This window comes from Corvus moneduloides, chromosome 2, assembly GCF_009650955.1.
Source record: "Corvus moneduloides isolate bCorMon1 chromosome 2, bCorMon1.pri, whole genome shotgun sequence".
Classification (NCBI taxonomy): Eukaryota; Metazoa; Chordata; class Aves; order Passeriformes; family Corvidae; genus Corvus; species Corvus moneduloides.
In genome coordinates this window covers 17,594,157-17,717,304 of record NC_045477.1, presented here as the reverse complement: position 1 = coordinate 17,717,304, position 123,148 = coordinate 17,594,157, and the positions used below count along the sequence as shown (strand labels likewise).

The 123,148-nt window shown below is 44.6% G+C and overlaps 6 protein-coding genes across 24 annotated transcripts; 2 read left to right on the top strand and 4 right to left on the bottom strand.

Moving 5' to 3' along the window:
• Nucleotides 1–19,840: 19,840 nt before the first annotated feature.
• On the top strand, nt 19,841–47,628 carry BACH1 (BTB domain and CNC homolog 1). 3 transcript variants are annotated; one of them, XM_032098241.1, is made up of 5 exons: nt 19,841–19,964; nt 31,655–31,952; nt 34,779–36,170; nt 37,938–38,144; nt 44,302–47,628. In XM_032098241.1, the coding sequence occupies exons 2-5, from the start codon at nt 31,713–31,715 to the stop codon at nt 44,761–44,763; spliced, it is 2,301 nt and encodes a 766-aa protein (XP_031954132.1). In that variant the 5' UTR covers nt 19,841–19,964; nt 31,655–31,712; the 3' UTR covers nt 44,764–47,628. The 3 variants fall into 3 exon arrangements, with proteins under 3 accessions (XP_031954132.1, XP_031954133.1, XP_031954135.1); XM_032098242.1 differs by having other exon boundaries at nt 19,841–20,031; XM_032098244.1 differs by lacking the exon at nt 19,841–19,964 and adding an exon at nt 20,223–20,456.
• A 7,584-nt stretch (nt 47,629–55,212) lies between these two features.
• PAXBP1 (PAX3 and PAX7 binding protein 1) lies at nt 55,213–79,242 on the bottom strand. 2 transcript variants are annotated; one of them, XM_032098239.1, is made up of 18 exons: nt 78,714–79,242; nt 77,814–77,942; nt 76,048–76,224; nt 74,738–74,959; nt 74,075–74,178; nt 73,487–73,707; nt 72,354–72,543; nt 68,209–68,332; nt 66,042–66,141; nt 65,453–65,568; nt 62,838–63,037; nt 61,273–61,417; nt 61,000–61,121; nt 60,351–60,427; nt 60,024–60,090; nt 58,379–58,525; nt 57,815–57,969; nt 55,213–56,612 (listed from the first exon to the last, which is right to left on the bottom strand). In XM_032098239.1, exons 1-18 carry the CDS (start codon nt 79,168–79,170, stop codon nt 56,495–56,497), a joined length of 2,871 nt encoding a protein of 956 aa, XP_031954130.1. In that variant the 5' UTR covers nt 79,171–79,242; the 3' UTR covers nt 55,213–56,494. The 2 variants fall into 2 exon arrangements, with proteins under 2 accessions (XP_031954130.1, XP_031954131.1); XM_032098240.1 differs by lacking the exons at nt 55,213–56,612; nt 57,815–57,969; nt 58,379–58,525 and having other exon boundaries at nt 60,021–60,090; nt 60,347–60,427.
• Nucleotides 79,243–79,514: 272 nt separating this feature from the next.
• C2H21orf62 (chromosome 2 C21orf62 homolog) lies at nt 79,515–82,885 on the bottom strand. Its single transcript, XM_032098214.1, has one exon. The coding sequence runs from the start codon at nt 82,819–82,821 to the stop codon at nt 82,153–82,155; it is 669 nt and encodes a 222-aa protein (XP_031954105.1). The 5' UTR covers nt 82,822–82,885; the 3' UTR covers nt 79,515–82,152.
• Nucleotides 82,803–101,336, bottom strand: IL18BP (interleukin 18 binding protein). 6 transcript variants are annotated; one of them, XM_032098236.1, is made up of 6 exons: nt 100,027–101,336; nt 99,801–99,863; nt 99,538–99,603; nt 99,171–99,300; nt 98,851–99,060; nt 82,803–82,888 (listed from the first exon to the last, which is right to left on the bottom strand). In XM_032098236.1, exons 1-5 carry the CDS (start codon nt 100,148–100,150, stop codon nt 98,874–98,876), a joined length of 570 nt encoding a protein of 189 aa, XP_031954127.1. In that variant the 5' UTR covers nt 100,151–101,336; the 3' UTR covers nt 82,803–82,888; nt 98,851–98,873. The 6 variants fall into 6 exon arrangements, with proteins under 6 accessions (XP_031954127.1, XP_031954113.1, XP_031954121.1 ...); XM_032098222.1 differs by lacking the exon at nt 82,803–82,888 and adding an exon at nt 85,173–87,938; XM_032098230.1 differs by lacking the exon at nt 82,803–82,888 and adding an exon at nt 85,173–87,557.
• Nucleotides 101,337–101,439: 103 nt separating this feature from the next.
• Nucleotides 101,440–117,109, bottom strand: RNF121 (ring finger protein 121). 8 transcript variants are annotated; one of them, XM_032098146.1, is made up of 9 exons: nt 116,977–117,098; nt 112,067–112,104; nt 109,662–109,803; nt 108,037–108,230; nt 107,483–107,590; nt 106,908–107,028; nt 104,783–104,916; nt 103,083–103,184; nt 101,440–102,761 (listed from the first exon to the last, which is right to left on the bottom strand). In XM_032098146.1, the coding sequence occupies exons 1-9, from the start codon at nt 117,067–117,069 to the stop codon at nt 102,641–102,643; spliced, it is 1,053 nt and encodes a 350-aa protein (XP_031954037.1). In that variant the 5' UTR covers nt 117,070–117,098; the 3' UTR covers nt 101,440–102,640. The 8 variants fall into 8 exon arrangements, with proteins under 8 accessions (XP_031954037.1, XP_031954049.1, XP_031954088.1 ...); XM_032098158.1 differs by having other exon boundaries at nt 108,076–108,230; nt 116,977–117,092; XM_032098197.1 differs by lacking the exon at nt 116,977–117,098 and adding an exon at nt 116,850–116,942 and having other exon boundaries at nt 101,440–102,775; nt 103,086–103,184; nt 108,076–108,230.
• Nucleotides 117,039–122,667, top strand: LOC116439044 (short transient receptor potential channel 2). Of its 4 annotated transcripts, XR_004238025.1 has the most exons (11): nt 117,039–117,123; nt 117,979–118,083; nt 118,374–118,512; nt 118,607–118,762; nt 119,119–119,276; nt 119,480–119,556; nt 119,703–119,905; nt 119,999–120,053; nt 120,539–120,620; nt 120,769–120,908; nt 121,146–121,236. XR_004238025.1 is itself a non-coding variant. In XM_032098136.1 (10 exons), exons 2-10 carry the CDS (start codon nt 118,039–118,041, stop codon nt 121,346–121,348), a joined length of 1,200 nt encoding a protein of 399 aa, XP_031954027.1. In that variant the 5' UTR covers nt 117,039–117,123; nt 117,979–118,038; the 3' UTR covers nt 121,349–122,667. The 4 variants fall into 4 exon arrangements, 3 of the variants coding, with proteins under 3 accessions (XP_031954027.1, XP_031954019.1, XP_031954017.1); XM_032098136.1 differs by lacking the exon at nt 119,999–120,053 and having other exon boundaries at nt 119,122–119,276; nt 121,146–122,667; XM_032098128.1 differs by lacking the exon at nt 119,999–120,053 and having other exon boundaries at nt 117,039–117,076; nt 121,146–122,666.
• Nucleotides 122,668–123,148: the final 481 nt, after the last annotated feature.

Genomic DNA, 123,148 nt, shown 5'->3' with positions numbered 1-123,148 from the left:
GGAACTGGTGAGTGAGCTGTTGCCTTAACTGCTTGCTTTCTGGCTGCTTATGGCTTGCACCAATAGAACGTATAGGCTGTTGTCCCGAGCTCAACATTAAGAAGCTTTTGTTTGGATGTTTCCCAAAGCTTTTCCAAGCCTAGTTTACACAAACATTTTATACTGGAATATTTACTTCATTAAGGTTATGTTTTTGTCAACTATGTTTAGGATTAACAGAGTTATGCTGCGATACAGATGTCAGAGCATTGCAGATGGCTCTTCTACAGAAAGAGGAATAACCAGTATCAGGATATGACTGTATTCCGCTAATCATAGAATCATAGAAAACCTTGAGTTGGGAGGGTCCCATAAGGGTCATTGAGCCCAATTCTACGTCAACTGCTGTATTTGCATTAAAGATAAATAAAGCCTTGATAAATAGCCTATGTAGAGTAAAAACTGCACTGAAGCCAGAGCATTTCAGTACTGAAACAATTGCATCCTCAGTAATGGGCTTTTGCTGCTTTCACTGCACAAGTAGAGTTTGGTACTTCTATGAACTAGATCCCCAGTTTCCCACATGAAGGGAGAGCAGTGTGATGTTCTGTGATTGAAAAACTTTCACCTCTGTCTTGTAACTTTCTTACAAGTGTATGACAAATCTCAGTGCACAGCCCAGATTGCCTTGTGGCCACAGACTTCTCCACAGCCATTTCATCACAGTGCTCTCCCCAGCTTGGGCCTTTGACTCTCACATTCCTTTGCTATGTGTGGACAGCTGAAATAAGTTAACCACTCCGAACTTTTTAAGAGCAGTCAGAAGCAAATGCATCATTTAACATTACCTTGACTGTCTTGTGGTCAGACCTTTTTGTACTCTTGGTCTGCAAGTATGTCAGTATATATGTTTACTGATTAGATGTTAGTACAAAAAAATACAAATGTTAGTATTCATGGAAGACAGAGGCACATTCAGACATACTCCTATAAATGCTGTTCTAAACAATAGACTTATTCAGGGTATACCCTCCATGGCTGTGAAAATAAAAGCCAGCTACTCACGTATGAAGAAGTACCTCCTGACGAATTATCTGTGCCAAGAATGCAAACACTTCTTTTTGAAATAATTTCAGAAAAGGAGTATTCTTTCAAGCAAAAAAACCCAAACCACCCACATTACAGTTCCCAGCTAATATAGATTACATCCAGCTATGCACTAACTGCTAAAAATGTGCTTAAATCTATTTATAACCCTTCAAATAGCTCTCACTAATTTACATTGGTGGAACAGGCCCTTACATTTGACTGAGCTCCCTCTGGTGGGTAGCGAGACATTATTGTTACAAAGCAGAGATACCTAAGAAAATGTACAATTACATTTGTCCAAGAGGAGCTTTATTTATTTGTTTATAGCAAATAATTTTTTATATAACTAGGTAAAGGTCAGTGTACAAATTTATCACTATCTGATCACATCTGAAACTACCCAAAGAGTGATATCCAGTATTTTTAAGATACTAGAGATACTTCAGTGGAGGTGTAGTGTTCAACAAGACCTAACACTGAATAGTACCTAACATGAGCACCTGAGTTAAATGAGTTCTGGCATCCTACAGAAGCTGAGAGAGCTCATAATTAAAAATTATTACTGAAACTGAAAGAGGGTAGGTTTAGGTTAGATATTTGGAAAATATTCTTCCCTGTGAGGGTGGTGAAGCCCTGGCACAGGTTGCCCAGAGAAGCTGTGGCTGCCTCATCCCTGGAAACATTCAAGGAAAGGTTGGACAGAGCTTAGAGCAACTTGGTCTAGTGGAAGGTGCCCCTGCACATGGCAAGGAGAATGGAACTGGATGACCTTTAAGGTCCCTTCCAACCCAAACCATTCTATGATTCTATCAATTATATCATAAAATCTCTGTTTGTCTAAACTACTTTTGGAGTTCAGCTGGATTTATGTGCCTGGAAATCTGGCCTGTATGGCTTCAGACAGTACTGACTGACTGCAGGCACTTTGCAGTGCTTATTTAATGGTACAATAACTAAGAGTGAAATATGCTTTAAATAACACTGTACAGAACAACTGACTAACATGCCTCTTTTTTGCTGGTAAATTTTGATATGCCTTAAATCTCATAAACCCTAGTATTAATGAGTGACCCATTTCTAAAAGAAAGCACAAGTGTTCTCTTCCTATTTTTCTCTTTGTATTTAGGTTAAGTAATCTAAATAGGGGAAGTGTCAGGCTTTGGAAGAGTATCCTAATGCATGGGCAATGTTCCAACCACAGTTTGAGTTTCAACGACCCAAAGTGGTTGTGCTGGAATATTAGGATTGTTTTACCAGTAAGGAATTTAGTGGCTCTTGCACATCCCACAGTCTATTTGAACAAACTTGGTCTTGAAAAATTTGGGTTCCTAGAACATTCTGAAAGGAAGAAGAGCAGAAAAAGCGTGCTACTAAGTTTGGTCTTCTACTTTAGCTGCTTCAGAATTCACCTTCAATTAATAAAAATACGTTTATGTTTTGTCATTTGGCTGAAACATGGTAACAGGCAAAATTCTAGTTACACTGTATTTAAAGGTGAGACATGGAGATGAAACATATGGAGGATTTTACCAAAGACACCATTTTTACTGGCAGTTTTTGAGATCTTTGTATCTCCTGAGTATGACTGACTGTATGTGCAGTGTTTTCAGATGTTTACAATATTCTTCTAATCCTGTAAATTCTGTTCAAGGGAATTTCAACTCACAGTTTTTTATAAATCTACCACTATATTACTGTCCAAAAGGAAATCATCACTGAAATTTTATCATGAGAAAGTGGCATTTAAAAGTGCTTAACATTGCTTTTGAAATGAAGGTGTCCAAGTCTAAATGAGCCTGGTAAGAAATCAGCAATGCCAAAAAGGCACCACATGGTAAACTGGATTTAGGCTCTGGTTCAAGACAGCACTTACTGTGGGGCACTGTGGCCACATCAAACAAGTCTCTTGAACCTATACCTAACTTGAAGCAATGAGTAGTTCCCACTGATTTGCCAATAGGACTATTCAAAGTAGGTTTATTCACACACTGAAGTGTTTTGCTGATTGAGGCCAGAGAGACCAGTGCCTCAGCTTGAACCTTGACTGTTTTGGGATTCACTGGAATTTAATTACATGCTTGGAGTTTTCATACACTGCACTGCAACAGGGCCTTTCCATTGAGCTGTCTGTGAGGGGGCTAAAAAGATCTGCACAGCATCTAATAGCAGTGAAGACCTTCTTGTGGTAAGGTGCATACAAAACCATCTTGCTGCAGCACCAGGAGCTGTGTCTAGATCCAGCTGCAGCTGCCATGCAAGCCAGCTGCTTGTAATGCAGAAGTAGTGAACAAAACGTTCTCTTTGTCATTCCTGGTAAGGACATTTGTTCCCACTCACACATCTGAAGTGACTCTGTAGGGCCATTATTTGAAACTATACGAGTATAAAAAGAAAAAAAAGCAAGCAAACACAGAAGGAAGGTCAAGTATTTACAAAGCACTATAAAATACATTCAGAAATTGCTCTTGACTAGAAGACTAACAGCATAATACTATTAAAAATTTTAGAAATGCTCCTCTTGCTTTGCTTTTTTTTTTTAAAAATGTAGCAGAAATACTGGACTAGGACAAAAGTGCCATGGGTGTCTGTCAGGTCCCATTCCTCCTTTTCTCTTTCTTCATATATCCCTCCCTGTTCTTCCAGCAAGAAGAGACCTCAGCTGCTTCAAAGATGAGATAGAGAAATAAAATGTTCCCCAGAGCTGTGGTTGTAGCACCTTTTTATTGGAGAAAGTACCTTCTGCTTTTGATGCAGGAACTGGGCAGAGGAGGAGTGCTTGGATTAAAGGTGGGTCCTCTGCTCTCCACATGAATTGCTGCTCGAATTTCGATGTGTGATAAGCAAATGAAATTTTCAGTTTGCATGTGGTAAGTAAAGATGTAAAGCTAAAGTATTTCCCAGCTGAACTTACTCTGTAACCCAAGAACTTTGATGCATTGGCAACAATTCAGCACACAGACCTCTCTCCTCACAAATGCACACTTCACACAGGCATATGCGGCCACAGACAATGCTGCTTGTGATTTCATCTCAAAATTTGATTCTCCCATGCTGTCAGCTATTCCTTTGGTCTTCGTAAATTGTGAAGGAAGAATATCAAGTTCAAATACAAAATAATCAAGTATCTGGACCTAGGAAGGAAGAAAACTCTCCCTTTAAATTTGGCTTGAACCTGTTACTACTTTTCTGATTTGCTAATCAGAATCATCGATCAATACTAATCAAAACGAAAGCTTTCATTTCCCTTCCCTTTAACAGCAACAGCTGCATGCTAGTTCAAAGAGAGCCCGGAGGTCGAGCACGGTCCCGTCCACTCTACGGCAGTCACACTGAAACACACACAAGGACACACCAGCAGACGGAGTCGAGCTCCTCAGCCGAGGGAGCTTCTCTCTAAGCTGATCGAGAAAGCACGCCAGCAGAGGAAAAGAAGTAAAGAGAGGGGACTCTCCATTTGTGCTCCACACAACGATTCACCCACACGAACTGATAGGGACAAAGAACCAAGGAGCTGCGCGTTTCCAGGGGTTTTATAGTGGGGGTAGGAAAGGCGGGGAAGGGGATCTCGGCCAATGGGATAGGGGCAAGTAGGCGGGGTTGACAGCAATGGAACCAATGGGAACAACACATAGGAGGGACTTAGGGAAGGATCCAATGGGGCGTCGAGGAACAAAGAACTTTCTAGAATTGATACACATTAAAGAAGGGAAATGAATATACATAATATCATACGTAAATCAGGGAGGGGAAAACATCAACCAGTTGGGAGAAAACATGCAAAAGAAAGAACAAGGGACTCATGGGTTCTCACCATGACTGCAAGTGATATACTAAACTTGGGTTGCTGACCACCACAGCAGCTTGTCTGTGTTCTCATCAGGAGACAGTGTTTGGGGCTACTTGCACTACCACATGTCTTCTCTTCCTTTTTTTTTTTTTTTTTTCCCTTCTCTACCCAGTCAGGAGTATTAAAAGATATGCCTGCAAAAAATAAGGAACTTTGAGTGCCTATAAGATGTCACATAGCAGTGAGCTCAGACCTATCATGACATGTACAACTAGACAAACAAAATTACTATTTCAGCAATTGGAGATTTTTGTCTGATGATGCACTTTCCTGTTTCAAGAGAAGGATTTATTTAACATCCCTCTGCAGCAAGCAAAGGATTTATGAAGCACATCATCTTCAGCCAGTCTCAGCCTTACTGATGCATCATTGAGGACTTTTATTTTAAAACAAATAAAGACTTCCAGCCGCATTTAAATATTTATTAAACACATTTCTAAATACCATTTTAGTTAAAAGAGTCAGTGCCAGCTAAAGGATGAAGTTAGAAGGAGTAGTCCAAAGTGGGCTTAGATTGCTCGCTGCGAAGTCTGAGTTTTCAAAACTAAGTACTACTTGGGTAAGCAGCATGCCATGTCTCTTGGGACTTCATTCTCACAGACTGGGTAATAGGGCTTCCTGAGTATCTTATTTTTCTGAAATAAATAAAAATTGACATGTTACATCACACCAGACTTCACCTTTGAAATTTAAGACTGTATAAAGATCTTCTCTGACATCTGACATGAACACCACAGAAAATGTCCCAGTGAGATATGAGCAGCTCAGATCACATGTTAACTGCGCTGATGCTGCCCTGGGAACGGTGTCAAGAGCAGGCAGTAAATGTTTGTTCAAACTTTAAGTGCCTGGGATAGAGGTCTTTTACTTCTGCAGTGACTGTTTAGGGATGTAGGGGTCTAGTCACCCACCAGCTGAGTCTCCATGGCCCTCTTCCTTTGCTGTCAGAGTGGTGAGGCCCTTGCACAGGTTGACCACAGAAGCTGCAGCTGCCCCTTCCCTGAAAGTGTTCAAGGCCAGGCTGGACGGGGCTTGGAGAAACCTGGTCTAGTGGAAGCTGTCCCTGCCCATGGAAGGGGCATTGGAACAAGATGAGCTCTAAGGTCCCTTCTAACCCAAACCATTCTATGGTTCTATGATTCAATTAAAACTTGGCTCTCTGCACTCAAATGCCTTCTGGGACTGCTGTTAAGACTGAGACTCCTGGTATTCCGAGTCATGTTATGTGGATATAAAAAGTACCTAAAACTCAGTTTCTGAGTAGCATTAGCACCATATTGTTTTCGCTTCTCTTGAAACAACCATTCGAAACCAAGTACTTATCAACAAATTATTCTGCCAACCACACAAAGGTGGATATGGCACAGGCACAAACACAACACAGGACAGGAAACTTCAAATCCTTATGTTATGTCTGTGAAGCTGCAGTCATCGCTCTCTTGAAGCTGGGGGTCTGATGTAAAGCCCCACTGTGGGCCACACACAGCACAGCAGGTTTGTGTGACCTCTGTTCCTTATGGAGTCACCTCCAACTTTTGCAGGGCAAAGCAGAGCGAAAGCTGCTCCACAACTTGCTCTGCTGATTCTGCCTGTTGCTCTTCATGTATCTGGGAAAATGCAGCAAAGTTTTTAGAGAATAGAAAATGTGGCCCTTTGTCACCAGGGCTCCAGAGGTGCTATCAAAGAAGAAGCAAAAAGAAGCAAAGAAGAAGCCCAAAAGATTTAAAACATGCAGGGCAAGTGCTCCTGCAGCTCCAGAGAACTCTAAAAAAAAACAAAAAAAAAAAAACACCACACTAAAACGAAGCAACAGTTTTAAGAAATATATTACTGTGTGGCTGCAATGAAGCAGTATGAGACACAAACTGACAGTTGTCTATACTGTATGGACAAGGATATTCAAGAAGAACTTGAGCTTTTTCACGGTTCAACTTGCAGCTTCTTCCAGTAAGTAGAAGTCCTGGAGAAAGATGGCTGATCAGGGGCAGGACACTGCTTTCACAACATGCTGAAAGAATGTTACTGTTTGGTGATCTGAGCTCAGAAATGTAGGAAATGTACCCTACAAACAAGTTTGCTCTTCTTCACTCTTTGACCTCCAGAAGGTTTTGGTGATGTCTCAGCTTAAGAACAGACTTAGCAGAGTAATAAAGATCTGGAAAGATGTGAACTATAAACTTTGTGACAGTGTATGTGGGTCTTTTGGAACTTCCTTGGAAAACTGTTTGGCACCATTTCATTCATGTGCAGAGAACAGGAGGGGAAAAGCATGCAGTGATTTCCTACCAATCTTCCTCTGCAGAACCAATCTGTAGGGTCAAAATCCCCAGGACACACCTGCTGATTCATCTCTAGTGCTGCAGGAGCTCCTGGGGACTCCAAGCAGGAACAGACCCTCAAGAGAGGGAGGGAGGGAGGAAGGCAGGGAAGGAGAGATGCATGCAGGCATAGTGCCTGGGCTACCTGGCATCCTTTGCTGTGCCCACTTTGCCCATTAACTCTGGACAGCTGATCTGGATTACTATTTTTTTCAGTTGCTATTCCAGGTGATTCTTTCCTTGTTCTTGTTACTAATTTTCTTTAAAGCTGGGCTATGCACTCCATGAAGTCATCTCCAGTTTCACCTTTCCTTCTGCCTAATTATTTCTGGAAACCCTGTGAGCAGTTTAACCATGCATCAGGTCTGAGCCAACAGTCCTTTTTGATAAAGCTGAAATGTTTAATGTTAATGCTGTTTACTAATGCTCTCAGGGCTGAACTTTTCTGTTACCTTTCTCTGCTAGAATTTTTGTTTCTCATTTTCTTTTTTGAATTGAACCATTGCATTGTGTTTTGCTTTAGAACTGCTCCTACCTTCTGTCAGATGGCTCTTTTTATAGGAAAATTAACTTAATACCCACACCAGTGTTTTATTAAAAGAAAAAAAGAATTTGTTGGTAGCAACACAACTGTCTTAATTTATTAACAGTCAATTAACTTCCTTAATGGGTATCTTTTCCCCCAATTGTACAAGTCTGTAGCAATTAACTACTTGCTTTATAATTACTCTGCTTTCCAATCTCTTACTGACTGGCTGATTTATTTTTCCTCAATGCTCTTTCGAATGCCTTTCTTGTTTGTTTTTTTTTTAACTAACAGCAACAGGCTTTCTCCCTAGTATAAGCTGATTTCTCTCTCACTGCCTGTAGGGTAGGGAGCGGACTCTGTCTCTGGTATGTCTGCTTTGACATTGATAGTCTGGAGGCACCTTTCCTTTCTGGAATTCATTTTCCTAGAAGTTTGTTTTCTGCTTTTATCTGATAATGCAAAGATATTTTGTACTTCAACAGCTTCTATAAGCATGCTGACTTTAAATTCAACAGAAAACAGCACAACCTTTCTCAGCACTTCTCATTCTTTTTCTGGATAAGTTTTTGGTTAACTAATTCAAATTCATTCCATCAGTGGTTAAACTTTATGTTTTCGCTGTAAGGATATTCCAGGACTTTATCTACCTAAATACCCTTTTTTCCCTGAAAAAGCTTCATTATTATACACACACACACACACATACACACACCCCCCCCCATAATACTTGCTCAACTATGATGTCCATGTAGCCAATGAATCAAGGACATCTTGGATCTGAAAGTTAGCTAGCACAGTTGACAATATGTTTTATTTTGCTGTTTGAAACTCCAACATCTGAAAAAGCTCAGTTTAATCCAAGCTAATTATCACATTTTTAATGGCCTGCTGCCTGTATTTTTAACTCATTAATTCCAAGCTTAAAATAATGCACATGGATTAAAATGAAATCCAGGTGATGTGTTCAGAAGAGCAGTGTTTGATCAACATAAACAGACTAATGTCTGAAGAAATAATGATCAGAAGTAGATGAGAAGAGTTACGGAAAACTGGTGATGGCAGTTTTGTTATTTGTGACTTTTTAGTAATTTCTACCAAAATTATTCAAAGAATGCTCAGAGAAAAGTAATGGAAAGTCTTGTCAGCTTCAAAGACAGTGTCCCACCACCAGAAAATAGGCTGAGGAAGTCAAAGGATATAGGCAGAGGATGAACCCTGATCCTGTCCTGTTGCAAATGGGTCCTTTCCCAGCAACTTTTGCAAAATCTGTGAGCAGGTGGAGAGCAAACAGGAATCGGAACACTAATGTTTGGGTACTGGAGCTCTCCACCTAAATTTTGTACTTCTATTTTTGAAATATAATTCACAGGTGAAGGGGCCAAGGGTGAGGGGCCAAGTCCTTTCTGTTTCCAGCAAGGTGCCCCAGTCGGAAGGCAAAGGGCTGCATTTCATCAGAGGGCTTCACCTGTGCTCACAGACTGAGGAGATTGGAAATGCCACTCCTGCACCTTGAAACTCAAGCACTGCACTTAATCAGGGACGAGGCAGCAGCTTTCCTGGGCTGTGGCTGCTCTGTGAGTGCACAGCTGGGGGCACTGAGAAGATGCTCAGGTCAAACAGGGAAGGATGGAGCAAATCGAGCTGTGCTCAGGAGAAACAAGGAACATACTGCATAATTTTGCATTTTGGAGGTCAGTTTCAGAAAACCAGGTGTATTTGTATACCTAGATACACCCAGGCATATTTCCAAACTTCTCCCACAGAGCAGTATTTGCAGTTGTGCTACTCTGTCACCAGCTCAGGGCTGCTGTTTGAACTGCTTTATCAAATTCAGTGTTTCAAACACACCAGCTATTATGAAATTGCCTCCCTGCCCTTTCAGCCCAGTTAATATTTTACTTCTTCTAGCTCCCCAGAAGAATCAGTGAAGAGCAATACTTGCAAATAAAATGTACACTCTTTGTTGTGCAACACAAGCTTTTACTAATGTCTTTGCCAATTATTTAGCTAGAGGCCCTACCTAACCCTAGGGTAGGAGTGAAGGTGGGTCCCCAGGCCCCGATTAATACAGTGACCCCCGTGAGACACTGAGCACAGCAGGGCCCCCCAAGGCTGAGCTGTGCAACCCCCTGGAAAGTTCCTGGGATGTGGGTGTGCTCTGCTTTCCCGGGGGCACTTGCTTTCAAATTAAGACTAAGAGCCTGTAAGAACAGGCTCCCCAGGGCAGTGGTCATATCACCAAGCCTGACAAAGCTCAAGGAGCATTTAGACAACTCTCTCAGGCACAGGATGGGATTCTTGGGGCTACCCTGTGCAGAGTCAGGAGCTGGACTTCAAAGATCCTTGTGGGTCCCTTCCAGCTAAGGATACTCTGTGATTGATTCTATGAGTATATGACCATGCTTTCTTTGTCAGAGACCACCATCACAGGCTTTATCTGATGAAAATGCTGTCTTTCTTGATTGAGAGAAATGTATTCTTTACTATCATTCATCAGGGGATTTATAGTACCAGTGGAGTTGTGTCACCTTGCACATTAACTCACGACCTTCTGGTTGTCCACCTGTTCTGGTAAATCACAGCTTTCTGCAGCAGCAGCAGCAGCAGACTGCTCTCCAATACACATTATTCTTTACACTACTCTTAAGATATGTTGTAATTTAAGAAAGATCATGAAAAAGAGACATTTAATTTAAATATAATTTTTAATTTAATATTGAAAATAACAAGATAGGAGTTAAGAAGTTGCTTCTAATGTTGATTATTCTGACCAGCATCAACAGTGTAAAAACTTGGCAGCAGTTGAGTTCAAACAACTGCAGCACTTGTGATAATCGATAGTGTTATTTCAAAACCAGAAAGTACCTAGAAAATACAACTGACTCTTCAGCAGTTTTTTTCTGCTGCATCATTTCCACTGCAATTGGCAAGTAACAAAAAAACCCAAGCAGGCTGCTCATGTCTCGACAGAAAAAAGTTTTCCTTTGCCTTGTGCAACTGAGAACCTTTAAACCCAAATCTATATCCAAATGTACATTTGAGAAGTTTCTAGAAATTTTTAAGTGGTTATCAAAAGTATTTCTCGCTTTAGCAACAGCAAGTATTGATATCAATGACAGCCAACTTTATATTAATAGAAACATGTGAAGCTTAGTCATCATGTCCTTACAAATACAACTGCTGGCAACATAAAAACAGTTAAAAGTTTCTTGTTGGTAGAAGAACAGCTATTAATCCCAGTCAGCATGGCTGTGATGACACATGACCTCTCTCAGTCAAACAGGCAATGGACAATGAGAGACTGAACGGGCAGAACCTCAAACTGTGTTTTATCTAAATATCACTTTAAATTTCAGCTAATGTCTTAGTCTTAGCAGAAGAGGGACTTAGCCCATACTATATTCCATTTTATTGTCCCTTTGGAGTATTTAACTCACAACTCTAGAGTTGTATCATTTTGCATAAACACTATTAACATAGGCTATAAGTGCCAGTCCCAAAGCCTACATTCCCAGCTGCAGTGGCAGTTCATTTGCATTCCCAAATGCTTCTGTTTCATTTGTTATTTAACTTCAGAAGCACTGTTAAAAATGCTCCTGTATTGTTCACCCTCATCCACACCTCATGAGCTATTAATAAGGCAGGAGTCACTACTGTGTATTTACATGCAATTTCTGCGTGTATTTATTAAATTCATGTTCAGAGAAAAACATCTAATTCTGATTCATCTAAGGCATGTGAGGGAGCACTCAGAGCTGAAGGCTTGTGTCTTATCAGGTCCAAACCTTACTGTGCTCTGCTGTGTCTGCAAGCAGAGATGTAAACAAGTTGACCCTAACTTGCAAAACTCCACCTGAACTCCAGAATCCCAAACTTTCCAAGTTATTCTGAGTTGGAGGGACATGAGGAGAAGTAGGTGATATGCACAGGTACAACACACTATGGAGAACATCGCTGGCCCAGGGCATTTTGAGAGGTTGGTCAGCAGCAGGCTGCTCTGCCAAGCACTTCCTCTGGAAGCCCCAAGAGTAGCAGTGTGCTTGGCATAAGCAGGTAGAGAAGATTGCTCTGCAGGTCCTGTAAATGGTCACATCATTTTAGAAAGGCTCTTGGGGAGTACACCCACCCCTAGACAGAAGTCTTACACAAAGCCTTACTACAACCAGCTACCCAGTAGGACAGTCCTTGAGTCAATACAGCTGGAATTTGCTAGATAGATAAAAAGAGGAGGATTTTGTACTGGAGAAAAGAATCACAGTGGCAAGGGAAATAATATGAGAAAATTAATCTCCTAAGCAAAACAACAGTTGGGAAACATCTTACAGGAAATTCAAGTTTGTAGGTCTCTTTATCAGGAAGTAAGTCTGTGGGCAAAGAAGGACCTACAAAAACTGGATTATCTCCCAGCCTTTTGGTAGTGTGGCAGCCGTTCACTTCCTCTGCCTTCCTTCCTCTTCCTCAACCTTCCAAACACTTGCTGAGGGGTAAAGCAGCAAACATAACTAAGCCGGTCTCTCCTGGGGACTGAAAACCCTGTGTGAGCTCTGCAAACAAGACATAGGGGCCAAATTCAGGAAAGATACAAAATTTGCAAAGAAACTGTCACCAACATACTCACAGGCTGCTTTTCACCACTGCACTCAAGCCTAACATACATTTGTCCATTTTGGATATCAAACCATCTCCAAGACATACTGTAACAGTAGGCTGCTGCACAACCCAGGATGTATTTAAAAAGCCTTCAAGGACTTTTTCAGGTGTTTTTCTGCAGACTCTTTTGAAAAGGTCCCAAGCTATGTAAGCTCTGGCTTACCAGAGCAACCAGGTTCCAAAAACACTCAAGACCTGCATTGTCATTAAGCACCGCATTTACAGGTTTGTCTGAAAAAAAGCAAGCCTCAAAATTGTTTTAATCATGCAAGAACAGCACCAGAGATTTTTGCTGATATGTCTTTCACTAGGCATCTTGGCCTACTTCAGCCTTCCTTTGGTACTTCATCACTGTTAAGCAAAACCTGAGGGAGGATCTTAACAGGTGAAATACCAGAAGGGTTGGTATAAAGATGATGGACATGAGCTCTTCTCAATGGCATCCAGTGACAGGCAATTGGCACAAACTGGAACACAGGAGGCTCCATCTGAACATCAGGGAATCCCTTTTCACTGTAAGGGTGACCAAGCACTGGCACAGGTTGCCCAGAGAGGCTGTGGAGTCTTCATCCCTGGAGATATCAAAAAGTGTCTAGGCATGGTCCTGGGCCCTGTGTGGCCCACCTTGAGCAGGAGATTTGGACCAGATGTACCTTACAACCTCAGCCATGCTGTGATTCTGTGAAGGGAAAGGGGAAGAGAAACACTGTTCCTGAAATAAGCTTTGACAGTGGTTTCAAGAAGCTCCTGCTTCAGTGTGAGAAACCCAACTCCAAAAATTTCTAAAAGAAGGTTGTAGGTCTCCTCAAGTCCTGGTAGAACCAGACTCCTAAGGTGTGGATCCTGAGCTGTACAAAGGAGGGAGAGGAAAATTATGAACAGTAGGAAATTCACTGATTATTGTGCGCTAAGCTGTACCTCATAAGACAAAAAATTAGCTAAGAATCAAGTTATCAGGAAATGACACTGTATAATCAGTTCCATCAGTTCTATAACAAGTTCCAGATTTGCAAGCGCACTTTCCAATTGTCAACTTGCTGTTTCCAGCAACTTTCATCCTCTGACAAGCACCAACCACTAGTTTGTGCATCATCCAGTGATCTGGTTTTGAGAAGCTATCAGAGCCAGTACAGAGAATTGCAGGTTTATGTCTCTCTCTCTCTTTTTTTTTTTCCTCCTTTTTTTTTATTTAATTTTTAATTTGGATGTTGATGGCAATATCTCCTTCTGTGTCTGATTTGCACTAGGTTACTTTTTGCTGTGTGTAGCAGTTTTGGTGACTTTCACAGAACTAACCTGGAGATAAAATCAAAAGTAGAGTTAAAATTGGCCTCATTTTCCCTTCAGTAGAGTTGTGCACTTACACCATGACTCATCATGACTTGCAGTCACACCCAGGCCCATGATGAGCTGACTGGCCGGTCTTGAGAACAGAAGGCAATCCAGATAGACACAGCAGATGGGTGAAGGTTGGCTCCCTCCTCTTACTGGATCACCGCAGTGACAAAAAAAACAGCAATCACCCTGGTTTCTCAACTGAGGTTCCAACTTGGTAATGAATCCCAGAAACTGAACAGCCTCTGTTGTGGGGCATTTTAATGTGCAGCTCTAGACAGAAGTAGATACTGAATCAACTTTTCCTCTGTTATGACAAATGGGGAAATGTACAACCTCAGAAAAATGAATCCCCTTTTCTGAAAGCTTTAACAGGAGAGTGACTATGTCAAACAGTCAAACCATTTTCCTGGCAAGTCATTGCATGATCAATACATGAATAAGAGCCTTATACTGTGAAATTAAAACTTAGCCGTGTTTGAATGCATGGTACTCTCCTACCTTTGGTATGCTTTCCGGCCTTAGTCAGGTCTTCAATACATCATTCACTTTTGCAATTGTTCTGTGTAGCGAAAGCAAGGTGGGTGATCATAAAGAAGAATTTATTTAAGCAAAAGAGTAGGTTCATAAGGTAAAAAAATTATTTAAAAATTATTTTTAAAAAATATGTTTTATCATCCTCTGAAAGCAAATGCAATTTCATTGTTCTGTGTTCTGGTCCTGATATATTCAGAGCACACTTCGGACAGCCAAAGTCCTTCAGAAGCTTTCTACCAACGAATGTTAAAACTAATCTTTCTTCAGGCATTAGACTCAAAAAGCAAATATACTTTATTTCCATATTTTCTTTCGGAGTTCTTGAACTGTTTCAGTCCAGTGCCAGAAAACCTAACCTTCTGAGTCATTTAACCAGTGTTTTTGTTGTTCATCTGTCTGTCTTGGTTGCGTCTGACCTCTGGGATGATTGCAATAGAAAAAACATTCAGTTTTTCTTTCTTCCCTTTCTTCACTATGACTCAACATCCTTCTCCTCTCAGGGGTATGACTACAATTCATAGGGAATAGGTCCAAAGTTTCAAAATTTCAAGTGTCTCACCCACAAATACTTTTGTCATGTAAGAAATCTCAGGGTACCTATTTTCACATATAGACTGAGCATTCCCTGAGTTATAATCTGGGGTGGGGAGGGTTAGCATTTTTCTAGAGGAGTAACAAACCAGTACTCCAGACAGCCCTGATAATGAAGTACTAAGGAGTAGACTTCTGGGTTAAAGCAGTTCAGAGTGAAAGCAGAAACCAGATACGTGTGGGAATATTGCACTACCAGCAATTAGTTCTCCTAAACTAAGCACATGCAGAGGGGTCATCCCAAATTGCTACTTCAGGAGACTCTCAATAGACAGTATTAAAAATTAAAGAAAACAGATGGGTTCTTCCCACCCTAGTAGTTTGTTTTGTGAAGAGATGACTCTTTTCCCCAGCATGACCCCTGCACAGGGGAGGGCACACGGAAACAGTGGGGTCTGTTATGCATTTAGTCTGTGGTGCTGTGAAGGCACATCCTCAATCCCCCAAGCATCAGGTGTTTCACTAGGTCTCCCTCCATCTTCCCAAACCCCTGGTGCTTCCATCAGTCCGTGTGTGGATCTGCATCTGGCTGGAAACTAAGAGCCTGCTGGTTTCAGGCACGGCAGTTTTCTGCCTCAGGGAGTTAATTGACCCAAAGCCCTCCCAGGTTCGATCCCACAGCATTACTCAAGCCTGGAAACACTCATCGAGCCCTGCATGACATACTCTGGTTTTCCCACACGTACTTGGGTTTCCGCCTAGGTTTGAAGAGAGACACTGTGTGAAAATGCCTGGCTGTGGTAATTTCACTTCACCTCCTGAACACCTCTGGTCTTTTCTCAGATCAATCAGCTCAGGCATTGCTGTCTGACAAAATTAAAGCCATTGACAGTGTTTACTCCAAGTTCCCAGGAAGGCAAATCCATTTTTCACAAATAAATCTATTGTTTTCCTCTTTTAAGTTAAGTACCTTTATGGGGCTTTTTTAGCTGTCCTGCTGCAATTCTCGTTCTTTGGTCTTTTCATACACCTCCCCCAGTCTATCTAAGCAGACCTCTTATTTTCCACAGCTAGACACTTCTAAATTTGTTTCCCACCTTTTTGCCGTTGTTTACACATGGTTTATATCCCTTCTCACAGAATCAAAAATAATTCTCGTTCTGTTCAAGAAAAAAAGTCCCTTTTTTCCCCATTGAAATGTTACTGCTTAATTTAAGGTTGATGGGTTTAAAAATAATATCTGGGGGGAAAAAAATGGGAAACAAAGCAGATTTAACGGAGACACCAGTTTTCATTTTAAGAAGATTTGATGTGAATCTGGACCAAATTAGCTGTAGGTTTAAGAGAATCACATTTACAATTGCATTTTAAAAGACAGTTTACTAGAATAGGATTTACTTCTAGATAGAAAGCATTTTGTTCTCATTTTTTGTAAAGAGGGAATGTAAAAATATTTTCCTATGATTAACACCATGCTTTCCCAGGATGGACAAAAGACTTTTGTAAGCCAGAAACCACAAAAAATAAGCATGTGTGTTCCCAAGGATTTGAACAGTATCATACAGCAGAAGATGGTATGGAAATAAATTCTAAAATAATGTATTCAAAGGCTTCAAAAACCATTTTAAAATAAGAGTCAGTTTTTCAGCTCATACATATTGACACAGCCCTGAGGTTTCAGTCACTTAAACACATACCACAGTAGCTCCTTGATAGCTCAATTTACAGTTAGAAAATGTTATCTAAATGTAGATTAGAAAACAGCTTTTGTGTTTGCAAGTTCACAGGAGGGAGTGGTTTGGCTTTCATTTACTGGAATGTAGAATGGACTAATCTTCTGTATGATGGCCACAGAAGTCATATTTGATGTGGCCATGTGTGCAACAGGTCCTCAGCCTCTGCCCTGTGAATCTAGAAGATGGGTCTTCAGCATCAATTTTTCCTAATGACTCCTCAGCACTTTCCCTGTGAAGGATTCTGATCGCAGCATCCTGCAAGAACTGTGTGGCCACGGGTTTAATGTGGGCGTTGTGTCTCTAGCCTAACCCGGTTATACACATTCCCACCACAAAAGCATAGGACAGGCGTCTCCAAAAGGGGTTCCATCACATCTGTCTCAGACACCAACCACAGAAAGGGAACAATTACCCCATGGAGATGCATATCTAGTTCCGTCAACTACACGGGACCCTAGATGAGTAACTGAGATGACAGCTAAATTTTAGTTGGCTAAAGATAGGTGAGATGAATCTCACCTTTAGCCTTGGGATATATCACAATTTGCCTCTGGAGAATCTGTAACTCAAGTGTCTATGGTAGGAAACCAGCTTCAGCACAGAAAGCATAAAAAGAGGGGACAAGGGCAGAAGAGAACACACCCAATATTAAAGATGGTCTAAATATCCCATAGTATAGGCTGTGCCCTGTAGTCCACACAACTAACCTGCAGATTAGAGCACTTTCATCTCTCTGGGCCAGTATCAATCCACAGAGCAGCCAGAGCTCAGTAAATCGAGTTACAAACTGGTGGTAGCTGAGGCTGATGCTTTCAGTGTGCCAGAAGCAGTAAACAACACAGAGACAGCTACAGCCAGGCTTCATAAGGAATTAACAACATTTGATAGAATGGGACTTAGAGTGCCATTAATGCCACCAATGTATCAGAAAAATAAATCTATTTCCAAAAAAGGGACATTTTCCCTTGCTTTTTTACTGATGATATTGTCATTATTTGTTATCACATACACTAACTTTGTGAGCATTTATCATCTAAGTTTTTATATTGTTTTAAATGCTTAAAACATTTATTATTCATCTGCAGGAAGATGTATGTCCTTGATTTTCAGCTTAGATTCCCAGATCTCCTTTTCATTGGTTTTACTTCTCCTTTTTAGGAAAAAAAAAAAAATTGACTAGTTTTTTATTTATTTTTCCTCTTCTAGTTGTGTCTAATTTCAATGCAGAAAGTACTTACGCAGTTCTTCAGTCTGACTATGAATGAGAACCAAGCTATTACACTGTAATTTCACTCCCTATTGTGTGGGAAGTAAGAATTGCATCATCCCTAAGATCCAGAACAGGAGATGAAGATCCCTTCTTGGTGGGTGCGGTCCAAGATTTCATAGTCAATCTTTCAGCCAAAGTAAGAGCTCCTTTTGTTTTGATTTGTTTCTTCCCTCTTCTGTTTCACTTTCTTCCTGACAAAAATCTTTGTGGAAGACCAAAAAAAATCCCCAAACCCCCAACTTCCAGTCTAGTAGTAGGCGTTTTAAATGTTATGCTTAAGCATTGTGAACATCTCGTACTTCTGCGACTCAATTTTTATCATCTAAACAGTTGTCTTTAAGCTCCCCTCTTCACGTGTGAGTACTACGGGATTAGGAATTCCCAACATGTGTAACAGCATGACAACTACAAGTCATAGCAAACTTAAAAAGCAGGCGTAGAAACCTGGATTCAGAATACCTTAAGTACTGTTAGTACTCAAATCTCAAGCCAAATGCTGCTTTTTGGGTATCATTATCTAATAGCTGTTCTTAAATTTAAATTTCAGTGAATTGCTTCTGTTATTTTGTAACGTAACTCTTTGTACTGGCGAATATGTTGACCAACTAGTTATAGGAGAAAGTTTCACGAAGGATGTCTGGACTTCAGGCGGCTCTCTTGAAAGCTGTTTATTGCATAGGCGAAGTTACAGCATTTCAGGGAGTGGGTATCCAGAGCCAGCCCTACAGCTGCCAGCTCCAGCTGTAGGCATACCTGAAGCCGCTTTCTATTCACGTTACAAAGCATTATATACTTTTCTTTGCAGAGTATCTTAACACATAACAACCAATAAGCACCATACACAATTCCTTTACATTTGCCTATAGCCTATCATAACTACTACCATCACCATATTATAGTCATTATTATCCAATCACAAGAGTAAGTAAGTTACAATTTAAGCTTACAGTGGAAAATTCTTAGACCTCTCTTCTTCTTGCTACATCAACATTTCTTGTTTGCCTGCCATATCTCTCTTTTCGGTAAAGACATGTTTTCTATTTACTTATGCTCTTCTTGAGACTTATTTACTTGGTGAAAAAAAAGTCTTTGTTTGTAATCACATACCTTTGTCCTGCTCCTAAAAATCTCCTTCCAACTCATCTCCAACCTTTGCCTTCTCAGTTACTCATCGATCACTGTTTCAGCAAAATATCTTTTATTCTATATCAAAACTTGCTTTCATTTCTATCTCATCCCCAGCTTCTACATTCACAGACCTTTCTGCCAAGCCTACATACCTTACCAAACTTTCATCCTCCCCAACAACTAGTAACTAAAAATAATTAAATTCTGCCGTCTTAAGAAGGTGAAAGGCCACTAGCGAACAGACATTTAGAAGAATCTGTATTAGCCTCTACCAAAACTGAAAGCCTACTGTAAAAACAGCTGGAGAAAGTTATGTGACACTTAAATACAGCGTAAAACAGTGTGCGTCACTCTATGAGGCATAAAACCAATCATTCAAAGGCACACTAAATTGTTAAACTGGGTTAGAATATCTTAACAATGAAATTCCCATCAGCACTCTTGGCAGTGCATCATTTGGTGTCATTAACGTTTTATTCAGGAGCTTCTGGAGGAGGCTGCCTTCGCTGGTACCCTTGGATAAACAGGTACGTGGCATCTGGGAGGGAGAGAAGGGAAAGGAGAGAGGGAAGGAGGAGAGGGAAAGGAGAGAATGAGAGAGGAAAGGAAGAGAGGGAAAGAAGAGAGAAAAGGAGAGCAGGAAGAAGGGAAGAAAGCAGGAAGAAGGGACGAACGCAGGAAAGCAAGGGCAGGGCGCGGGCGGCCGCCAGGACGCGGCTCTGCCGGGGCGCTGCAGCTGCCCCGTGCGCCGGCGGAGCCGCGCATGCGCAGCGCGCGGCGGTGTGGGCGGCCGCGCGTCGGCGGCAAGCGCCGCGTCCAATCAGCGCGCGGGGTGTGCGCGCGGGGGGGCGGGCGGCGCTGCGGGCAGTCACCTGACGGCGCGCGCCGCAGTCGGGCCGCAGCCGGAGCCGGGAGCGGCCGGGCCCGGGCGGCGCGCACGGGGTGAGACGGGACGGGGTGAGGCGGCGGCGCTGCTGCTGTCGCCGCCCTCCGGCCCACGGCGGCGGGCACCGAGGTAAAGCCGAGCCTCACCGGCCGCCGGCGGGAGTGTGAGCGTGCCCGGTGAAGCGTTGGCGGCGGGGGTACGGAGGCAGGACCCTTCGGGCGGAGGGCGCGGCGAGGCGGGGGTCGCGGCGCGCTCACAGGGGTGGTGTCTGGGATGCGGCCTTTTTCACCCCGCAGCGCGCATTTCGTGGCGCGGCCCGGCCCGTGCAGGGTCGGGGGTCCCGCCCGCGGGGGCGCCGGGGCGGTGGCGGAGGCCCCCGTCAGCGCCGGCACCGGCGGCGGCTTTCCCTCGGCAGTGCCGTGCTGCGGGCAGAGCCCCCCTTCCGCCGAGACCGCTGCTTACTCAGTGTCTCGCCCCCGGTTTGCTCGGGTGCCCTTGTGCCCCGCTGACACAGGCGTGACTGTCCCACCTCGCGTTCCCCGGTACTGTGCGAAAGGGCCAGCTCAGCCCCGCTGGGAAGCCGGCGGGAACCCCGCTCTGCCGGAATGAGACGTGAAGCTGGTATGTTTCCCTTTGGGGGGAGCCGGGGAAGGTCTGTCTTAGACTGTAAACAGCGAAATACAAATCCTGTCCGTCCTGTTCTGTGTGGTGAGATCCTTGGCATGTTTTGGGGCATGGTGAAAATTTAGTAATCACAGAAGAACAGATACCCAGTTTAGCATGACAGTAATCGCAAAATCATCTACAACTCAGTCTTCCAAATGCTTATTGAATTTAAAAAGATGAGAGAAAGTGTTCTAGCAGTGAAGATAACTGTAGGTAGAGTAAATTTTGACAGACACATTAATTTGAGGCACTTGAGGAAGGCAGTTTCTCTGTGTGAAAAACATCTGGCTGCAGTAATGGAATAATTGCAATCCAGAAGCACTGTAAATTAAGGTGATGTGGCACTCAGAATGCTATAGCATATAGAATCAGTTCTTTAATCTGGCGTAAATCACACAGCAAAGAAAAGGAAGGACTATAGTCTTGTCAACATGATGAGTCTGAATTAAACTGTCTAAGGTAAACCACGAAATACGATTTGTAATATGAGTTTAACTTTAAAGGTTACTTAAATAGCATAATTACTCTTGGATGCCCTAACACTTGTGAGTAAGCCTTTGTGTATGTTAGCAAGCAGTAAGGCCCAAAATAGGTGGATTTGCAGAGAAAAACAGTTGTCACTGAAAACTGAATACCCACTGTGTTTTTCAGAAGGTCTTCCTTTGACCTGGCTTAGTAAATCTGAAAAAAAGCGAAATTCCTTAGTATTTGAAATTCTTGAGAACTTCTAGAGTGTGTTTTCCAATTTACTCTAAAAAAGAACCTACTCTTGTTGGCTGGTGCATCTTGTGAAGTGAACAAAAGCATACTAAGTGGGGTGTTAGAGAAGTTTGCTTCACTAGCACACTCCTGATTTTAACCAAAATGCTAAAGTGGAGCTTTTAACTTTCATTAGCTGTATCTTTGAGTTGATAAGCTAAAATGTGGAAGATCTTAGTGTGTTAAATGTTGAATTTTTTAATAGGTTCTAAAATTCTTATGCAAAAGATATTTTGAGCACTAATAAATTTGTTATGGTAAAAATGGTCTAGTATTAAAACCCATACCCTTTACCTGATCATTTGGATCAGGTGGGCACTCTTGTTAGGTGTAGAATAGACAGGTCTTTGCACATGAGTTCTCTAAGTCCCAAATAACTCTGCCCTGTGGTTTAGGGAAACATAACTCAACAAGCCTCCTTGTCATGTCATCCCCACCTTGCAAGTTTGATAATCAAAGTGTTCCTATAAACACTTTATGGGTTTTCTTTTAATCATAGTCCTGTCTCCCTCCCTGCACTGGGCATGCTGGTGTGGGGGCAGGGAAGAGTGGTGGATCAGTCAGAGGGTTCACATTTGTGTCTGAATGCTGGCATTTTAATTGTCCTGTAGAATTCAACCTCTGAAAGTTTCATGGGGGAGGTTTTGGGAGTAGGAACTGTGGTATTCATAATGTGAATGCTGTTTATATGTAGTCCTTAGTTAAACCAGAGGAAGCGCGTTAGTTGATGCAAGTGTGGGTAGGAGCAAAACCTTGAGTGAGCCAAAATTAGGTGCTGAACCAATCATTAAGTTGTGTAGATTCAGCCTAGTGTGACCACAGTGGGGATAATGTGTGAGGATCCACCTGCAGCCTTCCCTGCGCCCCCCTCTAGTTCAGAGGTAAGCAATCTGGAGAGGGGACTAAAAGTAATGGAAAGGCTTACTTTGCTGTATCGAATCATAGGGTGCATCACAAGTCACTCTGTTTCCAGCAGTATGCAGTGTTTTTCAGTTAAGGCCCTCTTAAGGGTGGAAGAAAGTTTTGTTCTTGTTAAGTATGAAGGGAAAGCGTAGTATTTTGTATAAATGTGAGTTAGAAGGTCAGAATAAGGCTCAACTGACCAAACAGGTACTGAAACTTTAAAAAGGGGAAAGTGCTGTGAAGGGTAAATTGACTTTAGAAGCATTGGTGAAATACAAATAAATTGAGTTTAATCATTAAGCATACATGGGAGAGGTGTAACCTAGGATATCAGTAACTCAATGTCTTTAAATGAGAGCCTGTGTCTTAAAGAATATTCAATTAATCTTTAGAGTTGTGTTGAGATATTTTGTTTGTGAATGACTTTATTTGAGCTGTCAACATAATGGTTGTAGGTGTTTGGATTCCAGTCTTGGCACATTGACAAGTACTTTGATAAGTAAATATATGGCACTTGCTCTTCCTCCTCATGCTACTTCTAAGGTCATCAAATCACAGAATCCTAAAGTGGTTTGGATTGGAAGGGACCTTAACGATCATCCAGATCCCACCCACTGCCATGGGCAGGGACACCTTCCACTAGACCAGGTTGATCCAAGCCCCATCCAGCCTGGCTTTGAACACTTCCAGGGATAGGACAGCCACAGCTCTGGGCAACCTGTGCCAGGGCCTCACCACCCTCACAGGGAAGAATTTTTCTAATAGCTAAGCCTGTCCTCTGCCAATTTGAAGCCATTCCCCCTTGTCCTGTCCCTCCAGGCCCTTGTCCAAAGTCCCTCTCCAGCTCTCTTAGAGCCCCTTTAGGCACTGGCAGGGGCTCTAAGGTCTCCCTGGAGCCTTCTCTTCTCCAGGCTGAACACCCCCAACTCTCCCAGCCTGTCTCCAGAGCAGGGGGCTCCAACCCTCAGAGCATCTTTGTGTTCTTCTCTGGACTCATTCCAGAAGATCCATGTCCTTGTGATGTTGGGGTCCCCAGAGCTGGAGATCAGCACTTTATTTGGTACCATCCCAAAAATGTTTATTTACAGGTCAGCTAGTAAGATCACTTCTTTTGACATCGTATGTCAGATAGGAAATCGTCTTCAGTTTCAGGATGGGAAAACTGAGACAGCTTGATGTGATTTGATGGAGACTTTTGCTAGTGCTGCTATCTGAAGCCTGGTCTAATGCATTTTTAAATTTAGTTTATTTTTATATAGATATTGTTAGTTCTGATAAACCTGTGCTGTTTGGTTTTCACAGAAATGTTTCTGAAGTTCTTTCTGATTTATGTCTAAAATATTTGCAGATTTCTTTCAGTTTCACATACTGTGAAGAACAGTTGTGGACTCAAATCCAAGTTAAACAGTAATACCAGAAATGAGATTCTAAATATAATTTCCAACAAGTATTTTCTTTGACTTGGCAGTATAGCTGCTTCACAGTTATTTCAGGTTGTTTCTTGTGTCCTTCTAAGTTAAAGTACATTAAATGGTTAATTTAGTATTTGTCATAAATGTTTTGACATATATACATGTAAATGGATTGTGATAGTCATTCAGCCAAGTTATTCATGTGGTTTGTTTAACTGTAGCAGTGAGTAGAATATGTAGCTCTAAGTACAAAGGTGTTTGTCCTTTTAGCAAAGGCAGGCATTGACAGTAGATTTTAGTTGTGCATGCTTTACTTATCCTAAGTGAGTATTTTATTATCTAACCTAGTTCTTATTTAAGAAAAATATAAAACCAGTTTTTACTTCTATTTTTGGGGTGTTGTGTTTGTGGTTATTTTTGTTGTTGTTAGGTGCGTTGAGGTTTTGGGTTTTTTTTAAGATCTTTAGAAAGTCTGTGCATTGTTGTCTTTCCAGAGTAATTCTCTTTGAATACCAGCACAACTGAAGGGCTGTAAGTGATGGAATTTTTCAGGGAAGTCTCTGAAATCCCTTCAGACCTATTTCATTTTTTAGCAGTGAAACATACCAAATCCCACAACATGATTTTTATCCCTGATCCAAAAATTAAACAATTAGTGTAATCTAAAATAATGGTAAACTGCAGAGTAATTTGGGTTTTTTTTGGCTTTGATATGGACTTTGTGTCATCCTCTGAGGGAAACTTTTCAAACTTCTGTTCTGTGGAAAATTTCTATGGTTACATGGTATCAATCTCTTTTTTCCTTTTAAAATCATGGCTTCTGGAGGGTTGTGACTACTAACGTTCTCAGTAATCCCCCATGCTCTCCTTCCCATGTCCCAAGTTCTCATATAGTTTGCGAATACTGAGAAAAAAGTGTGTATTCAGTCTTAAAACCTGGAAAACAAATTAAGACTCTTAGCAGAGACTTAAGACTTGCCAGACTTCCCAGGATTCTTTTTTATACTCACTTGTGACTTGACAAGAGTCCAAATGCAGTGTTAAGAATTATGCTACAAAAATACAAACTAGTAATTTTTAAAATTTTCATTTCTGTAATTTTGAAGAATATCATCCAGGTGTTGGACTGATAAAAAATACAATTTAGAATTATGACTCTGCTAATAACTGAAGATTGAATGTACTTTTTTCTAATGGAAAAAGCATTGTTCTTCAGCAGCAAAGCTTGCTTTTTTGCTTTTTTATCACTTTTTTCTTTTGCAGTCTTTTTCAAGGTGAAGCAATGAACATGCACACTAAAATGCTTGTTCATTCTTTGTCAGCATAATGTGAATCAGCAGCTATTAACCACCGTAGGCATTCATCTGTAATATAACTATTTCCTTAAAAGGAGAGATAGCTGGGGGCAAGGACAGAGAGAGAAAACTGTAGGAAAAAAGCCTTTGCAGTGTGTTTTGAATGAGCTGTGTCTTATCTAAACTGTCTTGTTTTAGCAGTGGTAGATGATAGTTGTCCCTTTGGACTTCACATCTGTGGATGACAGAAATTTTTTTATAGGCTAAAGTAAATGTAAATGTGAACCCTAAGAGAACTGATGGAGATGACTGGCCTGTTAGAACTTACTCAACAGATCAGCATAATAGTCAGGAGTAGCACCAAGAGTTTGTTTTCTCCAGGCTATATTTTTGAGAGTCTACAATTTTATTTTTTCCAACTGTTGAGAATTTGAAGTGTTCCAAGAATACAGGTATGTTAGAAGCATGGTGCTAACTGAACAGACCCTTATTGTGTGCTAGATGATAAATTAATCTTGCTAGTTTTATGATTTTGGTGATCACAACTGAATTTACGTGTGAGTGCCCAAGTTCAAGCAGCTTAGAGAGCAGTGTCAAGGTGTGTCCTGCCTGGGTTCTGCAGCTACCAAGGGGAGTTTTGCTCTCTCCTCTCTTATTTCAGAACTCCACCAGTGTACAAGTGACACTGTGATTGCTAGAGAGGATTGATAGCCAGAGTGGTATTGCTGGATGCTTGTTCAATAAGGAAAGATTAAGGAACAGGGTTTTGTTTACATTTTTAGCAATTCAAGTAACTTTTAGGTGGATCATGTACAAGAATTATATGGCAGGTGCAGATCAGAAAAAAGCCAAACGCGTGTAAACTGCGTTGATTTGGATGGTAGGGCTGCATAATTTATATCTGAGTCTAGGAGTAAAAGGTTAGCTCTTCTTTATGGGAATATCTGAATTGGATTTATTCACCGATGGAAAATAAGAGGCTTTTGCTCTTTAAAAGAAAGCACTGAGCTCATAGGATTGTTAACTCCTGTAGCTCAAGTGTTTTTGCTTGGCTCTTGCTAGAACTGTGGCTTAGTGGAGCTTAAAACAGAAGGACCGCAGGTCAATTTTTGCTAGTTTATTGCCCCAGTTCCTCTTAGGTGTGTTACGATGGATGGTAACAAGGTAGATTCCTGTGTTTTATTTGGCACTGAGTCTTTGAGACATTTGTTAGTTTTGGACCCTAGATTGGATTGAATCTGGGTGCCTTTGGATGAGTCCTTTCTTCTTCCATGTTCAGCTGGTGATAAGGAAATTCCTGGTCACAGAGGCACAGTGAGGTCCTGCTGGACAAGAGTAGCTGCTCTGAAAGGCTTACTGGAGGGCCTGGTCCTCAGCTCCTGTCCAGGAGGAGAGGGAGAGCATCAAATGATTTATGTATCAAAACCTTCTCCATTCTACTCTGCTCTTCAGTCTGTTTTTTCCTGGATTTGAAAAACCTGTAGTTTGGAGGGGGGAAAAGGATTTGGAAGACAAACTTTGATATGTAGGGATGGATGCTGCCTCTGGATTTGGTGTTCCAGTTGTATCTTGGTGACCATTAGATACTGGAATTTCATTGTCCAGGTCCTTGGATTTAGCACCAAGAGTTAAGATTGTAAAATGTTATCAGCTATGTTTTTCCTGAAAATACAAGTCTTCAAAGTAGTAAAGGTATGGCCGTCATTGATTTCCATGGGGTTTTGTGCTCTGATTTAATATTTTTAATGACACTTGAAACATTCAGACTCAGAATGTTCAAAAAGCATTTTGGTAAACATGTACACAAATGTGTGTGCTTTTGTCAGCTTCAGTGACAACCTGATGCTTTTTAGCTTCCTTCAACTCTTATGGACACGTTTGTCCACAGAGGTTGAGTGCACTTTTCATGTGCTGGTGCTGAGCTTGGGTGAAAGTTTGTCTACCTTGTGTGAGATTTTTGTGTGGATGAGGAATACATCACACTATTGTGAGTTCTACTCTGGAACTCTGTTCCTGCTCTTGTACTCTACCTGCATTGGGTATATTCTTCAACAGTATTACCTGTTTTACTACTGTTTTTCTTCTGTAACTTAGCAACAAGAGTTCCTTATGGCTTTACCTGGTTTCAGCCATCATGATTCTCATCTTTGGAATACTTCTTTTTTTAGGTATCAGTGGGGAGACTTTATGGTTTACCTGAGGATATGCACCAAGTGACTCTTTAAAGCAGAGATTGTGGTGGGAGGAAGTAAAGGATTTTATATCTACCTTTATTCTCCAGTCAGCTAGTAAAGAGCAGTAATTGTTACCAGTTGTAAGCAATCAGATGAGCAAACCTGCAGCCTAATTTTAAACTACCTCACACTCACTATACCTCACAATTACCTTCCTGTAATAATGTAATGAATGACTTTGAATGCATGAGAAAAATGAGCCTTGGATGAGATATGGATTTTACAATGAGTCCTGATAGGCATCTTGCTTTGGTCTCTATACTGTGTACCTAAACATGTATTTTTTTTTTTAATGTGGTTGCAGTACTGATTTTCATTAAGATAGGTATTTATATGTTTTTTGGAAATAAATATGTATATATATAGTCATTTGGATGTAAAGATGTCTAAAGTTACTGAAGATATGGTAATTTTGCAGGTAACTGTTGGGCACAGTTTTCATAATTGTATGGTAGTAAGGAGAAAAAAAATGAGTTACTTTTCTTTGATAAGGCAGAATAAAGTTTTATAGCTGGTACTTAGGAGGAAATGCTTTTGTCGTTATGCAAAAAATTGTTTATCTCAAGATCACTGATAAAGAATGAAAACTTCATAGTCGCAGGCTTGGTTGTGTTCTTAAAGCAGAACTTGATTGATTGTGCTTCAAGTGTTCACGTAGGTTTTATACTAGCATGTGTGTATGCTTATGTTCACTTCTTTTAATTTTCAATCTCAAGAGTATGAGGTTACTAGGTGTGCAGGGTTTCAGGTGAGAGGAATTTGAGGAATGCTCACAGTACTAGTTTTCTTCCACTAACTGAGGGTTTGTAGTAAGTGAGCTTTCACGTTGTTATTTCTTTCACCCTTCCAACCTGTATTGTAAAACTATTTTAAGTTTTGGAAGATCTTTCTGGACTCTCCATATTTTTGATGGTAATGTCTGTAACAAATATCTTAAAGAATATTCTTGCATGGGTTTTTTTCTTAGTATCTTTTGCGTTCAGTCACATGGTTGTTGACACCTCCTTTGTGAGCAGTGATTTCGACATACAGTCATCTGCTGACTTGTGGAATACTTTTCCGAGTTATCTGTGCTTACTTTCAGTTTTCCTTGATTGAAGGTTACTTTAAAAATACAAATAGCATGATAGGAGTTTTAGGCTGCTTTCCAAGGATATGATTTGTTATTGTTGTTTGTAGTGTCACTTTTCCTTTTTAATACCTGGTTGTTGATGTTAATAATGTTTCTGAGAGTGGAAAAAAAACCCTGATAATATTTGTAGAAAATTAAATTATGTAAAATGGACAGAAAAGCCTAGAAGGCCTATTCTTGTGACAGTTGCAGCACAAACTTGTAAGTTTTATAGAACTTCTTTAAAAAGCATCATTGAATTGTTTTCTCTGCTTCATACCTTTTCCCCTTTTTGTCTACCATTCATAAATAAAACTAATTTTTAAATTCTGTGTGCTCTAGAAGAACAGTTACAGTAGAAGAGAAATTAAACAGTTTACAGAAGAGATGTACTTTTTCTCTTCGCTATGACAGTAAGTGTTCTTGTTGTGGATGTGTGTAACAAATCTAGTTATAGAGAAGTTATGTTGTACTCACACTGCTGTGGAAAATCTGGTTGGCTGTTGTGACAGGTACTATCATAAATGTGGTACTGTGCTTTTATTACACAACTGGAAAACAGAATTTAGACCTTCACAAGTGTGACCTCTGTTAGTTCTTAAGTGTAACAGCTTTTTACAGTGGTTACATTTTCTCTTTCCCATTTGATGCTTTTGTTTTCACCAGCATTTTCAGTTTTCTGGTGCTTTACCTTTGGATTTCTTTTTATTGTATTTGATAGTACCTAGATTTTACAAAGACTGAGAGGAATTTAGTGTAGGGGCGGCGTTTTTTTGGTTTTGTAGGGGTTTTTTAAAGGTTCTCTTAAAGCATGAAATGCTTATAAAATGCAGCATTTTATATTATGGATACCTCAAAAAACCTGTCATCCTGTTTAAATATAGCAAGGGCATAACTTGGCTGATGAAGTTCTCACAGTTAGGAAGCACAACATTCTGTCAGAGTAAAGTGTTAAATTGAGTTATGCTCAAACTAAGTATTTAATTCACTTCTCAAGAAACAGGAGGTAGTGTTTCAGTGTTGAAAACTGTTTTATTTTTTTTGGCAGCTGCAACATTGGGAGCTTGCTCTCAATACTTCAAGTAGTCCGCAAGCTGTTTTGAAAGCATGGTGTGGCCTCACAGAGATAAGTGAGAAGGAGCGTTAACTCTTCTCTGCATTCATGTCCGTATCTATAAAAGTAGAAATAAACTAGTGTTCGTTTTAGCCTTCTGTGCTATGGAAGTGTAATGAACTGGACATTGGAGTTGATTATTTTATCAGGAAAAACCCAAAAGCAGCATATATGATACGTGTGTTGTCTATCTGAGGGTTCTTTCTTCAAAGAAGATAGAAAAAAGAGCACTGTAAGGCTTGTCTTAAAACCCTCATGAGTTTTGTCTAAGTGTTCACCCAGAATATGTCCTCGCCTATAATACTTCCTTGTGCTTCCCCACCACTGTGGATTCAGTCTTCAGTTTTTCCATTTTGTTCTCTGTTCCTTTTTGGTGTTTTGGGTTTTTTTTACCTTGTAACAAATACAGAGTTATACTTTATTAAACTCTGTGTGCTGTAAGATATGAGCAATATAAGTTAGGCTATAGAGCAGTCCAGTTAGGAATATATAATTTATATTGCACTGGTTGCTTCTCTTAAGCTCTTAAAATAAAAATAGAATTTCATGAATAGCAGTTCCATGAGGAATTTTTTTATTCCCATGTAAATTCATTGGAAATTAAATATTTCCTAAGTTAATGAATCTATAGTTTCATTATTAGGTATGTGAAAACATTTGAACTGTTTCCTTCCAAAAATAGGCCCTTTAGAGTTAACAGTGCATGGTATATAGCACTTTTCTTTACCACTTCTTAGAGGGGAAAACTCACGTTTGTGGAACTTTTGGGATTTTCCCCTCAAAACTTTTACTTTCACCATACATTCGTACATTTTGTTGGTGAAGTTAAGCATACAGTGTTCCATAAGGGAGTGGGAAGGGCAGGTAATGCTGATGTGCTCTGCACTTTACTGGGGTCCAGACTGGTACTGTGCTGCTGTTGCCACTGGAAATGGGGATCTTTTTCTTCCCTCTTTCTATTCAAAAGTTCACTCAAAATGCCTGTGTGCTATGCAGATAGCTTGAGCAGTGAGTAACCAGGAGCACAGCTGGCAGCATGGTTGCTTTTTCCACAGTGTGTTTAAATATGGCCATGCCCTCTGCTCTCCCCATGTTGTGAAAGTTTCCCCACATCTGAAACCTGAGGATTTGCACTGGCTACAGTTTTGTTATTGTTGGGAGCTGGCAGATGGTAACCACCTCTGTTGAGCAATACAACGATGAGGTAGTCCCATGTCAGCTGAAGTGAGTCTCCACAGCTGTGCTCAGTTACAGGAATTCTGGGGTAACTAGTCAAGTGTAATCTGAATGCTTGGTTTGTTACCATATTTTCTTTGCAGGATAGTTCCAAATCTGACTTAAGTGGTTTCTTGATTAAGCAAGGGCACTTCTTAGTAATCTCTTTTCTTCCTTTTAATTGGAAGAAGGGCTCAATTGAAAGTGAAATAAAGTGTAAAGATCAGACTTGGAAATACTTCGAAACTTTGCACTCTCTACCAGAGCTGCCTTCTCCCTAGCCCTTCCTTTTTTTTGTAAATTTAGGAATCTTCAGAACTGTTTGATATGAGTTACATATTTCAAGGTTTTAAATATTGTATAACTTTTACTGTTGTTAATTATCCAATGGATACTGTCATTTGAGAACTTTGTCAGAAAAGAGATGGTATTCCATTGCTGGGTGATCTGAATCATAGTGATCCATTGGGAAAGCAAACTTGTAACAAGTATGACAAAACAAATAGTCGTGAACAGAAAAGGGGGGGAAAAAAAGGTTGCACTAAGGTGGGAAGAGAATTCAAATTTAAAAACAAAACACCAACCTACTAGAGAGAAAATCAGGGTATTTTACCAATGCCTGATTCAGTTAGCAGACAAAATACTTTTGAAAGAAGACAGAACATATATATTTTAGTCTGCACTAGGTGAATCAGTAAACAGAAGTAGCTCACATAGTATTTCGGTGAATTTTAGTTTAATGCATCTGTTTTATTTCTCTTCACATTTTCATAGTGTTGGAGTTAGACTATACCAATTACTAAGATTGAAAGTTTAGATAATTTCTAGATGTTACAGTAAATTTATGACTCTGAATCACTTGCTGAGGAAAGAACTGTTCTTTATTGCTGAAGTCATTTTTTGGTCTGAGAGACTACAAAAGCAGTGTTAAGATGTACATATCAAGGTCTGGGTACTTTAAATGGTCACAAGCATGTTTTTATTTGAAGTACCAATTTGAAGAAGAATTAGACCAGGGCAGTGCATGTTTGACATGCTCATGTTTCAGTACTGATAGGTTCCAGTTGGACATGACTTTCAGGTGTACAGCTTGTTTCTTTGCTCCCCCAGGTCTGAAGCACAGAAGCATGCTTTCCACTGAGCCTCACACTACCACCTGTGATACAGAATGTCTCTAAGTGAGAACAACAGTGTGGTGTTTGCCTATGAATCGTCAGTGCACAGTACCAATGTACTCCTCAGCCTAGATGATCAGCGAAAGCAAGATATCCTTTGTGATGTTACAATTTTAGTGGAAGATCAGCGATTTCGGGCTCACAAAGCTGTGCTTGCAGCTTGCAGCAGTTACTTCCTTTCAAGAATTGTGGGCCAGGTGGACGCTGATCTTATCATCACTTTACCGGAAGAGGTGAGTGTCACTCCCTTCTGCATTTTACCTGCCAGTGCTTCTAATCTGCTTTGTTCAATTCTCTTTTATGGTAGGTTGGGGTTTAACTGATGAGTTAAAGTAAGGCGTTTAAGGGCTAAAGGGAAGGAATTTCCAAGTTGTAAAGCTGCTGTTGGTTGAGGTAAAGGCTAGACAGATCAGAGTGTTTATCACAGGCTGCAAATAAGTGAGTGCTGTCATGGGAAATATATAGGGGAGATCTTTTCAATTAAATATATATTTTTAAATTATGCACCTATTTTAAAGGATATTTTTGTCAAAAACAGGTCTTCAGTGGTAAAGAGATACTGCACATCTAGTTCTTTTATATGACAAGAACATTTTTCAAGTAATAAATAAAGCTTAAAATGGTAATACCTTTGAATTAGTTTCATTAAGATTTGGGTTTGTATGTTTGAGTAATACAACTGTGCATATTTTCCTTGCTGCTTACTGTTATTTGCAATTTCCTTTGGCTCAGTTTTCCATCCTTTTTACACACTAATCATTAGCAGCTTGAGGGTTTTTTTACTGTATTTTATTACTGTTAGGACTGAGAAAATGTATTGCAATCACTTGTTTTCTTTTTATACCCCTAAAATACATATTCTTAGCTTTCATTTAAAGGCATTCAGTGGGAACGAGCCAGAACCTGACATGTATTGGAAAAAAAATATATTATTACATATCTGGAGCATCCAATACGTTTAATTATACTAGTTAATATTTAGTTAAGTTATAAGAGGTATGAGGCATGAATCCATTAAATAAACCAGAGTTGGAAGGAACCAGAGTTTGTACAGAAAATGGAAGAACATAATGGTGGTATTTACTACAAGGTAGACTTAAGAGGACACAATGTATTTAAGTATTACTGATGTAAGAACTGAATCTGCTAAAGCAACTAGCAAAAATGCTGACAGTGAATCTCATCTTCTAATTATTTGATCTGATCACTTACCTGGTAAAAGCATTTTACGACAGCAACTTGAGCTTCTCTTCTGGGAAATGCTGAAGATTTTGAAACAAGTCAGTTTGTGTAGCTGCATATCTAAGATTAGAGACAAACACTGATCACATGGTTTGATGTGTGATTTTTTTTTTTTAAAACCTTTTTAATCATCCAAAATACTTGAAGTGTAAATTGAAAGACATCAGCCCACAATCTGGGATACCAAAAATATTTTTTAAATTGAAGTACTTCATATATATCATATTGTAGAGATTGTCATCTTGGTGTAGGGTTTGTTGTTTTTTCTGCCACTGTTTTTATTCTTTGACTTTCATCCCAAATAAAAATAAAATAAATGACTACTACAAGAGTTGCTTTTCTAGGTCAGTCAGACTAAGCGTCTAGGGTTCTCTTTTGTTTGAGCATAGCTAGCTAGGAATGGGTAAGAGAAAGTGAAAGAGGTAGAGTGTTTGTCCCCTCTTGATCCTTGCAGTTTTCGCAGTCTTTCTCCCTTAAATAGAAGGACGGTAGAGTTTTAAAATACCGTTATATTTTTTTCTTTCAGTGTCATTTATGAATGCTACTTATTTGTAAATCCACTTTAATGTTTTGTTAACTACACTAAGTCTGAAGACTTCTTAACATCTTATGGATAAACTGTCTTTTACATTCTACTTCCCCACATTATAAAGGATGACTTAATGTGGTGGTGTAATCATTAGTCTTTCCAGAGCATATTTCAAATGCTATTTTAAGAAATCTTTAGGTAGGTCGTAAGAGTTTACCAACAGTTTTGAAGAATGGTCTCTGTGCAAATCTCATCAACTTCCTTTCCTGTGTTGTGATCTTTAAAAAGAATGCACCAAGCAACTACTAAAAAACCAAAGTAAACAAACCCTTAGCTGATTCTTAAATTGAATTGCATGAATAGTTTATTATTTTGCTGGCAGAAGGATTCAGTGTAGTTAATGCATTGATACAGTGCTTTATTTAGCATAAAATACTGTTCATTTTAGTAAAGGCAGGAAGCAGAGTGTGGACTTGAGTTTGAGTACTAGTAGTGGACATACTGCTTTATTCTTCATTTGCCAAGAAAAGGCTAAAGAAAGTGTCATGTAGTTGGTAATATGGGGATCTGTTCGTGCCTTTGTATTTGATTCCCTAGACACTTTTTCATGTGTAGAAGATCTTGTGCAGTTTCTAATTGATACAGTTTTGATTTATCTCTGGATTCCATGAGAGGCAACTGTTTTGAAGACATACATGTTCAGTTAAAATTACTTACTCTAAAGGGGCTTTAAACTGAGCATTCTGTTTGGTGTACAGTTTCTGGGTGCATTTCTTCTGATCTATGGGAGGAAGAAGGGAGTAGGTGGCTATAGTAGTAAGCAAGCTTATGTGGTCAAACTCCATTTTTTCAAGCATTTTTTACATCAGTGGTGCATAAGACTAAGTGATTAACGCTAATTGCTCTTCAAAAAGTACAATTAAATACCAGCAGCATACTCTAGAGTAATTCGTATACGACTTGCTTTGAGAGATATCTTTGTGAGGATGGAATCCCGTTACTGGTTTTCAGCATACAGCAGTATTTTTTGCTTTTAGTACTGCATTGCCAGAACATTTTATTAGGAGTTTGATCACAGTAAAGAAAACTGTCGCAAAAAATGTAGGATAAAATTCTATCAGAAGAATTGTTTCAGAATGAGTTTGACCAGGTTTTCGCTATAGAACAAATCTGCTGCTTTTGTCCTGTACTCTGTCCTGCTGGCAGGACAGGTAAATTTGTGTGTTTCTCTACATGAACCCAAGTTGACTGTACTAATGGTTGGTTTGCTTGTTTGTTTTTGTAATAGGTAACACTTAAAGGATTTAGTCCTTTGCTTCAGTTTGCATATACAGCAAAACTTGTTTTAAATAAAGACAATGTGTCCGAAGTTTGCAAATGTGCAGAATTTTTGGGAGTACGCAACATTGAAGAGTCCTGCTTTCAGTTTCTCAAATTCAGATTTTTGGACTTTAAGTTGGATCAGCAGGAATGTCCTCGGAAGAAATGTTGCACACAGCATTGTCAGAAAACAAACCCTAAAACTGGCAATGCGGATGATGGAGACCTAGAAATAAATGATGAAGTAGAAGCACTTCTAGAAAAGGAATATAGTCAAATTCCTGACACAAAGCCCTGTAAAGATGAAGAAAATGCTAAATCATCGCCTGCTCTCCAAGATAATGCCAATCAAAACTGCGATCCTGTACATTTAGAAAGGGGTAGTATTTCCAGCTTATCTTCCCAATGCCCCAAGTATAGAAAATTCCAGAAGGCTTTTGGAAATGACAAAGTTCATACTTCAGAGTCCAATTCCAGTATTAAAGACATTCAGGTACCACCATTTGCAGCTTCTCTTGAGAAGGAAATACCTGATAATGATGGCATACAAAAAGCTCAGGAGTGTGTGCCTATGCAGCTGGTCTCAAACTGTGAAGAGACTCAGGTAGAAATGGAAGAAGGGGAAGAAGGCATTCAGAAAAAAGAAGAGTCGAAGAGAGATTCTGTAGCTCCGAGTGTGTCGTGTCCTGTGGAGAAAATGGATCTTGCTGCTTTTCCCCAAAACTCTGCTGCACCTCACGGACTCAATTCTGTGTCTATTTTACATAGTTGTGAGCAATATGGTAACTTGAATTTCAATAGTATGCAAAACAACACGGTCTTAGCTGGAAAAACTGTGTCAGGTACTGGAGGTGGAAATGACAAAACTGAAAGCCAAGGTAACTCATCTTCAAAGGTGGATTTGTGCGTTAGGGAAGCCACTAACATCACCTCAGCTGGAGATCGAAGCAGTGTGGAGAGAGAGATAGCAGAACAGCTAGCACAGGGGTTCTGGAGTGATATTCACAGCACAGATGCCTGTCAAATACATTTACCACCTGCAGTTTCTAAAGAGTACTTGGAGCCGGTGTATTCAGGGAAAAAATCAGAGTGTCCATGGCTGGGGATCAGGATCAGTGAAAGCCCTGAACCTGGCTCTCAGCGAACTTTTACAACGCTGAATTCCGTCAACTGCCCCTTTATAAGCAACCTTAGTACTGAAGGATGCTCCAACACCTCTGAAATAAGCAGTGGAGATTATGTTCAGGGTCAGCAACAAGAACCGTGTCCCTATAACTATGTGATAAGTTTGGGAGAGGATTCGGAGACTGACACTGAGGGAGACAGTGAATCCTGTTCAGCAAGAGAGCAAGAATGTGAGGTAAGAACATGCTGATGTATCCTTTGCTTCCTGGTCTCTTAAGGCCATCTTAAAAAATCTAATTGAGTCTTGCGTGTTTTGTTGTTTTGGGGGTTTATTTTCTGTGGCTGCTTGTTTTAAAAAGTCTGGAACTGAAACTTTAAATAACCATTCAGAGGTTTATATGGAAGGCCACTGTTAATTCAGGGGGACTGCATTGAAGTATAAAAGCATTTTTTGGTCAGATGTTGAAGTGTTAGATGCTTACATATTAGATCTTTTAAGATTTTGTCTGGACCAACTTTATCAGAAAAGGTTGTGAGTGTTAAATCAAGGCATGAAGGTTCTTTCTTAGATATTTTTTTTTCTTTTATCTGCTTCGGTTAGCTTTAAGAAAACTCTAAACTCCTTGGAACTTTTGTTTAATAGAAACTTACAAATTTTCTTGTTTTTATTCTGAGCTGTGGGGTGAAGATGGGAGAGAAATGATGCTTCAGATTTAATGTGAAGTGAAAATTAAGTTTTCAAGCTGGTTTCAGTAGCTGTGTATTTAAGACTTTAACAATATCACCTTCTCCAACACTAAGGTTATTTTTGTTTCTCCAACTTCAGCAATTATTTGACACTTCCTTTCTTTGGTAGTGGTTTAGGCAGATACCATACAAGTGTAGTCTAATCCTAAAAGATTTTGTGATATACCTGGAACAATTTCTGTCTCAGTTCTTAAAATCATAGAATTGCAGTTGTAACTCTGCATGATGGATCATTCAATGTTACAAAAATTCGATTATTCTTACAGCGCTAGGGTTTTTTTCTTTTCAAGATGCAGGGCCTTACTGAGACTGAACATAAGTGGAACCGGCCATCAATACAAAAAGCTGGAATGCCAAACAAAAGGCCAGGATTGTTTAAATACATTCCTCATATTTGTGACAGAGAAGTAGATGTTATCATTGCTGAGGACAGTACTCTGATTTTTTTATTATTATTTTTTGCCTGTTTGTCACCAGTAGTTGCCAATCAGAGAAAAGATGTCTCTATGTTCTTTTTAACCTAAATTCAGATCTTTAACCACAGCAAGGTAACATATTCTGCTACTTAATATACTCAAATGTAAGGATTAAAATAAAGTATCTTTAGTTGGATACTCAAAAAACATGGTGATTATTTTATAAAGGTAAATATGTTTTTCAGTATTAGCCAATACTTCGTGATCTCAAATGCTTTTGTAGCTCAGGTATACAAGAGTAGCAAGAGCCTGGTCCCCTCTTTTCTCCAAAACGAAGAAATACAAGACAAATATTGTAACTTCTGTATTTTAAGGAATTGCCTGTTTCAGATGAACTTTTCCTGCAGGAAAAAAAAAGCATAGGTGTAAAAATGTATGCAGGATGCAGTCTTAATTGCAGCTTTGGGAGAACTTCAGACTGTGTTAATGAGTCTTGACACCTGTTTTGTGCCTCACCGAACTGTAACTTACTTTCTTGGAGTGTATCACCTGAATATTTTCCGCATGCACGAGTAGCTTTCATCCTACTCTGAATATGGTTGTGAGGGTCTAGTGTAAATATGCAAATACTCTATTGCACCTGTGCTTGAACCTCCTGTAGTTGAAACCCCCTGGATTTTATCCCGTCATCTGATGGCTATGTTAGTTTTCTCTTGTCTCTGAGATGTAGGAAGAAGGATGGGTTGTATGGTAAAGAATCCTTAAAATGGAAACTTGACTTGTTGGTGTTTGTGTATATCAGTTCCACCTTGGATTTACAACTGTATCTCACATTCTAGGTAAAACTGCCCTTTAATGCACAAAGGATTATCTCACTTTCCAGAAATGACTTCCAGTCATTTCTGAAAATGCATAAATTAACTCCTGAACAATTGGACTGTATTCATGATATCCGAAGACGAAGTAAAAATAGAATTGCAGCACAGCGATGTCGCAAGAGAAAACTTGACTGCATACAAAATCTTGAATCTGAAATTGAAAAACTGGTATGTATAAATATTCATTGCTGTTGTAATGTCTTTCTCTAAACATCTTGACTGGCTATCTGGCAGTAGTTTGAGACTGAGGTGATTTACTACTTTTTTCACTCAAGCTTAGAAAACTTTATCAGTATTGTATAACTTCTTGATAGCAGTTCTAGATTTTTCTGAGCCTTGCTCTAAGTACACACACCTTTCCTTCAGTGGACTTGTTTCCATTCAAATAAAACATGCATCACAGCATCATTTTTGGTGAATGATGTTTCTGAAACGCATAAGCTCTGAATTGAATTGTACAGAATGATTCGCAGACTGCTATCATACACTGTTTTCTGCCTCTTCCCCTTTCCTGCTTTGAGATTTTGTTCTTCAGCTCATGGTATTGCTCATGATCAAGTTTGCAGTTACGCAATTGTTAGTTGTGTAAGTACTGTTCTTGGAATGTGTCAACATGGGCTGGCAAACTGTTTCCTGAGTCTTGAGTGTTAAAAGTGAGACCCTTGCAGAAAGGCGGAACATACAGAAGAACTTGGGAAGTTGCTTGCCTTTTTAGCAGTTGTATCAAGATTGTAGCTGAGGAATTGATGCATCCAGATTGCTCTGCAGCCATCTGTTAATATATTTTCTACTCCTTAAGAAGGCAATAAAAAGATGAATATGTAACTTAGAGAAATGTAGGAAATCTGAGGTTAGGATTATCCAAAAATAGCAATGGCAAGGAGATAATTGAGTGACTTTTCAGAAAAACAAGTCTGTCTTTGACACTCTCATCTCAGTTTCATAGTCAGTCATACCATGTGCATGAAATAGTTCAGTCGTTTAGGATTACTGTACTCTTATTCTTGTTTGTGGAGCATTTTAGGCTTGGTGTACCTGAATTTGGTATCTGCATCAGCTGGAACATAGCAGTCATGTTCCATTTTTTTTACTTCAAAGTGCAAAAGGAAAATAAAATTAGAGCCAAGTGCCATGAACTGGAAACTTATTTTCCTGTGATCATCATCTTTCACTGCATCTACTCCTGCTTCTGCAATGAGGAGGTAGGCTTTGAAGGAGGGCTTGCAGTGCTATACAGCTCTGATGAGCTGACAGAGCAGGTTGTGCTCAATGAAGAAGGTGCCCTTTGAGGGAGGGTAATCAGGTGATTGTATTAATAATATCCTTACTGAAGAGAGAAGTTGCATTTCTGCCATTTCAGAACTTTTTGCCTGGTTTTGTCATCATGTTGTCATTTCTCTTATGTAACTGTCAATATTTTGCAATACTTGGGCAGGGAATTAAAGGCTGATCTGCAAGATTAGACATGTGGTTGTTTAAGAGACTAATAATTATAATATTCTTTCTTCTGTGAACCTGTACTGGAACAGACTGAAGGTCTGCTGTTTGACAGGTAACACTCAGCAAGATCTAGATAATGAGTGTTGAGTCTTGAGACTTGTGAGGTGAGGTCTGTGTTATATGAATCATCTCCTAGGCACACACATGTTCCAGTCGCATATTTTTTTTCAACTGTGCTGATAAATTTCTTCAGAAATTCCTGAAAAGACCCTGTTTGGAGCTGTTGAGCATGTCTGACAGCCAGGGATCATCAAATTTGTGTAAGTTGTACACAAATATAGAAACATTAAGGTCTGTCTAGGCATGATTTCCAGGTGGGTGGAAGAAGAAAGATGTCTGTGAAGGGCTGTGTGTGGTACATCCAGGTTGCTTCATGCATGATGGTTCCTGCCTTGTTCCTGTTACTCTGGGTCAGTTGTGTCTCAGACCTGTAAGTCGTTGATCTTCTCATGGTATCATCTGTAACGCGGTTTTGAGAGGGAATAGAATGGTGTAGCTATAGTTGGACAACTCTTGACAAGTAGATAATACTCTGTACTACCTGTCAGGTGATACTTTTTGGTGGAATTCCTCATCCAGTTTCCAGTATGTGCAGCATGTTGTCTTGTATTAGTTTCTATTTGGTGTTGCTTCAATTTTTTTCTCTCTCAGAAGATACTTGTGGTGTGTTTCTTGGAAAAGTCCTATATTTGGAATAGACTCACCCCTGCCTGACTAGAGGCTGGAAACTGGCAGCTGGCAAATAGCTTTGCAGACGAGGACCTTGGGGTCTGGGCAGACAGCAGGCTGAGCATGGGTCAGCAACATGTCCAGGCTGAAAAAAGGCCATCAGATGTGTCCTGGACAGTGTTAACAGGAGCACAGCCAGTTGTTGGAGGGCAGTGGTTGTTACCCAATTTTGGCACATGTAACACTGAATCTTTTGCTGAGTTTTTACCTCTCCCAGTTCCAGGAGCACATTGATAGACAGGAGGAAGGTTGGATGAAGGCCATTGGGATGGTCAGGCCTGAAGTACTTCTGTGGTGACAGGCAGAAGAAACAGGGCTTCTACCTGGAAAAGGGATGGGGAAACCTAATGGCTACCTGCCCATGTCTGTGGGGCAGTCCTTGAGGTTATATAGCCCTTGGTAGTGGAAGATCTTCAACTTCCTGGGGGGAGCACTTGACAGCAAGAGAACAAGAGACATTGTCATTACAAGGAGGGATTTCATCTGAGTATAAGGAAACTTTTTCTTCTAGTGGGGACAGGCAGGCAGTGGAGCAGTTCATCCAAAAAGGCTGTGCATGCCCTGTCTTTGAGGGGTTTGTGGCATGACTGAGCAAAGCCCTGAGTGGCCTGATCGTACCTGATTTCTGACTTTGTATTGAGCAGGAGGTCAGACTACAGACCTGCTGAGGTACCTCCCCTCCCAAGCGATTTTGTAAAATTGGAAATAGTATGTTACGTTCTACTTCTGTTAAAGAAAGATACTGTTCAGTGCTGAATCTGTTACCTGAGAGAGTTACCTTTGATCATATCTCTTGATCTTTGGTACTGATAAAGTAATATTTTTACCCCCACATATAGCCTTTGCTTATTGACCTTTTAGGCGAATCTGGGTGTTCTTGTTGGTCACTAATGTTCTGGATTTGAGAATACACAAGGGCTACTTAGAGATGCTGACTTATTAGAAACAGCTCTTTCAGAGAACAAGGAATGTGTATATTCACATTCCTTGTACTTTCTCCTGTACAATGGGATCACCGTGCCTGAGCAGGAAGGTGGAACCAGGTGACCCACTGTGGTCCCTTCCAACCCGACCCATCCTGTGATTCTCATTTCGAAACTTTTAAAATGAGAGTACTTGTGCGGGGGAGCAGAGTAGAGGACAACTGGTCTCAAGAAGCACTACTTTGCGGAAGATTCTGTAGCTGAGGAGGAGGATGTGTCCGTGATCCAAGAAAAATGTAATTGAGATCTTGTTATATATATTATAGCAGGGTGAGGTGTGTGAACTAAGTACATACATTACCAGAAGATTCTAAAGAGCTCTCAGTTTATTATGACCTCAAAACTAACTGACATTACTTTGTAGTATTAGTATAATGCTGCTAAAATAAGAATATTTAAATATATTAACCTGTCAACAACTTCAGAAGGGGGGGTGAGGAATTTACACTGGAGTAACTATTTCTGAATGTTCATTTTTGTTTTAAACAGCAGTCCAGATAATTTCATCAGTCCACAATACACACCTGAGTGCCTCTACATACACAAAAGGTACTTAAAGTGATTTTAGATTAGGTGATTTGCCTAACAGAATGGAAAAGATTATTCTGATAAGTATTGAAAAACACCTGGATAACAATGCAGGCATCAGTAACAGCCAGCAAGGCTTCATGAGGGGAAAGTCCTGCTTGTCAAACCTGATTTCCTTGTATGACAGGGTAACCCACCCAGCTTGTCTAGGAAAGCCAGTATGTGTACTCCTCTTGGACTTCACCAAAGCTTTTGACAGGTTCTCCGAGGATCCTTCTGAGCACAGCTGGATAAACACATCACGTGGAGGGAGAGCAACTGGCTCATGGGTCAGGAACAAATGGCAACAGTGCCTGGGGTGACATCAGGCTGGCACTGGCCCCTGGTGGGGTTCTGCAGGGCTCCATCCTTGGCCCTGCGCTCCTCGCTGTCTTCATTAAAAACCTGGGCACAGGACTCAATGGAACGCTCCATAAGTTTGCCAATGACACTAAATTGGGAGGCGTTGTCAACTCCCTCGAGGGCAGAGAGGCCCTGCAGAGAGACCTGGACAAATTGGAGTCTTGGACAATCATCAACCGTGTGAAGTTTAACAGGGGCAAGTGCCAGATCCTGCACTGGGATGGGGCAACCCTGGCTGTGTGTATGGACTGGGGAATGAGAGGCTGGAGAGCAGCTATAGAAAAGGACCTGGGGTTCCTGGTCCATGGCCAGTTGAACGTAGTCAGCAGTGCCCTGGCAGCCAGGAGGGACATCCATGTCGTGGGGGGCATCAGGCACAGCATCGCCAGCTGGGCAAGGGAGGGGATTGTCCTGCTCTGCTCTGCACTGGGGCAGCCTCATCTTGAATATTCTGTGCGGTTTCAGACACCACAATTTAAAAATGACATTAAGCCATTGGAGAGCATCCAAAGAAGGGTCATGAGGATGGGGAAGGGTCTGAAGGGAAAGCCGTATGAGGGGTGACTGTGAGCATTTGGTCTGTTCAGCCTGGAGTAAAGGAAACAGAGGGGAGACTTCACTGAGGTCTTCAACATCCTCAGGAGGGGCAGGTGCCTATTTCTTCTCTCTGTGATCAGTGACAGGACTTGAGGAAACAGCATGAAGTCGAGTCATGGGAGGTTTAGGTTTGATATTAGGAAAAGCCTCTTCCCCCAGAGAGTGGTTGGACGCTAGAACAGGCTCCCCAGAGCAGTGGTCACAGCCCTGACAGAGCTCAAGAAGCATTTGGACAATGTTCTCAGGCACAGGGTGTGACTCTTGAGGTGTCCTGTGCAGGCCCAGGAGTTGGACTCAGTGACCCTGATGAGTCCTTTCCAGTGTGATGTATTTTATGATTAACAGCTGCTCCCAGTATGCTGACAAGTAGAAATCTATTCGCAAAGTCCTCTTTCTGCTAATTTTAGACAAAAAGAACTGGCAACAACTGCTCTTCTTGCCAAATCCTGCCTAAACATAATCAGTTCTTCCAAAAAGAAGTTGTAGAGGTGCAAGTACGTATGAGGTTTCCCTGCAGAAGGGGATGTGAGGAGGAGTGAAAATAATAAAACTTTCCAGGAGTGAATTGACATAACAGTAGTTGTAACAACGGTCCCTGTGATTGAAACTTGAAAACTATTTAAAGCTTTTTGTGTCTTCAAAACTGTATCCTCTTTTAATTGATTACAGAATTTAAAATGTATGTGTTGCAACATGTTTGGGTCCTTTGTCCTTTTCATTCAACTTCTTCATGATGGTCTTGCTTGTTCCCTGTCCTTCTTTGCCATTTCCTCATTTTTCTTTATTCAAAAAGTTGCTGGTTTCCATGATTAGACTTCTCAGTTATCAGTGTCTTTTGATCTTCAGCCAGTTGTATCAGAAGCCTCAGAAAAATTCACAATTTGAAGCAAAAAAAAAAAAAGCTTGATTTAATAAAGGCTATATTTCTCTATGTGATGTTCATTAGTGAGTTGCCATCCTGTTTGTTGCCATGTGCTTGGACAATCCTGCTACAGTGTCTCTAGGTTGTCAGTTCTTCTGCACATCTTTATTTACCTTTCTTAGATTTTCTATCTAATTTAGAAACTATACTTAACTCCATTGTTTGTCCTACAGTGGACTTGGCACTTCTTGCCAATGGAAGTTATTTTCACTTAGCGGAATAGTATCAAGAATTAAAATGTGATGTTCGATTTTCAGCATTTCAGCTTTAAAATACAGATCTCTGCGAAGACTGCTTAATGTTTTGTTGACTCATTGATAATGGTTTGTGTGTTACCCTGTAGAACTAGTGTTTCAGGAATATTTACAGTAAGTGCAACTATGTTCCATTTGTTCAACTACAAATTACTCCTTTGCCAGCATGAGTTTGGAAAAAGCTGTATATCTGAAAAACCATATCAAATAGTTGAGTTGATGATGCTTCCAGAGAGATTAGGATTGGCCTTTTGATATGTTTGATTGTGTTGCTGTGTGCTTTCTTCATGCCAAATTACTTCTGTTTCAGCAGACCAGAGTATTTAAAGTCCTGTTTTAGCTTTGATAGGAGCTGAAACCATAGTTTTTAAGTTAAAATATAGACTAAAATACTGGTTTTGTTTTTGCAGCAAAATGAGAAAGAAAACTTGCTGAAGGAAAGAAACCACATTTTATCAACTCTGGGTGAGACAAAGCAGAATCTGACTGGACTTTGCCAGCAGGTGTGTAAGGAAGCAGCCTTGAGTCAAGAGCAAATACAAATACTTGCAAAATATTCTTCTTCAGATTGCCCACTCTCATTTTTGTTCCCGAAAAGAGAACAAACAGCTGCATCTGATAGTGAGCTTGTGTTACCAGCATCTGTAGAATCAGCAAATGGTCTTTCAGGTGTAACACCTACAGCTGAGCAGAGTTCCTGTTATCAGTGTGTCAAAAGTGTGTGTGAGGCCACGTATGATCAAGTACAAGAATTGCATCCAGTTTCTGCCAGAACATTGGAGCAAACGTCGCTCGTGGAGCAGTGCGGACAGAGCAGTGGCATCACAGACTTCTGCCAGCAAATGACTGACAAATGCACTACAGATGAGTGAATCTCTCCTTCCCATTGCCAGCCTCTCAAACATTGCAGCTAGAAGTGGGATTGAGCATTATTGGAAAGTAACTTACTAAGTGAGAGAAAAGATAGAAGTTTAATCTTTTGAAACTACATTGACAATTACGTGGTCACCGTTATTACTTGGCAACCTTTGGGTTTGCTCTGTGTAGTTCCAGAACATAATTTGTATGTATCATCCTTGGAGCTTCTTCTGTGTGGTGATGCCAAGGAGGGTTCAGGAAAGCTGTTGGAAAGTATAAACTCCATGCACAGGTGCTTATTTGTGAGGAAGTTTTGTTCATGTAGAGAGCAGCCTGTACTCTGATTTATGCCGCAGTACTTAATGCCACTCTGCATTTTAAGGAAAGCCTCCTGACAGTTGTTTATACATAATGACTTCTATACCTGGAATTCTTCTAAGACTTCTTTTTTCCTGGTAGACAAACCTTAAGAAGCAAATATAGCTCTGTAAATGTTCATTTTGTAGATGGGCTAAATAACATGACAGGATGAGGAGATTCTGCCAAGTGCACTCTGGAATAGCTCCTTGCTTCCTGCTGTTCCCCTCCCTGTCCCAGAGAAGACTTTTACTGAATTAAAGTAGTAGGCTACTACTAGTAGTAGCAGAATTGATTAGTAGTATGCTTTTATTAAATAAGGGCTTTTGTCTTGTCTCTCTAGTACAGAATTAAAAGAACTGGAGCAGCAGAGGTGCTGCCACATACTGCTCTCTTCTCTAAATTTAGTAGGAGGAATAACAGCATACTGTGGAAGGCAGACATCTGAAACTGGTGCAGTTCTTGGATGAGTGTGCATTGGATCCTCTGGTATCTGAATCCCATGGGCTTATTAAAACTCACTGCTGTATTGTGACTTACTGTCCGAGCACCTTCAAGCTTGCTGCTTGTTCGTGGCAAGTTGGAATCAAAGTATTGTGAAAGTCTAAGGACAGAGTTTTTTTGGGTTTTTTTTGTTTTTTTTTTTTATGGTATTCAGGCACCACATTTTTTTCTTTCAGTGCCTAACTGCCTAAAGTAAGTTACGAGTATATTTGTTCTCTGATGACTGGGACCAGTAAAGTTCTATTTCAGAATCTTAGTCTTCGGGATACTTTATGGCTAAACCTGTAGTACATTTTCAATGGCTTGTGCTATTAGCATAGATACATAAAAAGTTTGTTGAAGAAATGAGCTGGAGATATTTCCTTTATTACTTTGCAAAGGAGAAATTCAGCTACTGAATTTCTAGATTTTTACATAGCAGTGGATGCATATTGTATACCAATGATGCTTTGTTATTTAGATGTTATTCTCACACCAGAACTAAGTATCAAACCTCACCACAGAAAACTTCGGGTTTGCTGGTTTACAAAACATGAAGAATCTTGTACAAGCCAGTGGAATTCTTCATTTCCTACCTCAGAATGTATATTAGCTTTTTGTGTCTTTGTGTGCATGTACAGTAGGCAGCAACTAAGCAAAGGCCCTTGTAAATATTGCTTTGCAGTTTTATCTTGCAGTGAGACAAAACTTGTTCTTGGCAAGGCTCTTTTTTTTTTTTTTCCTCTCCCCACCATCCATAGGTAACATAGCATTAATAAATACAGTAAGCCACATATTCAAAACAAAAATTTAAAAATTGACAGATTTCAACAGGACTTCTCATAACCAGCATGTAATACAAATGACTACACTACCTCACCTCTATGGGATTGAAAGTTGATTCAAATCTCTAGTGAATCCTTGGATTTTCATCATATATCATTACTTTTTTAAGGGAAAAAATATGCTGATGGAGCATAGCTTGTATAAATCACAATGCTTGCAGTAATTGAAATACAGAAATAAATACTACATGGCAGACATCATGATAATTGAATTGAACTTCTTTTAAATTACTATCATTGAGATATGTTGATCCTGTATAGGTATTACTTTATGAAGCTCTCCGGGCTTTTTCTCCAGTTTCTGTAGATTCCTGGTTAATTTAATCCTGTCTCCCTCCCAGGCTGCCACCCTGAGCAGCATTTTGCTCTTATGTCTCCATTTTATTTAAAAAGCAAACCATCAAGAAACAATCAAAAACAAAACTGAAAGCCCCAAACCTCTACTGTTCCTAACTACCATCACTTTAAAAGCTGGTGATATTCTGAAATGACGTGGACAGTGGCATTAAAGCATTGTCCTAATAGTGCACATACTTGGAAATGGAATTCCTTGGGTTAAATCCTCGTTATAATGAGGTGGAGCATCTTTGTAGGGAATGGCTGTCTGGGAGCTTATCCAGTGGCCCAAAGCCCTGACACACTTGGCTGCAGATGTTGGAAAACAAGGTCAGTGATGACCAAGTGTGAGGTTGGAATATCCCTAAAAAGTTGTGCTCCACTGCTGCAGTCTGGGCATCAGCCACAACCTGAATTCCACGTAGCTGATGGTGGAGGGATTCCAGGGTGGGAATCATGGCAGTTATTGACCTATGATAAATGTAATCATGTTTTTAAACCTGATATGAACTTGATGAAGTTTGAGGGTAGGTTTTTGCCTGACCAGCTGCATCTAAATAATTTTTAAAATATTTATTTAATACCATAGACCTACAAGTTGCATGTTGACTTCTGTAGCCTATATCATCAACTTGCAAATGTTAAGAATGAATGACAATTTTATGATACAGAATTCTCAGGAAAATGTTTTTGGAGTTTGGTTTTATTTTTTTTCTTCCAGTAAAGAAATACTCGATTTTGAAATTGTAAAATACTTTGTTAAAGCATGTTTTAAAATACTTTGGACAGACTATCCTAAAGCCATAAGGGTATGATGGCATACAGATTGTAAAATAAACAGATAATTACAACAGTTGATTTTGTATTTTTCATAATTCAGTATTTTCTAAGACTACAATAAAAACCACTATCCTTTCTACAAAGGCTTTTCTATTTTGTGTAAGTCTTCTACTGGTGCATTATTCATTTACGTAGTACTGCTCAAACAGTTCTGAAAGCAGCAGCAAAGTAGTCTCTATATAGTTTATAAGCTTAATAGGCCCAAACCACTAGCTTAGCATTCTTCAGACAAAGCTGCAATCTCCTAATAAGCCAGAGAGGTAATTGTACCAAAGTTGGTTATCTGCTAAACTACTCATGATATTTCCTCAGTAGTGTGTATTTTGTTCTATTTATTTTCTTTTTTAATTGCATATTCTTAAATATATTAATATTCTTCTCAACCTACTGAAGATTAAATTTGCCATGTGGAAGACCTGCTGTTTCACATAAATGGCAGAGTCAAGATAGTCAGAATTTAAAATAAAAACCCTAAAAATGGTTAACAAATAAGTAATGAGTGAGAATAATATTGCAATACAAGTAAGTTGAGTATATTTTGTTAACTTGAGAAATAACATTTAAGTCTTTCTTGATACATTATATGATAGTCTGGTAAGAATTCAGTATGATATTTTAACAAGGTTTCCTAGTCTTTTACAATCTACTATTTCATATTTACTGTGAAAGAGGAGGAGATGGATGGGAGAGACTTGGGAAGAAACAAGACACTAGTAGTCAAAATAGCACCCCAGAATGTGTATATATTCAACTTCATTAACTTGCTGAAGGCCATAAGTCTCAAGCTTTCAGGTGAACTGGCATGATTTTGTTTAAAAGTATTTGGTAATGAGAGATACTCAGAAATTCTAAGTCCTATTGCAATTTTATTTCACAGCCCACTGCTAATAAATCAGAAGATACATTTCATGTCCACCTGGCAACATTTGGGACTTTTTCAGGTAATGATCTAGGAAATAAGAAAGATTTTCAGTGAACAGCCTATTGGTTCTGAGTTTTCAACCTTCAAATCTGAGTAGGTGCCAAAATTGAGGCTATACGGGAGGCCCCATGAGAACAAATTGTTACTGGCTTCTAGCTCTCCTGAGCAGCCTGTTGACTTCAACCAGCACTGGGGCTATGTGCTTTCCTTCACAAGGAAAGATACTACCATTCACTTTTTGGAGGGCATATGCAAAATTTAAATTCAATCTTCAAAACTAAATAGGGCACAGGATTACTGCCACAAAAAAGTCCCAGGAAAGAAAGGTTTTGTTGCTGCTTACCTTGCCTGGGCAGCCTACCATCTAAACAAAAAAACACTGGGGCAAGGTGCTCTCCTTTCCCAGGAAGGCTGTTTCACCCTGTTTCTCTCTCCTACAAATTTGGATACCACTGCTCAATCAAATGCATCCAGGGAATGATCCCACACAAGAGGTTCCAGGACAGAAAGCAGTTGCTGGGCTTTATCTCTGTGAGGCAGCCTGTCATCTGCAACTGCCACACTGGGACACAGTGCCTTCCTTCCTGGGTTAAAGCACTGTCATCTCTTTCCAGGAGCTTACAGCCAAAATTTGCCTATGACTCCAGTATTGAATTTGTCCTAGGACTGATCTAAGAGAGAAAGGGGCCAGGACAGAATGGTCTTCACTGGGTAGACAACCATTTGCAGGGTGAGCTTGTTTATATTTCCAAGGAAAGGTAATGTGATTCGCATTCAGGACACTAGCTCTGCCAAATGGATCCACGCTGCAAAGGCAAGAAAAGTGTTGCTGGTCTTTACCTCCCCTGGCTAAGTTATTGTCTCCTACTGAAACACATGGTCTCTGTGCATTCCTTCCCATGTAAAAGAACTGTTGTTCTCTTTCAGGATACCTCCTGCAATTTTGAATACAAATTTTGCTTGCACAAAAAACCTTTTAGGACAGAAGGTACTTGCTGGCCTTTACCTCCCCTTGGAAGCTTGTGATCTGCACCAGCGACACTGGCAGTATGTTCTTTATTTCCAAAGGAATGGTACTGTCACTCACTTCCTGGACCCCACTTGGGAAACTTCAGTCTAAGCTCAAAAATTGAGTATGTCCAAAGATTGCTCCAACACAACAGGTGCCAGGCTGGAAAGCTGTTGCTGGCCTTCACCTCCAGTGGGCAGCCTGTGATCAGCACTTAAAAACACTGGATCTCCAGGTTTTCCTTCCCATGCAACAGTAGGTTTACCAGCCATAAGAGGAAGGTAAATGCTGCTAGAGCGTGATGTGAACTAAAGGTTGCAAATGGAATCTGACAGCTAGACAAACTTCTCTGTCCTGGCACATTGCTTTTTGCCACAACTGACAATTTCAGCTTGGGATCTGCACACGGTGTTTGCTTACGGAGAATCAGAACACAGTTACCACTTTTGCAACTACACTGCCGCCATCGTGTGGAGCTGAGCAACCGTGACGGGGGAAGGTAAAAGACACCACGAGCTTTTTGCTGTTGCACTGTTAGTGCAGGAGCAGTCAGTAAACTGGTCAGGATCTTGGCTCTGTAAGAGGGAGAGAATGGGAAGGTACATAGAGAAGGAAACTGAATAGCACCAGGGTGTGCACAGGCTGCAAGTGGAAGGTGATGCCCAGCCCTGTCTTTTTTTCTAGGGCCTTATTTTGGGGGATTTTGGAGATTTCAAATTGGCAGGTGGACTCACCAGACTGTAGGAGTATGTGACCCTGCATACAGCTGGCAAGAACAGTGCAAAGCCCCAGTGTTTGTGGTGCACTGACAGGCAGTGAGGAGAAGGGGCAGTCCAATAATTGCTTCTTTGCTGGTACACTATTCTGTGTGAGCTGTAGCTGTTTAATTTCCTGTGTCCACAGCAGCTATCCCAAAAGCCCAATTATGTCCTTTTGTGTCCTTCAAATACCCTCTCCTGAGGTAATCTATGCCCAGGATGTCCAGGGCCTCTGGGCCAGTCACAATGGGGTTTTTCTGCCATTTGTTCCCAGTCAGGCTCTCTTCAGCTTCCAGCACAGTCATTTTTGGGAGCCCCCTGTCACCCCAGAAATACAGATGGATTCTGCCCCTACATATCTTGATGACATCAGGGTACATTGTGCACCAGTGTCAATTAAAGCCTTATATCTGTGCCAGGCCATCAGATCCACACAGTCCAACTGATCCAATTGTCCCTTTCCTCCACCTGGCAAGGAGACAGGGTCCCTTTAGTTCTGGTCATGGTACTCACTGCTCACTTCTTGTAAACATGAACTGGAAGTCCCTTCAAGAGGATCAGAAGTAACATCAGCCCTCCTATTCTGTCTGAGGATTTGCCCACAGGAAACCAGAAAGGCATTTATGCTTGAGGCATTTCCTGCAGTGGTTGTTCTTCCCACCAGCTCATATACCTGTGCTGCCAGGTCAAATGTGGGTTTTCCATCCCACTTCTTCATGTCCTCTCCATAGTCATGCAGGTAAAACGACATGTTACTTGTGGTGTGCACCCTCTCTCTCAAGCAGGAGGTTCCTCTGCTCCTAATAGCAGAGACTCTACTGGTGGGGTGTGGGACACCTCTTCTTTTAATTACTGGTAGTCCTCTTTAAATCGCTGCAGGTCCCTGGGCAGTCTTTCCATGGACAAGACACAGGCCCAGGGGGAGGGGGGTGGAAAAAGTACTTCATATAGCTGAAGTCTGATAACTATTCTTTGTTCTTCTTCTTTCCATGACATCACTGCCAGTGACTTGGCATATGACACTGGCACGTTCCGTGGGAACTTGTCTTGGGGTGACTTTATGATGCGTATCCCATATTGCTGCCCTATGCCCAGAAATTAATTTTTGTGCCTTTCTATGCCTCTAAACTGAGCCTGAGAGGGGGAAGGAAAAAACTGAGCAAAACTTTTTCAAAGCAGTTTGCAGCTTGTTCAAGGTCACACAGAGATAGTTTTTTTTTTCCAGCTGTGGCAGGGGAGGGAGGAGGCACCCGGCTTGCGGCTTTCCAGTCAGCTTTTGGCCAGTGGTTCAGCTTCTTTTTCTCCGGAGAGAGACTGAGAGTTGAATTTTTTTTTTTTCTTCCCTGGAATTTCGGATTTTCTCCCTTTTCCACTGGACTGCTACAATATTAGAACACATCGGGAGGACTTTCCACCAAGCGCAGAGGGCCTGGCCCTGGGCCAAGCCCCAGCTCCAAGGATACCAAAGGGAGGACTCTAACACTTTCCCAGGTTTTTCTCCACAGCGAGAGATTTTATTATTTAGCATTATTTTACTTTTCCCGTGTGTTTGTTAAATAAATAGTTTTTATCTCCTTCACTTTCCTTCGAGGAAATTTTTTTTTTTTCCTGAACCTGGTGGGGGAGGGGTGGTTGTGCCTTCCCTCAGAGGATATATTTCTAAATTTGGCCAAACCGGAACAGAACTTCTGCCACACGGTTTGTACCTGGCTTTACAGGGAATTGCTCATCATTCAAATCCTTATAGATTATCTCCAACACAGCTCATTCTCTCCAAGATACTGGATACCTTGCTCCATGGTGTTCCAACTTGTCTCGGTGCACTACTCGATCACCCTTGAGAGAATGCCTTTCCCTCGTGCTTGACCTGAGAGTTTCTGTCCTCTTCCCAATCCCCTTGTCAATATTCACATCCCAGCACAGGGATCCCAGCTGCTTGGCTGCACTACCATCCAGTTCCATATCAAGGGCTGGGATATCCCAGCACTGGAGCAGCCAGGGCACCAGGGGCTCATCTAACTGGCAGCTGAAACCTTTTCACACATCTTACAGCTCACCTGGGGACATGGATCAGGTGATTTTCTCTGGCCCTGCCTCCTCCTCCTGTTCTGAGGGTGCTGATTTTTCATCGCTCACTAACTGAACTGATCTTGTCTTGGATTCCTTCTTCCGTACAGATGTCTTGCTGATGTTCTTTTATCCCATACCCATTTTCGGTTTTGTTTTTGTTTTGTGTCCGGGGTGGTCGCTGCTCCCCCTGCCAGCTCTGGGAGTATCAGGATGGGTGAGAGCCAGCCTGGAATTTCCTGCCAGAGTCGGGGGTGTTGGGGGACTGTTGTTTCCTTTTGGTGGGGCGATTCGTCTCCACAGCTGCGCAGCGGGACCCCTCTGAGGAGAGATACAGTTGCCATGTGGCTTTTGCCCGTTTTTTTTTCTTTTTCCTTCGGCATTGGGACTGGAGCTTGCTGGCTTGCTTCTCTGCTTCTCGGGAGCCCAGAGCCAGTGCGTGCCACACTGGAACCTGGGAGGACCGTGTCCCCTGCCAGGGGCCACCCCCTCTGCGCAGCCCGAACCTGAGACCAGCCATCGCGGGTGAGCCACCCAGGAGAGCGACTGCCCACCCAGCCCCGCTGTTCTCTGCCGCTGCTTCAGGCCTTCCTGCTGTACTGTAACCCAACATCTGGACACCCCGCACCTTCAGGCAGCGTCCTGGAGTTGCTGTTACATTTTACTTGCCAGTTCTGGGTGTGCCCGCCTCTGCCTTTTTCAGCTGGCTGCTTCCAAGGATTCCTACTGTAGTCCACTCCGCTTCCCGAGTGGCCCTGAGACCGGCTGTCCCCCGTGAGTTTGCAAAGGGAGCCCCTTCTCTCTCTCTCCTGCCGCCATTCACCGTGTGGAGAGAGGCGGCTGGGCTCGCGCCACAGCGCCCCCTGCAGGCGCGGGGAAGCAGCGCACCAGCGCCCCCTGCCGGCTGTGAGCGGAACTGCACCGAGGGGAAAGGGCCTGACAGCCGAGAGAGGCTGGCACTGGGTTCCTGGTTCTGTTTGTGGTTGCTGCTGGTGTCGATTGTTTGCCTTGTTATATTTATACCTATATATATTCTAGTAAAGAACTGTTATTGCTTTTCCCATATCTTTGCCTGAAAGCCCCTTAATTTCAAAGTTACAATAAGTCAGAGGGAAGGGGGTCATATTTTCCATTCCAAGGGAGGTTCCCGCCTTCCTCAGCAGACACCTGTCTTTCAAACCAAGACAACAGAGGTGACTGCTTCCAGCGTGGGTTGTTCACCAGATTCAGCTGCAGGTGGTGTGGCCACGGTGCCTGTTGCTCTGTTTCCTCCTCCTCCCCGAGGGTGCTCTCTACTGACCACCAATGTCCAATAAAGAGTAGCCAGGGCCCAACACACTGCAGTAAGCTACTCACCTCTGGAGTTGCCATAGCATACTCCTTGCAAATATTCTGTCACTTTATCAGGGTCCTGGAGTTGTTCAGGGGTAAACTCCCAAACCACTGGAGCAGAGAATTTCTCAAAAAATTGGCCAATTTTCTTGTACATTCCATGCCGCTCATGACTATTCCCCCTCACGACACGTCTCTGAATGGCCGCCTTGGAAATCTCTGCTCTGCCTCCAAACATGACTCTAAACAGTGTGGAGCACACTGAGACATAGCAGACATCGCAACAAGAACGTGCTTTCCTTAACATCCAAAGGCAATTCAAAATTCTGAAAAGCTGTTGCAACAGGCCCAAAGGAGGAAAAGGGGGGAAAAAGGGGGAAAATCATCCTTCCCCCGTTCCCCCCACAGACTGGGTACAAGTATTAATGGACTCCCAAAGGTAGTGCTGAAGTAAGGGCAGCAGGAGAGCAGCACAGAATACACATCCCAAAGTACCCTCATTGCCCTTGATGTTATCATGTCATAAACTCATATCCACAGTACAGCAACAGAGCAATGCCGATCCCTGTCCCTGCTCTGTAAAAGGTCACCCTGAGGAGCACATACAGGAATACATCCAGGGTTAGGCACCATACCCACGTGAACGGACCAAGCAACATTGTGACCAGTGGCTCTGGACCTAATACAGCAAATGCTGAGATCAAGTTTGTTTCCAACCCATTCTTTCGTGGGTTGTGCCCTCATTGTGCCTCACATACTGGGAACCAAGTACGGCTCTCCTGGTTTAGGAATTGGTAAGGAATTGGTAATTAGTACCTTGGTTTAGGTAGTTCCAGATTTACTGCTCCCACTGAAACCACTCTGAACTATGAGCCACTTGCTCACTTCTCCCCCTTCCTCTTCCTCCTCCTCCCCAAGGCAGGAGAACTGGGAGCACAAAAGATAAAGATCATGGGTTGAGATAGGAACAATTTACTGGAAAACAGCATTGAGAGAAAAAAATACAACAGTCACAGCAGCAGTATCAATAACAGAGAACTGTGACCGCTCCCTCAGCTCCACTTGACACTTACCTGTCACTCCCAGCCCTTGTCCAACTTCCCTCTCCAGCTCTCTCACAGGCTCCCTTCAGGTCCTCTGCAAGATACTGAAATCAGTAACATTTTTAGCACTGAAAGATCAAATCTGTCACTATTAAATCATACATACAACAGTATTTCAAATATCTAAACTATGATTTATGTATATGAATTCCAGTGTTTATCATACTGTGTTCACTCCAGAAATCCAGCTTTGAAAGATGATTACTGACATATTGGAATAGTCAACCAGAGCCAGCACCCACATAATTTCCTTCACTCCCTTCCTAAAGGAACAAAGCTTACCAAGTTGCACTGCAACAACTCCTTGACAGATGAGTTTATTAAGCAATTTTTAAAAGCAGGTATTTCTGAGTGTGCTCTATCAATCCCAACTGTTCAAAAAAAACAACTATCCAGTGTCCCAAGGAAGTGTGCATGTTACAAATGGTATGTTTTTAATATAGTCATTTATACCACATGACATAAGCATCAATATTATTCAGTATGCAAATTAATTGCTACAGTTCCCCTAAAAAAAGTTGGGCACACATGGAGAGTAGCTCTTAACCCAAGGCTATGACAGCTGTCCACCTGCCTTGAACCCCAAGATCAAGTCACTAGTGTTCTGATGTATATCAACAGATTTTGGAAGTGGTTTTTCACTTACACTTAAATGCCTTGGGTTTTTTAAGACTAGACTCAGTTGATATTTAGTGGGAAGTGTAACATTTGAATATTTACCACAATATAAATACTTCAAAGGTTTTTTTTCACCTTCATTTTGCTCCATATCTTTAGCCACACTAACCTGAAGAAATAGGTTCCATGAATGACATTACAAAACAAAATCAAAAAAACAAAGCAAACAAAAAAACCAAACTCAAACTCCCCCAACCCTGACACAACTTAAGCAACTTAAAAAAGGAAGGAGGGTCCAGAATTCAGAGGTAAACCATTACTCCTACAAAATGAAAGGTGTTTGGAGCTTAGGAAGTGCCACCATCTACACATGCACAATAATAACAAATTCTCAGTGTTTGCCTGTATCAAAAAAAAAAAAAAATTCAGCATTGATTCAGATCTTCCTTTTGAAGAACAGTCTTAAGAGTTCCATATTCTGAATGCAAATCTCTTTTTAGCTACTCCACTTGGAGTGCAGCACAGCTGCTTTTAAAAGGTCAGGATCCACTTCAGTGTGTCCCTACTCTTCAACTCATGTGACTTTTCACATATTTGAATGTTTTACCAGCTCTTTTGACCAATAATACGATCATTTTATTGTCAAAATAAGTATTTTTTAGCAAATGAAAAGCTCATTGCAACAGTACAACATCTCTATATCCAGTGTGAAAGCAACATGGTGGTATAAATATATGCATACATTGTATTACACAGAATATATTATACACATTCCAGTTAACCATGGAACAATTAACAGGAGTAGATGATAACTGATCATGGGCACAGAGTATTTTTGTAAACAAGATTTTGAGAAACATGAGGGAAAATCTGGTTTCTGGAAAGATGACAACCTTGGGATTCCATTTTTGTTTTTAATGAAGTTAATGATTTTTATTTTTAAGGATGCTGTATATAAGAATGCACTTTGTATTAAAACAAAGATCAATACTTTACAGCTTAAGAAACTTTACATATGTACATAAATTACACATCAGGAATGGTTTTAAAGCTCAAAATGAGTTGTGGGAAAAGTCTATTTTCCTTCTATTAGAATCTTGAACTCTTTTACATTGTGATCATTTGCGACAGTAATGGCATGATCCAGGGCTCGGATACTTGCTAGAAGCTTTATGATCTGCTTGATGTGCTCCCTAAAAAAGAGGCAGGAGAAGTCAATACAGAAACAGAACCATCAATTGCATTGATTAATTTTCCAACAGAAGACTACATTATGGAGCCATATATTTCATATTCCTGCTACAGATTTATTATATTTGCTTAAAGAGGGTAATGGTAGATTTGTTAAATGCTGGGAAAAAGCAGGACAGAAGACAGAAATCAAATCAGAACCTGTTATGAAAACAAGGATAACTGGATGTTTCTCTTCCAATAAAAACTTTTACCAAGTTATCATTTCATCTGGTAATTTAGAAACACACCACCAAAAGAAAACAGTTCTTAAGAAACTTAAATAAACTTAAATCCCGAACTATTACACTGAAACACAGGACTGTACCAAGACTGGAAGACTGTTCATTCCTGTGCTGTTGCTGTTCCCATAGCACGTCAGTTACTTGGCCAGCAGTAACATATCTAATCCAAACTTTTAATTAAGCTGACCGTTGGATTCAAGTAAAATGACTGGGATCTCAGTTAAAACAGGTTCATCTAGTTGGTTGTGTAAATAGTCAGAACTTTTGAACTGTATACAAAATACAGTTTGCAATTTAGAAGCCACTATACAGGAATCAGCAACAGACTCACAAGATGAAACAGTCCAAACATGGTAGCTACAAAATTTGGCAGAATCATAGAATGCTTTGGGTTGGGAGGTACCTTAAAGCTTATCTCATTTCAACCCCCTGCCATGCGCAGGGACACTTTCCAGTAGACCAGGTTGCTCAGAGCTCCATCCAACCTGGCCCTGAGCATTTCTAGGGATGGGAAGCTTCTCTGGGCAACCTGTGCCAGGGCCTCACCACCTTCACAGCCAGAACTCCTCCCCAGTATCTAACCTAAATATCTTCTCTTTCAGGTTTAAAGCCGCTCTCCCTTGTCCTGACAGTATCTTCTCATATAAAAAGTCCTTCTCCCTGCTTTTTATAAACCTCCTTAAGAATCCAGGACACATAGGAGTAGTGCAAAAAAATCAATGTTTCAGTATTTCCAGCAGTTACTGTTTTCAGACACCTTAAAAATATCCCCATCTACCACAATGTAACATTTCTAACGTGAATTCAAAGAAGTTTCCAAAGACACACAGCAGGATGGAGAGAGTTACCTATGTTTGCATGCATTGCCAAAATAAAACAAATCACAAGAACTGCAACTGCTTTAACTCAAAGTAAGTTACCTTGCATTTCTCTTCTCTACATCAGAGCAACCAATGCTGTTTCTGTAAATTGTATCAGCCAGGTGAACAAGGTATCTACAGAAGTTTTCTAGCTGAGAAATAGTCTTGTCTCCTGTTAGATTAGCAAACCACTGTTTAGGGAAGCAAGTAATTACCTAGGAAAAGCAGGAAAAAGGAAGTTAAACACAACATAACAAAAATTTTAAAAGCTATGTAACATGACTTGTGAAGTCTGCCTAGTAAGACTGCAGTCCCAAGACCGAACTGAGTGAAAAAATGAGAAAACTACAAAAAAACGCACACCAAAATCCAAGCAACAAAGCACTGAAACCCACAGTATACCTAATCAATCTACAGGCATGAGCCAGACAAGGTTCTTTCTTCAGTCTGTATACTAAAAAAAAAAAAAAAAAAAAAAAAAAAAAAAAAAAAAAAATCTACTTTTCACTGACAGTACAACTTTTGAGGTATCAAAGCCAAGATTTCATAGGCGACATCAAGTTTTAACTATATTTTCCTTTCGGCTGAAATCCATTACTTTAAACATTGTTTGATTTTACTTACACTTTGAGCTTTCTTAATGCTGTCCTCTCCATACTCTGAGTTTTGAAAAGCCATAAGAATATATCTATTTAGCAACCCATCTATGGACAGCTCCTGGAGAGTTTTGTTTGACAGGATTCCATACCACTGGAGAAAGTTTCCCAATAACTGAAAATACAACACAGGGAAAATAACTGTTCCAAAATGTACTGAAAACAGAGTTGATCAAACACATCGAACATTTAAAAATATTTACTACTTTAAAATGCTTTGTAAATCTATTCAGAATACAGCCTCCCTTGCTGCTGCAATTTAAACAGAAAATTCCAGAGAAGAGCTCTGTTTGTGTGATCATGGAGAGCAGTTTTTCGATCAACATCAGTCTCTACTTTTCTGTTTAGCTGGGAGTTAATTTTCTTCACAGTCTTTTATTGGAAATAAACTATGATAGCCATGGCTTTGAGCTCCTCCATTCCCCAAAGTAGCATATTTTATTCTGACAAGCACCAGGACAAAAAACCCAGGGTGAGTAAGCTACGTGACCCCGTAACATTCCAGTTGAAATGATGGTGCTTCCACTTGACAACCTTTTCATCTACAAAACCAAAGACCCCTGACATCGAGCCCACTCTTTGACCAAACACCACCTTGCCAACTAGACCAGAATATGGAATGCCATGTCCATCTTTTCTTAAATGCCTCCAGGGATGTGACTCCACCACTTCTCTAGGCAGTCCATTCCCATGGTTCATTATCCTGTGAAAAAATTCTTCCTGATGTCCATCCCAAAGCTCTCCTGACACAGCTTCAGGACATTTCCCCTCATCCTGTCGCTGGTTGCCTGGGAGCAGAGCCCATGTGGCCACACCCCACTGTTAGGCAGTGACAAGGTGTCCCCCCGCACCGCCTCCTCTTCTCCAGGCTAAACAACCCCAACTCCCTCAGCTGCTCCTCATAGGACTTACCCTCTAGACCCTTCCCCAGCTCCATTCCCATCTTTGGACATGCTCCAGCCTCTCAACATCCTTCCTGAATTGAGGGGCCCAGAGCTGGACACAACATTTGAGGTGTGGCCTCACCAGCACAGAGGGACAGTCACTGCCCTGGTCCTGCTGGACACACCATTGCTGGTACAGGCCAGGTGTCCTTGCCCTTCTTGCCCACCTGGCTTGCACTGACCTGCACCCCCAGGGCCCTTCCTGCCTAGAAGCTTTCCAGCCACTCAGCCCCCAGCCTGCAGCTCTGGGGCTACTGTGGACGAAGTATAGGGACCCAGCACTTGGCCTTGTTGACCCTCATCTCACCGGCCTCATCAATCCCAAGGTCCCTCTGCAGAGCCTTCTTGCCCTCCAGCAGATCAACACTCCTGCCCAACTTGGTGTCATCCACAAATTCACTGAGGGTACACTTGATCCCCTCATGCAGATCATCAATAAGGATATAAAACAGGACTGGGCCCAAAACTGAGCCCTGGGGGACACCACTAGTGACCAAACACACGGTGAAGAGGGCACAGTATGTTATCAAAGACTAAGAATCGGGAATTAAGAGTTTTTGCAAATGAAGTTGAAGCAGATTCCATCTACCATTTTCCACAAATTTGAGGAGGATTTTATTGCTACACTGTCTTAGACCAAAGGTTTACCGGACGTATTTACTGACTTACCTTAACAGAAGACCAAAACTGACGTTGGAAAAACAAATATGGACCAGAGTTCTTGTTTTCTAAGATGCTGGAAAGTAAGAAATTTCTTTATGAGCAACCAAGACCACACCTCTGTCTTGAATTTGCTGGCTTTTTCCTTCCAACACACAGTTCATTTCCATAAATATTCCCTTCCATCCTTCTTGCCTTTGCTAAATGCTCCTAGCAGGATAACAAAAGATCTGTATCCAGGCACTGAATCACACTGGGAAAAACCCCTGTTAACTATGGACAGAAGACAGTGACTTGCGAAGAAAGGTCTAACACCATAGCTGAAAGTAAACTTACTTTTTTGGATACAAGGGCATGAATACGTCATCATCTAGTGTTCTCCTCATTCTTAGCAACAATGCCTTTAAAAGCATCTGAAACAGATAATTTTTTTTAAATGTCCAATGTACTGCATAGTAGTTAAACACTCAGATACTGATTTTTAAAGCAACAAAGAACACTTGTGACCATAACTGTAAACATAGATTCAGATTTGAGCACACAAATAGTCTTAAAGAAGTCTGTAATAATTGACAGAGCTGAAATCTGACACTTTCAATTAAAACCTGAACTCCTAATATCAGTTCCTGCATTCAAAGAAGGCAAGTAAAACAATCCAATTTCCAGGCAAAACATTTGAAAAGGCTGCAAAGATCTAAAAAAGAAAAGCCTGAGTATTTGTAGCCAATCCTTACAGTGAAACTGGAGACCAACAAGTCTTAATACATCTGGTGTACTTTTTACCTCTAGTATCTATTTTGGGGAGGCTCCATTGAGTTTCTTCTTCTAATTTATCACCATACTTTACTCCCCACAATCAGGCTGCAGAGCATCAAATAATTTAAAAATACTTTTTCTTGCTGTATTTCCCAACATAAGGTATTAAAAATATATTCAAATTCCTTAACTTATGCAACATATGCATGGAAAAAACCCAACAACTTACTTGTGTATTTTTGTTTTCTGCATTCACCACTGAGGGATATCCATCTATTAGTTTCTGTACAATTGCTACCATTCTAGATGTCTGTGTGGTCGAAAAGGGATCCCAGATATTTTCAGAAATTACTGTAAGAGATTAAAGAATTACTCCACTTTACAAATACTCAAATACAGGTACTGAGACATTCATGCATTTATTTACGAAACAGTAAAATCTGAAAGCACAAACAAGCATCAAACTCCACAACCCCTTTCCTCCCATTTTCTAAGCCTATACCTGTTAATTTAGGAAGAACAACTCTCTCTACAATGGTAGGCAATAGTGAAATATCAGCATCATCTTTCACCTGCTCCTGCTCTTCACAGCCATAAAACAGCAGCGACTCAAACCACAACATTGTTTCAAAATCTCGACACTTGCCCTAATAAAAAAAGCATTGGAGTTAGATTCCTAAACAAAGATTTGAAGTCAATACATAGAAGTATTATGTATGCAAGTACGATATACTCAGAAAAACAGCTTTAAAACATTCTGCCAAATGAACCAATTCATTCTACCAGCACAGTCAGTAGATGTAATGAAAAGCGATGATGGCTGAAGTAAGATTATTTTTTAGCAGTTGCCACAGATTTTAACTTCTACTTACACCTGAGCCAAACAAAAGCCTACAGATTAGGGTACAAGTCGGAAGTACACCTCAATTGTGCTGCATTATAAAACCACGCCTTCTGGATTTAAAACCTCTCTTTAAGAGCACCTTGTAATTTTTCTAACTTAACAAAATGCTTACCAGCACCAGTAACAGAGAGTAGTGAATACAGTTAGACTTGACAATTATGTACCATGTCTCCAACTAACATGAGCTTTGTTTTGTCAACCTGAAAACTCAGAGAAATAGCATGGGGGAAGGGAGAATGCACAAAAACTGCTTTAAATTTAATGAGGGCATCTTTCTTAGATTTTTCCTGGTTTGATTAATGAAGTCAAACATCAAATTAATAAAATTACTTTAATACTCTGAACTTTCTCTGAAGAGGAGTCATGCACTCCTCTGCACTCAGAGAAGAGCTGACAGAAAATCCCCTTCTGCAGATATTCTCTTAGTAGATAAGAAAAAAAAAAAAACACTTCTGAAAAAAGGAGGAAGAGAGCGAGTCAAAAGCCACCTCAACTGTTTGTCCTGGTGGCATCTCATGAAAGCATACGTACGCAGGCTGGACAACGAATGTGTGCCAGGGATACTGGGCTGCCACAGTGCTGTCCTGCTTTTCCCATGTTCTCTACCTAATAACTGGGCAATGAGTACTGTGAGGAAGACTTGGAAATGGCCAGCCAGAATTCTACAAGGTATGAAGGTGTAGGTGAGAAAAAGATACATAACCTAGAGACACAAGTTTAATTCCACATAAGAACAAGCTTCTAAGTTCCACTTCTGATGAAACAGCGTATCTAGAGTCACAATTTTCTCTAAAGTATTTTAAAGACTAAATGTATTTTCATAGAACCATACAATGGTTTGGCTTGGAAGGGACCTTAAAGATCACCTAGTTCCAACCCACTACCATGGGCAGCTGCAGACATGGTGTACACCACTCCCTGAGAAGGAACTGGCAATGTGCCAAATTGAACTACAGTCTGCTGGGAACATAGAGGATCGACCAGTCCAGGGCAGCCCCCAGAAAAGCTTTGCCTCAAGACAGATGCCCATGTGAAACTTCATCCCTAGAACACACCTTTAAGAGAAGTGCACATCAAAGGTGCAATTTACTTTGCTCTGCACAAGTGTGAAAGAACCACCATGTAGCAGCTAATGTAGAGGAGCTGCTTGCAGAGGAGCTTACCTCCAAAGGAGTCCAGGTAAGCAGCTGAAGTCTGATTAAAGGGTTAAACAACTTTGGTAAACAGAGGCCAATATAAGCATCCTTATAAGAAGCAAAGTACTTGGAGCGCCAAGCTTCAAACTGTGACTTAATGCAATCAATCGAGTAAAAGCTTTCCAAAACATCTTCAAAAACTTTGCCGGATTCTTTCAATATACGATCTGGCAGGGGAGAAAAGGAACAAGAAGTTAATCACCTACTCCCTGTAATGCCTCTTTCAAGACATTCTTTGATGCTCACTGCCATAAGCTGACTCCCACAAACAAAACCAAAAAAAACCCCATCACCTTTAAAAGTTCAGTTACTCCTGCCTCAAACACACAAAGCTATAAAAACAGGAGCATGTGAGTACTCTCCAATAGACTGTTTTATCACAGGTCTTACTTTAAACATTTCATGGAAGGATTTTAAGTAACCAGACATAGTTAGGATTGGTGATGTACTGGGCTGTATTCAGAGTGGATCTAACTTCAAAGCTGGCCTTGCTTTGCCTCGGAGTTTCAAACAGCTGATCTCCAGGCCCCTTCCAACCCAGATTATTCTACATCTTTGATTATCCAAGGGCAAAAACAGGAGGGCATCTCAAATAAACCCACTGAATTGGCAGTTTAGACAGGGTGGGTCCTGGCAGACACCATGCTACAATGTTGCCCAGAACATGCCTCTTAGCACTGGTCAGTGATTACAGTCCTCTAGCACCTTCTTTTCTATTTTTTTTTTTGTATTTACAGTACCAGTATTCTATGCAGTCCAGACCTTTTTCTCTCTATATAATTTTCCCTTCATCTTTTCTACTTCTCAGGGTTAGTTTCATTTTAATCAGTCATTATTTGCTGCAGCCACAGTTGTCAATATTTGGTTACACGAGTAACCCATACACAATGAACACAACTAGTACACACAGCAGGCAGGGACACGGTTGAGGGAACAGGGGATTACGTCATACAACCACACTTTTCATACTGGGATTAAGAAAAGACACTACATATAAAGTTAGTAGGTCCAAAGTGGAGTCCTCTGTTTCACTGCTGTTTCTGGACTAACAAGAGAGCTACGAAGAATAGCAAAAAAGCTTTATAAATACTATACTTATTCAGAAACTGAACAAATTTCTACAAAATGCTTTTCCACACATAAACCGCCAAGTTACTAAGTGCAATTCAGCCCCATTGAGGTTTGAATCTATATAATTTAATTTAGCAAAGTTAATTATAGCACCTAACAACCCTGAACAGTTGCTCTGTTTATCCACAAGCTCTCCCTGTATGCAGTAAATCAGTGCAATCATAAAATTGCAGTAAATCAGACAGCAACTAAAGGTGTGGAAACTGTCTGCACTTCCAAAAGACCTAACAGCTAGACAGTTCATCTAATTGCTTTTCCAATCTGTTCATACTTCAGGTCTCCACAACCACCTACAGCAATGACTTTGCCATTACCTTGACTGTGAGAAGTGACCTCTTTATTTTAAACCTATCCTATCACTTAATTTCATGGTCCCTAGCTCTCATACTGTGAAAAGTCGATAGTTTTCCTACTTGAAGAGACCAAAACCATTCAATCCCTCCTCAAATACAACACAAGCAATTCTGTGTGTGTGATCCTTGCTGCTCTCCTCCTCCTCACTTCTTCTAACTCGATTCTCTTTAATCAGAGCAAATGCTAATTGTACCACAAGATTTTTCCACAATATTTGCATTCAACATTGTTTTCTATCATTTGCAAACTTTGCCAGGCTGCAACAAGACTCTACAAAGTTTTTGTCATTGCACTTCTAGAAGCTTATTCACAACTCTACTAAATACTTGCCATGAGCCAAAAAAAGATTTTTAAAGCACTGAGGTTTTCAAAATTTCACAAGTAAGACAAACAGGTATTTCAAGAATGACAAACTATTTTACAAATTGGAAGGAAGACTTTCTGGCAGTCCAAAAGCTTACTGCTTGCCAGCACAAGCATGTTTGAATTAAATAAAAAGAACCTCACTAAGGATGGGCTATTCAGTCAGCTACAAGAAACACAACAGGTTGGTGATAGAGACTATTCTGGTCACAGTGATGATCCTAGAATCAAAAGTTCCTAAACTTCTCCTAAAATATGGTGAAATATATAAATAGGGCTGCATTTGGATCTTTTTTTTTTTTCCTGTCAAATATTTGGTATTTTGTTACATAAGAGAACTGGGATTATTCAACTGGGAGAAGAGGCTTCAGGGTAACTTAATTGTGGCCTTAGAGTACCTGAAGGGAATCTACAAGATGGAGAGGGACTATTTACAAGGGCTTGGAGTGAGAGGACAAGGGGGAATGGCTTCCCACTGACAGAGAACAGGGTTAGATCAGATATTGGGAAGAAATTCTTCCCTGTGAAGGTGGTGAGGCCCTGGCACAGGTTACCCAGAGAAGCTGTGGCTGCCCCATCCCTGGAAGTGTTCAAGGCCAGGTTGGATGGGGTTTGGAGCAACCAGGTTTAGTGGAAGGTGTCCCTGCCCATGGCAGAGAGTTGGAACTGGGTGGTCCCTTCCAATCCAGACCATGCTGTGAGTCTCTGATAAAAGCTTGGGTAGCTTTTCTAACCTCGCTCCAAGTTGAAGTTTGTGATATCTGTTGAAGTTTCCTCGTCATCGCTGGAAAGGCCTTCAAGGTGATCTGCCATCTTCCCAGTTTGCTCTCTCGCTTGTCTACGGCGAGCTCTGGAAAGGAGCAGCAATATAAGCCAGCTGTCACCTGTAAAACCAGCTATACTAACGCAATAGAAACCAGCTGTTTTCCCCATCTATACAATGAATACGCCCACTTAGGCTTGTCCTTTTAGTTCTAGGAAAGTCAAGCAGAAAACTTTTGCTGTGCCACCACCTCAAGCATTCCACTATGCTGCTGCCTCAAACAATGAAAAGAAACAAAACCAGCAGAGACCATATAGATATGTAATGTATTTACTATGCTTTCTTCTAGCAATTTTAAATCAGTATCATGGAATATTTTTTACACTTGCATGATAAGCTGGGATAAATAAGAACACCTCTGCCCACTACCAGCTGTAGTGTTTTCTTCCCTTTGCAGGGAAGAATCAAACATTGCCACTCATGTTAGCATGTCACACAGGAAAGTTTTATCTTGCAAGCAGACGAAGACTCCTAAAGGGACCAGATATCTCATTCTCTACCTTCTAGCCTCTCTTTCTGCAGTTCGACGCTTGACTTGTTCTTGATAGATCACTCTGTCTCGCCCAAAAGAATCAAGATTTGGTGCCATCAGTGCTTTATCTGTAAAATTACATCAATGAAAATTAAAATGCTTATTTATGGTTTATAAATGTGATGTAGGCAGTTTCGTAAGAGCCTTTTACCCACTTTTAAAACTAAGAGTACTTTGAAATAGAAAGTCAAAGTTTAAAGAAACAAAACAAAACAACAAAAAACCCCCCAAAACAAACCAACCAAAAAAAACCCCCCACCAACATCCCCCAGAAGCTTGAATTCACCAAGTGTAGAGGTTAAAACAGAAAGCAGTGGAGTTTGGAAAAATTTCCACTTAAATGTCAAATAGTTGTCACCATACTTCACTCTTATCCCTCTCACAACAGTGCCAAACTACATAAAAGTCAACAGTTTTAACAGAAATAGCTTAAATGGAATGTCCAAGAAAAGAGTGCTCCTTACATAAACACATTCACCACATAATTTTTGAGAAGAAAACTAACAAAAAAGAAAGCAGACAAGAGTGACTGGAGCAAGAATATATAATATTTCAGAGTTCTAGTCACAGTGCTTCTAGGTTTATATGCTTTAGATTGCTTAAAGTTTAAAACATATCAAAATCTACAGAAAGATAAGCCATCTTCCCTCCTCTTTTCAAGCTCTGATTATTTTTGTTCCTGGCTATAGAAAACAACACAGCTAAAATAACAGATAGCAGACAGGAGTGTTTCCAGTTCCTCCTTTCCAGGTAAATTTTAAACAGTAGACTGAATGCTAGCCACTGTTCAAGTCCACCCGTTAAAGTATAAACATAAACACTTAAACAACAGCCTATCCAAACTTCAGGAATAAATTTACATGTTCTGACAAAATCTATTTACAAATTCATCATTTAAACTATTAATTATGATCTATGTCAGTATTCCAGCTCAATACCTGAACTACTGAGAGCCATCTCCAAATTTCCAGATACTAAATAAGATCTTTCTGTAAAACCCAACCTCAGCAATGAGAACTACTGCCATCCCATCATTAAATTTCAGTATAAAAGAATCCATTCTAAGCTTCTTTCAGGAAAGAGGTTTCTAATATATTAGGTTTCTAGTTCTCACAACAGCATTTTCCTGATAAAACTGCAAGGCCATGTGATGCCTAGAACTCCAAACACAGTCCTAAAAAGACTATGTATGCTAACCACTCTATAAAGGAACGACCAACACTGACACTGACATCCTAACACTTTATCATCTTCAGTGAGTTCTAGCTAATGGTACTTAACAAGATTTCATCTCTGGCAACCGTGGCAGAACAGGGAAATGGCACTGATTATAGGATTTTACATCAGCAACAGGACAGAAAGCCATTTTTAAAAATGGGAAGCTCTCTGAGGCATAAAGAGGATTCCTATTAATAGGGTATTTCATCCATTCATTTAACACACTGAATAAAACCTCCTCCAAGAAACATGTATTTCCATCCAAGTCAACATTTATGCTTTTGTGGAGTTTTACATACTGAAGAGTAGCCACCACAAGAAACCTCCTCAGTGAGAATCCCCCCATCCACAAATTCAAAGTAAGCAGGAATTTTAACTGGCTATTCTTAAACTGTACTTCATATAGGATCACTGTACTAGTCTGATTAGCCTTCCAGTTCTTTAATTTACCAGTTAAGCGTCTGAAATTAAATACTTGTGCTGGCTAAAAAACAGAACATTAGACGGAAGTCTAGCCCAGTGCTTTGTGGCTTTATACAGTTAACTGTACATGTTAAATGATGTTTATATAGATTCAGGAAGGTTAAAATAAATTTTTAAGAAGTCCTGATGTAAGAAGAAAATGGGGAGTCACATGCTACCACTACTCCCACTGCCACCATGCATACATTTTTAGTGCTAGGAAAGAGAAAATACAGTTAAGAGAAACAGAAAGGAAAGATGAAGTCAGAGTTAGAGCGGTTTGGAGTTTAAAACAAAACAGATTAGAGAACTTCCATCTAAGCTTGCTTCTACTCATCTCAAGAGTAAGAATAAACTTTAAGACAGTCATACATTAAACATTTACATTTCAATTAAGTCATACTAAGTAAACAAGGTTGTTTAATGAATAATAAAAACCTTCAAGATGGACTGACTTGAATGGCTTGAAAACTCCGAAGATTCATCTTTAATATCATCTTGTCGTCTTTGGACAAGGCGGGAAGCTCGCTGTTTGTACAGCTGGTGCATTGCGGATTCAAGTTCGTTAATCAGAGGCACCTGTAAAAATACAACACACCACGTAATACCCGGATCCTGAGCTGCTCAGCTTCCGGGGTCCCAGCCTATTCCGGAGCAAAACGCTGCCACTGTGCTCCCAGCAGCACGAACTCCTGCCTTTTACTTGTTTGTATCATTTGCACCAGGAGATAGTTCAAGGTGTGGGGAAAATGCATACATTTAATGTTGGCAACTTTCAATCAGAGCACGAGCACTCTGAAAGCAGCTTCCGTGGCTTGAATGAGTCTACACAGCCAGACATCCATTTCAGAGTGCGAAATATTCTTTCCAGTACTCTTGCTTTCCCTACCAAGTGTTACATGTGTGTAAAAGTCTGCAATTCTCCGACATCAATTATTTCTTCTCTATCTTTAAATAAGACTGTAGAAGAATTCTATACTTCAGTGAGAAAATAACCTGACTGTACTCAGAGAAAAAACCACCCATCAATCTAACCTACTGAAGCCAGTAGCTGTTGTTTTGCTCTAACTCTGATTAGCACATGCTGAAATATTATTACTGAAATGAAATCAAACCCTGCATAAGGGTGTTATGCCAACAGGTAATTCAAATCAAATACTCCTCTGGATTATCACTAAAATTAAAACAGTATCATTCGTGCAAGTTATGCATTAAGTATAACCTTGAATAATTCAGGTAGCTCAAGTCAGACCTGTCACTTTTTTTTCTTTAATGAACTATTTTAGTAGCATCTCTAACAAAAATAGATATTATGACAGCTGGGAATTTCCTGACATTAAATAGCATTAAACTGCTCACTTTTTTATTTTGTCATTTCCTGGGACAAGTTAAAATTAGATCATTATAAATATTCAAAGGCAAACCAAAAGTTTTCACAATCTCTTAATTTGGAAAGGCAAGTCCTTTTGGTATGAACACTTAAGCCATGTCCTCCTTACCTCTGAGACGTATGCTTACTCCACAGTCTTCCAGCCTTTTATATTTCATTGCTGCCTACCATCCAGGATTACATTTTTTTCAAAACAAAAGATAAAATCAGAAACTGTTTCCTGATGTATTTTAGAAGGTGACTCAGCAGCTATTAAAGAACCTCCTTCAGTAAAATCTAAGACTCTAGTTTACAGCTACAGGGCCATTTCAGCTCACTGAGACTGACACACACATTAGAGGAGAAAAAGGTGTTAGCTTTGTGGGATAAACTGGGCTCCAGGGATTAAAATGAAAGCAGCTCTGCACCAACTCAAAATACGCACACCTTTCTTTTGGAGAAAAGAGTAGAGAGAAAGACAAGGAGGGAATAAACTTCCAAGTGCCAGAAGTTTATATTTGGAATTGAAGACAGTTTTGAAAACAGAAATAATAAAAAATACTAATTTTACTACAGTTTACCATAGAAAATATAGCTTCTTCTCTTAAACATGTAGAGGAAATTCTAACATTGAACGGTCAAATGAAAATTTTTCAAAGCATTCCTAGCAGTTCTTTCTGTAATTTTCTCAGGATTAAAAAAGAAACCTAGTGATATATTCAGACATATGAATCCACTCAAAATACTTCCCATTTAGAATACAAGAGACTTAGAAGCCCTTATTCTTCTATAATCAGTACTGTGGTTAATGAGTGGCTGACAATTTCACTGACTACTATGAAGTTACAGACCTCATTCCCTGTTTTGTTTAGTGAGTACCTTAAATTCAGCATTTTCAAGGGGATTTTTTGTTCACTTTCCCTGTAGACAGTGGAAAAGCAGAAAGGTCTCTAAACATTTAGATCACAAGGATAATTCTGACACACAGAGCATGTTTTGGTAATTCGTTTTTGCAGGTAAAGTAACAGTTCATCTATTTGTGCTGTCGAACGTATGCCCAGAACAATTCAATATTTCTGTATCCACTGTACGTTCCAATATTCAAAATGTAAAAATGCCATTGCGACGAGCCAGCCTTCTCAGAAAGCATGATTTTGACAGTAATTACTTCTGAAGGAAGTCATGCAATCATCTTCCATTCTATTGGTTTTCTTATTTATGGGGGAAAAAAAGGTATCACACAGGATTTGACTTTTCTAGTGCTGTTTTCTAACATCTGCATAATAGCTGTCTTTTTATACTCTCTGCTGACCCTTAAGAATGGGCAAAGTGATATTAACATTCAGAATCTCTTCAAAATATTGTATTTAAAGATACGTTTTCATATATGTATGTATAGATATACGTATATACACATACGGTATTATTATTACGCACATATATATGCACATATCCTTAAGTATATTATAATAACTACATATATTATTATAAATAATAATAACAACACTTTAAATATGAAGCAGTCAGGGCCACAGGTTGTACAAAAAAGCTGAAGGTAATTTATCTCTACACTCAAAAGATTGGAACAATCTACTGTCCTATTGCATTTAAATTAAATAAAAACTGATACTGATTTTCTTACTTGATTTTGTCCCCTTCCAATATCTCCTCTTTAGAAAACTTTTCAGTGTCCTGTGGGCTACTGGTTCTGAATTTGATGGTACTTTTGTCATGCTGCAAGCACTGAATTCCAAACCACATTATCTGGCCAAACAATATCAAAATACATGAAATGCTCCTGTTAGATTGACCACGTCACCTGCTGCTTTCGCAATGCATTTTACATACAAGTACAGCAGCAGCCTCCACCTGAAACCAGCAAAACTTGTGAATGCCCCTAAGAAGCCTGAGATGATAAAAGTCACATCTTAAAAATATTTGAGTAAGACACCTTATGCTATCAAGGAGAACCTCCAGACATGGATTATAGTTATCACAAAAGTAATTTAACAAAAGGTCTTCAGAAAGCAAACACTGAATAGAGACACAGATATTTAACCTGACTTCTGAAATACATATTTATCTCAAAGTAGTAATATAAAAACTTATCTTTAGTAGGAATTCAGCCATCTGGGTAATGAGCACTGCCAGAGCTGCCTAAGAAAGTTATTAACCTTCAACAGCTAATGCTAATACAGACTCAGGAATATGGCTTCTTAAGTGAACAATCAGTTGCAACTAATTAGTTACTAATCAGTCAGCTGGGTGAATTAACTGTCCCACACTTCCTGGGTTTGCTTATGACAGTTACTCTTTGCTTTTACAGGACGAAGACTGGACTCTCCCAATACCACTAATAGTGGACAATTAATGTCTAACCCATCAGCACCCAGAATGCTTTTCTATTCCTCTCCCACACCTAATGGGCTAGGCAAGCAGTAGTTTAAACTACTCAATTATTCTGACAAGATATTAAGAAATTACTATACTACTACTGTATTCAAGTCAGAAGACAATGAAGAAATAGCCTATATACTGCTCACTGAATTCTACAGCTCCTGTGTGTGCCTAATATGTATATATACATGTATAGATATATATATATTCAGGAGCTCCTATTATATTTACAACAAAGTAAGTAATCAAAGCATAGTGCATAATGTAAGAAAAAAGACTAAGTTTTTGACTTAGAGGTACATAAAAGTATCACACTACATGAAAGAAATAATATTTTTAAGTGTGGGTGTCTTCAAACAGCTTTGCTAGTTTTAAAACTTCTCTCCTTCAGACTCCAGAGCAGTACCAAGAAACATCTGGCAGGAGGAAGTTTATAATAACACAGAAAATACAAGTCTCTGTTATTGTGTACAGAAAGCACTCCAGAAAGTAGCAATGTCATAATTCAGCCCTTATTTTTGCTAACCTGATATCCAACCCACGTAAAAAGGAGTATCTGAGTGAAGCTGAAATGCCAGAGTATCTATCAAATCCTGAAGAAACAAAATCTGCAAGTTTTTAGGCAATCTAAAGTCAGTGAGCTGGGAAGAGAGATTGCTGATAATCAGCTTAGCATGATAAAAAGTTCTTTTCAATCCTCAAATAACCAAACCTTTTGAAGAATATGCTCTCAAATGACTTTTTTCGAAAACAGAGGGAGATGTGGTGTTTGGCATGTAATAAGAGACCTTTTTTTTTTTTTTTTTAAAGAGATGAATGTTTTTGCATCCTTACCTTTTCACTGAAACACTCAAGCAAGTCTTGGACATACCCTCGCATTTCTTGCAAAAACTTATACCGTTCACCAATACCCCCAGAAGACCCTTCTAATCTTTCAATTGCCTTGGTAGAGTCCTCTTGGCTTTGCTGATGTTTCTCATATTGCTGCCGATTAGCTTTGTGCATTTCTTTCATAGAATCCAACCTGAAGGGCAATGGATAAATAGTAAATTTACATCCAAAAGTCTGTCTATTTCAGACCATTGAGACATCAAACAGACAGTACAGTGCAAGTACTGAGCCTATATATGGGAAATTCTGCAAAGACATTCTCAACCTTTTATTTGTCACCTTCTCCCCTCTCTTCATGAACAGCAAGGCTAATGATTGAAACTCATTTACTAGACTGTGCTGTAGTGTATTGCATTGGCCACTCCTACAAACTTTTACAGGAGCTGATAGCACAGAATGGTGTGAGGCTGTCCCTATGGAAAAGCTGGCTGGACAGATTGGGGGTGGATGGGAACTACAGCTTACACAAAGCATTCTTTTTCCTCTACTAACTTGAGTCACTGTCAAAGGCTGCAACACTACAAGGGGAATACAAACCAATTTCGAAGACATGTAAAGTGCAAGCTGTTCATTATATATGATTTCTCACTGCAATTGCATTGTTCATTCCATACCTTTTGCATACCTGACAAGCAGATTACAGTGTTTACGCAAAAAAAAAAAAAACCCTGTATACATTAAAAATTAAATTCTTTATCTACTGAAGGGGAAATCTCTCATTCACAGTTTAAAGGAATGCAGCTTGATAAGCTAAACACCTCACTGGCCTTTCATTTCTTCACTATAAGACTGTGCAGTGTCCAGAAGATGCAACTCAGACCTGTCTTCAACAAGATCAATGGCCTCATTTTTAAAGTTTCACTTCCAGAGAAGCAATCCAAGGAGATTTTCGAACAAAGTGTCAATGTCATCTTCACTTTGAGCTTTTTTGTTTGCCTTTTTTTTTTTTAATGGATGTGCCAGTCAGTACTTTTCCAGCGATGAAACTCTGTGTTTGCTCACCGAGACTAAAAGACACCTGAGGAACAGAAACCTAGGGGACAGATCTTTAAGTCTAAAAAGATGGTCTGTCCTACCTGTCTTTAAGCTGTTTCTTTACCAAATCAATAGTAACAGGAGTCATCTCATTACTGGGAGTTTTGAAAGGAACTGTATTATCTGTTTTTTGAGACTTGGTTTCCGATGATCCATACGCAGCATAGGTGTATGGAATGCCATACGATGAACCATAAGACAGTGTCTGGTAAGTGTTCTGGTAGTACACATTATTCACTTCCGCAGGCTGACTTGGCTGAACCTAGGGGCAGACAAAATACAATTGTACTATATTAAAGAAAGGAGAAACTTATTTTTCTTACGCGTGAAAAATGTAAGCAGATACAAAGTGTAATTATCAAGTGGGTTTAAGCATCCAACATCTAAGGTAGAAGAAACAAATGCCCTCAAGAAGGTAAATGGAAAAATCCTCTTAAATGGACAAGTGGACAAATTCTTAGTATCATTATCATTCTGAATACTTACACTATTTCTCTTTAAAGAGCATCAGAATGTACAGACTTAATTTCTCAGATGAAACAGCCTTCTGTAAACTACTCAAGTTTGTAAAGGATTTAGCCAATACTTGCAGAAACAAATCAAAAAAGAGTGCACGATTATGTACATGCCTGGGGTATGTTGATTCCTTTTCGTATCTGCTCTTGTTCCCACCTACTGAGTTCTTCATCTTGTTCCCCCGCCACTAGAGCTTCATCATCACTTCCCTCAATACCTTCATACAAGTAAGAAAAAGAAGATAATGCATTCATAAGGGCCATGAATACAAAAACCTGAAACCATGCCTCAGTGAGAACATCTCAGAGCATCTTCCTTTCCTCTTCATGAGGAATTAAGGACACTGGCCTGTGAATTATTAGCACAGGTGTTCCACTTGAAAGATCCAATGGGTAAATTTGCAATTCACTGCTGGTAAAACCCTCTAATGTTAAAAATCTATGTGTCTTACTAATTCTCCTTTTCCAAAAGGTTATTTTACCTGCTTGCCAGCAAGAAGAGTTCTATATCAAATGTTTTTCTTTTCACAACTATATGCTTCCTAAAAACAGAGTACAGGAAAAACAAGAACTGATCCTTAGCGTAAGTTTCTATCACAGCCAGCAGTGTGCACAGGAATATAGTTTTGTGCTCAAAATTTTACAAGCACATTCCTCAGAAACACAATACACCTCCAGATTGTTTGAAAAAGTGTTGTTTAAAAATGCTGAATGGCAGCACCTGCAGTGAAAACAGTATGAATATTTATCAGCTGACGTTCCAAAAAAAGGGTTTACCTATTTCCTCAGCAATCTTTTGCCTTTGGGATTTTTCCTTCACTGTAAAAACTATCCTCCTCTTCTCGTCATCATCATCATCATCACTGGCATCATTTTCATCTTCTCGAACAAGGCGGCTTTTACCTGGTTCACTGTCAACAGGGGTAAAGTCTCCAAGCTCACGAGCCATTTGACGTTTTTTCCTAGCGGCATGAATAAAAGCAGCATCTGGAATTTCTCCTAGAGACAGATGTGTGCACTGTTAAACGACCACTGCAACAAAAGAGGTGTTACAATTTCTTATTGCTCAACTCTGTCACCCTACCAAATCATCTTTGCACACAGGAAAAAAAAAAAACATGAGAGGAAACAAATCCATACTCACAGAAAACTTTTGCAAGCACCTTAGACGCTAAACATGTCAACTTTCTGAACAGAAACCCTCAAATTTGGGATCATCACAGAAAGTCTGGCTCTGCTTCCAGCAGCTCATGTCATAAGAGCAGAAGCCTGATGTTCCTATGGGAAATATTCCTAAAGAAGAGGAAGCCCTTTACAGGAGCTGACTATTGCAAAGGGAGGAAGAAAATGAGGTGCATGACTGCGTCACTTCCTATCCCAATACTGCTCCCAGCTCTTCTTATTTTGGGGGAATAAAAAGCATCAACCACTTCAACAGACAATTACTGCTCTGAGATCAAGAGGACACCAAATCAGACACAATTAATATACAGAAGATTGTACAATCAAGGGGAAACATGAAAAGCAGACCTAATTAAAAACTCTAAAATCTACAGCACAAAACTAACTCAACTTACCTAAGTCATATAAATCAATGTGTGGACCCAGGACACCCATCTGGTATTTGGGGAGCAGACTACTACAGTTAGCAAACTAGTTTCAAAAATATTTCTCAGAGTGATTTCCTTGGCCTCAGGGCCTGACTAGAACCTCAGTATACAAAACAGGATAGGAAAATATTTCAGATACCTTGCAGACCATAACTGAAACATTTGAATTAAAGAATAGGTTTTAACTGAAAGCAGTTAAATCTCATGTGAAGTCACCTATTCCAAATCTAGATTTTCTTATAGTTTGTCATCTACTTGAGAGATAAATTCCTGCTTCTGACATCAGGATGAAGCACTCTGTAGCAAAACATTTTCTCTCACAAGGCTAGTAAAACTCAACAACTTTAGAAAATAGTTTCTTGAATTCTCAGATGCTAAATCGTTGGAAACTATTTCCTAATCTCTCACACACATTAGTCTGCTGTAAACATTGGCTAAATAATTTGGTAATTTATCAGACATATTACAAAAACCAACCTGGGCGAAGAACATTCAGTGATGACAGAGCACTTGAAAAAGCACCACCAGCTTTTGGTTTTTCTTCTTCCTTCTCACTTTCAACTTCCATTTCTTCTTCACCATGCTCACTGTTTGCAGTCCCATCTTCTTGGCCTATATCCTTATTCTGTCCTGTCTTTTCTAGTGGTGCTTCAACTGGCAAGACAGCAAAGTCCATGTTTTACTCCTTTTATAAAGATCACTCAGATGTATTTTTTTTTAAGATATAAGAACCAAAAGTGAAAATCAAATGAAAACGTTAAATAATAATTTTATTGTTTGAGATCTAGGAAAATACACTTTCTTAACTGTGATTAAGTCATAGACATCCTCTCAAAATAAAATGTGACAAGGCAAGCCCCACCAACCACTAAACATTCTCCACATTGTTAAGCATTAAGAAAGTGGAGGAACTCAACCTTGTGCAACCTTGTCAAAGTCTCTTACATAGGCAACGAGAAAGCAGTGCCTGTGTTACACCAAATCTTTCCACAAGAACCGACTGATTTCAAAAAAACATTTCATTTTCCTCTTGGGCTACACCCTGCATTAGGTGGGCAACATACATTTTATTACATATTATTTGTACTTGCTGCCTGTGTCTGTATGTTAAACCCAGCTAGCCAATCCAAGCTGCACATATCTGAGGTTTTAGACTCAAGCACTTGTTCAGAGAATCCAGGCTACTCTCTCAGTAGTAGCCTTGAAGTCTTTGTACTATAGCCATATCAATTAGGGAGAGCAAAACAAACTGAAAATAAGCCCACACAGCCATGTGCAAAATGCAATGTTTTAAGGATCTTTGTGACAGAAGCAAGAATCCAGGTTTTCACAGAGGACCTGAACATTAGCGACAGAAATGATAATTTCTGGTTTTGCTCGTGCCCCACACCACTGCATAGGCAATTTAAGGATTCTCATATGGAAGAATTTGTGGGTTTTCTAAATGCAGACAAAACCTTTAAAAATAATTTATTTAAATTTTAAAAGGGTATTTCCTGCATGGCACCATGTTCAACCCCCATTTGCCTCTCTAGATCATTGCAATCATAGATCATAAGTCTCCCAACTCGTGCTCATAGCATTACATAATCTATGTAAAAACGTAAGTGGAAAAGGAGTCACTGCACTTTACCAACGAGCTTCCCAAAAACCAATAGTACAAAGAAATTGAAGTCCCAGGCTCTATTCCAAGCTCTCAAGGACTGTACATCGTTAAAGAGATCCTTTTGCTCCAACACTTTCAGTCTGTTGTCTTAATCAAATCTACCCTAAGGTCCAAGTCCTGAAACAGGCAGCTGTTGAACAATTAACTTAACAACAAAGACCACCACTCTGCTCACCCCAACAATCCTCCTTTTCAAAGAAAATGCATTACAAGGACACATCCTGTCAGACAAGCACAGGTACATATTCAAACTAATGTTAATTCCTTCCTAATTCAATAAGCAACTCATCTGTCATAAATACAGCTGCAATTCAGAATACTGATGTCTACTGACAACCACCTAACAGAGCTGAGAAGTTTCATCCTTCTATGTTAATTTCTACATGAGAATCAAAGAGCTCTCCACCAACTGCAGAACAGCATTCATAAGGCTCAAGTAACACATTTCATCTGCGCACTACCTCAGCTGTAAATGTGAAATCTTCTAGAAGACTAACAATTCATCTTGAAAACAAGAAATGAAATTACAGTACTTCATCTTTTCCACTACAAAAGTTACTATTAGTTTTGCAGTTACCATCTGTTGGAGAATTGGCCTCTGTTCTAATTTTTGATTTTTCAAGATCTTCTTTGTATTCTTTCTTCAATTGTTTTACAATCTTTTTGCTGTAACTTGATTTCTTCACTTTGAAAACTTCTTCAGTTTCTTTAAAAGAGAAATTGGATAACATTACATTAGCTCTGTCAAGCATACTTATTTAGTAAATCTCTTAACTTTGTACCTAGAACTTCACAAATGCCATTAACAAACATTGTGGGGTTCTTTCCCAGTCTAAAATGAAATTCTATGCTTTCAGTATTTCCATCAAGATTTCAAATCACGAATCTTAGAAACCAAGTTCCAGTGATTTCAAAAGAATTTCTTCTAAGACGACTCAAAACTATACAAACTGTTCAGACAACAGGCAGTGAGTCCGAGGTGACCCGTGAACACCAGCCACATCAGATTAAAACAAACTCGACACAAAGCCACGGGATAGATGCTCCTCAGCCAACACTGATGGTTCCAGGGGGTGGCTACGGGCTGCACCTACTCCCGCACAAACCTGCGGGCCACCCAGGTGCAGTGAACGCAAGACAGGTGATGCACCAGCAACACAGAGCAGAGGCAGTCTAGCGCCCTACATCACAGCTAAGCCCGCTGGGAGCATGCTGGCCCCGCAGGAGCCAGGTCGGACTGGGAAAGGGGCTCCCTACCCGCGCATCCCTGGCTGCCCGTACCATGCCCTCAGGGCTCGCCCCCTCTTGTGTGATCCCACATCACCCCACGGCACACGGGGCAACCCGACTGCCTGAAAAAATAAGCACGGATCCCGGCTCTCTAGGAGGGCCGGGGGCGCGCAGGCGGCGGGAGGGAGGCCCAGTGCAGGCTGAGCAGCTCCGGGTCCCTTCCGCAAGAAGCGACCACTCGCCTCACCCTCCTCCTCGTCCTGGAAGCTGAGCAGGCTGGCCCTCGGCACCTCTTTGTTCTCCCGCGGCCGCTTCTTCTCCTTGGGGCGCCCGGCCGCCGGTAGCCCATTGCCCTGCTGGGGCTGCGGCGGCGGCGGGGGGCGCAGGACAGCGGGCGCTGGCAGAGCCCCCAGGCCTGCTCGGTCGCCTCCCATCAAGCCCAGCCCCAAGCCGAGAGCCGCGCCGTAGCTCGCGGCGCAGGCGAAGGCCGCGGGGCTGCCGGGCAGGGCGAGGGGCACGCAGCCGGCGGGCAGAGGCAGGAGCCCGGCGCCCGACGCCAGCGGCATGGAGGCCTCGCTGGGCCCTTCCCCCGCCACCCCGGCCGCCGGCGCCGGCTCCTGAGGCGGCTCCTCGTCGCGCTCCTCATCCTCTTCCTCCGAGTCGTTCCGCTTTCGCACGTTCACCCTCCGCGCCTTGCGGAACATCCCGCCCGGCACCGACCGACCGCCCCGCCAGGCCCCGGTGCCGCCCGCTCCGGCCGCCCCGCGCCGCGGCCCAGGCCCGGCCCCGCGAGCATGGCACCGCCGCCCGCAGCGCCCCCTGCCGCCGCCTCGGCCACCGGCGGACGGAGGGCGCGCCACTGCGCCTGCGCGGCGGGGAGCGCGCGGAGCGGGGACTCGAGCGGCCCGCCCCGCCCCCGCTGCTCCTTCACGGCCGCCGCCATCTTGTGTCGGGAGAGCAGCGCGACACGGGCGGGAAAGGTGGGTGGGAGGGGCGATGATGTAAGTATAACGTGAGTTATATTAAACAAAAGGTTCGTCATACGAGATGAGTTTGTTATACAAAATTAGTTTTATTATAGCAGGCGTAGGCACGTTTTGGAGACGTTGCTCTGGAAAAACTCTGTGAGCTTCTAATGCAGTACTTCCATAGGGCAAAGCCATATAAAATAGAACTGGGAGAATCAGGTTCTTGGTATCCGCTGGAGCAGAATAGGGGCGTTGGAAAGATCACTGCAATATCGGTGCTGTGGATTTCTGTACTTGAGGATTTTTTGCTCTTCCCAGGAAAAAAGCCCTGCAGTACTTACTTGGGCACTGGAGTAAAAGGTCTTTTGCACCAGCCTTATTCAGAACACTACAGTGGCAAAAGTAACTGGAACTTTAATTTGCTCTGATAGAAAGCCCATGGATTTTTTAACCTCGTTTATTCCCAACAAGGCCAGAATACATACATCCTCAGCTACTGCTGCATGTGTGAATTTTTGGACACCGCTGTCATGGCAATGGGGAATTACTGTGATTTAAGCACATTTTTTACCAGAGGGCAGCAGATCTTTGCTGAGGAGAAAGCATTGGTAACATTCAGAAATCAATATATTTGTGTGTACCAGCCCTTTTTTTTTTTAAACACAACACTATCCTGTGCAGGATTGGTGAGTTGCTAGTTTGTGAAGGCAAGGTTATTTCTCTTGCACAGACAGCTGGAGAAGAGGGTTCCTGGGCAGGTGACATGAATTATGTGTCTGTAATACACAGTCATGAGAGGTATCACTAGAAATATTTAGAATTTGGGGGAAAAGGCTTATGGTTTGTTGCCAAGGTGCTGACAAAGGAAACTACATCTGGAGTTCGGTACCCAGATTGCAAACACTGGTGTGCTTAAATCTATTTGCAATTGCAAATAGACCCCATTAATTCCATCGTTAGTACATTGTTGATTTCAGTGGGAAAGCTCACAGTAATGGGGGGCGAGCATGTGTTTAAGTCTTCTGAAAAATTAAGTTTTGCTTCCTAGCAGAACTGCTTCATCATTGATTACAGTTATATCAATATGACTATTTAAAATAGAAATAGTCTTTCTTTTAACTTGTAGCAGTTGCACTGGTTCCTCAGAAAATTGATAGCCATTCCCCTAAGTGGACAGAGAATCCCAGAATCCCAGAATGGTTTGGGTTGGAAGGGCCCTTAAAGACCAACCAGTTCCATAGCCCCCAGCCATGCACAGGGACACCTTCCACTAGATCAGGTTGCTCCAAGCTTCATCCAGCCTGGCATTGGACACTTCCAGGGGTGGGGCAGCCACAGCTTCTCTTGGCAGAAGTTTTCTTATATTTTAGCTCAGTTTCATGTAATCCATTGCTGGCAGTGCAAGGCTCTTACAACTTCCTATTTTAAAGCCTTTATTGTACTATATTGGTGGATCCAGTTTTAATCATATCTCACAGAATGCAAATCCTGTAGACATGGGCAAGGAGCAGCCTTTGAGCTATTTTAATAGTCTTTGGTGTATGTTTTTCAGGGAATGACAACCTTTCTTATGCAACACATCTGAAAACTGCCCGAAGCCTCGCCTCCTTTGTCAGATGAGAGTCATTGGATTGAGTATTTCTACTTTCTCACAGGGGAGAACATGAGCAGTTTGTCATTTTCATAAAAGTTGGGAGTTCCTGCATTTGGGGAAATTGCAGGTGTCAGCACATCCATCATGCAGGTGGCAGCCTTTCCCTGGAAAAATATGGATCAAATGAAGTGGTCCAGTGGAGAGTCATCACGATGGGTAGGGGCTGGCACATGTGACTGTGAGAAAAGTGTGAGGGAACTGGGCATGCTCAGCCTGGAGAAGGGAAGGCTGAGGTTCATACATGCAAAAAAGTTTGCCAGTGAGGACAGGCAAGGCAGTGGAGCAGGTTGCCTGGTGAGGTTGTGCAGGCTCCATCCTTGCGAGCTTTCAGGACCCAGCTGCTGAGCTGCCTGGTCTGATCCCAGAAGCAGTCATGCTGTCAGCAGGGGATTGCACTGAAGATGACGCTGAGATTGGCCCAGTGTTAGTAACACCAAAATCGTGAGTTCAATCCTCATATAGGCCATTCACTTAAGAGTTAGACTTGATGATCCTTGTGGGTCCCTTCCAACCCAGAATATCATGTGATCTGGAAATAAAGATTATGTGTGAGATAAGGAAGAAAGGACAGATGCAGGGAAATACCTGCCTTCACAGAGGGAAGTCGAATACCTCTGTTTCCTAAATCTCTGAGTGTAATGGGAGTAGTTTGCAGCTTGCAAAGCAACTGTGAATTTACCTGCTGAGCTGCCATCTAACCTGAGTGATTCTCTGGGGGGCTTGGGTTCTTCTGCAATGGGACCTACACGGTTATGCCTTTTTCTGTCCGAGGCACAACCTTATAACAAAATTTATCTGCAGGTTTCAATTCTCAGCTTAGACTATATAAACAAAAATATTCTAACAATGCTTTGGAAAACAGTTGTTTCATATTTACTTTGTTCTGTAAGAAAGAGTTTGCTGAATTAATCTGATGAGTCTCTTACTTCAAACACTTCCTTGTAGAGTTCTCTCACAATCCCCTAACAGCTCCTCCTGGACAAACCGGACAGACTTAAAGGCATCCCATTCCTCTAACTCTTAGCAGGTTGCCATGCCTCTCACTACTGACTGTGTTAAATAACTCAGTAAATGAATGTTACAACGTAGCTCTCGTTATCTGAGGTTGAGAAAACATCAGAGTAAGGGAGGCTGGGAAAGTGCTTCATGATACTAGAGACGTTTTCCACACTGTATGACTTCAGCAATGAATAGCCATTGAAAAGGGAGGTATCCAGAAAAGAAATATGTGCAAGCATTTGCCTGTCTTTGTTGTGCACCTCAAGCAAGTCTTCTTTGTCATGGTTGTTGTTGCCGCAGATGGTTACGCTCTGCTCTGGAAATTGTCCCTTGACCTTGTTTACCCGGAGCTTTCGAAGTCCCCAAATGGCCAGATATTCCGTTGGGAGAGGAGTGGTGCCACAGAAGGACAGCTTCAAATCCCACAACCTTGTGAAGTTGAGGACCATCTCCAGCACAGAGGTGTCTGTGAACCAGATGGTCAGGTGGCTGTTGTAGGTAGTTTTTTCCATGGTAGAAGGCAGCACTGTTTTGCAGTTGCACATCAAGTTTGCCAGGCAGTAATCACAGTCACGGATAGCCACAGAACAGCTGCAGTTGCGAACTGTGTTTTCCTTAGTGAAAAGTAGCGTGTGGTTCTTCTGACTTCTCACAAAACTGATGTGTATGCCAAGGAATCTGGCCAAAATGAGAGCCAGACAAATGGAGAAAGCAGGGTAGGCTATTGGCTTCATTAGCACTGGTGCCAAGCTGTCAAGTGTCTCCTCCTTTTACTGAATGATTTAGATCACTTGGCTTTACCTACTGAGGAAAAACAATTTCTTTATTATACTAAAGATCTCTCAATGGTTAATATTACTTTGCTTTTCCACTCATCATCTGTTGCATCTATTCAGAGCCATATTGCAGTTCTGTATCAAGGGGAAAAGCACAACCACACTGATTTAGAAAACAGATTGTGACTAAAGTTTGGGATTCTCTTTTCGCTCTTCTTTTGCTCTAAATGGTTTCATCTGCTTATAAGACAGCTTGTACACTCTCTTGTCTATGCAGACAGCTCCTGAGCCTGGCCTGTGCAGAGGTAAGGACAGGACAAGGAGTTGTGCAGGACAATTCCTGCTTGTTTCTCCTTTCTGCTTTCTTTGCTTCCCACCAGACAGGGGTGACAAAGAACCCTGTTCTCTACTTCACTGAGTGAGGCAGTCTGAGAAGAGCTAGAGGCAATAGTTTTGTTTTACACCTGAATTGCTAAGTAACCACTGTGATAACCTTTCCCTTAAACTGAGTGTGGGATATACTGGGAAAAGGGAGGGAGGGAGGGAGAGCAGTTAAGGGCGAAAGCATTGCTGGACACTGCGTATATCCTTCTGAGCTATGTGGAGTGCTGATAAATCCTGATTTTGATCCATGTGAAGCTACATCTGCTCCAGCCTTAGTCTGTAAGTTTTGAGGACCAGGGACCACCTCTCATTATGTCTTGGCACAGCAACTACTATAGGATAGATCCAGGCTTTTTCAGTTGCTCTGCCCCCACTTTATTTATCGTGGCAAAGCAAAATAGCAAAGCAAAATAGCAACTCCACACATACCTATGACAATGGAGCAAATTTCCATCCCAGCATGGGCCATGTCAAATGGTTGGGAGCATGTTTGGTGGGATTCTTGGATTCTCAGCTGCCAGCCCGTTGGTTTTCAGAGTGGAGTTGGATTTTACTAGGAGCATATGTGTTCTCCTGACATATTATTTGTTATATGATGGTACAGGCAATGAAGCAGAACGCAATTTCTTAACACAAATTATAAGGAGGTTGGCAAGTTTGTCTAATTTGATGTAACTGTTTTGAAGCACCAAGAAGCATTAGAGACAAGTTTTGACCAAAGATGACAGGTTCTAGTGAAAGCAGCAGTAGGGCACATGCTGGACAGAATTTGGTCCTTATCATGTAACAAGATTGATTCACATCCAGAATGCTTGTCTCCAGCACTTCAGAAAACATGGCAATACACCTACAGTTTTGTAGACTTCTGTTATTAATATTGTTCCTGTTACTGTTCGTTTTCTTATCTCATTGCTGTTTCCAATAAACTGTTCTTATCTCAACCCATGAACATTGCCTTTTGTGCCTCCAGTTGGAGGTGGGGGGAAGGGATCGTGGGAGGCTTTTTTAGTGGGAGTACTAAATTGGAGAATACCATTCCCAAACCATGACAGAAGGATGCAGACATTTAAGTTTTTAAATCAAATATTTAATCTGTGTTGTGGAACATACCAGAAATTCCAGTCCAACTGTTGGCTGATGTTTAACTCCAAAAGCCAGACTCACCCAAGCTGTAGCTGTTGTGGTATCGTTATTGCTAGTAATGTTTCCACTATCTAAGCATCTAATCATATTGAAAATCCTGTTACTAGACCTCCACACTGCTTATTTTCTCAGTCCTGAACAGTGGCTAACAGTTGTGATAGACCAGAAATCTGTAATACCAACACAGCTTCACAACTAAATGAAATTATTTGGATTTTTCTGTGTTGGAGGTAGTATTTGCAAGAAATTCTAGACAAGGTTGACAACATGAGTTTGGACTAAGTAAAAGAGATTCAAACTCCCACCTGTGTCAAAAAGAGTGATACTGGTGATACTGCTTTTTCCACTTAACATTTGAGGACTTTAATATTCATAAAACATCAGACTAAAATACTTTGATGCATCCTCATTAGTTTTAACTCTTGTTTCCTTTATTTTTCTCAGTACCTGAAGAGTGGAGAACCTTTAAAGTTCTCTACTGGTTTGCAGCCAACCAAAGAAAATTCTATTTCAGGTTTAGCTTAGCTGATAACATTCGAGCTCCATCCATCAGAATCCAAACAAAATTCTAAATTCTGGCATTCCAGGAAATCTAATCTCTAGAAATACTTTCTATCCTTCTCTGCTCCTTGCAAATCATTGATAGGATGAAACATTCCTGTCCAGTTCTCAGGATTTAGTTTCTGTGTGGCTTTGGTGAGGGATGTGCAAGAAGTGAAATATATGTTGCAGGTATGTGTCTGTGAAGTGTCAAAGTCACCTGCAATGCATCTTTACTTTACTAACTACTATCCACAGAAAAATGTGCATTATATGGTTCTTAATCAAACCACATTGCTGTCTCCACTGCTTAAGGCTTGGAAAATTATTTGCTTTCATTTTTAAGGATGGGGGAACTGCCTTCAGTGGGGCTCTTGGAGATACACAGAGCACTTTGTTGTAATATTGCCATGAAGATGAAATAAAATATGGGGTGATTTTCTTGCCTGTTGTGGTTCTGTGTTCTCCATCATCTCCAAAATTAAAAAGAACATGGAGTATCTTTAGAAAAGTGGAGAATGGTGTGTGTAGTACATCTTTCCACCATGGTCGCTCTCTGAGCATTACCCACTTCCCTTAACAGAGATAATTTATCCCTGAACTCACCAAAATAGTTTTAGACGCAACCTATAGAAACACAAAGAATGCAACAGACTGTGCTAAATGTCAAGAATTCCTGTGCAATTTTCTAGGGAAAACTGGTGGGTATATCTTCTCTTCCCTAAGTTTTCAGTAAAATTTAGCTAGACTTTCAGTATAATCAGTACTACTATTTAAAGTTTAATCCACCTGACACAATGGATTTTACAACTGGTTTCCATAAGCTATTTGACATTTCCTTATGTAACGCAGCAGCTATAGAAGTTCTGTAAAAATCATAGAAGCCTTTTTCAGCTTTCTAGTTTATATTAGAAGACTTTTGAACTCAGGAAACAAGAGTAGGATTTCAAATCTGAACTTGGCAAATTATCTGGGTGCTCTTCCCTCACTGATGGGTAACCAAAACCTACCCGCTTTTATGTATCTGTTCTGGTGAAAAGAATAACTCCTTTGTCTACAGAAGCTCAAGCTGAGAACAAGCTGGTTTGCATTTTATCTCCATATAATTGTCCAAAACAGCTGGTTTAGACCATCATTCTTGTCCAGCCTTATACCCACTGTTCATCAATGCTTGAAAGTGGCTGGAGTAATAAAACTGGTAACACATTTGCATACCAAAAGTGATTGAACTTTTAAATTATGAGAGAGATGATTGATAAATACATTTTTATTAAAACACAGAATGACTCTGTAGCCTAAATGTGGCATGCACTGAAGGAGTCTTGGACTACTGCTGAAGGTTTGGTTTAAACTTTCAGTTAAAAGAATCTAGAGCTCTACCAGGCTGCAAGGTGACCTCCAGCAGAAATAATATCACCTTGGTAAATACCTCTCTTTGTCCAATCCAGCAAAAAATAAATTTGTCTGAACAGATGGTGGTTTATTCTAACAACATGGTTTCTCCATGGTGGTATTATTTCTAACAACATCCCAGACAACCATGTTTCAAATGATGCATGCCCTCCACTCAACTGCACTGGTATTCGTTCTAAGTTGGTCTCATACAGTCAGCTAGAAATTACACAGTGTTTTGAAATTATGCTCTGTGATTGCAATGTTACCTTTTATGAGTTACTGGTCAGTTTTTGTTCCAGAGGTAAACTTCAACAAATTCCCCCACCCCTGCTTAGGTAAATTAGAGATAAAACCTACATTCCTGTCCTTGCCATCTTTATGTGCTCTGGTTTGGAACATACAACTAGAAGTAGAAAAAACAAGAGGCCAGTAAAACTAGGAGATAAACAGCTGCTGGGCCCTTTCACCAACCACCACCACCCCACCTTGCTGCCCAGAAGCAAAGTGTGGCAAGCACTTAGTGTGTGATAATGAAGTGAGAAATCAGTGTATAAGAACACTGTATAAGAACTCATTAGTGCCTTGAATAGTAATTAGACTGTATTGCCCAAGAGGTCTTTTCTTATGCCACGGTAAGCTGTCACCCACATTCACTAAGCAGTGGTAGCATATTGCTACCCCCTGGAAATTACTTATAGTTAATCCAATTCTTCAAACAGCTGAGAGTGTTTCCACAGCAGTTACCTGCCAATTACAGCATTAAAACACCTCAGAAAAGTTTTGAAGTGTGGATTTTGGTTTCTATGAACTGAAGATACCTCAGTTCTGGTTACCTCAGAGGGCAAAGGTTCAGCAATTACAAGAGTTTTGATAGAAACTCTGCCACTGAAAGGGCTTTATGGTAAACGGGGAGGTGGAAGTGAGATATGGTTGAGATCAAAAGATACTTAATTGGCCTGAAGATGTTCATTATCAAGAAGACCTTGGTGATTAGCATCATTTTCTTGATTTTCATCTGGCTGAAGTCTGAAGCTACCATTGTTTTCCTTGTAGACATCCCTGGGAGTGTTCAAGGCCAGGCTGGACAGGGCTTTGAGCAACCTGATCTAGTGGAAGGTGTCCCTGCATATGGCAGAGGATGGAACGAGATGGGCTGTAAGGTCCTTTCCAACTCAAAATATCCTGTGATTTTATGAGGGGCTGGGTGAAGGAGAGGCAACTGCAGCCCAGAGCTGGGATGGAGGAATGAAGGAGAAACAAGGAGTAAGAATCCTTCCTCAACAAGTCAGGAAGCTCTTTAACAGGCACAATACACAGAAAGAAAAAAACCTGAGCTCCTGGGGCAGTTTTTTTGCTAACTTTACAAGCCTGTTTTGACAAAAATAAAGGAAAAGAGAGAACATTTCTCTAGAAGAGCCCCCCATGCTGCTCTTTCTGTGGCTCCTGATTAGTGTGGTGTATATCCAATCCAGTGTTTGTTGTTCAGTAATGAGTTGTTCCTTCCATGCAAGAACTAGCAGAAAACTAGATCCCAGAAGCTGCCTCAGAGTCCCTGCAGCCTGCAGCGCTGGCCTGGGAGGGGTAAGGCCACTGCTGCTTTGCAGCTGGAATCTCTGCAATAGAGAGGGGAGAAAGGAAGCTGTACTCTCTTTGTGTGCAGCACAAAAATCCCAATTATTTTAGGGAAATTTTGCTTACTTCTGGTAGCAATAACCTGCTTCTGAAAAAAATTATTTTGAGTGATCTAAATGTAGTAAATCATGTGTTCATTTTTTTTGTCCTGAGTGGGGGCCTCTTAGGTGAAAATCAGACTAGATATTGATAGCAGCAGAAAATTATTCGTTTGATTGTTTCAGCCAGGCATGGTTTTAGATGTGTATCCTCCTTCCACCAAGGAAAACCCTGATTTATTATGTGTTATCCCAAAATTTTTCTAGTACAAGATTCCATCCCTGTTCCTTTTGCTTCACAGGTTTTGACTGCTACAGGAGATTTTCAGTGCTTATTTAGTAGTAGCATCATTTCAGGTTTTCGAATTTGCTTTGATAATTCCACCTTTTTTTTTTTTTTTCCTAATTGTAGGTCTCTCTATTAAGAAAACTGCAAAAAAACAGTAAAAAGCCTTTGACTATTGTGTGAGAATACTACTATCACAAGGAAAGTTTATCCTATTCAATGGAAGTTCCAAGCCTATGAAATTAATTTCTTCACAGGGTGTTTTCTTCCATTCTTTCTTCAGAAAAAAACTAATTAAAACCCCTCATTGATCACTTGTGCCAACATACACCCATCTGAAAGTGCTGTATTAATCAAAGAGGACCTTGAATCTGTATAATCTTGTGCATCTTGAGTAATGTACACAGGATGAATAGCAAACCCACCCAATTTAGATCAAAATGGCATTTTGAACTGAGCAGGTGTTAAAATACAAGATTACCGGAAAATGCAGTGAGTCAGTCCCTTAATAAACCTAATCTGAGTCTTGACTGCAGAGCAGCTACATAATCTGACCAGAAAGCCCTAGGGAGACTGCGGCCTTAAGGAAAACAAAATGCTGGGTTTGCTGGTTTTGCTGCATGGGAATTTTAGGAATTCCTAAGTGGGCTGATGGCTGAGAGGAATTTTGTTTGCTGTCTCTTTGGTTGAACAACTACTATACTTATTTAGTTAGTTCATAGATAAGTTGAGGCAAATAAGTTTGTGATCAAAGCTGAAGTTCTACAGCCTTTCAGGCTGCACTATGATCCATTCTTGTTGTCAATAGCTTGAAAATTATATTTGTGTCTGCTTGTGCAGCAGAAGCTGGGGCTACTGGCATTAGGTTGTAGCAGTGGAGTGCTCAAGTGTAGTGAAACAAATTCCTTCCCAGCAAGATAAAGTAGATAATACTGTAGCACTGAACTTGAACAATACACTGACCCTTGAAATATTCACTGTATGGGTATTTTGATACTCAGGTGTACACAGACTCCAGAACAGCCAATTCATCTATAAACACCTCTGTAAAATCCTCAAGCCTGGCCATCCTATGCAAAGCTTCTGTCCGCAGCAGAGGCAAACGTTACAGCAGGGAAGGCTGTGACATGGAACTGCAGGGAGGCAGAATATTAGGAGAAAAGTCAAAGGAAAGGAGGAAATCTTCTCCTCCCAAAGAATTGGGAGTGGTGATACCTCCCTTCTTCCCCCAGATGAAGGTCACCCTCAGCAGTTCACAGCCTGATTATTCCCAACCCTGAGAGAGCAGAAAGGAGGCATGTGCAAGATCTTCATTTTCATGCTGTGTTTCCTACATGCAGCCTGCACTTTTCCTAATAAAGAGCAGGGGACCCAGATGAGTGGCAGGATTTGCTTTGCCAGAACACACCTGAAGCTATTCCAGCTTGGAGGTGTGCACAGTACATGCTGTCTGGAAGACGGACATACACTGACCTGGGTATTCACATTTGAATTGCATCAGGATAAGCATTTACATAAATGAAAAGTGAGAAGGAAGTGTTACAAAGCTTTACCAGCATGGGAGGAGAGAACTGTTCTGCATAGATGTAAGGTAGAATGATTGGTGGAGTTGTGCTCCCTGGGATTTAAAGTTCAAGTATTCAAAAAAACTCAAAAGTGTGTATCCATCCATAAAGCATGAATGTGCAGGCTCACAAATGCACAGGTGAATTGTATTTTCATACAAGAAGTACTTTTGTAATTGTAAGGGATGCACAGTCAAAGCCCTGTTTGTTCATGTGTCCTCAGAAAGGGACACCTTCTGGGAAGCCAGGTGTCCCAAGGATGGGTGGTCAGCACTGTCCAAAAAGGACTTATCCTTGGTGGCTCAAGCTGAGAACTTCAACACTGAAGTACTTACATTCATTTTTAAAAGACTTTTTTAAATTTTCATTTTTTTATGTCAAACCAACTACTCCCTGGAGCAAGGGCACTTACACTGAGTGAACTTTAGGAAAGAAAGTTTGACTACAGTTTTGGTTATTTCCCAGTAACCTTTCTAACGTGACCTGGGACAAAAGTTGAAATTAAACATTACATGAAACTAAAGATTTGCTAATCCCAAAACATAATGCTGAAAATTACAGTGTATTGTAGCACTTGGGTTTCTATTGTTCAAATCCTAAATTAAGGGAAAAAAAGTGAGAGCAGAAAGCTGCATGATCACAAAGCTGGTATGAAATATTAGTGGTCACTAAGCAGCTGGAGACTGAAACTCTGGAGCAGGGCACCTTGGGGCCAGATAGCTCAGCTCTGTTCACTCAGATAGTGGATGTTGTCATTGCCATTGAGACTCCAGAGCTACACAGAGATAGTACATTTACTTTAGTTTGTCCTTACTGTATCACTGACTTTGTTTATAAATTAAATTACAGAATAAAACAGAGGTCCTAGATGCTCTTTCCTCGAGCCTTCTCTTCCAATGCTCTTCTCAAGGCAGTTTTTACTGAATAAAATCTCAGCTCCTGTCAGCTGGAATAATTCCCATGAAAATTCCTGTCCCCTTTAAAGATTTGTCTAAAGGAGTCTTTGCAAAATGGAGCAAAATCACCCCACCATTCTTTGTGGTTACTATTCATAGAACTATTAATTATTACCTTAGGCATACTAAACAATTGCAACACATGAAAGATAAACTTTGCAGAATATCCTACTTCACCTCGACTACAAAACAACAAATTTCAAACAAAAATACCTGCTAGGAAGAGTTGGAGAGGGAGAGATGGCCTCGTTCATAAAAATACAAGCTATTAAATGTTTCTCTCTTATTTACCCCCCTCCTTTAGAGCCAAAACAGTGACTTACTCTTTCTCTGGATGCCAGCAGATGGGTTCGTCTGTGATCAGTTTCCCGCTTGGCTGAACTTCTCAGCTGTGGCTGGGAGTGGGGTCAGTCTGCAGGGCAGGCAGCAGTGCCTTGTCTCTCACTCGATGCTGCTCTTTTATGTTGTCATGAGCCAGCACCCCATGGCATTCCCCCACCAGCCAGGAGTGTGGTCCAAGGTCTGCCCCAACCATTAACACCACCCGTGCCATTCTGTCAGGCACGAAGGGCTGGCCTGGAAATGCTCAGAAGTGCCAGCCAGCTCCCTGCTTGCTCTGTGAGGGGAGCTGGGGTGCTTGGCTGCTGACCTGTGTTCACAGGGGATTGGCCAGCCTGGTGTGCACAGACAGAGGCAGGACCTCTGGCACTTTGCTCCTCTCATGGCTCTGTGCTGGCCATCCACCTGGGGAGCCCTGTGACTGTCCCCATGGGACATATTCTGCTCTGTCTGCTTCCTGGGGACTTTGAGTGGAGGTTTAAAACAGAACTTCAGGCACAGTTGGAAAGCCTGCTCAGTCAACTGGAGGGAGTAACTGGAAAGCCGTAAGAGGAATGCCTGAGATCACCTGGCTTGAGGAGAAGAGGAGACTGTGAGGGGAAACCTCATAGCAGTGTGCGGCTTCCTCATGAGGCTGCAGAGGGGCAGGCACTGATCTCTGCTCTCTGTGACAGTCCCAAGGGAATGGCCTGAAGATGTATGAGGGGAGGTTTAGGCTGGATATTAGGAAAAGGTTCTTCCCCTAGAAGGTGGTTGGGCACTGAACAGGCTTCCCAGGTCATGGCCCCAAGGCTGCCAGAGCTTAACAAGCATTTGGACAATGCTCTCAGGCACAGGGTGGGATTGTTGGAGTGTTCTGTGCAGGGCCAGGAACTGGAATCAATGATCCTTGTGGGTCCCTTCCAGTTCAGGATATTCTATGATTCTATGAAATTTTCAGTCACAGCTTATCAGAGGCACAACTGGCTCTCAACTGTTCAAACATTGTGTATGCTTCTCCACAATCCAGCATGGAAAACGCCACCTTTGTGGCATGTTTTACATTCCTGTTTTCACAGCAGAGTACCTACTGAATGCTAGAATTTCTGCTGTTAGCCTGGGACTAACTGTCCTGAATAAGCAGAGAGATTATTTGCAAGGACTCATGAGCAGCTTCACAAGGAAATGCAGTAGGAGTACCCTAAAAATAATCATGAGGCAATGTGCTGTGGGACAAAGGCACTCTAGTAGGGCACATGTAAGGAACAAAGACTAAGATTTGCTGTGGTTCAAATGAAAAGATATTTGCTGCTTTTTCAAAAATGATGCCTGGCCTTTACATGCCCCAGGTCCCTCTGGGAATGGCCGATAACTGGTACCACTGAAAGGGCATTTGGCCAAAGTCAGGAGGAGTTAGGGTGCCATTCAGGGCCTGGACATACAGGCTTTTTTTTTATCTAGCAAACAGTGCACCTGGCCAAGCCATGAGCAGACAGTTTCTCCAGAAAGCTGTGGGAAATGGTGTCAAAGGCTTTACTAAAGCCCAGGTAGACACATCCACAGCCTTTCACTCACCTACTGAGCAGGTCATCTTGTCACAGAAGCCAGGTTGGTCAAGCAGGACCTGCCTTTCACAAACCCATGTTGGCCAGGCCTGATCCCCTGGTTGTTCTGCATGTGCCACATGATGGCACTCAGGATGGTCTGCTCCATCACCTTTCAAGGTACCTGAGACTTTTCCTCATTCTTTGTCTCTGTGTTTCCCCAGCCATCCAATAAAGGAGATTCTCCTTAGCCCCCGTTTTGTGGTTAATGTATTTATAGAAACATTTATTTTACTGTCTTTTACAGCAGTGGCCAGATGGGCTTCCACTCTTCTCATTTTCTCCCTGCATAACCTCATGATATCCTTGTTGGTTTCCTGATTTGCTGCCCCTTCTTTCAAGTGTCATAAACTCTCCTTTTTACTCTGAGTTCCAGACAAAGTTCTCTTCCTTCTGGCTGCTTCTTTCAGCATACCCTGCTCCTGCGCCCGGAAGATTCCTTACAGCACGTTCAGCCTTCCTGGCCTCCTTTGCCCTTCAGGACAGCATCCCAAGGGATGTCAACCAGGCCCTTGAACAGGCCTAAGTCTGCTCTCAGGGAGTCCAAGGTGGCAGTTCCGCTGACTCCCCTCCTTACTGCTCCAAGAATCCAAAACTCTATCCTTTCATGGTCACTGTGCCCAGGGTAGCCTCCCACCATAGTAACATGCACTAGTCCTCCTCTCCTGACAAACAGCACATCCAGCAGGTGCCTTCTCTAGCTGCCCCCTCACCAGCTGTGTCAGGAACATCTCTTCCACACACTCCAGGAACCTCCTGAACTCTCTCCTCTCTACTGGATTGCCCCTGTGAAGACAAGGGCTGGCCATCATGAGACTTCTTGTCTGCCTCTTGGTCCTGGCTGGGTGATCTGTACCCAGCTCCCACCTGGATTTCTGCCCTGTTGGCCTTCCCCATGATTCTTACCCACCAACCCTTGACACTTGCATCACCACTGTCAGGCTCTAGACAGTCAAAACACTCCCTCACATACAGGGCTACCACACCACCTCTCATTCCTTGCCTGTCCATTCTGAAGAGTTCATCACCATCCATTGCACCACTCCAGTGGTGCCAGTCATCCCGCTATGTCTCTGTGATGGCAACTATGCCATAGTTTTCCTCTTGCACCATGCCTTCCAGGTTCTCCTGTTTGCTGCCCACGCTGCAGGCGTTGGGGCAGATGCACTTCAGCTGGGTTATTGATCCTGATGCCTTTTTGGGGAGAGAAGCTCCAATTCCTGAGTGACCATTCTCAGGAGCTTCCATGGTTTCTAGCACATCAATAACACTTGCATCCTTGCCGCTTCATGGATCTCCATTCCCTACATCTACTGAGATGGTAGCCTGAACGACCTCACTAACACACCATCCCTCAAACAGCATCAAGCCACTCCCAGGCTTATCTCCAGTGACCTGGTTTTTATCTCCTTTCCCCTTCAAATCCAGTTTAAGGCTCACTCAACATGGCCTGCTAACTCCTGCACAAAGATCCTTTTCCCTCTGAGGCAGGTATACCCAGTTTGCCACCAGTAGGCTTGTTGTCATCTAAACTGACCCATGATCAAAAACCCCAAAAATTCTGTTGGTGGCCTAAAGCCAGGGATTTGTCTGTACAACTTTCCTGTTTCTACTCTGAGCAGTAGCCCCCCCAGACCAACCTCCCCAGTTTTACTGCTGACCATGACATCCTGTGGTTTGGAATATGCCTGGGGTCAGTTGGGGTCCAATGTCCTGGCCATGTCCCTTTCCAACTCCTTTCACACCCACACCCTACTTGCTGGTGGGGCAGCGTGAGGAGCACCAAAGACCTTGATGCTCAGCACTGACTGAAACATCCCTGGTTTATCAGTGCTCCCTCCAGCAAAAATCCAAACCACAGCCCCAGGGAACAAATGGAACGCCTCCTCTGCCCAACACAGTACCTTCTCCATCCCTTATTCTATGCCATGTACATCCTGCTCAGGTCCAATACCCACCACCCCCTTCCCACCCTTAGCTATCATGCACAGATATCATTCCCCTCATCTATGGACCACTACTATGAAATGTACATAAAATGCCCATAAAATGTCCACAAATGTTCACAAAATCATAGAATCACAGACTGGTTTGGGAGGGACCTTAAAGCTCATCTTGTTCGAAACCCCTGCCATGAGCAGGGACACCTTCCACTGGACTCTCCATGCCCTATCCAATATGGAACATTTCCAGGGATGGGGCATATACCTGCTCTAGTTTGGCTTTCTGCATGGCTGCAGTGCCTCTAAGGGTGTACCTGCTCTTTGGTGGCTTATGCATGGCCACACACTTTCAGGTGTTCCAGCATGACCTCCAGCACAGCTACAGACAACTTCAAGGTGTACCTTCTCTGGCATGGTCTTATCCTTGGGGCACATTCCCTTCAGAGGTGCTCCTGCTGCAGCACGGACATACCCACAGGTCACAGTAAGCAGAAGCAACCACTAATGAGAACCAGGCTAATTTACAGTAAGGCGAGCACAGGAGCCTGTGGTTTTACTTTCCCTTCCTCCTTAGCCTCCAGGGCTGCCCTGGCCAGGCTCTCCTCCCACCAGAGCTTACTTCTTGTCCCAGGTGCCCCGAGGGGACAGTGTCTCCTTCTCCTCACCAGAGTCCCCCTAGCTGGATTCCTGCCCTCAGGCAGGAATAGTGCTGCTTGTACTTCCCCCACTACAGCAAATCCTCTGTGTGCCATCCCAGTGAGCCCCAGGACCCCTCCTCCTCGGTGTCCCCAGCACCTCCAGCTCTCATCCCCCTGACCCCTCATCACCCATTGATAACCCCCATATCTGGCTGTTGTCCATCTCCTTGCTGGCTGACGGAGCCCCTCATCTGGGGAGGACCCTGCTCCTGATGGACATGAACCCTGCCGGTATTTGGGGGTGATGGGCGAGCATGGCCAAGTTGCTGCTACCAGCATAGGAGGAGTCAGAGGTGGCTGAGCCACATGACTGATAAAGTCTTGGGGGTTCACTTTGGCTTTGGCGCCCAGCTGTAGGCTGCCATCCCAATGTCATGAGCCTTGGTCCCATGGTCCCACTGCTTTGTTTCTGAACCTCCAAGCGTGCTGTGCCCTGCTGTGCAGACCTGGGTCCCCAGGGAGAGGTATTGCTGCTGACCTGAGCCACAGCCTACGCTGTCCTCAGCAGCACAACAGGGATTGGGGGAAGCACTGCGTGCTGGGTCAGGAGCACCCCGCACCCATGCACTCAGAGGGTCAGGACATGCTGCTGGCTGGGACCCAGTAGGGCTGCTCCACCCAGCAGGGTGACACAGCAGGGCAGGTCTCAGCTGGTGCCGGCATCAGCGTCTGGGTCAGTGCTGGGACATGTGCTGAGGAGGGGCTCTGGACTGTGATGCAGCTGGGGTGCTTTCCCCCAGCCTGCCCTGCATCTCTCAGCAGCCCCTCCCAGGCCCCGCCACTCTCCCTGAGCTGACCTTGCTCCTGCTGCCACACCTCTGCAGCCACTTGAGGAGCAACCAGTTGCTTCCCTGTTCACAGCACCGTGGCATCTGGGGGCTTCCCTCAGGGTGGCTCTGCCCTGATGGAGCATCTACCCTGATGGAGCAACTGCTGGCCAGGACCCTGGCTGCTGGCAGCCCCCCACACCAGCAAGACCTCCACCTCATCAAGGAGATGGTGTTGGACATGGCCCCCACCTTCTTAGGTGCTACTGTGTCCACAGGAGCATACCAGTGCCACCAATCTATCCGTGTCAGCTGCTCCACCTCCACCTTTCTCTGGAAAACAGGCAACCTGCCCTTCAACTGGGATGCCATCTTCATGATGGAGACCTGCTACAGTGTCCCTACCAAGGACTTCTTCCATGAGGACAAGGAGGTCCTCATCCCGCTTTTCCAGATGTTTGAGGTGGCTGACATCGCCCTCTTCCAGCTCTGTTTCTGACTGTGCTCAGCACCTACAACTGTGAGTTTGTGAGAGGTGATGAACCCGCAAGACAGTCTCTCCAGCCACTGGGCCACGGGGACATGTGGCAGGGAATGGTCCTGTCCCACCAGCCCTGCCAGGACAGGGATGTCTCGATCTTGGTTGTGGGGTGGGCAATGGGGGCGTGTGCCATGGGCACCATGGCCTTGAGCATCTCTGAGCTGCTCCGACCTGGGGTTTGCACTAGGATCCATGGGCAGCAAAGTGTGACACAGCATGGCATGGCACAACACAAGATGGCACGGCATGGCTGTGCTGTGCAGTGAGGAGCATGCTGCTGCCATCACACTGCAGCAAGGAAAAGGGTCGGGGATGGAGCCACCAGCATCACAGGGACAGCAGGACAGAATGGGGGACACAGAGATATCCACACACAGTCCTGCACAGCAGATATCTGTGCCCAGCTCAGCCTGGCCATAGTGCCACTGCCCCCAGGATATTGGCTGAGCCTGGCAGAGGCCTTTGCTGAGTGGCAGCTGGGGTGTCGGGATGCAGCTGAGTGTGGGGTCTGTGAGAGGCTGTCCCAGGGATGGAGGCTGGCACTAACCGAGCCTAGGGGGTGTAGCAGGGCTGCCTTGGGCGAGTCCCTGCCCAGGTGGCTGCACCGCTGCTTGCCTTCCCCTGGCTCCTAAGAGTCACTGTGGGACTGGGGTGTCCCCAGGGGGCTCCTGTGGCTCCCTCCCCATGAGGGCAGCTCATGGGGGCTGCATCTGGAGGCTTCTCCATCCCCCCCATCCTTATCCCTCACATTCTGAGCATCCTGAAGTGTGACGCCCATAGCCCAGGGGTTGCTCAAGGGGTTCGGGATCTGTTCCCCAGCCTGTCCCACAGCCCAGGGGGGTTGCAGCCCCCACAAGCACCTGAGGGAGCAAGAAGGAGGCTGGCACCCAAGAGCAGGGGCCCTGCCAGCACAGGATTGTTAGGGGGCTGCCCCATGGAGCAGCAGATGGGACTCAGCAATGCCATGCTGATGCCATGAAGATTTTTGCCTTTTCTTTTATACCCCTGTTATACCTTTTACAACTTCTGTATTCCTAGTGCTTTTTGCCTACATTCTTGGACTTGTTTGTCAAGCTGAGAATCTGAACATTTTAGAAGCTTCGTAGTTAGGGATCAGTGTGCCTCAGACACCAAGGTCCTCTCCAGAACATATTCTGTAAACCAAGATAGAACCATCCAGGGGAAGGTTCCTTGGGGAGGGGGGGCTCACTTGAACCTCTCATTGGGGAATCTTTGATAGATATGCTAATTAGTAAAACCTATAATGTTATACCCAATGTTGGGGGGGAAGAAAGAGAGACACAGAGACACAGGGAAAGACTTGGTGGGGTGCATCTCGATGCATATGACCTGGATGTGTACACCTAAGGATCCTTAAAAATAAATACCAAGGTAAAATCCCTTTTCCCCTTCTAACCATGTATGCCTCTTGATCTTAAGACCAGGAAAAGGCATCAGTTGCTGGCGACCACGAAGGGACCCTAAAGACCTTGAAACTCACAGTCTTGGGTTGGAACACATCTTGCTTTGCCCCTCTCTTTGCCGGCAAATTACAGAGGAGCCAGAGCAACAATCTAAGACTGTGACCAGGACTTTAGGACCCAGCACGAAAAGGCATCAATGCTGGGGAACAGCCCCAACCCCCCAGGTGCAGAGAGGGATGTGATGGGCCCATCTCCCGGGGCCCCTGCAGCCCAGGCCTTCCCCACCCATCCCCTCCTCCAGGGCAGGGCACAGCCATGCTGGCAGGTATTCCCTGGGCAGAACTGGGACTGACTGTGGCTCTCCAGCCCTTCACCAGGCAGGAAGGGGTTCAGGAATGGATCCTGCCCTTCACAGGCACCACGGCTACCTCCTCTCCCTCCCTCCTCATCCCACAGGTGCCCTCTACACCCATGGGCAGCACCATCTCCAGGATGCAGGTAACACTGGGCAGCCTTGATGTAGTTTAATAAACTCTGGGGTCCCAGAGCCAGCTATGGGCAGGGCTGGTGCCAGCCAAGGCAGCGCTCCTGGCTCAGCTTGGGGCACCAGGAGCCCCACTCACAGTGGGGTCAGCACATGTGGGGCCAGCACATGTGGGGCCATGCAGTCCCCAAAGCAGGTAACAGAGACGGGTCTCTGGAGGTGTCACATGCCCAGGCAGTGGTGTGGGGCTGTCAGAGCAGGGCACTCACCCAGCATGAGTTGCTCCCCCACCTCAGCCCAGCCCCGCACTCTTGCCAGTGACAGGGGCCAGTGCTGGGAATGGCCATCGCACCTCCCTGGTGTCGACACCGAGGGGACTGAGCACCACGCAGGTGAAGTTGGTGTGCAGGTGCTGGGTGTTGAAGGAGCTGAAGTGCAGGTCACGGTGCAGGGTCAACCCTGAGCCCTCCAGCGCCTCTCTGTGGACCCAGTGGGGACCAATCAGTGCCCACTCCAGGCTGGCAGACCCTGCCCCAACCGGGGCTGCCCCACTGTCACTGCCCCTCAGGACCCCTGTCCCCACACTCACTGCACTGTCCCCTCACGCACAGCCCCGTCCGGGTGCAGGCTCTCCACGAAGGAGCCGTTCTCCAGCCAGTAGAGCAGCGTCAGCTCCGGCAGTCCACTCAACGCCTCGCACGACACGGTCACGCTCTCACCTGCAGCCGGAGGGGGCCTGAAGGTCAGGGGGGCTGCAAGGCTCCCCAGTGCCCCCCAGGAACAGGCACAGCCCCCCTCCCCAACTAAGGGGAACATCCCCCCACCTCATCAGCACCCCGAAATCTTGACTGTGGGTGGAGGATTCACCTTGTGTCTGCTGGAGGCTGGCACAGGAGTTGACCCCCACTGCAGCCTCTCCACCCTTAGGCCCTGCCATGGCAGTGAGGGTCTCTCACCTGGGTGGGGGGGCTCTGCCGGCATCCGCAGGATGGTGATGCTGGGCGGCGGCAAGGCCATGGCACCTGGGGGAGCAGAGTGGGGTGAGGCAGGAGGTCAAGAGTGACCCCGAGACCCCACATTTTTGTAGTGGGTGAGGGGGCACGGTCCCATAAAGGGACAGGGGCACTGCTTGTCCCCAGACCCCTGCACAGGCCTCTTGACGGGCATAGAGCCCGGGGCTGACCTTAGGCTCCCCGGCCCCCCAGTAACCCCCACTTACCTGTGCAGCGAGCGGCCAGGCCCCAGCAGAGCAGGAGGATCCAAGCGGGGGCTCCCAGGGGCCCTGCGGGCAAAAATGGAGCTCAGTGCTGGGCACACAGGGATGCTCGCCATGAGACTGGGGCGGTTCCCGCAGCATTCCCTGAGCCTGGGATGGTCCTGTCCTCTCAGCATCCTCCCAGCTGGCCATGGTACCCCCAGCATCCCCCAAGTGGAGGATCCCGTACCCTCGCATCCACCCAGCACCCCCCGAGTCTGGGATGCTCCCGTACCCCCCAGCATCCTCCTCCCCGGGTCCCTCAAGTCGCGGCTGGTGCTCCTCAAGGCTGTCTGCCCACCGCTCCGGTCCATGCGGAGAGACCGCGGCTCAGACACGGGGCGGCGGCGCTCCGGCCCGCGGCGCTTTATCAGGCGGCCCGGGGAGGGGCGAGAGGCAGAGCCGTGACTCACCGGGAGCCGCCCTCGGTCCCGGCCGCGGCGACGTGGCGCGACGCCACCACACGGGGACCCGCACCTGGACGCTGATGTGTGTCGATGGGTCCTTTGCCGCCATGTCCCCAAGCCCCCAGAACGTGCCTAGTGTCCCCAGCACTCCATGTCCCTGGGCTCTCTGTCCCCTGCACCTGGGGGTACACAACCCTCAGGCACTCCCATGACCGGCATCCCATGACCCTCCCCGCCCCACATCCCCCACTGCCCCTGAGGGAGCATCCTTGGGCTCCCCAGGGATGTAGGAGTGGGGCCCAGCTGGGCCCCCCAATGTCCAGCACATAGGGCGCCGGCTGAGTGTCACAGGATTCTGAACATGCTGGTTTGCTCATCAGTGCTTTGGGATCAGGGGCAAGGCACGGTCTGCACAGAAGGAAGGTGGGTGAAGCCCCCAGGAGACTGAATAAACAATGGCTGGGGGAGCCTGGGTGCTGGCCTCTGGGTGGCCCAGCTGGTGCAGGACAACATCTTAGCAGATAGAAACCCCTAGGGCTTTAGTTCTCGGCTGCGGGAAGTCTCAGCAGGGGACTGGCTGTAGCAAGCCCTCTCCTGTGTCCCACAGCAGTGTCCCAGCCCCAGAGCCAGCCCCGTGACAGCAGACGTGGTTTCAACAATCCACTGTCTACAAAACCAGGGGCCAGCCCCTGCACCCCACTCCCCAGCAGCACCAAAGCCGGGAGCCAGTGCAGGCACAGCCATAGGGCAGAAGCAGCCACTTGAGTCACAGGCCCTAGCAAAGGCCTGGAAAAGTCCCTAAACTCCCAGTGAGTTTTGTTATCCCTGTTCCCAGCAGAGCAGGAAGGTGGCAGGAACAGCAGTGTGATCTTGGAGACCTGGCAAGCGTGATACATTCCCAGCCTCCTGCTGGGATGAGGCCAGAGGCTGCATCTTCCCCACAGCAACCATGGGTATCCAATGGGCAGTGATGAGCCAGAAGCAGCAGCCAGCTCCTCTGCCACCTCCCTGCTCCCACCAATACCAACCAACCAGCTGAGCTCTGGATCCTACAGGGTGAAAGAGGTGGGCAGGAAATGCAGATAGGTGCTTGGTCATCGTCCACGCAATATCCTTCCCCCGGGACAGATGAAAGGAGGAACCATGGCCTTGCCCCGCAGCAGGGAAGACGATCAAGAAAAACCCAGGGCCGCGCCTCCGTTTCCAGGGCTCTTATTTTGGTGTTTGGCACAACACTGCAATGTGGTTTCACCCAAAAGAAAACTCAGAGGGTGCAGCAGGGTGCTGGGGTTCCCCGGGGGGAACACAGCCCACACAGCACCCACAGCCATGCCACCACTGTGGCCACTTCCCAAATCCCGTGAGCCAGGAGCTGCCTTGTAGCCATCCACCAGCCCCAGTGCCCGCAGGGAATATGACTCAAGTCTTCACATGCCAAAATACCACCACTGGCCCTGGGATTGGGGAATTTGCCCCCACTCACTGCCAGAAAGAGCCCAAGGCCACTCGCACCAGCAGGACTGTGGCATGGCTCGTACCAGCATGGCTCGTACCAGCATGGTCATGGAGTAATGCTGGGGCAGGGAAACACCAGCACCAGCCCAACCTTCACTCCATCCCTTTTATTCCAGTGCCAAGAGCAATACCCAGTGAGGGCGAACCTGCGCCCTGGGGCAGGGGCACCCACTCTTGGCTGCTCTTGATGTACCATTACCATCACCCAACAGGGCACAGAGAGGAACAGCACTGGCCCCACTCCATGCCTTGGCTGACCCCCCTGAGCAGTTGGGACACCGCTGGCCCCCAGGGAGGAACACAGAAAATTTGGGAGCATATAAAAGGGTTCCCCAAGGCAGAGCCCATCATCAGCATGCCAGAGAGCAGCTTGTTTCCTCCTGGCACACCCATGGTGCCCAGAGCGGATGCAGCAGCCAGGGGTAGCCAGGTGACCTTCCATCCCCTCTTTCAGGGCGCTGGGCTCCAGCCTCTCCTCCGCAGCCCCCATATCCCATCCTCACTGCCAGCAAGGCTGCTCTGGGGTACCGGCGTTGGAGCCGGCAAAGCCTTGGCCCTTCTCCCCATGGCCTCCCCTGGCAGAGCGGCAGGAAGGAGCTGGAGAACAGTCCCCAGCCCAAAGCTCAGCCCAGCAGGGCACTGCGAAGGGCTGGAGAGGGGCAGGGAAAGGGGACAAGCGTCTCTTTTTGGCTCCAATAGAAAGTTTTAAATATGCTCATTAAAATAATTGCTTTTTAAAAAAAACCTCCCCTAGGCCCGGCAGGATGGGCCCCAATGTTGCTGTCCTCAGGGGTGACCAAGGTCCTGAGAGGTGACGGAGCAAAGCCAACATCCCTGGTGGCAATGTCCTCTCGTGGTTCTGCGGCTCCCCACCACCTGCCCTTACTCCAGCCCCAGGATGTAGTTGATTCCCTGGACCAGTCCGATGATCACTGGCTGCCAGGCCACCAAGTAGCGCAGCCAGTCCAGCAGCTGCCCATACATGACGTGTGGCCTCTCCCAGCTGGGCAGGAAGGAGTTAAAGAGCCATGGGGAAATGAGTGAGAGGAGCGTGACCCACCCAGAAGCCACCCAAAGGTGCCCCAAAGCAGGGACAGAGAACACAGTGCCCAGGGAGGGATGGACAAGCACCCAGGGAAGGACAGACACGGGTTGTCATGGAGGGATGGCTGTGGCCAGGCTTGCCTTGGGTTTTGCAGGGTCTCTGCCACAGCCACATGCTGCAGCGACCTACGCAGGGTGCCAGACAAGCCCCTCACCCCTCATGTGCTCTACCCACTGCTTCCCTTCCCAGAGTGCTGGCTCCCAGCAGGAGAAAGGATACGGATTACTGAACATCCTCTTGAGATCCACCTTCTCTTTGCAGTATGGACACGTCTGCTTCTTCCCGACAATGCACCAGCCCCGGATGCAGAACTCATGAAACCTGGGGAGCGGCATGTTAAGGGGAACTGGAAGGAGAGGGGGATACACGGCTCAGTGTGGAGGAAACCACGAAGCCCGAGGAAGTCCCCCCAGAGCCATGGAAACATCCCGCCATGCGAGGATGGTGCATTGAACAACCACAACCCTTTCCTAGAAGGTGCAGCAGCTTCCAGGGACAGCGAAATGAGCTCATGGGGCAGCAGGACGGAGCCAGGGTGGCAGCATGAAGGCCCTGACCAGTGCATTGGCACCAGGGAGATGGAAACTCTTCAGTGATGGTGCCCAAGCACTGGGAAGGTTTGGACAGCTTGGGAGAGATCTGTGAATTGCAAGCATTTTGGAAGCCTTCTTCAAAAGCTTCTTGGGGATTAACATTTATGGAACTTCTCTGTAAGTAAGGGTCTGACTTACAGGTGCCTGCTGTACTCTGTCACAAGGATTTGCACAACTTGAGCACAGCCTGGAGAAGTTACAGGAAGACATGAGGCGGCTGCAGCTGACTCTGCCATGTACAGGGGTGTTGCTGAGCAAATAAACTTTCCCCAGAATATCTCTGCTGCTCAAACCATGGAAGAATGCCAGGGAGCAGCAACAGGAGTCACTCCCTTGTCAGCCCTGGAGCCATTGATCCAGGAGTGCCCAGCCAGCCCTCACCCCTGAGGACCACCAAGGAGCACTGACCAGCTCCTCTGGCAGCCACACCACCCCAAGCTGCTGCAGTCCCAGGCCCTTGCACAGGGTCAGCCATAAATCTCACCAACAGTTCCCAAGAGTTAAATTTAGGCCCTGAGTTTTGCCTAAAAACAGCATGACCTTTGCTCAGGCCCAGTTTGGAAACCACCTTGCAGGCAGTAATGCACAGGGTGCCAGAGGAATCCCATCTCCACACTGAATCATCATGGGGAAAAAACCCTGACCCGCCACCCCAGCTGGGGCTGAGCACCAACCAGGACTTCCACTTTCAAAACCCACTTCACATCAATCAGCTGACAGGAAGGGCTGAGTGACTCCAGCTTGCTGGAAACCCTGGAGGAGTTCTGGAGAAGGAGGAATCTGCTGGGCTGTGGCCAGAGCAGGTAGCGACCAGCAGTGCCGGACCAGGGGGCTGCTTTCAGAGGGGGGCCAGCAGTGTTTCCCCACAATTCTTCCTTATGGACACTCAGGACCCACTGCAATGGGTCTCTGATAAGGGGCCAGTGTGGCACGGAGCAGGGATGCCTCATGTCCCAACCTCACACCATCATTTCCCCCTGAACATTTGCTGGGCACTGCCAGGCAGATGGGTCACAGCGGATTTATCAAAAGCAGGAAGAAACTGAGGTGCAGCTCCATGGCTGAGCAGAGGTAGCTGAGGAGGAGAAGGAAGAGGAAAAAACCACTCGTGAGTGGTGACAAAGTAATTTCAGGGAAACTTCTTCCCATGCCAAGTCAGTGATGACACAGACACAGATCACATGCAAATTCAGCCAGACAGCCCCAAGTCCCAGAACAGGTATTTCTTCACCCAGTGTGGGAGAAGCCATGGGACAGGAGCTCCCTGCTGCCCATCCCAGCATGGGGCCGGTGAGGCAGGGGGCTGGCATCTGCAGAGAAGGATACACGTGGTTGCAGGAGAGGCGGTAGGTGTTCTCAATGATCCCCTCCTCATTGACATCCACGAAGATCTGCTGGCCACAGACGGCACAGACGCTGTCGGAGAGGTGCTTGGTGGGCATCCCTGAGGCGCTGTAGAACTGAGCGAGGGCAGAGCAGAGGGAGAGCGGTGACAGTGGCAGGGCACGTGTCCCGCGCCCGCAGTGGCACAGCTAAGCTCTAAGGAGGGCTGGGGTCAGCGCCCCAGGAGTCCAGCCTTGGCCTTTGGGGCTTAAAAACCTTGTTACAGGTCCGGCTGCAGGAAACAACTACAACAGGACAGCTGCTCAGTGATGCAGTGGCCTATCACACCCCAGCCCCATGCACCCCTTCTGCATGTTGAGGGGCCACCCCTCTTTGCTCCCCGACAGCCAGGGTCCTCAGCTGCCTGCCAGGGCTGTGCACCCAGGGCAGAGACTGGGGGAGAGCAGGACAAGCTGGAGGTCACAGCTTTGACCCAAAATGACAACCTTGGGCTGCCAGTCAGATACAGCCCCCACCTCTGGCCCTGCAGGTCCCTGACACTCCTTCAGCGAAGCACAGAGCAGCCAGAGCAGCCACCCTCCTCCACTTCCAAGCCTGATGGCTCAGCACAGGCCTGACACAACACGCAGAGTGCAGGCACAAAACCAGGTCCCACACACTCCAGCTGCAAGGGACCCCTCAGGATCATTGAGTCAAACTCCCTGCTCCACTGCACTACCTAAAACTAAACCATATGACTCCTTGAACTCTGGCAGACTTGGTGACATGATCATGTCCCTGGGGAGCCTGTTCCCTCTGGGTAAAGAACCTTCACCCCATGTCCACTTCACTCCACTTCCTCATATCTTACTGCTGGACAACCACCTCCCCTGGCCAAACGGTGATGCTGTGCCTGATGCACCCCAGGACACAGTTGGCCCCTTTTAGCTGCCAGGACACAATACTGACTCATATTCAACTTGCTGTCAACTCAAACTCACAGGACTCTCTCCGGACTCTTGTTCCTTTATTTGTACCTATAACCAGGATTACACCACCCCAGGTGGAGAATCTGGCACTTGCCCCTGTTAAATTTCACACAGCTGGTGCTTGCTCAGCTCTTGTCTGTCCAACTCTCTCCAAAGAGGTCACAGCTCCTCCTGGTTTAGTATCATCAGCAAAACATGCCTCTAACAGAGCCCTGGCACAGCTTTGCTCTGAGCATCCAACAAGAGCCCTGGGGATCTAAGAGAGACCCAAGCTGTGCCAAGGTGTCCTAGTGTGGCAGAACAGGGGCTGGACCAGAACCTCAAGGAGGAGCAGCAGCAGAAAGCTCAGAAAGGAGGAAGAGGAGGAGGAAACACAAAGTCCAAGACCCTGAACAGCTGCTGAAAAGAAGAAACATGACCTACTCCACTGGTGTCCTAGGTCATGTATTTTTAGTGGAGTGGGTTATTTTGATACCAGGTGAGCGGGCTACAGAATTTAGGCCACCGTGTCCTCTGTCCACAGGGACAGCAAAAGTTGTAGCCAGGTACAAGGAAGGAAGCCCACAGTGTGAATCCTTCCCTGGTGGCTGCAGGTCACAAGTTAATACAAGCACAATGTGGTCCCAGAAATGGGAGTGTTCACTGGCACTGGAGATTTTAAAGGCCCAGGAAGAGAAATACTTGCCAGTTTAGCAGGGCTAAACAGATCATTCCACTTCTCCATAGAATCAGAGAATGGCTTGGGTTGGAAGGGACCTTGAAGATCGCCCAGTTCCAACTTCCTGCCATGGGCAGGGACACCTTCCACTAATCCAGGTTGTTCCAAACCCCATCCAATCTGGCCTTGAACACTTCCAGGGATGGAGCAGCCACAGCTTCTCTGGGGAATCTGTGCCGGTGTCTCACCACCCTCACAGGGAGGAACTTCTTGTCCTTCCGGGGATGACGGGACCCTGCCGAGGCTTCACTCTTCAGGAAGGGTCTCAGAGCAACTCTTGTTACATTAGATCCAGGGACCCTTCCTTGAGAGGGGAATTCCCATTTGAGGGAAGCCAAAGCTGCTGCTGAGACCAACATGTTTCAGGCCCCCTGACATGGGGCCCAACTCTGGCCTGGGGGACAGTCCATCGTGAACTCACCCCGATGGTTGAGGCCATGTAATCCGCACACATTTCAGCAAAGTCCCGTTCCAGCACTCCGTAGTAAAGACCATAGAAGAGGAGGGAGATGCCGAAGTCCATCGCATCTTCTGGTTTGATTCTACAACAGAAAAACCATCAACAGATTTTTTTTTTTGAGGGCAAAGCCACTCTAATCATATTCCAGAGAATGTATTACTCCAGAGAAGTAGTCGACCTCTCTAACCATGAAGCTGGTTTGGGCTAGAGTCCTCTGCCACGACCCATTGGCTGGCTGCTTCTTGCAGGTTCCACTTCATCAGTATAGCAGAGAAAATGCCACTGCTGCCCCCAGGCTGGACACCACAGAGCTGGGGGAGCTGCCAACAAGTGAGCTGGAAGGATCACTCTCCAGCAATCTGGACCAGTTCAGGTACCAGCACCTCACCTCTGATCCTCCCAGGAGTGAAAGAACACCCCAGTAGTCTCTTTGGCCCCATTAATCAGATTGCCAAGTAAATTGTTTTTCCAAAGTAACAGCCAAAAGTGTGTTCCACCCCATCGCCCCAGCAGTGGGAGCTGAAAGATTCACTCACCTGAATAATAAGTTAAGACCAAAAAGCGTAAACATGACAGCCATGTACCCCACGATCCCAGTAGCATAGCTGATCTTGTATATTAGTAGAAACCATTTATAAACCAGCCTGGAAAGAATTAAAACAAAGAATTTAATGACTTCATTTGTTCCTGAATGAAAGTGTTTTATTTATTCAAGAGTTTTATTTTTCACACCTGTAGAGTTTTTGCAGACACTTCACCTACTCCTACACATGGGCAAGAGCTTTACATTGCTGATTCAACCTGTCATGGGCTGCTCACAGTCTTGACTTCCAAACTAGAAACCTCATGATCTCCAAAGGCCATAAGGAAGCATGCTGCATGCTGGGAATGCCTTGGGTGAGGACACCAGCCCACGTGGAATCCACCTTTCCACCCCCCACCCGGGTATCAGGTACAGTGGGCTGGCTGCCAGCAGCCAGTTAAGTGCTTCACACCCTTTCACATGTGCAGGGCTCTCACACTCCCAGGGTGCAAAGCTTAACACACATCTGTGGCAGGGAAACTGGAAAGAGCTCCTTGTAATGGTTACCCTGGGGCTGAGGAGCTTCCGCAGGAACAGCAGACAAACCTGGGTGTTGTCTGTACCAGAGGCTTTCGAGTTGCCCGGAAGGTGACAAAAGCTGTGACTGCTGAGAAGAGCACCCAGATCACCAGGAACCGCCACCAGTTCAGCTTGATAGTGAAATACAGAGGCACTACCCACATCTGGAAGAGGGTCACCATCTGCAGAACAGATGAAAGGCATTTGGAGCTGCTCTGCTCTGCTCCTCAGACATCAGAAACACCCTGTCAGTCACGGCGGCCATTCTCCTGCCTGCATCAAATGGCCCTGAATTGCACCAGGAGCCTGGGGAGGTTTGACCTGTGGCACCTAGGAAGAGCTCAAAGCTCAGCTGAGGGCATGAGTCAGATACAGAGCAACTGAAGGGAGCTGGGGAGGCTCAGCCTGGAGAAAAGGAAGCTCAGGGAGGACCTTCCTGCTCTCTGCATCTACCTGAAAAGAGGTTATAGCCAAGTGGGGCTCGGTCTGTGCTCCCAAGTAACAAGACATTAGGAAAAGGCCTCAAGTTTTGCTAGAGAAGGTTATGGTTGGATACTGGGAACATTTCTTCCTAGAAAGGGTGGTGAAACCCTGGCACAGTCTGCCTGGGGCAGTGATGGAGTCACCATCCCTGGAGGGATTTAAAAGCTGTGTGGATGTGGCACCTGGGGACATGATTTAGTGCAGGGCTTGGCAGTGCTGGAGGAACAGTTGGACTCAGTGATGCCAGAGGGCTTTTCCAACCCAAACAGTTCCATGATTTTGTGAGGGAGTCAGAGGCAGCAGCCACATGGTTTTCGGTAGCAAAGGGTACAGCTGGCGGGAGAACACAGAGGAATCATCTCCAGAGAAATGTATGGGAGATGATCCACACAGCTAGCTGTTGTAAGACAGCTACATAAACCTTTGCCTTCCCAGGGTCCCAACGCTGCAACCACAGACACCTCAGACAGGTATTACCCAAGGCAAGAAGGTTTTGGCTCGCCTCTGCACTACAGCCTATTCCCAAAAGGATCTACAGCTGTGCAGCTGAGCTCCCACAGTGCTGCTGGAGGGAAACAGGCAAACAAGTTTGGTTTAAAGTTCACAGAGGACTACAGGTACTACCTGGAAACATTAAATACAATATTATTATCACTATTATTATGACAAGGAAGTCAGAGTGAAGTTGCTTCAGGTAACTAACAGACCCAGACAAGCTGGTGGCATCAGCAAGTGGCAGGTCTGCTCAGCCGAGTGCCACAGGAACCATCAAACCCAGGCTGCAAGCAGCAAGAAGCCCCCATTGCTTCCAAGGAGGTACCCACAAAATGCAGTTTCCCTCAGGACAACCCCCAGGATCTGCTTGTCCATCCCTGATGTCAAAGCACTACATCACACCGAGTTATTGGCATCACTTCCAACAGAAACCTGAGGCCTTCAGGTTCATCCACCCTCATCCCCAGCTAGAATCCCCCACATGCTGGGAGAAACAAGAGAATGCTGGGAAAGCAAGGGAATCACAACACCAGACAACAGGAAAACCAGGAACACTTTTCTCATCAGCAAAAGGAGGGCATCGCTCTACACTCGCATCCAGCGTCGGGGGCAGAACGGCTGTGGGGGTAACTTACATTGTAGGAGCGAGGGTGCCGCTGCTTCCACTGAACCAGGAGGAGCTGTGCCACCACAAGCGTGGCAATGAGGATGAGGACCATTTCGGCATGCATCGCCTCGTGCCCACGGTGCTTGGCATGCATCCGTACGTGCTCCACCCTGCAACGACCAGGAAAAGGCGGCTGAAGAGCACGCTGGCACAGACTGCATGCTGGGGGACAAACACCTCAGGAGAGCCAGAAAAACCAGATGGAAAAACAACACTAAGAATTGTAGCTGTGAACAATCCAGACGAGAAGGGACAAAAGGCTGCTCTGGGATCAGCTCATTTCTACACTGTGAAAGCCAAGAACAACACTTTGCCCATCTGAGCAAGAAGGAGGTGGAGAACTCCCACTGATGTACCTGGACTAATGAACATGGAGTGCACAGTCGACATAACTCACAGTCCCAGAAGGGGCAACGTTAGAAGGCACCACCAGCGAGGTCATCTCTTTCAACCATCCTGATCAAGCAGCGGCTTTCTAGAGCACATTGCAACTGTTTGACCCAGAGTGTGTGCTATTTCTCAATACCAAACCCTCGGCCCAGTTTTGGGACCACTAACACTGTTCTCCCTCCTGTCCAACAAGGGAAAGGCTGGAAGGGTCAGGGTGGAGAGTGGGGGGAACAGCTAACACGTGGCAAAACCCCCAAACCCCAGCAAATTGCTTCTCTCCACCCTGAGCATGCTGGAACAAGTGATTTCCAGACTGATACTTGCCAGACACCTGGGGTTTCTTTGCCCAGCCTTGTGCTGTTTGACCAAAAAACAAGGTGGAATTAAGAACTGTGACATCCTTATGTCTTGGTCTCCAGGTGATAATATTGTTCAAGAAGTTAGAGGAAAAAACATCCAAACCCAACAAATACGCCGAATTCTCTGATTTTAAGTCATTCTCTAGAAACTAATACAGAATCACAAAATCAGGCTGGAAGGCACCACAGTCAGTTATCTGGTCCAACCTCCCTGCTCAGGCAGGATCATCCTAGAGCACATAGCACAGGCTCGCATCCAGATGGTTCCGGAATATCCCCAGTGAGGGAGACTCCACACCCTCTCTGGATGATCTGTTCTAGTGCTCGGTCACTGCACAGATAAGAAGTTCTTCCTCATGATCAGAAGGAACTTCCTGGGCATCAGTTTCTGCCTGTTGCCTCTTGCCCCATTGCTGGGCACCACCAAGCAGAGCCTGGTCCGTACTCTGACCGCTCCCTGTCACTGACAGACATGGATGAGGGCCCTCTCAGTCATCTCTTCTTGAGGCTGAACAGGCCCAGCTCCCTCAGCCTTTGTTTGTAAGAGAGATGCTCCAGTCCCCTCATCACCTCTGTAACCTCTGCTGGACCTGCTCCAGGAGCTCCATGTCTCTCTTGTCCTGAGGAGCTCAGAACTGGACACAGCACTTCAGAAGAGCCTCACCAGAGCTGAGCAGTGGAGCAGGATTACCTCCCTTGACCTGCTGGCAATGCTCTATCCAATGCACCCCAGGATCCCATTGGCCTCCTTGGCCTCCAGGGCACTGCTGGCTCAGGGACAGTTTGTTCTCCACCAGGACCCCGACACCCTTCTCCATGGAGCTGCTCCAGCAACTCGGCCCCCAGCCTGTGATGGTGCAATACTGAGAGTCCAGCCTCACTGTGATTTTCAATAAGCATCTAGATGAAATTGGTTTGGCTAAGGGAAAAAGAGGAATTTTTCAGGCCCCTTACTATAAGACAGACATTGAAAGGCTGGAGGGTGTCCAGAGAAGGGCAAAAGAGCTGGAGAAGGGTCAAGAGCACAAGTCTGGTGAAAAATTGGCTGAGGGAGCTGAGGGGGCTCAGCCTGGACAAAAGGAACCTTGGGGGCGATCTTCTTGCTCTCTAGAACTCCCTGACAGGAGGGTGGAGCCAGGTGGGGGTTGGGATCTTCTTCTAGGTTACAAGTGACAAGACAAGAGAAAATGGCCTCAGGTTGTGCCAAGGGAGGTTTAGGATGGATATTGGGAAAATTTCTACACAGAAAGGGCTGTCCAGCCCAGGCACAGGCTGCCCAGGGCAGTGGTGGAGTCCCCATCCCAGGAGGGATTTAACAGACACATAGATGTGGCACCTGGCAACATGGTTTAGTGGTGGCCTCGGCAGTGATGGGGGAACAGCTGGACTCAATGATCTCAGAGGGCTTTTCCAATCTAAACTATTCTGTGATTCTATATTTAGCAGCAGTTTAAAATAAAAAAACATTAATATTGCCTTTTAAGACAGTTCATACTTCCCTCCCAAAAAAAATGCTGACCCTTTCCTGCCCCACTGTGAACACATGCTGGGCTGCTGGTAGCTCTGGTCAGTAGCAGGAGCTCAGTTGAGCTATATGCTCCAAATCAGCTCCCAAAACACTCACCTCCATCTCTCCTCTGGGGACAAGTGTGAAAGATCAACCTAGGGAGAAAAAAAAACACCCATGAAATCAGCTGCTGGGAAACACTGGATTCAGATGCTTTAAATAACAAACCTTGACATGCCCACAGTGCCGGCACTGCCCAGAGTTGTCCTTCACCTTTCCAGGCAGAGTGGGAAGAGCAGAGACTCCCCCTGCTCCTCCACCACTTACACTACCATATTTTATGGGAGCCGAGGCTCTGTCCACCATCCCATGCCACCAGAACCAGAGAACTGGCTTAAATTCCACATTCACAACCCAGCCAGGCGTCTCAGGGCACAGAGTGGTGATCCCAGTGCAGCTAATGCTCCCACCAGTGGTAGGAGTCCAAAATCCCTGTAGGCTGCAGGACAGGGGACAGTATGTCACACACCAGTAACAAACCAGTGCCAAAATCACAGAAAAATAAAGATTTAGGCCTTGGTTTTCTGAGATAGCTGGAAATTCCTCCCAAACATTACAGACAGGAGCTACCAAGAAAGAGCAAGGGGAGCTGCTGTTATTAGTAAGGATTGACAATGGATACCTGTATTCCATCTTCTCCCGTAAGACTCACAAAAAGTGTGAATACTCTCACTTTTGGACAGTGGAGGAATAAGGGAAGCTTCAACACTGCATTTCTGCTTTCACTTGGAGCTTTATATAGAACCGTAGAATCACAGAATGGTTTGGGTTGGAGAGACCTTAAAGCACATCTTACTCCAACCTTCCTGCCATGGGGACACCTCCACTAGACCAGGTTGCTCCAAGCACCGTCCAATCTGCCCTTGAACACCTCCAGGGATGGGGATTTCACAGCTTCTCTGGGCAAAACCTTCCCTCGATATCTTCACCTAACTGCTGAGGAGCCTCCAGCACCAGTCATGTCCCCACAGGGGCTCACTGACTGGGCAGCACACCCTGACACACGGCACGAGGGAGGGAATCCCGCAGCTCTTCCCATCACCTTTTCTTGGTGAGACACAAACTCAGATTAAACCAAGAGCAATTCATCTGAGCTGGGAACGTACACGTGGAGTTTAAAAATCCTCACAGTGCTGGAGACACTCCAGCATTGCTGAGGTGTTGGAGATGAAGGTTGGAAACAAGCCATAGCAGGGACTGTTATCGCTCTTTCCTGCACACACCAGAACTGTGTACACAGGAACGAGCTCCACCTCACCCCACTGGGTACAGGGCCACAGGCTTGGCTTCAACCTTTCTGCCAGGGCTCTCCCCAGGCTGGTGCTGCAGTCAGTCACCTCACCTGCCTGGTCACCACCACCAGCACACAGGTGTCTCCCAGGCAGCAGCTCCGATCACAGCCAGGCTCAGCTGAGAATGCACAGCTGCCTTGTTTCCTCTGTGGCACCTAATTACAGGTGAGGAGATAGGGAAAAACACACGGCAGCAATCTGTCTGCCCGATGTGGAACATCTGCTGAGCTTCACCCCAGAGCAACACCTGTGAGAAATTCAGCCCTTGAGAATCAAGTCCTGAAGAAACACTTCAGGACTTAGATGCAAAATCTAGAGCTATGAAAATCCTTGTTGGACCTCTCTGGCTTGCGTCTGAAGGCAAGGGAAGGTGGTAACAACCTGACACCAAGAAGGGTGTTTATATCAACCAAATTCCCCAAGCACCTCTGTTCCTAAAGCAGCCACGTCCAGATCCACCAGTTCAGTAGCTGTGATGTAATTTGGAGCAAGTACTGCTCCAAATAAACAAGAAAAAAGTAGATTTTAGAATGTTCGCTAGTCACTGCACACAGGAGAAGCTGAGAAACCCAGAGTGCTTGTTGGCTCCAGCACAGGTCAACCCCTCTGCGAGCTCTGGGAGTCACCCAGGTGCTCCTGCTGCCTCCCCCCAGGAGATCCCCACTCCTCCCAGGCTCTGCCCCAACCCTTGCTGAATGAAGATGTTTGACAAGCACAGTGAGTATTTTCATTCCTATATAGTGGCTCAGCTCACTTCTCTGTACCACACCAGCAGCCACTCCACAACCACAGGGTTAGTCCCATCTTAGAGACCGGGACACTTACCAGCCTCTTTCCTTTGGCATCTTCCCTGAATCTCCAAATTCTTCCAACAAATTAAATCAAGCTGCCTCAGCCCCAAACCCTGTGGAAATCCTGCTGGCATTGCTCAGAGAGGGCTTCCTCCGAGCTGTGCTCCCAAGCCAACCAGGGATCCATTGGACACAATTTTCTATCAATTACCTAGGACTGAGCTTCACCAGATTCCCCAGAGCTCAAAGCTCCTGAAATAACTTTATTAAGAGGGGGGCCAGGATGTGACAGAAGGGATGTTGGGAGGGATCTGATGACTGTCAGACAGGATTTGGCAAAGCAGCCACCCTGAATCTGACCTTCCAGTTAACCCCTCCTTGATCTGCACGCTCTCTTAACACAGAAGTTTTGGGTTGGGGCTAAAAATGCACAGCAATGGTGAAGGAAGCACCTGCTCTTGCTAGCAAGCATTCATTCCACTTCTAGTTTGGGGTTGTCTTATTTTAACATACAGGTTTTGGGTCTTTTGTGGGTTTTGGGTCTCTTTCTAACCCCAACAGCTAGGCAAAAGAACCTCTACTCCTAAGTCTCCCTTTACCAAGAGGGCTTTGACAAGAACAATTAGGTGACTGAAGCAGCTGAAGATCAGCTCCACCAGGTGTTCAGCACTAGCCCACTCCTGTTTCAGCACCCTCCAGCTGCCACACCAACACAGAACCCAGTGTGCAACCAACTACAGTTCTTAGACTAACTTTTTGTTTAAAAAAAGTAATTAATAATTCTTCTGTTCCCTGTCTCCTCTGTGACTCATGATTCTCTCAAAAACCTCAGCCTCCTCTGGGTGATGACTAGGAGAAACTGGATATCTAGGACTAAAGTCTAATCCTCTCCTTGGATGTGGTATCACGGCCTTTGGAAGAACCTTGTGCCACTCCCCGGTTTTCTGCAGGGGCTGATGCCCCAAAGCCTCCACAAAACTGTGATCTCCACCACTGGGACAGTCAAGGAATAACCTCCTCTAAGAAAACACAAAGGCTGTTGATATGGATACCACCGAAACTGGAGCCACACATTCCTCACAGGCCAGGGAGCTGAGAGGATCTCTGGGCAAACATACATGCCACTGTGAGCTGGCTGTAATCTACTTATGCTCTAATTCTCCAAAGGAGGAAAGAAGAATGCCTTGAGGATGGAGAATAACCAGCTGCTGATTTCATTTCAAAGCTCCAGAGCAACTGACAGCCCTGATCTCACCTTTCCCATAGCCCCAACCTCAAACTTTGTCTCCCAGCACCTACCAGGAATAACGTAAAATAAGAGAAAGATAATTCTCCACAGCATTTTAAGTCCAACCAAAGCAGGTTGGGAAGAGGCACATTCCTTAGTGAAAGTCTGAAGAGATTTTGGAATCTCAATTTTGCATTTTTTCTACTCATAAGACAGTGCAGGAATATGGAGCAGGGAGCAGAAATGTCCCAACTGATCAAACATTTGGATAATTGGAAATGAAACCTTTCCTCCCCACAGGCAGAGCCAGAGCCACGGGACACTCAGCTTTATTCCACTGGAATGTTAAACTGCTTTCAGGTTCCCACCACGAATGGCTCATCAGCGATCTGCTCTGCCCAAAGAGCTGCCAAGACCTCAGGACAACACAAGCAGATGGGTTTTGTACCAACAATTTGTGGAATCACAGGGATAAGCACAGTCCTATAATACACCTCCTCATGACGCCCTCTCTGTCAGCCCCTGATGGAATAAAAAATGGGAATTTCGCTTCTGAGGATCAGAGATTCGGATCTTCCACATTTTTACATACGAAGTCACCAATGAGTATTTTAAAATATAACCAATAGCAACTCAAGACTGACTGATCTGTGGTTTAAGCCTCCCATCACCCCACTGCACCCACTCTCTGGCAGCAACACAGGGCACAGGGAGGTACAAGCTTCCACAGCTCAGCCATACACCAGGGAATCTCCACAGCTTGGCCCTGACGGGAATCTTCTCCAAAACAACCATCAGCATCTGAGAATTTTTAAGCCACACCATCAATTCTTGAGGAAAAGCACAAAAAAATACCTGACTGTACCAGCTAAGTGACTTATGCCCCCTGTGCTGCTGCTCCCACAGTGCAGACAGGATGGAACCAGGTTCTCCTGGTTCTCTACAAGTGGAAGAAAAACTCCCAAGCATGAAGCACAGGGGACGGTGAAGAGCCCGGGGCACCAGCGCCGGAAAGTGGCACGCACACTGTGGCAGACGCACCCACCCTGATTCCAATTCCATCTTTCCAAACAGATTTTTTTTTAAACAGTTTTGTAGTTTTTCATCCCCAGGAACCTTTAAAAGCCAGCACGGGAAAAAGAGCTGAACTTCCATCCCTGCCCTCCCGACCCCCACTGTCCCCTGCCCCATGGGCCCTCCGAAGCTCCCAGTGCCACGCTTCCCCAGGACCCCCAATGTCCTCCTACACCAAGGATCTCCCCCAGCCCTAACACTCCCCACACCTACTTGCCCCAAAGCCCTACAAGCTCAGAGTGACCCAGAGCCGCCGCCGTCCCATTCCAAGGACCCTCAGAGCTCCTCAGTGCTCACCCCCACCCTGCCCCCCCAGACCCCGCGTCCCCTAGGCCCCGCGTCCGCTGCGGCTCCCCTCCACAGAGGGCCCCACAGCACCGAAGCTCCCCGCCCCCGCCTCCCCTGCCCTACCCGGTTCCCCCTAGCCCGGCCCCCACCGGCCTCGGCCCCCGCACCTCCTCCACCTCACGCTCAACGGGGCCGCCAACCTCCACCTCCAGCACGGCCGCCATCTTGCCCCGCCCCCCCCAGTAGCCAGCTCTTTCCGCCGCGGTCCGCCAATCACCGGGCAAGCTGCCGCACCTTGGGCCAATCGCTGGGCGCGGCGCTGCCCCAACAGCCAATCAGGAGAGGGGAGGAGTGGAGCAGCTGCCAGACGCGCCACTTCGGGCGCATAAAAGCGGTGAGCTGTCACGGCTGGGAGCGGCTGCGATTTACAGGCGCACAGCGGTACGTGTGGCGCCCCTCCGCAGCACTGGTCGCCTCCCACCACGGTGCCGGCAGAGTCCGTGCTGCCGGGCCGCCGCCCTGCCCCCGCCCGCCCCTTTCCGCTACCGCCTCGCGCTGTTCCGGAAAGGGCACGCGCAGCAGATGGCTCCTGAGCCCCGCCCGCACGGGGCTGTGGCGCGGCGTTGCCTGGGGACTATGTGTTCTGTCAGGCGCCGCGGCTGCCCCGGGCCGGGGGCCTGAACCGGAGCGGGGTCGGGGTCGGGGCTGAAGCGAGGCGGGAGCGGCGGGGCGGGCGGTGAGGAGCGGGAAGCGGCCACGGGGCTCGGGGTCACGTGATGCGGGTGGCGGGAAATTCGGGATCGGTGCGAATGGGGAGCTGCGGGGTGAAGGACTGGGTGGCACTGGGCTGGGGAATGGCGTGGAGAGGCTGTGGGGCAGAGCTAGGGGTTTAATAGGGCTGGGAAAGTGGGGAAGGACTGGCGGGCTACTGCGATAGCAGAATAGCTCTGGGGCATTGTTGTCAGTCTGGGAACACGGGGCGTGGAGCTGAAGGGAGTTGTGGGGAGGGACTTGAGGGCACTAGAGGGATAGAATAGGGCTGGGGCTTGTGGGATGGATATGGGTGGCACCCGGGTAGGAGAATGGGGCGGGAATGGGGGGTTATGGGGTGAGCTGAGGGCACAGGGGTGGCTGCTCGGGGCTGGGGGATTGTGAGTCAGATGTGGGGATTACTGCTGGGGCAGTAGCCTGAGGGGTGGTGGGGCAGGTCTGGGGGGCACTGAGGCGGTGGGAACTGCTGAATGGTTCCAGAGCTAGGAGACGCTCAAGCCTATCAGACTGTCCTCTCCCCACCAGGCACTGGAGGGATCCGAATAGAAGTTACATTCTGGCAGTGTTGTCTCCAGAGGATCCTGAATGGCTCCAGTTAAAATCAGCTATGTGGTGTCCTTCTCCTCCCAGGTGCCTGGGAGTTTCCTCTGGGGGGCTTGGTGTGGGGGGCAATCCCTCTGAGCTGCTGGGGTCTCTGAAGAGGTGGGTCAGGAGTGACAGTGGTGCAGCACTAGCTGCTGTTGTTAGGCTGAAGGGCAAGAATTTCTCGTGATTCTTGCTCTCTCAAAATAGGGTGTTGTTCCTGTGGGTTACCAGAGAATTCTGTGCTTTGCCCCTGTGCCCAGAGCAAGCTGGAGTTGGAGGGGAAGGTGTTCAGGGAGGGCTTGGTGCATGATGCTGTGTCCCTGCTGTGTGTGCAGGACCCCAAGTACCCGGCAGAGAACCTGCTGAGTGAGGATGGCGTACGGCCCTGGCTTGGCTGCCCCAAGGAGCACAGCAGGCAGCTGAGTGTGGAGCTGCAGCTAGAGAGAGCCAGTCCCATTGGCTACATTGACGTTGGTACTTCCCTGTCCCCCACCCCCATGCAGGAGTGCCCCACAATTGGGTCAGCAGCTCTGAACTGCCTTGCCTTGTCCTTCTCACTGCTCCCCAGGGAACTACGGCAGCGCCTTTCTGCAGATTGAGGTTGGACGTTCCTCGTGGCCTTGTGACCAGCCCTATCTCACCTTGGTGCCCACTGTCACACTGATGACACCAGCTGACTCAAAGCAGGACCAGAATCGCTGTGGGGTTAGGATGTTTAAGGAAGGTAAGGATTGATCCAAAGGAAAAAGGTATGGGGAAGAGCTGTAGGCCTGGTGGTGGGATGGAGCTGACGTGGGGGAATGGTGATGGAATTGGGCTGGCTGTGGGGTGAGATGGGGGGCTGGCAGTAGGATGTGGCTGATGGGAAGGTACAAGGGCACAGGTAGACCAGTGGTCAGGGTTGTTGATGGCCTCAGGAGAGCTGGACCAGCTCTGCTCCACTGCCCCGGCCTCTCTTGTGCCCATAATCCCTTAGATGTCCTGGGTGGCACAGCAACAGAGCACCAAGCAGAGGCAGGAGTGGTGTTGCGACAGTGGTCACTGCTGTGCCCCATCCACCCCAGCTGCTCTCCCCCACAGCAGATTTCCTGGAGCTGACAGTGGGGCAGAAGTGGGACCGTGTGCGGCTCACCTGCAGCCAGCCCTTCAGTCCGTGCAGCCGCTTCGGGCTCTCCTTCATCCGCCTGCGCACACCACAGGAGCAGGAACCTGAGCCCCCCCGGCCATCCCTGGATGCAGTAGGTGTCTCTCCCACCTCCATGTACCCCTCTCCATGGGGAGGCAGCAGGAAGGGGCAGCTCTTCCATGGACACCACTTGTGCCCCATGGAAAGCATGGGAGGCACTTGCTGGGCTGAACCAGGACCAGGGGCCATGCCCAGAGTGGTGGGTGGGCACAAGGTACCTGTCTCGATTGCCTGTGGCCTCCCCTTGTCCTGCAGGAGGATGCTGAGCTCTCAGACAGACCCTGGTGCTCCAGCCCTGCCTTTCACCGGACTTCTTTTCCTGAACCATGCTTGTAAGTGGCCTGGTCTGGTCCACCCCATCCTGTCCCCCACACTGTCGCAGTGTGGCCTGGAGCCCCTTGAAGTGCTTCCTTGGCACCCAGAGCCCCAGCTCCCACCAGCTTTCTCCTCCTGTGAGGCTGACACTCTCTGTTCTCAGGAGATCCAGGGAGGAGGAGCAGCTGAGGAGCCGCCTGTGGAAGCTGGAAGCAGCTGCCTGGAGCCCAGCCCACCTCAGCCGCTCTGCCCGGATGGTGCTGTTGGCAGCACGGAACCAGGGGCTGAGGCCCAGAGCTGGCACGAGCACCCTGGGGAGTCACCCGGAGTCCATGGCCAAGGACGTGGGAGGTCCTGCAGTGCCAGGTGGGTGAATCTGCACAGCTGTGTCCTGGGTTTGTCCCCAGACACTGGGGGCAGCAGGGCAAGGTGGGAATTCTGTCCTTCTGCTCTGCTCAGATGAGACCCCACCTGCAGAGCTGCCTCCAGTTCTGGGACCCCCAACATTGGAAGGGTATGGAGCTACTGGAATGAGTCCAGAGGAGGCCATGGAGATGCTCTTGAGGGCTGGAGCGCCTCTGCTGTGGAGGCAGGCTGGGACATCAGCCTGGAGAAGAGAGGGTTCTGAGGAGAACTGAGAGCCCCTTCCACTGCCTAAAGGGGCTCCAAAAGAACAGGAGAGGGACAATGGCCTGAGAGGACAAGACAAGGGGCAGTGCCTTCAAACTGTCAGAGGACAGGGTTAGATGGGATACTAGGAAGAAATTCTTCTCTGTGAGGGTGGTAAAATACCAGCTCAGGTTGCCCAGAGCACCTGTGGCTGTCCCATCCCTGGATGTGTTCAAGGCCAGGTTTGAGGCGCTTGGAGCAACCTGGTCTAGTGGAAAGTGTCCCTGCCTATGGTGGGGGGTGGAACTTGGAACAAAATGAGCTTTAAAATCTCTTCCAACCCAAACTGTCCTGTGTCTCCATGATTCCTGCCTGCCTGCTCTTCCACAGGCTCTGCGCTGGATGTCTCTGCAGCCCCCCCAAGCACCTGCAGGCAGCCGGACAGGCACTGTGCTCCCAGCCCTGTTGGCAGGTAATCCCTCGGATCACTGTCTTCCTCCTGCCCTCACCCTGGCCACTTACTACTCAGTCTTTCCCAGATAGCTCTGTGCCCAGCCCTTCACTCTCTTGGGCAGGCAGAATATGGCATAGGGTGCCTTCAGCATGTGACCCCTCTGCAGGGCTCCAGCTGCTGCCTCAAGGCCACCCAGGGTGAGAGGAAGAGCCCGAGCCCGCAGCCCCCGAGAGAGACACATCGGGAGGAATGACAGGGGACAGGCCAGCAGTGATGGGGAGACAGGTGTCTGCCCCATCTGCTCAGGTGGGTGCTTGGCAGGGGTGTCCTCTGGTGGCAAGGGGACATTGAGCAGCAAATGGGGATAGTGGTGGCTGTTCCATAGCTGGGACACATCGCTCCTGCTGGTGCCCTGGCACAAGAGGGACATCACAGTGTATCCTAGGCTGCCATGAGAACCATCAGGGAGGGTGTCAGTCCAAACTCTGTATTATCTCAAAACCAGCAAGCCTGTGACAACCACATCACCTTCCCTTTCCACAGGCTACTTCCTGCTGGATCTGCTCCCCACGCACGCCTCCCAGTGTGGAGAAGACCCCACCACAGCCTGGCCTTTCTTGTCCTCTGATGCCTGGGTGTCCTGCCCCATTTGTCAGCTGCCCTTTGGCATGGCAGAGGTGGAGCAGCATGCCAGCAACTGTGGGGAGATACCAAGGGCCCTGTCCTCACCCCAGTGCCTGCAGTAGGACAACAGAGCTGGGGACAAACCCTGTGTCACCATCCCCGGGGGCTGAACCTGCAGTTGCTCCAAGGGGCAGAGACATTGCAGCCCTAGGACTTTTGTGGCAAGGCTGGTATGAGGATGGAGAAGGTGCTTCCAAACCCATGGCCAAGTTTGGTGGTGTTTGAAACACTGTAATGGCAGGAGTTGCTACTAGAGAAGAATAAGTTAAAGGAAAGAAAGAAAAAGACAAAAAATCTGCACTATGTGTGGTACTACAGCAGGTTCCCTGGGTGAGCATCCTGCCTTGGGACACCCTGTACATTGATAGGACAAGGAGGAGGTCATGATTTTCCTCCCCTCAGGCCCTGATAAGGGTTCCAGTGCATGTCGACTGTAGGAGGAGGAAGCCAGGACCTCCAGAGCAGGTGAAAAATACACTTTATTTACAAGTAGAAACATTTAAAAATGTTCCCTCAGCTTCCCCAGGAGGAGCAGGAGGATGGGGCAGGTGGGGGGGGGGGGTCCCACACACAGGGAGGAGGGGGCGTGGCCCTAGGGATACCAAGTTTCACCTCTGTCCCTGTAACTGGGGCTGCAGGAGATCCCTGGGGAGAGCTCAGTCCCTCCAGCCCCAGCCTGGTGCACCCACGTGTGTTTCTAGCCCTCAACCCCTGTGCATCCCCTTGCCTTGGGTCCCAGGAGGGTTTAGGGTGACAATGGGTGCAGTAAGGGCAAGGGGGCCCTGCCATGCCCAGGCACCCCCACAGTTGTCAGTGGGATATGCAAGGCAGTCATATGGATGGCCCCACCTGTACCCCCTCAGTGCTCCTGGGCCCTGGAGGGTCTGGGGGAGGTGAGGGGATGCAGGTGGGGGCCAGGACCCAGCCAGCAACGTGGGGACTGGGGAAACCTCAGGATTGCTTGTCCTTGCGTGACTGGCGACTGGCCTGGAAAGGATGAAGAGGGGATGTTAGGGACCATGAATATGACCAGGCCCCATGCTGGGACCTGCTGTTGCCATGGCACCCCAGGGACAGCAGGGACTGTCCCCCTTTCCCCCATGGCCTGCATGAACCCAGGGCAGGGGTTGGGGGCACTGGGGTGAGCATGAGCTCAGAAGTGTGCCCAGGGGCTCAGGCAGTACCTACCTTGCCCTTGGGAGACTTGGCAGTGGCGATGCGGGATGAGCGGCGGGTGCCGCTGCTGGTGGAGGGTGTGGGAGTGCTCCTCTGGGTGGCTGCCCGGCGCAGCAGGCGCCTCCCCAGCTCCCTGGGGGTGTTGAGGATGCTGAATGCCATCGACTGGCGCCTCTGAGCCTGCGGAAGAGAGGCAGGACCATCAGCTCAGGGTAGGACAAGACGGGTCCCTCCTGATCCCTCTTTTTCCCTCTGAAGCTTACTTGCGTGGCTGGCTGCTCGCTCTCTTGAGTAACCTGAGAGCCGCTCTGCTCACTGCGGTCCTGGGCGGTCTGGGACCGTGGGAAGCAGCTGGTTGGCTTCTTGGACTGGAAAACAGGAGACCAGCTGGTACTGTCATCTGGGGGTCACCCTGCTGTGGGGCTGGGCAGCAATGGGAACTGAGGGGCTGCGGGGTGGGGATGGGAGTGAGGGTGGCAGTGCCCAGGGAAGACAGAAGGCTCAGGCCTTGCCTCTGGAATGGCCTCTTTTGCCAGTGCTGGGAGCATCAAGAGTACTAGACACACCACTGGATGCTGGGAATGCTGGGCACTGGGATCCAGGATCAATGGGAACATGTGGCACATGTGGGGTGTTACCCACAGGGCCCACAGCAGCTCCCTCAAAACCCTGGAACACCTGCAGTT

Bases quoted from the DNA above. Each gene is read 5' to 3' on its own strand.
- BACH1 (XM_032098241.1), top strand. From the start codon at position 31,713: ATGTCTCTAAGTGAGAACAACAGTGTGGTGTTTGCCTATGAATCGTCA. The intron at 36,171-37,937 runs GTAAGAACATGC...CTCACATTCTAG, and splicing joins CAAGAGAGCAAGAATGTGAG to GTAAAACTGCCCTTTAATGC. The intron at 38,145-44,301 runs GTATGTATAAAT...TTGTTTTTGCAG, and splicing joins AATCTGAAATTGAAAAACTG to CAAAATGAGAAAGAAAACTT.
- PAXBP1 (XM_032098239.1), bottom strand. From the start codon at position 79,170: ATGTTCCGCAAGGCGCGGAGGGTGAACGTGCGAAAGCGGAACGACTCG. The intron at 74,960-76,047 runs GTTGGTTTTTGT...ATCTGTCTCTAG, and splicing joins ACTGAATGTTCTTCGCCCAG to GAGAAATTCCAGATGCTGCT. The intron at 57,970-58,378 runs GTAAGTAAAATC...TGCTTTTCCTAG, and splicing joins GCATTAAGAAAGCTCAAAGT to GTAATTACTTGCTTCCCTAA.
- C2H21orf62 (XM_032098214.1), bottom strand. From the start codon at position 82,821: ATGAAGCCAATAGCCTACCCTGCTTTCTCCATTTGTCTGGCTCTCATT.
- IL18BP (XM_032098236.1), bottom strand. From the start codon at position 100,150: ATGGACCGGAGCGGTGGGCAGACAGCCTTGAGGAGCACCAGCCGCGAC. The intron at 99,864-100,026 runs GTACGGGATCCT...TTTTGCCCGCAG, and splicing joins GGTGCTGGGTGGATGCGAGG to GGCCCCTGGGAGCCCCCGCT. The intron at 99,301-99,537 runs GTGAGAGACCCT...CTCCGGCTGCAG, and splicing joins GGCAGAGCCCCCCCACCCAG to GTGAGAGCGTGACCGTGTCG.
- RNF121 (XM_032098146.1), bottom strand. From the start codon at position 117,069: ATGCGCCCGAAGTGGCGCGTCTGGCAGCTGCTCCACTCCTCCCCTCTC. The intron at 104,917-106,907 runs GTGAGTTCACGA...GCCCTCGCTCAG, and splicing joins ACATGGCCTCAACCATCGGG to TTCTACAGCGCCTCAGGGAT. The intron at 103,185-104,782 runs GTATCCTTCTCT...GCCGCTCCCCAG, and splicing joins CGCCTCTCCTGCAACCACGT to GTTTCATGAGTTCTGCATCC.
- LOC116439044 (XM_032098128.1), top strand. From the start codon at position 118,039: ATGGCTCCAGTTAAAATCAGCTATGTGGTGTCCTTCTCCTCCCAG. The intron at 119,277-119,479 runs GTAGGTGTCTCT...CTTGTCCTGCAG, and splicing joins CCCGGCCATCCCTGGATGCA to GAGGATGCTGAGCTCTCAGA. The intron at 119,557-119,702 runs GTAAGTGGCCTG...CTCTGTTCTCAG, and splicing joins TCTTTTCCTGAACCATGCTT to GAGATCCAGGGAGGAGGAGC.